At 41.0% G+C, this 135113-nt stretch overlaps 2 protein-coding genes across 3 annotated transcripts; both read right to left on the bottom strand.

Moving 5' to 3' along the window:
* Nucleotides 1-5383: 5383 nt before the first annotated feature.
* Samd9 (sterile alpha motif domain containing 9) lies at nt 5384-10720 on the bottom strand. Its single transcript, XM_041675752.1, has one exon. The coding sequence runs from the start codon at nt 10715-10717 to the stop codon at nt 5969-5971; it is 4749 nt and encodes a 1582-aa protein (XP_041531686.1). The 5' UTR covers nt 10718-10720; the 3' UTR covers nt 5384-5968.
* Nucleotides 10721-27678: 16958 nt separating this feature from the next.
* Samd9l (sterile alpha motif domain containing 9 like) lies at nt 27679-97899 on the bottom strand. 2 transcript variants are annotated; one of them, XM_041675669.1, is made up of 4 exons: nt 97783-97899; nt 70512-70603; nt 65556-65635; nt 57329-62337 (listed from the first exon to the last, which is right to left on the bottom strand). In XM_041675669.1, exon 4 carries the CDS (start codon nt 62314-62316, stop codon nt 57580-57582), a length of 4737 nt encoding a protein of 1578 aa, XP_041531603.1. In that variant the 5' UTR covers nt 62317-62337; nt 65556-65635; nt 70512-70603; nt 97783-97899; the 3' UTR covers nt 57329-57579. The 2 variants fall into 2 exon arrangements, 1 of the variants encoding a protein (XP_041531603.1); XR_005976441.1 differs by lacking the exons at nt 57329-62337; nt 65556-65635; nt 97783-97899 and adding an exon at nt 27679-27759 and having other exon boundaries at nt 70512-70667.
* Between the last annotated feature and the right edge of the window lie 37214 nt (nt 97900-135113).

Below are 135113 nucleotides of genomic sequence, written 5' to 3' on the forward strand. Positions count from 1 at the left end.
GGGGATAGGCAGGTTGGAAGGGATTTTATAGAGGTCTGAAGCAGTTACCAGGAGAGATGAGAGCAGAATGTTCAACTAGGATCTACGTATTTCATCTCCTCAGAATGGGGGATACAGTGAAGAGAAGGTCTTCTATGGGTCTGCTAGGGAGCTGCAGATAAGACTAGAGTTTGGATTTAGAGATACAGAAGGAGAGGGGAATAGCTACAAGCAGCCTACATGCCCCTTTGATAGCAGTGACAGGGAGTTCCTGCTACAGCTGGGGGCTAGGATGAGGAGGAGGAAGGACTTTAGGAGTGGAAGGTCTGTGGAGTCCACAGGAGATATGGGAAGAGGGAGAAAGAAGGTGTCACAGGTGTTTTTTTTTTTTGCAGAGATAAGGATAAGATTTGGGGGTTGGGTTTGAAGGAGAGAAAGGTTTTCAGTTAGCTTACCTGTTTCCCTGGCCTATTCAGTTGGTGTGTTCACAGGGAATGCCTGCTGGTATTGGAGACCAGGATTCTGGTATGGTGGGAGCAGGGGAAGAAGATGGCTGAAGGGGTCTTTGTGATCTGGTAGGGATAAGGGCAGAGGGGAAAAGGAGACCGCATCAAGTTTTCTGCTAAAGAGCTGGGGCTAAGCCTGGAGAATATAGAGGATCAGAATGAGAGGTGTGGATCTGCCCTCAGTCTGCTTGCTGCCCTAGCAGGAGTGGCTCTTGGGTTCACTAGGGGTGCCTGGGGTTGTGGACTGGGATAAAGCAATGAGTAGGGTGTAGGAGGTTAGAAGTGAGATTGACAAGTGAGGAACAGGGGTGCAGTGAAGGCTATGGGTGTTCGGCTGAAGAGTTGGGGATGAGACTGGGAACTGGATCTGGAGGAACAGCTAGAATTCTTAAATTTTTCGATGTTGTAGAATTCTCAAGTAAAACTATTTGAGGCTAGTTTAGGAGTTTTTGTGTGTGAATACATGTTCATGTATGTGTACATGTATGTGCATGTGCTTGCGTGTTTATATATGTGGAGGCCAGAGGTTAGGTGTCTTCCACAGCCACTACTCTCCTTATTTCAGAGCTGAATGTGGAGTTCAATGCTTTGGTTAAACTAGTCAGCTATCAGGCTCCATGCATCATTTGCCTATCTCTAGCCCATGCCCACTAGAGGTGAGGTTAGAGGTGCACCCCACATCATTGCCTGTTCCTATACCCTGAAAGGTTTCATTTAGGTTTTTATCCAGTAGTTTTAAAGTTTTAGATAATTTGTGTCTTTTCTTTTCTGTGCGTGAGTCATGATAGAGGTCATCTGTTTTATTGATATTTTATAACAATTTTTTTGTTTTGTTTTTTGTTTTTCGAGACAGGGTTTCTTTGTAGCTTTGGTGCTTTTATAACAATTTTTAAAATTTTGATTTTTCTGGTTGTCATCTTAAAATTTAATTTTGCCAGTTCCTGGCTGTTCCCTTAAAAAGAAAGCACATCTTGGTGTGCTTTTCTCTGAAATTATTTGGCTAAGGTATTCTTAACCTTTTGGCAAATTTAGAGTACTTTTAATCACTATTTCTTCAAATACTCTCTCAGCTCTGTTTTATTTCTTCATCCTGAGATTCCCAACAAACAAACATCTATTTTCTATGTATCTACCCATCTATCTGTCTGTCTATCTATCATCTATATATCTATATTTATCATCTACATTATCTATTTATATCTATATTTATCATCCGTCTGTCAATCTATTATCTATCTATCTATCTATCTATCTATCTATCTATCTATCTATCTATAATATACATCCATATGTCTATCATCTATTTATTTACCTGTTATCCAACTACATATGCTTATATTTATATTTATTGTCCACGGGTTCCTGAGTCTGCATTTTTCAGTTTCTTGTTCCTTGGTTGCTCAGACTAAATGTTTTCTAGTGTGCTTTCTTCAAATTCACCAACCCATTTTTCCGTCTTCTTCATTTTGCTATTTGATCAATCCATTGACTTTCTATTTCAAGTGTAAAATTTTTGTGTAGTGCTTTATAGCCTTTATTATTTATTATGTTTCACTATTTCTCATTTCTTTGATGGATTTCTGTTTCTTCTTTTAACTATAGTCATACTTCTTCATGCCGCATCTTGATGACAGACTTCCAATTATTTGTAAGGTAAATCTATCACACACACACACACACACACACACACACACACACACACCTATCTTATGTATATATAAAGAGAGTAAACAGATTCTTGTGAGAGTGTGAGAAGCCATCAGACTGTTGCAAGTTTGACCCCAAGAGAGAGGGTAGAGAAAAGACTGAAGCATCTTTCATTTGGCAGATCTCTGACATTTACACCTAGTTTTTTTTCTAATCATTTAAAAAGTCCTTTTATTCTTGAACTTACTTCTTGGGGGTGCCTAACAGAGTCCCATCCTCTGGCTTCTTGTTTTTTTTTTTAAAGACTTTTTTTTATAGTTGATTCTCTGTGGTTGATATGGTATATTTCCTAAGCCCCATTTCTAGGCTGCTATTTCTTTGGGGAGCATTGCTGAACCTATTTGTTTGATTATTGAGTTAATTAATTTTGCTGTTTCACAGTGACCCAATCAATACTTTTTCTAGGAAATTATTTTGCCTTCCTAGTTAGGTTGAATTGGGACATAGAATATAACACACACAATATCTAAGCCCAATTAGTGTTGTCTTTATTTGCATGTATTTAAGGTTTGTCTCTTGGCTTAGGGTAGGAATCTAATACCTGAAAATCATAAACATAAACAAACAAAAACAATAACACCACCACCACCACCACCACTTCCGCTCTTCCTTTCTCAGCAGTCATTCATTCCCTGTAGCTCTTTACTTAGGGCTGGAGCCTTGTGAATATTTTCCCTGTCCATGTTGGCGTGTCAATTTGTGTGGTCTTTGTAGGTCTTGTGTTACATATGTCAAATTTAAAAAGGACCACACCATGGTCATTATCTGAATTTTGTCAAGTTGTAGAATGCTCTAACAGCCCCCACCTGTTAGGAAGAGAAGCATTTTGATGAGATGTGAGAGCTGCACTTACCTATGTGTATACAAAAATGAGTGTTTACAAAGCAGTTGGAAACTACATTACTTTAAAAAAGAAGGTAGTGATGAAGTCTTCTCTGGGGTCTAGGTTCTTTATACATGTGAATTCTCTCCAATAGAGTGATTTTTAGATTAAGTTAGACAGCCATTGGCTACTCTCAAGATTCAAGTGCCTGTATCACTTCACTGAGGACGTAGTGTTGGTCATATTTTTATTGTGATTCTCAAGCTTTATAGCTGGGTGGGAGTACTGATTTCTCTTCTATTTGGAATCTGGCCATCAGGAAGGTGGCTTCCATGTCAGTACCAGCTTGATTTAGTCAAGCCCTGTGACAAAGTGTGGTTTCTTCAGCAATAGGGCCTTGCGTTCATGTCTGGCAGACAGCTAGGCATAATGACAACAGCTTATAATATTTTGGCAGTCTCTTTGATCCCCCTGACTAGGAACTCAAAAAGAGGTACTCCTTACTCTTGTTGGGGTAAATAAAACAATATTTGTAAAAATATGTGCTTTATCCTATAGTCTGTGTCTTGCCTACTGCTGGCATTGAGAAAGTCAGAATTTAGAAAGAGGCTCTTTTAAAAATATTACTGTTTCAGTACAGGGGATTGAACGTAGTGCCTCGAAAATGTGCGGAGAGTGATTTATCACTGAACTCTATCTTCAGTCTCAAAATCTTTTATTTATTTTAGCTCTGGAGACTGAACTAGAGCTTCATGTATATAGATGAGACTTCTGAACCTCCAACCCTTTATGAGGAGGTACTTTTGAAGAAAGTTTTTCAGTTTACCAAAGCAATCTAGGCACAGAAATCGTTCAGACAGCCTTCTGAGAGGGCTTGATGAATATCACCCTAAATTTACAAGGCGTCTTGCGATTGAAACTAGAAATCAGCTGCACCATTTTTCAATGGTGAAACAAACACTTGTGCTTGTTGTGTACCAAAGGTGTGTCATGAGGGAGAGAGTGCTTGACCCAAAAGATATTGAGCTCAAAAGAATCAGCTGTGAAGGTAAGACTTGAGCAGGGGCGATTCTATGCAGAATGCACTGAAACCCGACACAGTAAAAAACCATGACCAGATGCCCTAACTTCTATACTGAGACTGTGTTTGCTTAGAAGGATTATTTTTAGACATCATTAAAATATCTTCACCAATAATAATCTTAAGATATCACCATCTTTCAGAAATGAAATAAATTAAGTATGAAAAAAATCTATAATCTCACATAAATGTGGAACCCAAGAAAATGAACTCATAGGAACAAAGGCACTAGACAAAGAGTACATGGCAATTACTAGGAAAGTACTGAAAATGAAGTGATACTTGTAAAAAGGTATGAGGCTCAAGGTAGACAAGAGGCTCTATTCTATAGTATGATGATTATACTTAACAGCAAAGCAGCACATTATTGAAAATTCTAGGCTGGACATTGGTGGAGGAGATAGTTTCATTGATTAATAAAGAAACTGCAAGGAACTCAGGACCACGAGGGGTGCACCCACACACTAAGACAATGGGGATGTTCTATTGGGATCTCACCAAGGCCAGCTGGCCTAGGTCTGAAAAAGCATGGGATAAATCCGGACTAGCTGAACATAGCGGACAATGAGGAATACTGAGAATTCAAGAACAATTGCAGTGGGTTTTTGATCCTACTGCACGTACTGGCTTTGTGGGAGCCTAGGCAGTTTGAATGCTCACCTTACGAGACCTGGTTAGAGGTGGGCAGTCCTTGGGCTTCCCACAGGTCAGGGAACCCTGATTGCTCTTCGAGCTGATGAGGGGGGGGGACTTGATCGGGGGAGGGGGAGGGAAATGGGAAGCGGTTGTGGGGACGAGGCAGAAATCCTTAATAAATAAATAAATATAAAAAAAAAGAAACTGCCTTGGCCCATTTGATACGCCAGTTCTTAGGTGGTGTAGACAGAACAGAATGCTGGGAGGAAGAGGAAGTGAGGTAGACGCCATGCCTCTCCTCTCCCGAGCCAGACACCATGCCTCTCCTCTCCAGGGCAGATGCGATGAAGCAAGCCGCCAGGTCAGACATGCTGAATCTTTCCCGCTAAGACTGGTGCTACACAGTTTACTAAATATGGGTTAGCAAGATGTGAGAACTAGCCATTAGGAGGCTAGAACTAATGGGCCAAGCAGTGTTTAAAAGAATACAGTTTCCGTGTAATTATTTCCGGGCATAAGCTAGCCAGGTGGGCTGGGAGCCAGGTGGCAGGAACGCAGCCCGCAGCTCCTTTCAACAGGACATGATGGCATACCCCTTTAGTCTTAGAACTTGGAAGGCAGAGGCAGGTAAATCTGTGAGTTTGAGGCCAACCTGGTTTACTTAGTGAGTTCCAAGACAGGCAGGGCTACATAAAGAGGACCTGATTCAAAACAAAAACAAAACAAGCAAACACACACAGAGAGAACTGCTAGGAAAATTTCAGATATTCTTATGACAAGATGTAAGTTTGTGAATCAATAGATTCTTCAACTTAATTTAGTTTAATCATTTTGTAATGTTTGCATATTTAAAAATATCACATTGGTTACCATAACTATGTATTTGTCAAGTAAAAGTAAAGAGTGAACTGATAAATTATGGAGATGAATTTTATGTAGGAGGCAGGAGGAAATCTCTTCCCAGCAGGATTCTAGTGAGACTATGATGATCAAAACAAATTATAAATTTTGGCTTCGTTTTATTTTGTGGATACTTTAGAGTAATTTCTTGACAACATGATTATACAGAGGGAAAAGTAAAAAGGATTCTATGTACCCATTGCACAGAAATAGCCTGAAGTTTTCTTCGACTACACCCATTCCCACTACACAAAATCACTGAATTATATCTATACACACATTAAAGAAAAAAAGATGATACTAAAATCACATTTCTAGATAACGAAACTCAAGATCTTAAACAGTTTTAATGTCATAAGCAAGAAGACCTCCGATGGAAAACCCTAGATAAAAAGACACCTTTTCTATGCTCCTCCCACTTCTAAGTTGACCTAAGTGAGCAGGTGTAATTGGTATGGTGATTTTTTCATCGATTCCATACTCTATGTATAAATTGTTGTTTTCAGCTCGTCCCTGTAAACGATCCAAAAGATCCTGGACTTTTTTCTCTTCCCATACTTTTCCACTATGCCACCAAGAATTAATATCAGATACTTTTTCGAAATTTTCATCAATTTTTCCTTTGTGGATAAGTCTGTTTCTATTGCTGCCTTTCCCAAGAAAGAAATAGGCAATTGGTTGCTTCGTTCGATACATGCGTTTATATTGCCCCCTGAAAGAATTTTCCAGTGCCCAAGCATACTTTTCCATTTGTTTAGAATCTTGATCTAGGTTTTGGGTTTCTGGCCAAAATAAAAGAGAAGCTAGGAAATAGGGTTCTAAAAAATGGTAAGTCAGTCCAATTGATTGCAGGATCTCTCGAAGCTGCTCTTTCAGTCTTTTAATTGGTTGTACTAATTTGGAGGAAGGGTTAATACAAGAGAGGATGATGTTGGCCAAGATGAAATTTTGCTTTTCCTTTTGCTGGGTTTTGATAACACCTTGCTCAAGAAGGAAAGTGTATTTGTTCACTATGTCTTCCATGGAACCCACAGCATCTTTTGGACTTTTGATAAGATATTCTAAGAGTCCAGAAAACTTGTCTGCTTTTAAAGCTTCTAGGCTTCTCCGAGTCTTTTCTACGTGAAGTGGTAGACTGAGCTTTGATCTAAAGTTTTGATTTTGTGATTCTTCCAAGGGGCCAAATATTTCTACATACGTCTTAAAGTACACACCTACCTTTCTCCGACTTTTAGCTTCTTCATATTGCTTTATATTGTTTCTGGGTTTTAGAAGAACAAAATAATCATCAAAAAAGTCAAAGGATCTCTTCAAAGAAGACTGCAGGTTAGTTAGATAAGGAATAAAATTCTTGAGTGCTGACTTAAATTCATTTAGATTTCCCGGGATATCACATTTTCCTGATATAAAGTTGATCATATCTCGTTTAGATAGTTCATTTTTATTGTCAAAGAAAGGAATGAGTTGGAGTATCTGGATAGTGTAGAGTCCCACTTCTATCTCCCCTTGATAACCAGCTATGTTGTAAGTATCATACCTCCTTTTAGACTTCTGATACATCCTTTCTTTTCCTTCATATTCTCTATCTCCAGTTTGGTCTTGAGAATCTTTGAAAGCATTGGATGCATGCACAGCTAAATCTAACAGGTCAGTTAGATCATCAACTGAGATAGTCCCATTTCTTGCATTGTCAGCTATCCACCATCTTATTTTACTTTTGTAAACTTGACCTAGTGTATCTGAGATGTAGGAATTATCAGGCTGTATCTTTCTTGCTTGTTTTGCCCAAAAGAGAGCATTTGTAAAGTCCTTCTCTTTAAGGTAGAAATGTCTTGCTAAGGCTTGGCAAATGAATGCATTGGGGTGGAACCTACGATTAGCTTCAAGTAATACATCTTTAACTGCATCATTTCCTTCTTCTTTATGTAATGCTTCGATGAATGGGGAGAACAAGTTTCTTGTCTCACCTTCATGCTCATCACGCTGTCTTGTGAGCAAAAGTGTTTGCATGTCTTGGAAAAACTTGTCTTTTCCTATACCTGTGTCATAGAACAAATTTTCTGTGAGCATATCCATCACGATTTTACTTTTGTTCAAGTTGTAGCTTCTCTTCAATTCTTCCAGTGAGGCAGTGGCAATCTCATGGTGAATGATGCGCACTCCATAGTAGCTCCCACATTCTATCACCTCTGATTTGATTAGAATTGTAGAGTAGGTACCCATCTTGTCTTCAAACTTTTCTGTTCCCCAGAAAGCCTTCTTGTTTGAGATCCCTAGGAAATGCTCACACTGTGAGAGGGAAATGGTAGTGTCAGGTACATATGTGTTAAGAAGAGCCAGGAAAGCAAAGAGCTTTGCTTCCTTGGTAGCGACATTTTGCCCTTTCAGAATGTTCCTGACCACATTTTCTATATACTCTCTGTTAAAGCTCGTTTTCACAATCATAAAAGAATAAAAATCTTCAAATTTTTCATGCTGTTCTTTGATTTCTTTCAATTTAAGCTCAAATGCTCTCTGCTCTTTGTCAGACAGTTGGTGAACTAGAGCAACACTGTCTGGGGGCTTCGCACTTTTCTCAGGATTTTGTGACCTTGTACAGTTTATAATGATCACCAGAGGCTTCTCATATCGAATGTGTTTGTTGGCAACAGCAGTTTGAATGGAGGCCTGGAGAAGGTAGACGTTGTCTTGTTCCTCAAAATCATCAACGAGGAGCAGCACAGGTAAGTACTCCTGATGGCTCGTTGCTCCATAGGTGATTAAATTAGTCACCTGTTCTCCAATTTCTGAGAAATCCTCTGTCTTATTTTTCAGCACAGCACATCTGAATTTCTTTCTTAGCTCCCAGAGAACATGCATGGCCAAAGTGGTTCCTCCACAGCCTGGATGATGATAGAGATGGATAATTTTTGCACAAACTGGTTGAGAAGAATCTGCCCATTCTTGGATTTTCTTTTCAAGTTTTGCATATTTATCCCTTTTCACAAATGATGAAGAATAGTTTTCAGAAGAGAAGTAGAAATTCCACCAGGATACTTTACCACCCCTGTAGAAGTCTTCCTCTTTGGATGTTTTGAATTCAAGTAATTTCTTTTTGTCTTTTTCCAAGAGTGTACCTTCACATTCATTCTCACAGAGAATTTCCAAGGCAGTCATAACTTCTTCTTCCTTTTTCAGAAGGACAGTAGATGAACCAACAGATGGCAAGAATCGCGTTGAAGACTGAGTTAAAGATTTTAACTTAAGAATAGTGCCATTTATCTCTGCAATATTTAAAGTAGAAATGCTTTGGCTTGATATTTCATCTTGCTGTCCTGATAGTCTTGCTTCAAGAAGGTCTTTCCATATCTGATATATGTCTGGGTGTACACAAATACACAGTATATTTTCCATTCCTTTAAGATCTTGATAGAAAGCACAGAAAGTCTCAATAAGAGGGTCTCTGGGGTCATCCACAAGGGACAGTAATAAAAATATTACCAAGAATCTCCCTTTTGGCATTATGTCATCATGTGTAAGAAATGAAATCAGCTTCCTGACCTCAGAAGCTCTTTCTCTTTGCCAAGAAATCGGATCTAAGGGTTTGTATTTTTCACTCTCAAGGTCTAACCTGCCATTGCAGAAAATCCAGCTGGGTTGGTGGTAAAGATTCAGACTGGAAATTCTCTCATTCAATGTATTTTTTCCTTCCATAAATTGGCTTGGAAAGTGGAGGTTTGCTACTCGGTTTCTTATGAAAGCCTTGACTACACCTTTGCTCTTAGATTCAGGATCAAACTCCAACACAGCAAACCATTTAATTTCCTTCAGGAAGTCTAAGTGATTTTTTTGATCCGGATGGCATTTATTGGTGACAAGTATGTACCATTCATAGTATGAGTTATCTAACAGATCCTGGTTTCCTGTCAACAGTTCAATTAGCTTTTGTCCCTCACTCTTGTTTCTGTCGGCTTTTACTTTGCATGTTGCTTCTGCTTCTTTCCTAGACTCAGTCACTGCTTTTAAATCTAACTTAAAAGCTTTGAAATCAACTTTATTCCCTATGATGTCCTTACTTCTGGGCCCATCTCGCACAAAGACTGAATACCTTGAACTTTGTTGCCATGTTTGGTTCTTAAGATGTTGCATTTTGATCTGGAAAAAGTCTTCTCTGCATTCAGAGTATTGTGGAATGACATCTACTTCGATAACAAATCTGTTGGATGGAGTACTGTTTGGCAATAAAACTTCCACAAATCTTGGCTCTCGGATACACTTCTTTGCTTGTTGGACCTGATGGACCTCGAAATACTTGTCTATCATCAGATTGAAGTGGTCAATTAGGGCATCCTTAGTGACCGTGGTGAGTTCCACACCAACAATTTTTCCTTGGGGCTTGTCTTTGACTCCAAAATGAATGGTTCCATTAGTACGCGAATTCATACAAGCTGAAGCAAACCGGAAAGTCTCATTGCTAAATTTCATCTTAATGTCCACTTCTGTGGCTGCTTCTGTGTTTGTGAAGGCTTTGAATTCATGTACTGGGTCGATGAGATTAAGTGGCCCTGTTTCAGGCTGTAGGATGAAATGTAATTTGTAACGATACGGGTTACTGAATTCATTGAAAGGGTATGCAATGCATGTTGGTCCTGGAGGTGACTGTTCACCCTGTCGCTCTGTCTTGTCTTCCATCAGCTCATTTTTTTCTGATTTAGACCCTTTAGTCTCTGGCCTCACTGCAGAGGCATCAGCCTTATCTGCATTCTCCTCACCCTTTTGGTTTTGCTTTGAAGTCTCTCTACTTTCTGTCTGTGTTTTAGGAGTTATTTTATTACCCCTTTCCCCCTTAGATGTCTGAGTAGAATGTTTTGAAGACGTTTTCTGCAATTCTTTGAATAGCTCTTCTATTTGGATAGCTGGTCCATGGGTTAGGCCCATTTCAACAAGTTTTTTTTTATTTAACCACTTCAAGACTGCTCCACTCACGTCTTGTGCCATCAAGGTTTTCCTGTGCTTTTGGTCAATCTTATGGCTTTGTAACCACAGGTTTACATCCTCTTTTGTCCAGTCACCTGTATTTTCTGGAAGGTTGAGTTTCTCTGCCATTCTGATAGCTGTATAGAGAAGAAGAAACATGAGGTTGTAGTTTATAAGTGAAAATGTGAAACATCCCGTTTTTAAGTAGGTAAAATATGCATATGTCACAACATTTGAAAAGTTCTGATACCAGTTTATTTTATGTCAACCAAGAGAAAAGCCACCAAATACAAATGCCCAGCACTTTCATATGAACTGTGCACATCATTGGCCGCTCTCTTTATTTGATTTGCTGTATATATGGAGTATATGGGGATCCTTCTATTCATAGATCATCCTTTACACGTTGTCAACTATAATGTATATTTTCTGTATTATTAAAAATGTTCAAATCTGGTATATAGAAGAAGAGAAATATTTGAAACTAAGTGTAGAGCTAAGTATAGTTTGTTCAACTTGATGTGATACAGACAAATGAAACAACATATGAGTGTTAAGCATAGTCAGAAAAGAGTAGAATAATCAAATAGTAACTAATGATTCATGATAGACATAAAATACGTAATATTTGGAGATATTAATTGGGTTTCCCATTGGTAAAATATTCTGATATTTTGTGCTATCTACTCAGAAAACATAAGTTTCAGGGTAGATTACCAGGATAATTGACAGTTAGCTGTGGTCAGATGTAATTACTTGTCTACATCTTTCTGGTTAGAGCAATTATATGCCATTGACTGAGAACCTTTTCTATTGCTCAATCCCATTGGATAGACCCAAAATATGAACACAGAAAGAGAGGTAGATTTCAACATTTTGGACAAGATGAGATTGGGTGCATTTAGGTTCCAGCACTTTAATTAGCAAAAGGATGTTATTAGATGGCCATAATTTGTGCATATATGGTAAAATATCTAAAGGAACATTTAAAAAGCTATTAAATAATTCATCAAAATATTCATATAAATGTTATTATAGAAAAACTGTCCAGTAGCTGAAAAGAAGACAGACAGATAAGATGTACAAGGAAAAATAGAGAATAGAGAAAGCACAGAGGCAGGATTACGTCCTAACATGTCAATAATCACTTTTAATATAACTGTTTGTAAACAGAAATTAAAAATACAGAATTAGTAGCTTGGATTATAAACATGGCTATACTGAATCCTGTTTATATGACACCCAGTTGAAATATGATATGAATAAAAAGTAAAAGTATATATAGATCTATATCATTCAAATATCATTCAATCAAACACAGAAGTAGTTATATCAACAAACTACAGACAAAGCAGAAAGCATGATAACAGAATGAAGAAAATAATCAGGGACAAGGATATTATACATTGATAAAAGGTTACCCAGCAAGATGTCACATAAATGCTGAAGGTATTTGCACCAGACAATATTGTTGCAAAATGTGTGCTGTAAACACTATTGGGATTTTACAATTTTGAGCAAATGCACATTTATAACTAGAGGCTTCAATATATTTCTTTGCCTTAATAGTAGATACAATAGTTAACAACAATAGAAAACATATAGAAAAATTTAAGATTACCATCAATCAATAGGCTGTAAACTGCTTTTATATAATAATCTAAGAACCACAAAATACCATTTATTTATTTATTTTTTTAAATGGTTTTTTTAATAATTTTTTTTCTTTTTTTATTGAGAAAAGAAGAAAAAAAACATAAACAAAAAAAAAAAAACAAGTTTCCACCTCCTCCCAGCCTCCCATTTCCCTCCCCCTCCTCCCACCTTTCTCTCCCTCCTCCCACCCTTCTCCCCCTCCCCCCACTCCTCTCCCCCTCCCTCTCCAGTTCACAGAGCAGTCCGGGTTCCCTGCCTGTGGTAAGTCCTAGGTCCTCCCCACTCCGTCCATATCTAGGAAGGTGAACATCCAAACTGGCTAGGCTCCCACAAAGCCAGCATATTAAGTAGGATCAAAACCCCATGCCATTGTCCTTGGTGTCTCATCAGCCCTCATTGTTCGCCATGTTCAGAGAGTCCGGTTTTATCCCATGCTTTTTCGGTCACAGTCCAGCTGGCCTTGGGGAGCTCCCCGTAGATCAGCTCCACTGTCTCAGTGGGTGGATGCACGCCTCGTGGTCCCGACTTCTTTGCTCATGTTCTGCCTCCTTCTGCTCCTCATTGGGACCTTGGGAGCTCAGTCCACTGCTCCTGTGTGGGTCTCTGTCTCTATCTCTATCCATCACCAGATGAAGATTCTATGATGATATGCAAGATATTCGTCAGTATTGCTCTAGGATAGGGTCATTTCAGGTTCCCAATCCTCAGCTGCCCAAGGAACTAACTGGGAACCTCATCTTGGGCACTAGGGAGCCCCTCTAGGGTCAAGTCTCTTGCCCACCCTAAAGTGGCTCCCTTAACTAAGAATTGTGGTTCCGTGCTCCCCTATCCACCTTTCCTTTATCCCAATTCTCCTGTTTCCCCAGGCCCCCCTCCTTCCCTTCTATCTTTTCTCTCCCCATCTCCCCTTACCCCCATCCTACCCCACCCCCAAGATCCCATTTTCTCCCCGGCAATTTGGTCTACTTCCCTTAGTCAAGAGGATAACTGTATGTTTTTCCTTGGGTTCACCTTCTTACTTAGCTTCTTTAGGTTCACCTATTGTAGACTCCGTGGCCCTTATTTATGGCTAGAAACCAATTATGAGTGAGTACATCCCATATTCATCTTTTTGGGTCTGGGACACCTCACTCAGGATAGTGTTTTCTATTTCCATCCATTTGCATGCAAAATTCGAGAAGTCATTGTTTTTTACCGCAGCGTAGTACTCTAGCGTGTATATATTCCATACTTTCTTCATCCATTCTTCCATTGAAGGGCATCTAGGTTGTTTCCAGGTTCTGGCTATTACAAATAATACTGCTATGAACATAGTTGAACAAATGCTTTTGTCATATGATAGAGCATCTCTTGGGTATATTCCCAAGAGTGGTATTGCTGGGTCCAGGGGTAAGATGATCCCGAATTTCCTGAGAAACCGAAACACTGACTTCCATAGTGGTTGCACAAGATTACATTCCCACCAGCAATGGATGAGGGTACCCGTTCCTCCACAGCCTCTCCAGCAAAGGTTATCCTTGGTGTTTTTTATTTTAGCCATTCTGACAGGTGTAAGATGATATCTCAAAGTTGTTTTGATTTGCATTTCCCTGATTGCTAAGGAAGTTGAGCACGACCTTAAGTGTCTTTTGGCCATTTGAACTTCTGCTGTTGAGAATTCTCTGTTCAGTTCAGTGCCCCATTTTTTAATTGGGTTAATTAGCATTTTAAAGTCTAGTTTCTTGAGTTCTCTATATATTTTGGAGATCAGACCTTTGTCTGTTGCGGGGTTGGTGAAGATCTTCTCCCAGTCAGTAGGTTGCCTTTGTGTCTTAGTGACAATGTCCTTTGCTTTACAGAAGCTTCTCAGTTTAAGTAGGTCCCATTTATTCAATGTTGCCCTTATTGTCTGTGCTTCTGGGGTTATACATAGGAAGCGATCTCCTGTGCCCAGCTCCTGTAGGGTACTTCTCACTTTCTCTTCTATCAGGTTCAGTGTGTTCGGGCTGATATTGAGGTCTTTAATCCATTTGGACTTGAGTTTTGTGCACGGTGATAGATATGGGTCTATTTTCATTCTTCTACAGGTTGACATCCAGTTGTGCCAGCACCATTTGTTGAAGATGCTTTCTTTCTTCCATTGTATATTTTTAGCTCCTTTATCGAAAATGAGGTGTTCATAGGTTTGTGGGATAAAATCCGGGTCTTCTATACGATTCCATTGGTCGACTTCTCTGTTTTTATGCCAGTACCACACTGTTTTCATTACTGTAGCTCTGTAATAGAGTTTGAAGTCAGGGATGGTAATGCCTCCAGAAGATCCTTTATTGTATAGGATTGTTTTGGCTATCCTGGGTTTTTTGTTTTTCCATATAAAGTTGATTATTGTCCTCTCAAGATCTGTGAAGAATTTTGATGGGATCTTGATGGGGATTGCATTGAATCTATAAATTGCCTTTGGTAGAATTGCCATTTTTACTATGTTGATCCTCCCAATCCAAGAGCAAGGGAGGTCCATCCATTTTTTGGTATCCTCTTCAATTTCTTTCTTCAATGCCTTAAAGTTCTTGTCAAATAGATCTTTCACTTCTTTGGTTAGATTTACCCCAAGATATTTTATGCTGTTTGTGGCTATCGTGAATGGTGAAGCTTCTCTGATTTCCCTCTCTGCTTCCATATCCTTTGTGTATAAGAGGGCGACTGATTTTTTGGAGTTGATCTTGTATCCTGCCACATTACTAAAGCTGTTTATCAGCTGTATAAGTTCTTTGGTGGAGTTTTGGGGGTCGCTTATGTACACTATCATATCATCTGCAAATAACGAAAGTTTAACTTCTTCCTTTCCAATTCGAATCCCCTTGATCCCATTATGTTGTCTTATTGCTATTGCTAGAACTTCAAGCACTATATTGAAGAGGTATGGCGAGAGTGGACAGCCTTGTCGTGTTCCTGAGTTTAGTGGGATGGCTTTGAGTTTCTCTCCGTTTAATTTGATGTTAGCTGTCGGCTTGCTGTATATAGCTTTTATTATATTTAGGTATGACCCTTGTATCCCTAATCTCTCCAAGACTTTTAATATAAATGGATGTTGAATTTTGTCAAATGCTTTTTCAGCATCTAATGAAATGATCATATGTTTTTTTTCTTTCAGTTTATTTATATGCTGGATTACATTGATAGATTTTCGTATGTTGAACCAGCCCTGCATCTCAGGAATGAAGCCTACTTGATCATAATGGATAATTTTTCGGATGTGTTCTTGGATTCGATTTGCCAGTATTTTGTTGAGGATTTTTGCGTCGATATTCATGAGTGAGATTGGCCTGTAATTCTCTTTCCTGGTTGAGTCTTTGAGTGGTTTTGGTATCAGAGTAATTGTGGCTTCATAAAAGGAATTTGGTAATGACCCTTCTGTTTCTATATTGTGGAAAAAATACCATTTTTAATAGTCAAGATTTTCCATTTCCTAAACTATAAGACAAACTTCAACAAATTTAAAATGATTGAAATCATATTGAACGTTTGCCAATCACAATATAATCCTTAAGATTTTAATGTATTTACTTAGTGCCTTTGGGTGTATATTTTATGTGTGTACACTGTTGGGTGCATGTGATTGTCAACTGATGGATTTTAGAACCACTATAGAAACAAATCTTTGGGCATTGTGGTGGTTTGAATAAGAATAACCCCATAAGTGCATATATTTGAATGCTTAGGGAATGGTGCTATTTGAAAGGATTGCTGGAGGAAGAATATCACTGAAGGTAGTCTCTGAGATTTTTTTAAAGCTCAAGCCAAGCCCAGTGCAATGGCTATTATTATTGGTTGTCAACTTAACTACATCTTGAATAAACTACAATCAAGTAATAGATTGTAATCTTAAAAGTAACTACAATGAAATGATGAATAAATGTACATTCAACTACACCTGTGAGAGTTTTTTTTTTTATTGCTTGGTTTGAAGTAGAGTGAATGCACTTTTAGTCCAGACCTTTGTGGTAGGAAGACACATACCTTTGATATGGATCTTGAGACAGGATGACACCTTAATCTGCACTATGACTGCTGGACGTCTATATAAGGGGATAAAAGAAGGAAGCTTGCATTTTTTGCTTACTTGCCCTCATCTTGCCAGCACATTCTTTCCTTCACTGGTATATTAGTGCCTACTTCTTTGAGATTATAGCCTGTACTGGAAGACTAGCTGAGACATCCTTGTGTCTTGTGGACTGAGCAGCTCCTGGATTCTTAGACTTTCCGTTCAGCTGGACTTTAGTCTGTAAGTCCATATCCATACATATTTGCATGCATACACAAGTACACACATATATACACAACACACACACACAGAGTCATTCTATAAGCTCTAGAGAGTCCTGACTAATACACTAATTCTCTCTTCCTGCTGCCTGAGGACTTGATAACTCTTTTTTTTTTTTTTTTTTTTTTTTTTTTTTTTTTTTTTTTTTTTTTTTTTGGTGAGCTGCCCCTCCTCTCCCTCCCCTCCCCAGCGCGACTTGGAGCCTTGCAGGTCCCCTGCCCAGAGCTGAAACACCTCAGAATGCTGTTTTTTTTTTTCTCCCTAAAACAACAACAACAGCAACAAAAAACAATTACCAGGCGACTGTGGATTAAGTGATTTAGGTTTTGCAAGGGCTACAATTAAAATCCTGTGAATTTCAGATTCATCTGGATGACCTCATTTGTGTATTTGAAAAAGTTAAAGGAGTCATTACTGCAGCTAGCCATGTTTTATCTTACTGATTTTGCAATAACCTTCTCAGCATTGTTTTGTCATCAAAGTTTATAAGTAGCTTGTGCATTGGGCATAAAATACAGTTGATGCGATTCCCAACGCACAATATTAGAAGTCGGAAATATATCCTTATGCCTCGATTTGTTGTCGTTGTTGTTGTTGTTTTCGTTGGTTTGGCTTTGTTGTTTTCTCCTCAAATCATCACACAATTTAGTTAAACTCACTGGAAGTGTTTTTACGAGAACGAGTAGACTGTCTTTGGAATGGAGCATGACTTGTAATGTGAAAAGCTACTTTTTTTTTTTTAATAATTTTTTTTATTAAGAAAAGAAGAAAAAAAAATAAACAAAAAACAAGTTTCCACCTCCTCCCAGCCTCCCATTTCCCTCCCCCTCCTCCCACCCTTCTCCCTCTCCTCCCACCCTTCTACCCCTCCCCCCACTCCTCTCCCCCTCCCTCTCCAGTCCTCAGAGCAGTCCAGGTTCCCTGCCCTGTGGTAAGTCCTAGGTCCTCCCCCCTCCGTCCATATCTAGGAAGGTGAACATCCAAACTGGCTAGGCTTCCACAAAGCCAGCACATTAAGTAGGATCAAAACCCCGTGCCATTGTCCTTGGCGTCTCATCAGCCCTCATTGTTCGCCATGTTCAGAGAGTCCGGTTTTATCCCATGCTTTTTCGGTCACAGTCCAGCTGGCCTTGGTGAGCTCCCAGTAGATCAGCTCCACTGTCTCAGTGGGTGGGTGCACGCCTCGTGGTCCCGACTTCTTTGCTCATGTTCTCCCTCCTTCTGCTCCTCATTGGGACCTTGGGAGCTCAGTCCAGTGCTCCAGTGTGGGTCTCTGTCTCTGTCTCCATCCATCACCAGATGAAGGTTCTATGATGATATGCAAGATATTCGTCAGTATTGCTCTCGGATAGGGTCATTTCAGGTTCCCAATCCTCAGCTACCCAAGGAACTAACTGGGAACCTCATGTTGGGCACTTGGGAGCCCCTCTAGGGTCAAATCTCTTGCTCACCCTAAAGTGGTTCCCTTAACTAAGAATTGTGGTTCCGTGCTCCCCTATCCACCTTTCCTTTATCCCAATTCTCCTGATTCCCCAAATCCCCCCTCCTTCCCTTCTACCTTTTCTCTCCCCATCTCCCCTTACCCCCATCCCACCCCACCCCCAAGATCCTAATTTTCTCCCCGGCAATTGGGTCTACTTCCCTTAGCCAAGAGGATAACTATATGTTTTTCCTTGGGTTCACCTTCTTACTTAGCTTCTTTAGGATCACCTATTGTAGACTCCGTGGCCCTAATTTATGGCTAGAAACCAATTATGAGCGAGTACATCCCATGTTCATCTTTTTGGGTCTGGGACACCTCACTCAGGATAGTGTTTTCTATTTCCATCCATTTGCCTGCAAAATTCGAGAAGTCATTGTTTTTTACCGCAGCGTAGTACTCTAGCGTGTATATATTCCATACTTTCTTCATCCATTCTTCCATTGAAGGGCATCTAGGTTGTTTCCAGGTTCTGGCTATTACAAATAATACTGCTATGAACATAGTTGAACAAATGCTTTTGTCATATGATAGAGCATCTCTTGGGTATATTCCCAAGAGTGGTATTGCTGGGTCCAGGGGTAAGTTGATCCCGAATTTCCTGAGAAACCGAAACACTGACTTCCATAGTGGTTGCACAAGATGGCATTCCCACCAGCAATGGATGAGGGTACCCGTTCCTCCACAGCCTCTCCAGCAAAGGTTATCCTTGGTGTTTTTGACTTTAGCCATTCTGACAGGTGTAAGATGATATCTCAAAGTTGTTTTGATTTGCATTTCCCTGATTGCTAAGGAAGTTGAGCACGACTTTAAGTGTCTTTTGGCCATTTGAACTTCCTCTGCTGAGAATTCTCTGTTCAGTTCAGTGCCCCATTTTTTAATTGGGTTAATTAGCATTTTAAAGTCTAGTTTCTTGAGTTCTTTATATATTTTGGAGATCAGACCTTTGTCTGTTGTGGGGTTGGTGAAGATCTTCTCCCAATCAGTAGCTTGCCTTTGTGTCTTATTGACTATGTCCTTTGCTTTACAGAAGCTTCTCAGTTTAAGTAGGTCCCATTTATTCAATGTTGCCCTTAATGTCTGTGCTTCTGGGGTTATACATAGGAAGCGATCTCCTGTGCCCAGCTCCTGTAGGGTACTTCTCACTTTCTCTTCTATCAGGTTCAGTGTGTTCGGGCTGATATTGAGGTCTTTAATCCATTTGGACTTGAGTTTTGTGCACGGTGATAGATAAGGGTCTATTTTCATTCTTCTACAAGATGACATCCAGTTGTGCCAGCACCATTTGTTGAAGATGCTTTCTTTCTTCCATTTTATACTTTTAGCTCCTTTATCGAAAATGAGGTGTTCATAGGTTTGTGGGATAAAATCCGGGTCTTCTATACGATTCCATTGGTCGACTTCTCTGTTTTTATGCCAGTACCACACTGTTTTCATTACTGTAGCTCTGTAATAGAGTTTGAAGTCAGGGATGGTAATGCCTCCAGAAGATCCTTTATTGTATAGGATTGTTTTGGCTATCCTGGGTTTTTTGTTTTTCCATATAAAGTTGATTATTGTCCTCTCCAGATCTGTGAAGAATTTTGATGGGATCTTGATGGGGATTGCATTGAATCTATAAATAGCCTTTGGTAGAATTGCCATTTCTCCAGCACCATGTTTGCCTACATGTCACTGTGCTTCCTGCCATGCTGATAAAGGACTAAACATCAGAAACTGCGAGCCAGTCCTAATTAAATGCTCTTCTTTATAAGAGTTTTCAGGATCATGGTGTCTTTCTATAGCAATAGAATATTGCCTAAGAGAGGTATTTCTGTGGGAGATTGTCTACATTGGGTTACTTGAGATAGAAAAATTCAATTTAAATATGAGTAGTGCTATTCGAAGGGCTAGAATTTAGGACTGAATAAGGAGAAAGCAAGGTGAGAACCAGTGTAGATGGGGCTTTATCTGGACCAGTGGTCCCCTAATCACCACTTAGACACTTATTATTACTTATAAATGCTCAACAGATAGCTTAGGCTTGTTGCTAACCAGCACTTACATCTTAAATTAACCCATATATCTAATCAATGCTCTACCATGTGGTGGTACCTTTTTTCAACCTGGCATGTTCATCTCCTGCTTTCTCTGCATGTGACTCATGACTCTGCCTTTTTCCATCCCCAGTCTCTCTTTTTGTCTACAAGTCCTGCTTAACCTCTACCTGCCTGGCTATTGGCCACTTTTATTCAACTAATCAGAAGGCACCTTGGCGAAGACACATCTTTACAGTGTACAAGAAGATTATTCCATGACACACAAGTGTTTGTTACTCTCTGCTGTTACATAGGGAGAGGGCCGCTTGTCTGTTCTGGTCGACCGGCTAGCTTACACCAGAAATAACCACACAAAAACTCTATTAATTAAAACACTGCTTGGCCATTAGCGCTAACTTCTTATTGGCTAACTCTTACATATTAGTTTAACCCATCTCCATTAATCTGTGTATCACCACGTGGCTGTGGCTTACCGGAGATTCTAACTGGCATCCGTCAGGCAGAGGATCCATGGCTTCTCTCACTCTGCCCTACTTCCCAGCATTCAGTTCTCTCTTCTCTGCCTACCCAAGTTCTGCCCTATCATGTCCAAAGAAGTTTCTTTATTCATTAACCAATAAAAGCAACACATGAACAGAAGAACTTCCTACACCACTCTGCTTCTTGACCCATGATGGAAAGAGACAACCAATTCCAAAAAGTTGTTTTCTGACCTCTACATGCCTTGTGTAACATGTTTGCACACACGCATGCACATGCATGCACATACACACACACACTTATTCCGTATTTAATTTTTTATTTTACATTCAGTTTCTCATGCTATTTTTGGTTGTTTATTTTACAGTTTCACGTATATACTTCCCACTTCCTTAACACTCTGTCCATTTTCCCTCCTCCCCACAAGTCTTTTTCTCATGTTCATGTCTATTCTTTTTGTTTTGAAGCCCCAAGATTAATCAGAGCCATCTAATGCACATAATTTTTCAAAAAAGGTTGAAAACATTTTTTATCAAAATTTCAAGTTTTATGAGTAGACAGTATTCTTTGTATTATTATAAAATTTATATGAAAAAAAATCAAAGGATACAGTAGGATAGGTTAAAGAATAAGATGGGGGAAATCTTCCAAGACATTTTGACAATTACAATTATTTAAGGTCTGTGCTATTAATGAAGAGACAAATATATCACTATATTAAGTTCCCAGAAATAGACTCATCCAAATATACCCAAATGATGCTTGAGAAAGATTCAAAAGTTGATTCTGTGGCAGAGTCTAGGACAGTTGTTTCAAAAAATGGATGCTAGCATAATGGGAAATCCATCTTATACACAAAGTGAATTTGGAATGGGTCATAGCTTTGCATATATAATACAAAACAATATTATGAAAATGTATACAAGAAAATCATCATCTAGAAATACTCAAAAATTCCTGTCCTGGCATCAAAAGCATTATTAATAATGAAAAAGCTAATCAATTTAACTTAACCAAAATTAAAGACAACATAAAGATAATCAGAAAACAAGCTGTAGAGAGAAATATTTGTAATCAAACTACATGAAGGAGTTGTATATATACTAAACACTTAAAACTCATAAGTGAAAAAATATACAAGAAAAAACTAAGAAAAGGAGAGAAAGATATTACTGCTGAAAGCATAAATGGCAAATATGCATGTTGGAAAATGTTAAACATAATTAGCCATCAGGAATATGTAAATTAAAACCACAAAGAGATGTTTATATGCATTCATTTGACTAAAGCAAAGAGTAGTGACAGAGGTCACTCCAGGGAGTGATGACAGGCTAGAAATTTCCATGAATAAGAAGAGTCAGGGTAGTGAAGGATAAGGGACTGAACCCCTGAACCATAAACCATCCAATTAAATGTTTTCCTTTATAAGAGTTGCTCAGGTCATGGTGCCTCTTCCCAGCAATAGAAACTCTAACTTTAAAAGTAAGAAAGACATCTAAAAACTGAGAGTCAAAGGTTAGAAATTCATCTTCCAAGCAAATGGAAGTTGCAGTAGATCAATAAATCAACACAGGGATTTTTCACATCTGTTAAATATTTCAAATCCAAACTAACCAGGAGAGATAAAGAGAACTTTATAGCAAACCATCCACTGCAGCCCCCCTTTCTCTCTGTCCCCATTCCCAGTGATCATGCAGATTTTCTCCTACAGCCTTCTTCTACTGCTTCAGCCCTATGTCCCAGCCACCACCCACAGGCACTCCCTGGAAACCTCCTGGCCATGTGGCCAGAAAATCAGGTAGGTAATTGTCACTCTCCCTCCTCTTCTTCAGTTAGAATTCTCCAGTCTTAACCTCATCTTTGTAGCAGACAACTTGTGGCCTCTCCTTCCTCTGACCCATTTCCATGGTCTGCATAGATCTTGGTGGCACACCCAGCTTTCCTCCCTCTATGTGCTCCCACAGCCCCACCCCTCTAACTCATTCACATCCCTTAGAGTCAGTTTCCCATACCTAGAAACAAGTTTTACTCAGGACCTGAGTGGCCATACCTGGATTTCAGGAATATACCCTACCAGGCAAACCACACTCTCCTAAGAATCTGAGAGAACAATGGAAAACCAAGAACAAAACCCTCTCAACAAAGGTAAGACCAGCTATCAGTGGCTAGAATTACAATGATCCTAAATTCAGATGTCATGACACCAGCATAAAAACACAACCAATAATAGCTGGGACAACATGCCTCCACTAGAGCCCATCAGCCCATCAACAGGAGCCCTTGAGAAATAAAATATAGCTGATGCACAAGAAAGGACATCTATGAATATGCTCAAGCTCCTTAAAGAAGAGATGAAAAAATCCCTTAAAGAAATCTATGAAAACACAAATAGTGGAATGAAAAGAATGTGGAAATGGAATCATTAAAGAAAACCCAAACTGAGGTAAAATTGGAAATGAAAAGTTTAGGAATTCATGCAGAAAGCTCAAAGGAAAGTTTCACCAATAGAATACTAAAAATGGAAAAAAAGACTCTCAAGCACAGAAGACAAAATAGAAGAAATCAATACCTTGGTCAAAAGGAAAGATAGAAGAAATCAATACCTTGATCAAAGGGAATGTTAAATACAAAAAAATAAAATAAAAAAAAAAATCTGGGCACAAAACGTCTAGGAAATCTGGCACACTGTGAAAAGACCAAAACTATGAATAGTAAGAATGGAGGAAGGAAAAGAAATGCAGAAAAAGGAACAGAAAATATTTTCAACAAAAACCATAGAAAAAAATTTCCCTAACCTAAAGAAAGAGTTATCTATCGAAGTATAAGAAGCACACAGAACACCAAGTAGACTAGATCAGAAAAGAAATTCCCCATGACATAAAATAATCAAAACAGTAAGTGTACACAATAAAGGAAGAGTGTCAAAGCTTCAAGGGAAAAACATCAAGTAGCATATGAAGACAGACCTTTTTTAGCATAACATTACAGTTTTCAATGGAGACTCTAAAAGCCGGAAGTACTTAGAGATCACAGATGCCAGCCCAGACTGCTATTACCAGCAAAACATTCAATAATAATAGATGGAGGAAGACATTCCAATATAAACCAAACATAAGCAGCATCTATCCACAAATCCAATTCTACAGAAGGTGCTGAAAGGTGATTAACCTGAAGAGGTTGACCACACCCGAGAAGACCCAAGAAATAATCGTCTCGGACCAGCAAATTAAAAAAGGGAGGGGAGATACCACACCAGAACAACAAAATAGTGGTGATTTAGTTGGTGCTATAATTGATGTGATGAAGCACCATGTCTAAAACAACTTGGGGAGGAAGAAGGTTTTTGAGTTACATTTCCCCATCACTATTGAGCAATGAAAGAAGTCAGACAGGAACTAATACAAAGCAGGGACCTGGAGGCAGAAACTGATTTATAGGCCATAGAGGAGTGTTGCCTAATAGCTTGCTTCTCATGACTTGCTCAGCCTGTTTGTTTTTAGGACCTAGAACCACCAACCTAGGGTGGCACCATCTATAATGGACTAGACTCTCCATCATTAATCAAGAAAATGCCCCGTAGGTTTACCTAGAACCTCATCTTATGGAAGCATATTCTCAATCAAGGCTCTTTCACCTATGAAGATTCCAGTTTGTGTCAAATTGATGTAGCACTAGCCAGCACAAAGGGAAACCATCAAATACTATTCATAGATGACTCAGTATCAATGGCCTCAATTTTCCAATAAAAAGATACAGACTAACATAGCAGATAGAAAAAACAGATTAATTCTTCTGTGTCCAGGAAATATACCTTAACATCAAAAATAAAACATTAATTCAGAGTAGAAAAATGTAAAAAGATATTTCAAATAAATAGACCCAAGGATTAAGCTGGTGTAACCATTTAAGGACTGAAAAAAATAAACTTCAAACCACAACTATTAAGTAGAGATAGGGAAGAACACTAGATACTCATCAAAGAAAAAAAATTCTACCAAAAGGACGTTGTAAATCTACATATCAAAAACAAGGGCAGCAAAGTTTATAAAAGAAACACCACAAAACTAAAACCACACATTGTTTCTCACACTGAGAGTGGGTGAACTCAGTACCCAAATTTCACCAAGACAAAAACTAAACAGAGAAAAGTTGGAGATAACTAACATCTTAAACCAAACAAACACCATAGATAGTTACAGAACATTTAATACAAATGAAAACAGTACACCTTCTCTGAAACACCTCGTGGAACTTTCTCCAAAACTGACGGCAGACTCAGACACAAAGCAAATTTCACCCTACATCCTATCTGACCACCATAAATTAAAGCTGCATATCAGCAACAGAAAGCTTACAAGCTCATGGAAACTGAACAACTCTCTACTGAATGAAAAATGGGTCAAGACAGAAATTTAAAAAGGAGTTAAAAAGTTTTTAGAATGAAATGAAAACAGAACATACTCAAAGTTATGGAAACAACGAAGGCAGGCATAAGAGGCAAGTTCGTTACACTAAGTGCTTGCACAAAAAAATTGGAAGATTTTATTTTAGCATTTATTAGCACATATGAAAGCTCTAGAACAGAAAGAAGAAATCACCCAAAAGGAGTAAATGGCAAGAAATAGTTAAATTCAGTGATGAAATCAGTAAAATAGAAGCAAGTAAATAATAAACAATCAGTGAAACACAAAATAAATTTTTTGAGAAAATCAATAATATAGACAAACCCTTATCCAAATTAACTAAATGACACAGAGAAAACATCCTAATTAAAAAATTTAGGGACAAAAGGGAGACATAACTTCAGATATGGAATTCAGTTAATCATATGAACATACTTTAAAAGCCTATTCTCCACCAAACTGAAAAAAATCTAAAGAAATGGATAATTTTCTTGATATATATCAAATACCAGAGTTAAATAAAGATAAAACAAGTGATTTAAGCAGGTGTATAAGCCCTAATGAAATAGAAGCAGTAGTTAAATCTCTCAACCAAAACAAGTTCAGGGCCAGATGGTTATAACACAGAATTCTGCAGAATTTCAAAGAAGAATTAACACCAACCTCCTTAAATTATTTCTCAGAATAGAACCAAGGAACATTTCCCAATTCCTTATACAAGTCCACAGTTACCCTGATACCTACATCACATAAAGATGCGCTAAGGAAAGAGAATTGCAGACTGATTTCCATTATGAACACGGATGCAAACTTTCTCTGTAAAAGAGTTGCAAACAAAATCCAAGCTCACAAAATAGGTCTTCAACCATGATCAAGTTGGCATCATTTTCTCTCAAATATTAAGATATTAAGATTCAGGGATCTCTTAATATATATAAATAGAAAAAATGTAACCCACCATATAAATAGATGGAAAGGCAAAAACATGATCATTTCAGATGTAGAAAAGACCAATGACAACATCCAACACCACTTCCATGATAAAAGTACAGGAGAGACAAGGGATATGAAGGACATATTTCAAAATAATAGAGGCTGTGGTGTTTGAATAAGAATGGCTCCATAAGCTCATATATTTGAATGCTTTGTCATCATGGGAATTTGAGAAAGATTAGGAAGATTCGAAGGTGTGGCCTTGTTGGAGGGACAGAGTTAATGGGAGTGGGCTTTGTTAATGGGAATGGTTTCCAGAGCTCATGCCAAGCTCAGTGTCTCTATCTTGGCCTTCATATCACAATGTAGCTCTCAGGCACTGTTCACTGCCATGATGATAAAAGTAATCCTTTATCTCTGAAACTGTAAGCAATGATAGTGAAATATCACAGAACAAAATTATGTCACTTGCAAAAGAAAAGGTGGAACTGGAGATGGTCAAGTTTAGCAAAGTCAGGTCAGAAATATAATGGAGGAAAGGCACAGTGGGAAACACCTGCCTACTCCATGTCAGTTAGGAAGCAGAGAGGGAGAGGGACTCAGAGAGGAAGAGTCTGGTAATTGAACAAACTCATCAAAGCATGCCTCTACTAACACTCTTCCTGTAACTAGGCCACTTCCTTTAGTTCCTATCACTTTCCAATATAGCAATCAAACCACAATTCTATCCATGGATTAATTCATGTATTCTGCCGGAGTCTGGATGATCCGCACCCTTCTTAAGATGCAGTATTTCTGTACATTGCAAGGACCAAGTTTTCAGCACATGAGCCTCCAGGGATATTTATATCCAAACCACAACACACAATAACCTGCATAAACCCCAAGAGAATTCTGTGGAAGGAAAAAAGTCAGCCCCTGATGTCACAGTCTGTACACCGTAACTTACACATATTCTTGAAATGGCAGGGCCATTGTAATGAACAGCAGATTAGTTGCTATTGAGTTAAGATAAGATGGAGTATGAGGAACGAGCACATCTAGAAAGACGCACAGGAGAGATGTCTGTGTTGCAGTGCTTGTGTTTCGAATGTACAAATGCCAATGTGGTGTTGTACTGTACTGTTGAATGACTTTACCATTAGGGACCCTTGATAAAAGGTATATTCACCATATGATTATTTCTTATAACTGCATTCAGATGGTGGTGATCGCATATAAAAGTTGAAATAAAAACTATGCAAAATTAGAAAGGAATGCTTTAAAGAGAAAATATTTAAAAATAAACAATCATGAAAATGTTGAGTATCAAAACAGGAAAAAAAACAGTACATTCAATGTCTGTGAAACTTACAAGATTTCATGTTTTTATAAAAATAAAAGAATGACTGATAATTTAGTGAGTTTAAAGTACAACACAGCAAGCTTAAATAGGGAAGAAAGAGGAAGAAAACAGTTAAAGGAAGAAATTTAGAGAGAGAAGTAGGAAACACAGTCAAAACGGAGATACCCAACCAAGCCAAAAAGTGATACGCAATACAAGGTGATAATCCTGACACAAGCGGAAGAAACCATCAGGAATGAAAGAGCGACGGAACAACCTGACACAAGCGGAAGAAACCGTCAGGAATGAAAGAGCGACGGAACAACCCGACACATGCAGAAGAAACCGTCAGGAATGAAAGAGCGACGGAACAACTTCCCCGATGCTGCAGCAAAATTACGGTGAATCAGAGGCTATTGCAACCAACCTTACCTGGATGCACTGTGAGAAGTGAGCGGAAACACGTGACTTACCAAAACTGACTCGAGAGTCAGGGAAAGGACTCCCACTGCCAGGGTAAGGTCGTGGATCACAGAGGTCACAGATGTTCCCACTAGAGTGACAAGAAACAAGATTCACGTGTTTGGAAAGCTTAGACTCTGAGGTTGTGTAGCTGAAGACAGCAGACATGGCAGGAGTGTGTTCAAGTGCAGGGATGGAAAGGTCTCTACCCAGCTGAACTGGGGACAATTTGCCAGTTCTGGTTTCAAACTGAGGACAAGACAGGACGAGTTGGAGGATGACAAACCAGCGGGACTTTTGCCACCCACGTGGATGGATGCAGTAGGTTGGAGTCTACAGCAGCTCCAAAATCTTAGCCAATTGTAGACATTAAAAATTAAACTGCCTGGATGTCATAACTCATGCCAACAGAATGGCTGGCCTTAAATCCTGTAACCGCAAATGTTGGTGAAAGCATAGAGTAAGTGTGGTTTTGGAAAGTGTTTGTGGAAATGCAAATTGCTTTACCTAATCAGAAAAGCAGTTTAAATATTTTCATGAAATTAAGTATATACTCGCCTCCTAAGTCAACAATTTCAGTTAAAACAGAAAGACTGAAAGTGCTGATTCAGCAACAAGAGAGCGTTCTCACACATGAGAGAGGATTTAGGTTTTAATAAATAAAGCTTGCCTGAAGATCAGAGTGCAGAGCTAAGTCACTAGAGGCCAGGGGGTGGTGGCACACACCTTTAATCCCAGGACTTGGGAGGCAGAGGCACATCTCTGTTAGTTCAAAGTCACCCTGGGCTACATAAGATTGAATCTGTCTAAAAGAGAAACAGAGCTCACACAAAGGTGACCCCAGCACTTGGGAATACATAACTTTAATTCCAGCAACAGGGAGGTGGAGCCAGGAGTGATAGGAGTGGCTGGGTAGAGGGAGGGTTGTAAGGCAGAAGGAGACAGGAACTCAGTGCAGTCTGAGTTTGGGTGGAGACAGTTGCAGGCAGAGGACAAAGTCTCAGATGTCTGAGGACAAGATCGTCCCTTCAGACTGACCATTGGTTGAGGTAAAAGGTCTCACTAGCGGCTGGCTGCACTGTCTCTTTGAGCCTTCAGCAATCACCCCAATATCTGACTCCAGGTTTTTATTATTAAGACCAACAGGCAACTAGGGCACTGACACAGAGCACACACTGTATGAGTCAAGGACAGGCAGAGGCAATCTAAAGCGTCGTTTCTGCTTAGGGGTGGGCTTTCTGGGAATGGGAACAAGGAACGTGGGAAGCTACTTAAATGACTGTGTGGAACTGTATCATGGAGAGAAGCCCCTGTCACATAAATCACCTTTCACTCAAGAAGCCGATGATGCCTGTACAATACATGATGGAGTATACAGATGACTGAAACACAACACAGGCTGCTCCAACATCGATGGTAATGATGAGTTCAAGTCAAGGTTTCAAGTCTTCATTTTATCAAACAGTCAGTACTTCTCAACAGATTTCAGGACTAGCTTCAACTTGCTTATTCCACTCACACTTCTGAATATTGTTTTCCTTGACTTCTCTAAAACTTTACCTCAACATTGTCTACTTGTGGATATAGTGCAGTGGTAGACCTGGGGTTAGACTTCCAGTTCATGAAAACGAACACCAACTGAAGGAATTGAATCAGTATCTACCCTCCCATTAATACAGCTCCGTAGACAAGAGCAAGTACAAACACCTCGCCAGGCACCAGATTGCAACCTGAAACTACATTGCATCCATATTTGTGCAGTTTTTTAGGTGACAAACTTGCTTCTAGCCAATATTCTTAGATATATCTTGTGGATCATTTCTCTCTCTCTCTCTCTCTCTCTCTCTCTCTCTCTCTCTCTCTCTCTTTCTGTGCTGTGGTTGTGTTCACACATTTCCTTTCATGGTGAAAGTCTAATAGAAAGATTCACTTCTCACTTGCAGACTTTGAAGTGGAATAAACTTCCTGAATAATGAGACTGATTTCAGTGAAGAGAACTCTTACACTATGAATTTAAGCTGCCTGAAATTACAACCCCAGGACATCAGAAAGTCCTTTGACAATGCCCACTGGTCCTTGCTGTCCATTGTTTCACTAACATTGTTAGTCAGCAAACAAAATAATGTTTTTAAAGTAGTTTTCAAATATTTCACTTATGCATTAAATGTGTGTGCATGTATGCCTATACATGCGTTCATGTGTGTGTGCGTGTAAGAGCATGTGTGCAAATGCCTGCTCTTGTGTGGTTCCAGACATTGGGAGTCCTGTTCCACTGCTATCCATTTTATTCCTTTGAGTGAAGTTTTCTTGCCCAGACTGCAGGTAAGTTGGCAACAAGCAAAAACCACCCATCTCCCTGTCTCCACCCAACAGTGCCCTTGGGTTACTGGCTGGTCTCTACTCTTGGGTTTATTAAGTGCAAGCTTAGGATTCCAACTCAAATTCTTACACTTGCACACACAGCAAGTGCTGTCCTTATCCACTGAGCCATCTCTTCAGCCTTATCTTAGGGCGTTGTCATGTATTCTGTTTGACTTTAAATTTCAGAAAAGCAGACAGAAAAGTGTTCTATCTATACCTCACTGGCTAATCTAACCCATGGTCCCTAGCTGCACGCAGACAAGGACAGTCCAACCCATAATTATAACCATACTTAAAACACCATGAGTGTGTGTGTATGTTGTGTGTGTGCACAGTCGTGTGTACATCTAATTTATTTGTGGTGGATGGCATGGTTCTCAAACATGAACCTTGTGGATGACCTCTGTCACAATGTCAGTGTTCTGCTCACTGTGTAGGTGACTGCAAACAACAACTCCCTCATACACACCTCCCATTGCATCGCAGGGTTGGTGCCCATCACTCTAGAAGTCCTAGAATTACATTCCAAATGACTATGCTTTTTCTGCCAGAAGCCTGCTCGATGCTATTGCCTTCCCCTTTAGAGGTCCTTGCAGTAACTTTTATCACTTGGTTGACCTTGTTTTACGGCAACATTCTACTTTTTCTTTCCTGACAGAGGTGCAAAATTCATTATGCATTCTGTTTCCAACCTAAGCTTCATACATATAAATAACCTGGCAGGTGCACTATTTTCTATGAATCCGTAACATTCCAGTAGATTTAGTATTGGCGAGACCAGAAAAGGGAGATTCTGAAGGACACTGGCCATCGGGGATACATACTATCCTGTCTGTGCACAGCAGCCCACCTTGGCCTCCTCCAACTTCCCTGCACTTGTTCCTTTCCAATACTGCTCGACTAATGAATCGTAGGGCAACATAGATCTTAAGAGCATCAATTTCCACATCTTTTGATTGCACCTTTGTGCATGAAAGGCTTTGGGACTCAACAGAAATGACCCAGACATGATACAAGGGCTGTGTGAATGTCAGAGAACTGCCATCTCCATTCTGTCACTGCTTCCTCCTGTACAGTTGATGTGACTTCTGTGCAAGGAAGAAAGGGTCAGGAAATGACTGTGCCTTTACTGATTGCAACTGTCTGACACCTGATCCCACTGACCACTAGTTACTCCCATATATAAGCAAAGCCTCATGCACTCACAGGCAAACTGTCCAGCTCTGAGATCAACTACTACCTGCTTTCTCTGCTCTGTCCGGGCCGCCTCTGCTGCCCTCTCACTGCTGAGACACAGAGTGAGCCCTGATGGCCATCCAGCTGCCTGCTGTGCCCAGGCTCCGGAGTACAGGCCCAAGGTTGTGGTGCCACACATTATCAGGACACCAGGAGTCTCCTAAATGTAATCAGTGAATGCCTTTCATAGTTATACACATGTGGTCTCCACCTCTTTGGGGGTAGTGACATAAAAGTACAGGGTGGAGTCATGAGTTAGGTGACTTATCTGTGCCTGAGCTGCATGCCATAAACATATCAGAGTATAAAGTTGAGTCTCCACGTCAGAGTTGGAGGCATGGAGATCTAGGCTGGAATATTTGGTTGAGAAAGTAAGCAAATAAAATTAAAAGGGTGAATTTACACTGTTTTCACTCCTAGCTAATGCAACTGAACAGATTTCACTTTCCACACTGTTTCCTCCTGAGCAGTGGCTCTCAGCCTTCCTAATGCTGTGACCCTTTAACACAGTTACTCATGTTGTGGTGACCCCCAACCATAAAATCATTTTCATTGCTACTTTGTAGCTGTAATTGTGTTACCAATGAGGCCACTTCAGGAGAGTTCTCTAGGGGACAAACTTCTCTCTGTAGTAAGAGTTTCTTCAGATGCCCTGTGTTTATAAAAGAAAGGTGCAGCAGGATCACACAGATATAAAATCCCAACACACACTTAGGATGCGTGGGGTTGATTGTGTGTGGTCAGCTTTTCTGAAGGATCACACAGATATAAAATCCCAACACACACTTAGGATGCGTGGGGTTGACTGTGTGTGGTCAGCTTTTCTGAAGGATCACACAGATATAAAATCCCAACACACACTTAGGATGCGTGGGGTTGATTGTGTGTGGTCAGCTTTTCTGAAGGATCACACAGATATAAAATCCCAACACACACTTAGGATGCGTGGGGTTGACTGTATGTGGTCAGCTTTTCTGCAGGATCACACAGATATAAAATCCCGACACACACTTAGAATGAGTGGGGTTGCCTGTATTGTCAGCTTTTCTGAAGGAGGTCATAACTCAGCAACATATTCCCCTTGAGTGACATCATCAGTTACTTTGGGGGAAAATCAGACATAAGCCTCCTACTCCCACCAGGAACATGAAGCACCCCTATTCCAAGCTTAGAAGAAGAAGCACTAGCAAATCAGCCCTTCCTGTCTCTCAAAGATGCCTCTGATCTGATATTACTCTCCAAAAGGCTGTCAAGAGCTCCATGTCTAAACTGCCTGTCCTTAGAGTGACTTGGGGGCTGTGTATTTCAAAAATGTAAGCATTAAAATGTTTATTTTTCCTTCTGAATATGCTGCTTTTCTTTGGGAGACATTAGTAGAAGTGTCCCTGATTTCCAACTGCATCTCAACAGAAGGCTGTGACTAATATAAAGCAGACTCCTTTCTCAACGCAGCAAGGTCCAGATGATCTGGGTTCAGAATAGTTTTGTTTTAAAGCACATTTAAACTTTCTAGCCCCAAAGCACATTTCTGCCTGTTCAATAAGCGGTTGCTATAGACACCAATAATCACAATAATAGGAGAGATTTTGTACTTACCAAAATGTTCAGATTTCTTCTATGATTGAAAAAAAAAAGCGAAAAACTGTCCATTTTGGTGAAGCAAATGTCTGGTGTCTGTATTTAATTCTTCCTGAGAAGTCAGAGAAAAGCGCCTTCATTTAGTCTTGATGAAAGCTTTACCAGAAAGTACTTCTACCTTGGTACCAGCTCAAGCCGGCTGAAAAGTACCAGGGTGTGTCTGACGCTGACAGGGCTTAAGGAAGTGGAAAAAAAAAAAGCTGTCTCCATGGCAGTTTCGATTCTCTGATGTGAGAAGACCTTTTCCTGAAATGTTTTTTTTTTCTGTTTGGTTTCTCTCTAGTAGCCACCCTGCCACCTTCTGGTTGGTTTGGGTAAAGCCCAAAGACTTAAAAAAAAATCTCATTTTATTTTTATTTTTTAAGCTTTTTAATTTTTTTATTTTTATTGATTTCTACATTTTTTTTCTGCTCCTCTCCCTGTCTCTCCCCTCCCCTTCAACCCTCCCACAAGGTCCCCATGCTCCCAATTTACTCAAGAGATCTTGTTTTTTTCTACTTCCCATGTAGATTAGATCCATGCATGTCTCTTTTAGGGTCCTCATTGTTGTCTAAATTCTCTGAGATTAAAAAAAATAAGAGACTTCCTGGAAGGGTGAAAGATTACAAGCCATGTCAGAACCAGGGGAGGACTATAGTTTGGGAAGTAAAGGACCTGGAATGTTTTGTCATTCCATATGATTCTCAAGATTTTTTTTCAATTTCAAAACAAAGAGGAGTAGATGTTGTGCTGGTTTGTGTTGTGTGCTTTTCGGTCGGAGCCTGTTTGGATGCTCACCTTCCTAGACCTGGATGGAGGGGGAAGGACCTTGGACTTCCCACAGGGCAGGGAACCCTGACTGCTCTTTGGACTGGAGAGGGAGGGGGAGAGGAGTGGAGGGAGGGGGAGGGAAATGAGAGGTGGGGAGGAGGTGTAAATTACAAAAAAGAGAGATCGAGCCAAGACATGAAATCATCTGCAAGTTCATTGGCTAATGGTTGGATTTTCTCTCACAAGCAGTAGGAATATTATTCGGGACATAAAACAACTTTAGTGACCCAATATATAATGTGGGAGCTAAATTTGATACAATTGTATTTCCTTAAGATGTCTTTAACTGGGAGGGTTTTCACTGTGGGTTACGAAAAGGTGACGAGGAAAGGCAACAGGTCTGTGACTGCATTGCTATAGTAAAAAATCTCAATTTTGAAGGACTGGCAGCGAGCCCAGATGTCTACATGCAAACTAAGAGTGATTCTGTTCAACTGAACCCCTGGTTCAGTGTTCTTTTATTTATCATATTTAATATTGTTTTATGATATGTTCTGTTACTATAGTTGGTGCCATATAAACTAAAGAAATGTGTTCCTTATGAGTTTTGGAGGCTAGGAAGTTCCAGGCGAAGAAGGTGCAACTGGGGGGCAACTTCTGGCTGCCTGGGATCTCTATGTCCCCAGGTAGACAGAGCAGTACTGGCAGAGGTGGAGCAGGCTTGCTCCTTTGGGTCTCTCTTCCTCATCTAATGAAGCTACTACAGATACCATGAGGGTTAAGTGCCCTCATCATCACATATAATCCTAATTATCTCCAAAGGCTCCATTGCAAGATACCATTAACTTAGGTCCTGAGGAATCAATTTTAAACACAAATTTTAAGAAGTTACAGATTATAGCACTGAATACATATCAATTTCAAATAAACCAAGATTTTCATAACAATGCTAACATGTCACTAGATCACTTTGTTTTTGTCATTAGTGTTTGTACTAAATGAGCCAATCGAACAGCAGTGCTACAAGGAAAGTTTCACACACACATATGTGATTAATAGATGCTAAATGATTGTTTTGACTACTTCAGATTGTCTAAAAGTATCACTTGGAGAATTCAAAGTCAAAGGACCTTATTAGTGGAGAAATATTTGTTATTTCTGAAAAAAAGACAGCAGAAGCTCTGAACACACAGATAGTCCCTAGTTCAGCCCCAGTCTGATTCTCCATGTTCTACATCCAAATGTGTGCTGTCTTCAACAATAGGGTCTTTCCCTCTAGTTCCCATGGGCAACCAGGAGAAATAGCAAGAAGACAAATATAATATGTACTCATTTGTAATTTGCTTTTAGACATAAAACAAAGAAAAACCAGCCTACAGTCCCCAACCCAAGAGATCCGAGACAACAAAGGCGACCTTAAGAGAGAGATACATATATCTACGTAGGAGGGAGAAAAAGATAAGATCTGTTTAGTAAATTGGAAGTGTGGGGATCATGGGAGAGGATTGAAGGACAGAAGGAGGGAGGGGAACAGAGAAAAATGTATAGCTCAATATAAAAAACAGTAATGAAAAGAAAATAAAGTATTAATGTAGAAGACCACCACATTATGATAAGACAGCACACAACATTAAAACAAACAAAACCACAATGATTTCTAAATCAAATATATGGCCAGACTTCCCTTCCTGGCTAATTTAAGCAATGCATCCTTTCTTATCAATCAAAGTATCCCTTCCATAGAAAAGCCTTGTTCCTTGAATTTTCTTTCCAAATTAACTAACACACACCAGCTATTCTAGTATTTTCTATTTAATTTTATTTATTTTAAAATATCATTTATTTTCTTATTTATTCTTTGCACTTTAGATGTTTAGTGGTTTTGTTTAAGACTGTGTCTTTCCGGAGTAAGTGTGGTCATAACTGCCTTTTCTTCTTCCTGCATTTATTCTATGTTATTTTTTAAAGCCTCCTAATTCTAACTCATGCTCTATCTATTTTCTTTTCTAAGTCTTTCCTTACTGCTTAGTTTTTAATACTCTTAGCTATAAAAATACTATAATCTATCTTCAGTCACTAGCCTAGTGCTATTCTTTCTTACTCTTATTGGGGATGCATTTGCAGGATCCAAGTGCCTTCTACTACAAGTTAAACTGTAAGAACTGCCTGAACTCTATATTGGTTAAAGAAGTCTACACACCCCTCTAGATAGTCATGAACTATAAAAGTCCAAGTGAAAACTCATCAGTGAATGAAAATGAGGACATAATGGTTCCAAGGGATGGTGGAGAAGTTTTTTTTTTTTTTATTGTAGATATAAGGGAGAGAATGACCAAAGGTACCTGGGAGACTCCAGAGCAGACAGAGAAAGCAGTAGTAGACTAGACATGGCCAATGAACTGAGAGGAGAGGGAAAGAGAAAGAGAGAGAGGAACAGGAGAGGAATAGAAGAGGGAGGAAAGGGCAGGAGAGGGGAACAGGAAAGGGAGAAGAACCAAGAGCCCAAGAAAAGAACTAAGAGCATCAAGAGAAACCAAGAGAGTGGGTGGCTGAAAAGGCTGGTTTATATATGAATGAGAAAAGGAGAAGGGAAGCAAGCTCAGGGACTGGAGAGGTTCAGGGTAGGGGCTGGGGATGGGAAATGCTGAGAGGAACTAGGACTCTGTAACAGGTACTTGTGATGCTGAGAGAGCCTGGTGGCCAGAGTCTGTCTTGATATGTTAATGGCACCTCAGCCATTTGTCCTGAGTTTCTTTGGGACTTAACTCTTAGGTCTGGGACTCAAAATGGCCAATTGGGGTGTCTATTTAAAATACCAAAATATACTCTGGATGCTGGTCCCCCTCAGGCCCTACTCACAAGTACCCATTAACATAGTATTTCCTGTTGGCATATTCTGCCCTCTACTGTAAACCTCCAGTCTCAAACTCAAAACAAATGGCTAACTCTAGCAACCATATAGACTCACAGAAAATAAGACAATCAGATTAAAAAGAGCAGGAGAAGAGTAGAAATAAACACTGGAGGACATATATATCTCAAAGACAGGCAAAACACAACAAAGAAATACACTATACACCACACCACACACACACACACACAGTAGGAGGAAATAAGTTACCATGATTCCTCCCTAAGTTCACAGATTCTTAATACTAGAAAAAAATGGAGTTTCAATAAAATAATTTAAAATCCTCTTTTATAAAGGATAAGTGATCAAATAGATCAACTAAATAGATAAATGAATAAATTATGTTCAATAACTATGGGACACATTCAGAGATCAAATGTAAGAATCCACGGATGAAGAAGGGGCTAAAATGAAGAGTAGAAGCATAGAATTAGTTTAGTAAAATCATTAGAGAACATTTTCAAGTCCACAGAAAGAAATGCAGATACACAATCTAGATGCACTTTCTGCACAAAAGATAACACTAGAGAAGAACTCTCTGTGACATGTCATAGTCAAGTTTTCAAAAATATAAATAAACAAACAATATTAATGATGAAAGAGAAATATTAGTTACCACACAAAGGAATCATAATAAATCAGATCTGTGTAACCAACTCTAAGTGCAAGAAGGCATGGGATGGTACTTTAAGGCTCATTAGAAAATATCCTTAACAGGTTGCTATTTCCAGAAAAATTATCTGTTAAAGTTGATGGAGGAATAATAATTTTTCAAGACAAGCACAAATTAAGCAACTAATGACAACCAAACCAGCACTGCAGAAAATATTTAAAGGATTATTATACATAGAGGAATAATGAAACCAATATAATCCATAATAGTGCAGAAAAGAATGTATTTCATGAGAAGGTAAACCAACAAATCGCTAATACAAATAGGGCAAGAAGAAAACAAGTTTTAATTCAACCAAATAGAGCAATATCATGAATAGAACAAAGAACTCTCAACAATAATCTTAAATGAAAGTGCCTTAAACTGTCCAATTAAAAGAGGTAGACTAACTGACCAGGTAAAAAACAACAACAGAAAAAATTTAAGAAAAAAAAAAACCATCTACTTTTTGTCTGTAAGAAATGCTGAAGAAATACCCAAAAAGTGAAAATCAGAGGACAGAAATAACCCCACCAAGCAGTGGGAAGCTGCAAATAAGCTGGCATATCTAATTCTATAAGGTACTAAAAGTTAGGACTAGAAGGGGCATGCCTCTACACAAACAATGTGCAATGAATTTACCACTGACAGCATACCTGATATGCAAGTACTGAAAGTATTTTTTTTTTGTAATCTGAATCACAAGGTGTTTGCTTTCTCCACTTTTATTTAACATGATACCTCAAGTTTTCATGTAATCAACAAGACAAAAGAAATAGGATGGGTACAGATAAGAAATGAAGAAGCAAATTTATCCTTTTTAGTAGTGGACCTATTTAAACATCTTAAAAATTCTACCAGAAAGTTCTTAGATATGATAAACACTTTTAGCAAAGTAGATACAAAGCCATAAAAAAACTGATAATTTTTTTGAGTAGTAATAGCAAATGTTTTGAGGAAGAAATCAAAATAAAAAACACCCACAGCAGTCTAAACAATGTACAGGAATAAACTTAATCAAGAAGGTGAGTGGTGCCTGGAACCATGTGGTGGGTGAGAGACTTTGGTGAGGCAGCCAGTCCCATGAGGAGCTGCAGCTTTGGCGGGTGAGAGACAGAGACAGATAGACATGCCAAGCAGAGTGAGGTTGGATATTTAGTGGCTTATGGATGGGAAGGGAAAGGGGAAGAGGAAGAGGAAGAGGCAGAAGGAGAAAAAAAAAAGAAACAGAGATGTGGGAGGGAGGGAAGAGGAAAGGAGCCATGGCAGCAGCTACCTCTTTGGGAGAGAGAAGAAAGGGAAGTACTCAGACTGGAAACCAAAAGAAGATTCGCCTGTGGACAGGGGAGAAAGTAGGCAGGGCTTGTCTCTTAAAAGGACAGGACAGACCATTACATTTCCATCTCATTTTTGTAATGAAAAGACAGGAGGTTAGGCACAACAGGTTAAAGGATTTGAGATGGCAGATTCTCAAGACTGCTTCCTGCTTATTTGTGGGTGTCATCTTTTGGGGGGAACCGGAGAAAACCAGATGCCAGTCACATCCTGGTGTAGCTGGTCTCTTTGTTCCTGTCCAGTGTTTGCGGTATGAAATGTCTGGTGTCTCTTACACCTGCTTAAGGTATTGGCAGAACAAGGGACAAAGTTAAGTTTAAGAAAAAAAAAATTAGGACCAGGGAATTGAGAATGATATATCTGACCTGTTTGAGGTGGGTCCTTCAATTTAGCTCCCTGGAACTCACAAGAATTCTTTAGGTTATGAAAACAGAAGTTTTAGACATATACATTGTATAAACATTAGCATATTTCTGTTATAATGACTGTGACAGATGATATTTCACAATGAAAAGTATTTTTAAGATTATGGAAAGTAGCATGAGAGATATTTGATAACTTGTATTTGTTGAAATTTGTTTGGTGAGGCTGTCCTTTTAAATGACAAAACCTCTCAGCTGTCAAACTGCATCAGAGATCTTTGAGAAGGATAAAATTTTACTTGAGTTATTGATTTAAAACAACAAAGAACTTAAACTTACTTGGTTGGCATCTAGAGCTACTCCTCAGGGTCCTCCATGGTTGATGAGGTTCATATTTTTTGCTGTTTAGCACAGGGCCTGCCAGGCTCCAGAAGATCCTGTGGGCTAAGAAATCTGTAGGAAGCCAAGCCTACCTTGACCTCAGTAGCTAGGTTTTTGATTCCAGTGATTCTGTCCACATCTGGAGATCTTCAGTTTAGATGAAAGGTAGTTTTGCCCAGTTTTCAGTGCTTGGCAGTAGAAACGAATTGTGGATGGATACTGTTTTGTGCCCATTTGTCTTCTATCTTCTTTGGAAGAAATAGGGTGATGCTGCTAGGAGCCAACCTGTCTCTCTCTGTTATGAAAAGCCTTTTAATAATTAAATATTTAAATGCCATATTCCCCACATCTCTGGGCAGTTGAGGGTTGTTTACCTAGTATAGATAAAAGTTATAACTACAGTATAGAATCTGCCTGGAGAGCTGGGTCTGAGCTTGAGTATACTGGCTCTTAACAGGTAAGATCTACACTTGTAAAAAGTCAGAAGAAAACTGCTTGCAATAGAAGGTTAATAGCAGAACTGACAATAGTAGAGAACAACTTAATATATTTTAAATCAGGGTTGGATTAAATATATCATATTTTTGTAAGATACCTAAAGGTACATACCAAGTTAAAACATAAAACTTATTGGTTTGTTAGTCTGGAGTGAGATATAATGAAGAGACAATTATAACATTTAACAGTAAACATAGGTATATTTAAGTTACATGTATGAACATACACAAACATATATTGAACAGGAATTGGGCGAATTGGATGCTCTTAGTGGACCCTAGCAAAGGCATGCCACTGGGCAAAACACTACAGAGTTAGCACAGGAGAACCAGGAAGGGAATAAAGATGGCAAAACTTGGTCACCTGACCTGGATCTCAGTTAATAAGTCAGTGAAGTCACCTGACCTCAGTTAATATGGTGGTAAAGTAACCTGACCTTAGTCGAAATGGTAGCAGTCACATATTGTATGGAAAAACTATGATTTTTGAGGTGCAGGGTTTTATAAAACATAATAATAAGAGAGACCTAGAGGCATGATCTGCCCTGTTGCCAAGCCACCATGCCACAAGCAGGGCACAAAGGCTGGCATTGAAAACAGTTACCTCATGAATCCAACCAATCTTGTCGGTAGCAGTCGCAGGGACAGTTTGAGGAAAAGCAGAGTTGGTGTGACACCAGTGGAGCATAGTTTGAGGGTTTATACCATAGCTGAAAACATGAAAACCACGAAAACCACTACAGGGCCTATAGAAGAGCATCCTCTTTCTATAGGTGCGTTGTTAAAGCCTGACTGGCTCTAGTCCAGGTGACTCAGAAGCCAGAGAGGCTAGAGGCTGCTCTGAGCAGTCTCTCATTGTGGAGACCACTTATGAGTGGTTCAAAAAAAGAAAGAAAGAAAGAAAGAAAAGAAGAGAAAAAGAAAGAAGAAAGAAAAATCCAAGGGAATCTGGGCCCCAAATCAAATGAGCTGCACAGCATGCACAGTGCTAGCATGGGAGGACCAATCCTGGGTTGTCCAGTCACTTTTTTAGCTATGGAAAACAACCAGAGATGAATGTTAGCGAAGGACTCAACCCTAGCTATGAAGGTTGTGGTTGGCTGACTGAAAGGGGAAAACTCACCACTGAAGCTGCTGGTGTGTGTAGATGTCGGCATTCAGGCAGATAGAGTGCAGAGCCATTGGAAAGATACCTGGTTCTGGAGTCCAGGGTTCCATGTGTCCTCAGTAGGTGGGAGGAACATGGAGAGCCTGGCTGAGTCACAAGCACCATGTAATAGTAAAAATAAAATGCCACTGTTCCCCAAGTGGCCTGCAGGACACTAGGGGCAGTAGATCCCCGGAAGGGAGCCACATGGTGGGTGAAAGACAGAAATGGATAGGCACGCTATGGGTCCAGTGGGGCAGCCAGACCTGTGAGGAGCCAGAGTCGCAGTGAGCGAGAGACAGAGATCTATTAGGCATGTGTGGAGGGTGAGAGATAGAGAAGGATAGGCACGCCATGCAGAGTGGGGTTGGATATTTATTTAGTGGGTTATGGAAGGGAAGGGAAAAGGGGAAACAAGGAGAAAGAGGCAAAGAGAGAAAGAGAAACAGAGAGGGGGAGGGGGAGAAAAGGAGAGGAGCCATGGCAGCAGCTACCTTTTTGGGAGAGAGATGAAAGAGAAGGACTCAGACTGGAAGCCTAAGGAAGACCTGCCTGCCTCAGTGGTGGATGAGGGAGGGAGTGGGTGCAGCTTGTCTCTTAAAGGGACAGGACAGACCTATCTCTACAATGAAACTTCAAGATACCAAAAAAAGAAATTGAAGTAGACACTAGATGATGGACAAACCTCCTATGTTTGAATCGGCAGAATGAATATTGTAAAAATGTCTCTGTTACAACAGTCTTGTAGAGTTGACACAAACTCCATCCATCTTCTAAGAACTTCTTTATAGATCTAGGAAAAAAATCTTAAAACTTGTATAGAAACACAGAATATTCCGGAGTTTTGCAGTCCTAAGCTAAAAGAACAATATGTAAGCATCACAACACATCATCTTGAATTATACTGCAAAGCTTTGGTAGTGAAAACCACATAACACTAGCACACAAAGAGACGTGTAGACCAATAGATAGAAGACCCAGAAATAAATCAAGCCAAATCATTGCTTTCAGACACTTCTGGGGGAACTGAATATCCAAATTTAGAAGAAGAAATTAGTTGTATACCTAAACAAAAATCAGCTGAAAATCAAAAGGATTCAATATAAGACAGGAAACTATGAAACTGATAGAAGAAAACACAGTGAAAATACATTGAGATATAAGCATAGAAAAAAACTCCCTTAAAATCTCCCTGGTCTAACATATCTAATGTTAATGCCACTGGTATTTCCATGTTTAATATCTATCTATCTATCTATCTATCTATCTATCTATCTATCTATCATCTATTCTGTTCTCATCTTTTTGTTTAGCTTGTCATGTGTTTCGAGCAAACATAGAGAATGCTGTATTACTGAAGTGTACAATCTTTGTATCAACTAATGATAGCTAACATGAGATATTATACAACAGCTCTGTCTGTCACATAACCATTCTTGATAGAATGCCAGTTTTGTGAGGTTTATGTAAGTATTCTTGTGTTGTTTAGTTTTGTCAGCTTGACACAAGCTTGGTCATCTGGGAAGAATGAACTTCAGTTGAGAAAATGCCTCCCTCCATCAACTTGTTCTGTAGGCAAGCCTATGAGTCATTTTCTTGATTAAAAGTTAATGTGTGAAGGCTCCAATCAATGGGGACAGTGACACTTCTAGGCAGTTGATTCTGAGCTATGTAAGAATGCAGGTGAACAAGCTATTGACCACATTCCTTCAAATTCTTTGCTCCTTTTCCTTCCTTCAGGTTTCTATGCTCTTTGATTTCCTGCCTTGGCTTCTATCAGGAATGGACTATGATTGAGACCTGTAAACATTTTAGCCATGGTGTTTTTATCACATCAATAGAAATCAAACCAGAACAATCTGTTTGGGATCAGAAATAAGCATATTCATCAGCCTGCCTGTGAATGCTTGTTAGTAGGTCTGTGTACCTACTTTCATACAGCCTGGGCATGCTGGTCTGTGTTTTGCTTGGAGTGAATATAGCATATCAATCTGTCTGCAGGTTCTTGAATCTTTATTTTCCCAGCTTCTGGAGCTCCTTCATACTTAGCTTCAGAGCTTGGATCTCACAGGGGCACAAATCCTGAACAGGCACTAACCTGGATCTTAGATCATTCATGAATTGTTGATACTGCCAGGGTACAAATGAGACTTGTACCCTTAGAAACTTATGTTGAACCTTTTCTTTGTGAGACATTAAGTGATGGAACTGTGTGGGACCTTTAAGAGATTACTAGAACCATGCCATCATGAATGGATTCATCTACTCACAGGATTAAAGGATCAATAAATCAGTGTACTATCTATAGAATGACTGTACTACAAAAGGCAGTGGAATTGGGGTTCTCCCACCCTGGTACTCATATATCATTCCAGGTGCTAACATGTGATTCTTCCAGGATGAAGGACATCAATAGACATGGCCTCTTTTTCTTAGACCAGATCTGTGAGCCAACAAACCTTTCTCTTACAATATACAATTCTGTGGCCTTGTGGTTATACTGATATGCATATGAGATGTCAGCAAAATCATAGCCAGTGTTTGCAGCAACAGGGTCTTCTAGTGGTAAAACCAGAAGAGAAGGGACGCTGGATGAGATGAAATGAGAGCTGGGAACAGGTACAAAACCTTTATCTAGTTTCAAGTTAATTAATGAAAAAGGAAGAGTCTTTTGTTTTCCTGGGTTAGCTTTCTTTGTTTCTACTGAAACATAGTGGGAGTAAAGAGAGGGGATTGTGAAGCTGCTTTGATTAAGATCCATCTTGATTTTGGTATGTTCTTCACTGATTGGTCCTTGTTCTTTACATAATTTGTGTGTACATACCTAGCCAATAAGAGCCTGCCAGGGTCTATGTAACACTTGGGTAAAGCCTTTTTGTCACACCGGCACAACAACGGCATGAAGATCTGGGAGAAAACAGTCACTTTTTCATTGGATATAAGTGCTGCTTCATAAGATGAAACCCATACCTGGCACCATTATTAGGCCAAAAAATTGTGGCTAGACATGTCATAGGTTCTAAATAAGACCTATTACTATTAACACAGACACCCACAGTTGGTCAAAATTTAGAGAATCTCATAAGAGTGTGAAGATCCAACTATAAATGGGACATGTATACATAGAAAGCCAAAAGGTATCCCTTCTCACAGATCGCACTAGAGAGAGAAATCAGCAATATTAAACTCACAGATTTTCTCTTCAACAGAAGGTATTTACCTCTGTTTTCTACCCAGAAGGCTGAGGGTAGATGTTATAGCCTAGTGATCTTTGGCGAGGCTTCACTGAATCCCCCAGACTGCTGTGTGAGTATTGTTTCTCAGCCAATAAAACCACTCTTTTTTTCACATTTTATTTTATTCCTGATAATTTTTTATTACTCTATAATAGTACCAATCAAAATTTCCACTTCCTTCCCTCCTCCCACTTCCATCCCCCTCCCCTCCCTCCCCCTCCTTCTCCCCCTCCCTCCCCCTCCTTCTCCCCCTCCCTCCTCCCTCATTCCTCTCCAGTCCTAAAAAAGCAGGGTACCCTGCCCTGTGGGAAGTCCAAGGCCTTCCCCCCTCCATCCATATTTAGGAAGGTATGCATCAGAATAGAATAGGATCCCAAAAATCCAGTACATGCAGTAGAGACAAATCCTAGTGCCATTATTGTTGGCTTATCAGTCAGCCTCAATTGTGAGCCACATTCAGAGGGTCCAGTTTGATCCCATGCTCGTTCAGACCCAGACCAGCTGGATTTGGTGAACTCCCATTAGTTCAGGTATCCTGTCTCAGTTGGTGGACCAACCACTCATGGTCCTGACTTCCTTGGTCATATTCTACCTCCTTCTGCTCCTCAACTGGATCTTGGGAGCTCTGTCCAGTGCTCTCATGTGGGTCTCTGTCTCTATCTCCATCTGTCACAGGACAAAATTTCTATGGTAATATTCAAGATAGTCATCAGTCTGACTATGGGAAAAGGTCCTAGCTTTCCTTCACTGCCCAGGGTCCTAGCTGGGGACATCCCTGTGGACATCTGGGAACCCCTCTAGAGTCAAGCTTCTTGCCAACCCCACAATGCCTCCCTTAATTAAGGTATCTTCTTCCCTGCTCCCATATCCATCCTTCCTCCATCTCAAACATCCCACTCCCCAAAGCTCTTCCCAACCCCCCTTCTTTCTTCTCTCTTCCCTTCTCTCCTTCCCCCACCTGACCTCCACCCCCATGCTCCGAACTTTTTCTTGGTGATCTTGTCTCCTTCCAAGTTCCAGGAGGATCTATATATGTTTATCTTTGGGTTCACCTTATTACTTAGGTTCTCTAGGATCATGAACAATAGGCTCAATGTCCTTTGTTTATTGCTAGAGTTCACTAAGGAGTGAGTACATACCATATTCATCTTTTTGGGTCTGGGTTCTCTCACTCAAGATAGTGTTTTCTATTTCCATCCATTTGCATGCAAAAATTCAAGTTATCATCGTTTTTTACTGCTGAGTAGTACTCTAATGTATAAATGTGCCACACTTTCTTTATCCATTCTTCAGCTGAGGGGCATCTAGGTTGTTTCCAGGTTCTGGCTATTACAAATAATACTGCTATGTACATAGTTGAACAAATGCTTTTGTAGTATGATTGGTCATCTCTTAGGTATATTCTCAAGAGTGGTATTTCTGGATCCTGAGGTAGGTTGACTTCTAAATTTTTGAGAAACCGCCACACTGATTTCCAAAGTGGTCTCACAAGTTTGCAGGTGTTCATAGGTTTGTGGATTAATGTCTGGGTCTTCAATTATATTCCATTTGTCAGCGTCTGTTTTTATGCCAAATACCAAGCTGTTTTCATTACTGTGGCTGTGTAATACAGTTTGATGTCAGGGATGGTCATGCCTCCAGAAGTTCCTTTATTGTATAGGATTGTTTTGGCTACCTTGGGTTTTTTGTTTTTCCATACAAAGTTGATTATTGTTCTCTCAAGGTCTGTGAAGAATTTCATTGGGATTTTGATGGGGATTGCATTGAATCTACAGATTACCATTGGTAGAACAGCCATTTTTACTATGTTGATCCTACCAATCCAAGAACATGGGAGATCCTTTCATTTTCTGATATCCTCTTCAATTTCTTTCTTCAAAGACTTTAAGTTCTTGTCAAATAGATATTTCACTTCCTTGGTTAGTGTTACCCCAAGATACTTTATGCTATTTGTGGCTATTGTGAAAGGTGATATTTCTATGATTTCATTCTCTGTTTCTTTATCCTTTGTGTTAGAAGGGCTGCCGATTTTTTTTGAGTTGATCTTATATCCTGTCACATCACTGAAGGTATTTATAAGCTGTAGGAGTTCTCTTGTAGAATTTTTGGGGGGGCTTATGTACACTATCATCTCACCTGCAAATAAGGAAAGTTTGACTTCTTCCTTTCCAGTTTGAATCCCCTTGATCTTACATTGTTTTATTGCTATTGCTAGAACTTCAAGCACTATATTGAAGAGATATGGAGAGTGGACAGCTTTGTCTTGTTCCTGATTTTAGTGGAATCGCTTTGAGTTTCTTTCCATTTAATTTGATATTGGCTGTCAGCTTGCTGTATATTGCTTTTATTATATTCAGATATGATCCTTGTATCCCTAACCTCTCCAAGACCTTTATCATAAAGGGGTGTTGAATTTTGTCAAATGCTTTTTCAGCATCTAATGAAATGATCATATGTTTTTTTTCTTTTAGTTTATTTATATGATGGATAGCATTGATAGATTTTCATGTTAAACCAGCCAGGCATCTTTGGGATTAAGCCTACTTGATTATAATGGATTATTTTTATGTGTTCTTGAAATTGGATTGTCAGTATTTCATTGGGAATTCTTGCATCGATGTTCACGAGTGAGATTGGCCTGTAATTCTCTTTCTTGGTTGAGTCTTTGTGTGGTTTTGGTATCAGGGTAACTATAGCTTCATAAAAAGAGTTTGACAATGACTCTTCTGTTTCTATTATGTGGAACACATTAAGGAGTATAGGTATCAGCTCTTTTTGAAAGGTCTGGTAGAATTCTGCACTAAAACCATTTGTCCTAGGCTTTTCTTGGTTGGAATGTTTTTGATGACAGCTTCTATTTCCTCACGATTTATAGGTCTATTTAAATTGTTCACCTTGTCTTGATTTAATTTTGATATATGATATTTATTTAAAAAATGTCCATTTCTTACATTTTCCAATTTTATGCCATACAGACCTTTGTAGTAAGACCTAATGATTCTCTGAATTTCTTCAGTGTCTGTTGTTATGCCCCCCTTTTCATTTCTGATCTTGTTAATTTGAGTGTTCTCTTTCTGAATTTTGATTAGTTTGGATAGAGGTTGTCAATCTTGTTGATTTTCTCAAAGAACCAGTTCTTTGTTTCATTGATTCTTTGATTGTTTTCTGTGTTTCTATTTTGTTGATTTCAGCCCTCATTTTGATTATTTCCAGTCTTCTACTCCTCCTGGGTGAGTCTGATTCTTTTTTTCTAGAGCTTTCAGGTGTGCTGTTAAGTCTCTAATGTGAGCTTTCTCTGTTTTCTTTATGTGAGCACTTAGTGCTATGAACTTTCCTTTTAGTACTGCTTTTATAGTGTCCCATAGCTTTGGGTCTGTTGTGTCTTCATTTTCGTTGAATTCAAGGAAGACTTTAATTTCTCTCTTTATTTCTTCCCTGACCCAGGGGTGGTTCACTAGTTGACTGTTCAGTTTCCATGAGTTTGTAGACTTTCTTGGGGTGGAATTATTGTTAAATTCTAGCTTTACTCCATGATGATCTGATAAGGCAAATGTGGTTACTCCAATTTTTTGTACCTGTGGATGTTTGCTTTCTTACCAAGTATGTGATCATTTTTCGAGAATGTTCCATCAGATGCTGAGAAGAAGGTATATTCTTTACTGTTTGGGTGTAATGTTCTATAGATGTCTGTTAAGTCCATTTGATTCATTACCTCTGTTAGTTTCCTTATTTCTCTGTCAAGTTTCTGTCTGGTTGTCCTGTCCATTGGAGAGAGAGAAGTGTTGAAATCTCCTACTATTAGTGGTGGGATTTGATTTGTGCTTTGAGTTCTAGCAATGTTTCTTTTCCATATGTGGGTGCTTTTATATTAGGGGGCATAGATATCCAGGATTGAGACTTCATCTTGATGAATTGTTCCTTTTATGAGTATAAAGTGTTCTTCTCCATCTCTTCTGATTGATTTTAGTTTGAAATCAATTTTGTTAGATATTAGGATAGCCACACCCATTTATTTCTTAGGTCTCTTTGCTTGGAAAACTTTTTTCCAAACCTTTACTCTGAGGTAGTGTCTGTCTTTGAGGTTGAGGTGTGTTTCTTGTAAACAGCAGAATGTTGGATCCTGTTTTCGTATCCATTCTCTTAACCTGTGCCTTTTTATAGGTGAATTGAGTCCATTAATATTAAGCAATATTAATGAACAATGGTTGTTAATTCTGGTTATTTTTTGGTGGTAGTGTTTGTATGTTTCTCTTCTTTGAGTTGTGTTAGTGGAGGGTTGTCTGATGTCTGTGCTATTGTGGGTGTTGTTGGCTTCCTTGGGTTTAGGTTTTCCTTCTAGTACTCTCTGTAAGGCTGGGTTTGTGGCTACATATTGTTTAAATCTGTTTTTGTCATGGAATATCTTGTTTTCTCCATCAATGGTGAAAGAAAGCTTTGCTGGGTAGAGTAGTCTGGGCTTGCATCCGTGGTCTCTTAGTGTCTGCAGCACATCTATCCAAGACATTCTAGCTTTCATGGTTTCCATTGAGAAGTCAGGTGTAATTCTGATAGGTTTCCCTTTATATATTACTTGACCTTTTGCCTTTGCAGCCCTTAATATTCTTTCTTTATTCTGTATGTTTTGTGTTTTGATTATTATATGGTGAGGGTTTTTTTTTTTATTCAGTCCATTTGTTGTTCTGTAAGCTTCTTATACCTTCATAGGACTATCCTTCTTTAGGTTGGATAGGGAAAGTTTTCTCCTATGATTTTGTTGAATATATTTTCTGTACCTTTAGTTGGAATTCCCCTTCTACGCCTATTATTCTTAGGTTTGGTCTTTTCATGGTGTCTCAGATTTCCTGGATGTTTTGTGTTAAAAATTTTTTGGATTTGCTGTTTTCTTTGATCAATGAGTCTATTTCCTCTATTGTATCTTCAATGCCTGAGATTCTTTCTTCTAGCTCTTGTATTTTGTTGGTTATACTTGTTTCTACAGCTCCTGTTCATTTACCGAGATTTTCCATATCCAACCATCCCTCAATTTGTGTTTTCTTCATTTTACCTTCATTTTGGTTTTCAAGTCTTGAACTGTTTATTTTCCTGTTTGCTTTTTCCTTGTTTTCTTGTGTATCTTTGAGGGATTTATTAATTTCTTCTAACTTTTTGTTTGTCTTCTCTTCTGTTTCTTTCAGGGAGTTTTTCACTTTCTATTTAAGGGTCTCTATCATTTTCATAAGGTTACATTTAAAGTCGAATTTTTCTACTTCTTCTGGTTTAGGATATTCAAGTCTCTTGTTGCATGTTCACTGGATTCTGGTGTTATCATGTTGCTTTTCAGGATGTTGGAAGAATTCTTGCATTGGTGCCTAACCATCTCTTTCTTCTAATGAGGCCATCAGAGTCTTGGTGTCTTGATCTAATCTTTGCTCTGGCTGACTGTATACTTGGGAGTTTTTCTTGTTCTGTCTGGGTCTGCTCAGCACAGGAGCAGGGCCTCTTGCCAGGCTCCAAGGACTTCACAGATGCAAAGGCAGCCTTGGGAGGCAGGGCGGGTGGTACAAAGAAGCCCAGTGGCAGGGACACTCCCGCTGGCTCTCCAACCTCTCAGCCGCAAGTAGGCTGAGTTGGGGGATCCAAGGACCTTGCAGATAAAAAGAAGTGCTTGGGTGCAGACTGGAATGTGGTAAAGAAAGCCAGCAGCTGGGAAACACCCCACTGGATGGCTAGAAAAGCTTAGGGAAATGGAGGGGGCCTGTACTCAGTTCCCCGGAACCATCAGGCCACATGGCCACTCACTCATCTGTCTGGATCCCCTTAGCACAGGAGTAGGGCCTCTTGCTGGGCTCTAGAACCACTCCTATGGAAGTCTACTATTAAGCTTTTTCCATACCCTTCATCCCTAGACCCTTATCCTGAGCATTGCTTTGCAGTAAATAGCACTCACGCTTATGGAAGAAGTACTCTGAAAAAGACACCTGCTTTGCATAGAAGTTTCAGTGGAATCATTCTTTAAGTTTTGTTGTGATAATTATCACAAGGAAACTTTTTCCCAAAGTTGTACTGTGTTAAAATATGTCAGAAAAGGATTGCTCAGAGCCAGACTCTTGAAGTTGGAAAGGACAATGGGTAACTAAGGCATGTTGAGTACAATTTTCTTCCACCCTCACATGGACCATTTCTCTGTAGGCAATAGATAGCATTTGCAGGAATCTCCCACATCTATATCACGCTCCTTTTCTGAAAGGCTTAGGGATGAATGTGGAAGGGGGGAAAGAGTGTAAGAACTAGAGGTGGTAGATAGCTACAAGGAAGCAGGGCCTTTTGGATACAGAATGGCTGCTGCACAGTGCTCATCACAGAGTTCACACGAGCCGTGCAAGCCTCAGCCGGACCACGTATTTTCCTGGGTTTTAATTGATATTTATTGAGCTCTACATTTTTCTCTGCTCCCCTCCCTGATGAAGTAATAAGGGTGGCGGCGGGGCTGCATCCCCAACACCCCAGCCGCCTGCCGGGCTAGCTTATGCCCCGAAATAATTACACGGACACTCTATTCTTTTAAACACTGCTTGGCCCATTCTCTTCTAGGCTAATTCTCACATATTAATTTAGCCCATTTCTAATCATCTGTGTATGGCACCCCAAGGTGCGCTTACCAGGAAGATTCTAGCCTATGTCCATCCTAGGTCGGAGCTTCATCCCGTGTGTCTGCCAGGGAGCAGGGCATGGCATCTCCGCTGGGGCATCTGCTCTGGAGAGCAGAGCTGTGGAGTCTGAGCTCACTTCCTCTTCCTCCCAGCGTTCTGTTCTGTTGACTCCTCCCACCTATCCTCTAACCAATAAAATGGGCCAAGGCAGTTCCTTTATTAGCCAATGACCTTCCTCCATCACCCTGACTCTCACCTCCCCTCTTCAACCCTCCCCGAAGGTCCCCATGCTCCCAATTTACTCAGGAGATCTTGTCTTTTTCTACTTTCTACTTCCCATGTAGATTAGATCTATGTAAGTCTCTCTTAGTGTCCTCATTGTTGTCTAAGTTCTCTGGGATTGTGGATTGTAGGCTGGCTTTCTTTGCTTTATGTTTAAAAACCACCTATGAGTGAGTACATGTGACAATTGTCTTTCTGTGTCTGGGTTACCTCACTCAAAATAATGTTTTCTAGCTCCATCCATTTTTTTGCAAAATTCAAGATGTTCTTATTTTTTCTGATGTGTAGTACTCCATTGTGTAAATATACCACATTTTCCTTATACATTCTTTGGTTGAGAGGCATTCAGGTTATTTCCAGGTTCTGTCTATGACAAAAAAAGCTGATATGAATATAGTTGAGCACATGTCTTTGTGGCACAATTGAGCATTCTTTGGATATATACACAAAAGTGGTATTACTGGGTCTTAAGGAAGGTTGTTTACTAATTTTCTGAGAAATCGCCACACTGACATCTAAAGGGGTTATACCAGCTTGCATGCCCACCAGCAAAGCAAACGTGTTCCCTTTTCCCCACAACCTCTCCAGCATAAGTTGTCATTAGTGTTTTTGATCTTGGCCATTCTTACAGGTGTAAAATGGAATCTCAGAGTTGTTTTGATTTGCATTTCTCTGATGACTAAGGATGTTGAACATTTCCTTAAGTGTCTTTCAGCCATTTTAGATTCCTCTGTTGAGAGTTCTCGCTATAAGTCTTTACTCCATTTTTTTTTTTATAGGATTATGTGTTCTTTTGGTGTCCAATTTCTTGAGTTCTTTGTATATTTTGAAGATCAGACCTCTGTCTGATGTAGGGTTAGTGAAGATCTTTTCCCATTCTGTAGGCTGTCATTTTGTCTTGTTGACCATGACCTTTGATTTACAGAAGCTTTTCAGTTTCAGTGGGTCCCATTTATTAATTGTTTCTCTCAGTGTCTGTGCTGCTGGGGTTATATTTAGGAAGTGGTTCCCTTTGCCAATGCGTTCAAGTGTATTTCCTACTTTCTCTTCTATAAGGTTCAGTGTGGCTGGCTTTATGTGAGGTCTTTGATCCATTTGGACTTGAGTTTTGCGCATGGTGATAGATATGGGTCTGTTTTCATACTTCTACGTGTTGATATACAGTTATGCCATCACCACTTGTTAAATATGCTTTCTTTTTTCCATTTGATATTTTTTGCTTCTTTGTCAAAATCAAGTGTTAGAAGATGTGTGGATTGATATCCGTGTCTTCTGTTTGATTCCCTTGGTCCTCCTGTTTGTCCTTATGCCAATACCAGGCTGTTTTCAGTACTGTAGCTCTGTAGTAGTGTTTGAAGTCAGGGATTGTGATGCCTCCAGAAGTTCTTTTATTGTACAGGATTGTTTGGGCTATCCTGGGTTTTTTGCTTTTCCATAGGAAGTTAAGTACCATTCTTTCGAGGTCTTTGAAGAATTTTGCTGGGATTTTGATGGGCATTGCATTGAATCTGTTTTTTTTTTAATTTTTCTTTCCGTTTTTTCTTTTTTCCTTTTCTTTCTTTTTCTTTTCTTTTTTCTTTTCTTTTTTTTTTTTTTAAGACAGTTTCTCTTGTACTGGAGCTTGTATTGGAACTAACTCTAGAGACCAGGCTGGCTTCAAACTCACACAGATCCACCTGTGTCTGCCTCCTTAGTGCTGGGATTAGCAGTGTGTACTACCACTGCCCAGCAGCCAAACCAAATGTTAGGGTGGAGAGGAGGTGTGGGTACAAAGTTCCACCTTTAGGCAAAGAGTTGTTGATGCTTGATAGCTGCTTGGGAAGGGAGAATCAGTTTTCTGTAAGAGTATAGCCCTGGCTGGGCATTGGTGGTGCATGTCTTTAACCCAGTATTCAGGAGGCAGAGGCATTAAGATAAAGTATTTAGTGACCTTTCAGATGTTGTATGCCAAAGCAAAACGTGCTCTAAAAGGAGATGCTGAGCTTCCCCACATAATATCATAAAACCTCATTCTAGTTGGGGTGGAGTGATCCTTCTGCCTGTATCTTTTAAGGAAAAGCACAATTATTTCTAGTAATTTTTACTGATGGAGTATACAATTGCTCTCCTTCCAGGGTAGCCTGGACCTTATCACTCTCGGAAGATATAAGCAAAATTTAGCCTATTACATAGTTGTTGAAATGGGACCTCTGCAGAGGCTAGTCCTCTCTGAAACATCCTGGTGGGGGATATGACCTCTGAGTGGCAGAGGATTCTGGGAGGAAGAAAAGGCCAAAAGGACCAGCTACAGCCATCTGCTTTCCACGCACCATGTAAGACGCTTGGGTTTCAGTAAGTTACCTTCCTCTGAGACAAACAGTGTGATCAGTGGTCGGTGAGTCCCTGCTAGATAGGTGTTTGGCAGGGACCTTTGGCTCACTCCTGCCTGATCTAGAAAGCCCATTTCTGATTTTCTAACTCCTGCACCAAATCAGCCAATCCCCGAGATTCTTTGAACAAAGGAAAGGCACCAACAAGCCCAGTTCCTCATTCTTGGCAGCTACTGCAGTCCTTTTCCTGGAATTGCCAACTGCGCAAGTTCCTACCTAAAGCATTCAGCTCTGGACCATACTTGGGCACAAGTCCAGCTTTTGGTGGACACAGTATCATTCCCCCCCACAACCAAATAATCCCACCCCCCCGACAACCTATATAATCTCCCTGCTTTAGTTCCGGAGTGTGGCTTCTCTGGCCTAAATTTCTGGGACTGGAGAATCCACCCAGGAGATGTTTTACTCAATCAACCTGTTATGTCTCTTCAATTCAACTTGATAGGTCTTTCTGCAAAGACAGAGAAACCTATGGGCCCAGAAATCCTAGCAATAGGCATCTTAGGTTCTTTCCATGTTGCTGAGATAAAATACTCTGAAAAAGACATTTAAGTAGGAAGAGTTTATTAGGCTCCAATTCCAGGTTCCAATTCACCACAACTGGGGAGTCACAGTTGCAGAAGTTGAGGTATCACATGCACTCAAGAACAGAGAGCAATGAATTCCTGTATGCATGATAGTGCTCATCCTGTCCTGTCCCTTTTGTACAGCCCACAGTCCCCACTCCCTACCCAGGAACTCCAGACAATCCCTCAGACTGCCCCAGAACCCACCTTTAATCCAGATACCCCTTCTCAGCCATGCCCTGAGGCTTGCCTCTTCTCAGCTGTGCCCTGAGGCTTGCCTCTTCAGTGTCAAGTTGACATTGGTAATCTTCAGAGTTGTGCACTGCAGTTTTTTTTAACTAATTTATTTATTAAGGATTTCTGCCTCCTCCCCGCAACTGCTTCCCATTTCCCTCCCCCTCCGCCGATCAAGTCCCCCTCCCTCATCTGCTGGAAGAGCAATCAGTTTTTTTAAAGGAAGTAGATCTCAAGAGCTATAATGAAAAGTCTCCAAACTGCTTTTATTTACACCCTATCTTTTATTGTGGCCAGATTAAAATGAAACTGGGACTGGGTGGTGGTGGTGCATGCCTTTAATCCCAGCACTTGGGAGGCAGAGGCAGTTGGATCTCTGTGAGTTCGAGGCCAGCCTGGTCTACAAGAGCTAGTTCCAGGACAGGCTCCAAAGCTACAGAGAAACCCTGTCTCAAAATACCAAAAAAAAAGACAAGAAACCAGGATTGGTTTTATAAGTGATAAGAATGCATTATCTGCTTTCCCCTGATGGCCAAAGATCAACCAATGGCAGGCTCAAAGCTGCCAGAAGTTTAAACTAATTCCAAGGCAACAGACTATAAATGAGAGTGACAAACACAGCTGTTTTCTTTATTATGTTAGACGCATCTAATGTTTTAGGAGACCCCGAGTAACTGCTGCAAGGCTAAAATAAATATTGAGGTTAAATATTTCTTCATCAGTTGTCATTGTTATGCTCAAAGCCTGGGTCTCTCTGGAAGGAGGGCAATTTTATCTCCTTCAGTAGAAGTTAGTAGGAGCAAAGGCCCTCGGCAAAGAGTTCTATTGTGTCCCTGGAGTGTCCCCCTTATCATCCAGGGTGTATCATTTGTCTTGTCCTCTGCATGAGCTGTTAACTTTCTCTTACTTCCCTGCTTCCATCTTTCTCCCCCTGGCAGCTGCCAAGGTCTCTAGCTTCCCTGGCCTCCCTGGTCAGTTCTTGCTAATTCCCAACGAATTGGCCGTGAGTTCTTTTCTGAGTCTGTCTTCAATTTTTGTTGTTGTTTTTGCTGTTGTTATAACAAGACCTAGAACCTGTGGACATAAAGACAGTTATGGCTCACAGGAACATCTGAAGTTCTTCATCCTTTCTTTATAAAGTCCCCTCTATGTCTTCCCTTGGGATGTGTGGCTATAAATGCTACAGTCTGGTCTTGGATACTTTGTGAGGAACTTAAGTATAAAGTTACATCCACAGGATGCTCCAGAGAACACTGCTATTTGGGGGAGTCTGTTAATAGAGGAGAGGTGTAATGTGGAGGAGGGACGCCGTTAGGAATAGAGGCAGCTGCACTTGTGGCCTCTACAAATAGGATGTGTTTTTGGGCTATGTTACTTCCAGATTCAGTGGAAATAAGAGACCCGACCTCTTGGTGTCAAGAAGCACGAAGTCTGGAGAAGTTACGTTACATCTGAGAATATGTATGTATGTTTTACCATTTACCATCTATGTACCTTTTACCATGTAGCTCATTGGTGATGGCTAGCTCTCAAATTCCAATGTCTGGAGTGCTGTTTGAGGCTGTCTTGGCTACTAGATACTTGGGAAGGAATTTCTGCCATTACTTGTACTAGAAAGATACTAGAAAGGGTACAGACCACGGGGAAGCCAGTCAAGCAGGGACTGGGGTGCCAAGAGAAGAGCTCTTGGTGGAGGTGATTCTGGAATAGAACTGAGACTGACAAATCAGAATAGATATTTGGAGATTGTTAGGTGAAAATAAGGCAGTGTTGGGGGAGAATAGCAAGCACCCAGAACAGGTTGAGAAATACAGAGAGTAACACTGTATGCATGGAAAAAAGAAGGCAAGAAAGAGATGGGATCTAAAATCTAGGTGAGGAAAAGTCTGCCTTCGAATGCAGCAAGAAAGGACAATGGAGCAAGCTCATTGGGGCTTAGGATGGAATGAATTCAAATAAGAGACTGCTTTGAATTTTGTTCTTTTCCCCTTTGCATCCTAAAGGAAAGAGGTGGGGGTGCACCTATGCAAGTATTAAGGGTTCGATGGAGAGTGAGGAGCAAAGTATTTACTTTACACACAAGCTTTTACTATCAGCAAGATAAGGTGAGGGAACCTTTGTGACTGCTTGAAGCACAGTAACCTGCCTAGGTGATGACTTATACACACACACACACACACACACACACACACACACACACACTCACACTCGTATTCCAGCAACCCACCCAGAGCAGAGGTCTCCGCAATTCAGTTTGATTAAAATTTATTTTTAATTTTGTATGTGTACGAGAGGAGGAGACAGAGAGACAGAGACAGAGAGAGAGAGAGAGAGAGAGAGAGAGAGAGAGAGAGAGAGAGAAGGCATGTGAGCACAGGCGTCAGTAGTGGCCAGAAGGGCATTGGATAGTGCTCAATTCAGGCAGTAGTGAGGCACCTGATATGGGTGGTGGGAATTGAACTCAGGTCCTCTGCAAGGGCAGTAAGTGCTCTTAACTGTTAATCTGTCTCTCTAGCACTACTTACATTTTCTCCTTAGTTTGAAAGACCCGGATAAATCCAGACCCCTCTAGCAGAAAAAAATAGAGCCAAAAATCTAAGCAGGAAGAAAAAAATAAAAAATCTAGATTAGCCGGTTCAGTGACTCTGTTTGGGGAACTAGCTGAAGATAAAATTAGATTATAATCTTGAGAAACAGGGAGTTACTCCTTGTGTTTATCACTGATATTTTCGGAAGTTTTCAACGATCACTGGTATTTTCCGAATTTTCCAATGACACCATCCCTACCCCCTTTGGATTATTGTGTTATGGTTTCTTCCTTTAAATACCCTTTCTCCCAGCTACTTGGGGTCGACCTCTCTACCCCTGCTTGGGAAATGAATATTGGCCCCAGTGCACTGGTTCCTGTCCTGTCAATAAACCTCCTGTGATTGCAGCAAGGATGGTCTCTCGTGATTTCCTGGGGGTGGGGGTGGGTCTTGTTATCCTGAGACTTGAGTGAGAGTCTTCCCACTCTGGGGGTCTTTCAAGTTAAATCTCTGGTTTCATAGTGAAGAAATCATTCAGAAAAGTGATTTAATTTACACAGATTTTATTGATCATTTAGAGTGTGACTCATAGAAGCCATCAGCCTGGGAACGCATATTGGGGGTATGGAATGATTGATGCTGCTGTGAGTCAAGCTCTGGGAGTCTTCCACAACTGACCAGAGAAAAGGAGCGAACTGTGATTATAGCGAGCCAATATCGTCATGCAAATGTTATGGACTAGAAAGAGTGAGCACAATAATGGTTGTAAATTAACATCTTTGGACTGATGTACCTTCTTAAATGACCTTTATGCCATATGCCAGAGGGCCCTCTATGGAAAATCCTAGATAGAAGGACACTCTTTCAATGTTCCTTCCACTTCTGAGTGGACCCGAGTACACAGAAGTCACTGGTATTTTTATTTTTGCCTCTGTTCCATATTCTACAGAGATTAGCTTGCCTTCAGCCTGACCATCCAGTAGGCGCAGGAGGTCTTTGACTTCCCTCTTTTCCCACACAACTCCACTCTGCCAGAAAGTATTTGAATCTCGTACTTCACTGACGTACTGCTCGATTTTGGCCTTGTGGACAAGACTGTTCAGCCCCTTCTTCTGCCCCAGGTAGAACAGCGTGCTGGGCTTCTTGGACCTGCACATGTGCTTGTACTGTCTCCTGAACGCCCGGTTCAGGGATGAGACGTACTTCTCTATGAGGGCGGAATCTTCATCGAGCTCTTTGTTTTCTGGCCAGAAGAGAAGGCAGGCTAGGAAATAAGGATCAGGATATGGATGGCTCAGTCCCACGAGTTTCAGGACTTCTCGGAGCTTTGTTTTCAGTGTGTTGAATGGCAGGATGTACTTGGAACTGGGCTTTAGACAACTGAGAATAATGTTTGCCAAAATGAAATTTTGGGTCTCCTTTGTCAGTCGTTTGTTTAGACCTTTCTGTAGTAAGAAGGTGTAGTATTTCACTATGTCTTCCATGTTGTTAGCTTCTTTATGGTTTGGATTAAGATATTCAAGGAGTCCTGAAAACGTGTCTGCTCTCATAGCTTCTATGCGTTTCCTATAGTTCTCTTCTTGGAGTAAGAGATCTCTGCCCTGTAACAAACTGGTACATTCTGCCGATCGGCAGAAAAGATCTGCATATTTCTCGAAACACTTGCTGACTTTCTTAATTAGTAGGAGTTCTGTCATTTCTTTAGGGGTGTTTCTTGGTTTCAGAAGACCCATATAATCCAAAAAGAAATCAAAACATCGTTTCAAATCTGACTGTAAATTCTGTAGGTGCGATGCAAAGTTACTGAGAACAGCATCATAGCCATCTTCTGGGTCTGGAGGGATGGGCCCCTTTCCAGATAAAAACTGTACCATGGCGTCCATCAGCGTTTCATTTTCTTTGTGGAAAAGCGGGGTGAGCTGAAGAATTTGGATAGTGTCAAGACCTACTTCTATTTCACCAAAGAACCCAGCAGTATTGTACACGTCATATCTTCTTCGGGACTTCTGTGGTGCCCAGGCCTCAGTCTCAGAGTCTTTACTGTCAGTTTGTTGCTGAGATTCTTTGAAAGCTTTGGAGGCCTTTTCAGCAATTTCTAGCAAATGTGTTAGATCATCCACACTAATACTTTTACAGGCCTTGTTTTTACCCAGCCACTGTTTGATCTCACTTTTGTAAACTTGTCCGAGTGTATCTGAAATGTAGGAATTCTTAGGTGCTTTCCTTTTGGCCAAATTTGCCCAGACCAGAGCAGTGCTAAAGTTCTTCTCTTTAATATAGAAATGTCTCGCTAACGCTTGACAAATGAATGCATTTTGTGGGAACCGATCACTTCCTGCAGTCAAAATCTGTTCAGTTTCCTCATTCTGCAGTTCTTCAATTAATGGGGAAAATAGTGTGTCTGTTTCGGCACCGTGTTCTTTACGTTGCCTTATAAGCAAGAGAGTTTGCACATCCTGCTTAAATTTGTCTCTTCCTAATCCAGAGTCGTAGAATATGTTCTCTTCTAATATATTCAATGCAATTTGACACTTACCCATTCCATAGCTCGTTCCCAGTTCTTTTAAACAGTAGCGGGCAATTTCAGGGTGAATGATACGTATACCAGTATATCTCCCATATTCTGAAACTTCTGTTCGTATTAGAAGTGTGGAATAGGTTCCCATGTTGTTTTCTACAGTTTCAGGTTTCCCATGTTTATTGGTGTAAGTGATTCCCAAAAATAGCTCACACTGTGATACAGAGATGGTAGAATCTTTAATGTAAGAATTGAGTAATGCCAGGTAAGAAATGAGCTGGGCTTTCTTGCTGTGAGGGTCCAGGTCTTTCAATGTATTCTTCACTACATTTTGAATGTAAGTTGGGTCAAAACTGTCTTTCAGGATCATGAAGGAATAAAAGTTTTCACAATTCTTATGTTCCTTTTCTATTTCCTGTAGTTTGGCCTCAAATGCTCTTTGTTCTTTGGGAGAAAGCTGGTATTTTAGTGAAATGCTTTCTGCTAATTTTGCACTTTCATCTGGATTCTGAGACCTCATGCAATTCAGGATTATTACTAAAGTTTTTTCATATCTCAGACCCTTTTCTGCTATAAAGGAATTGATGGCATTCTGAAGAACGTAGGTGTTTTCTTGTTCTTCGAAATCATCCACAAGGAGAAGAACAGGGATGTAATCCTGGTGGCTGATAGCCTTATAGCTGATCAGCTTGCTTACTTGTTCTCCAATCTCTACAAAATCAGCTGCTTTGTTCCTCAATACAGCGCATCGGAACTTCTTTTTTAAGTCCCAGAGAACATGCATAGCCAACGTCGTGCCTCCGCAGCCTGGGTGATGGTACAGGTTGATGATTTTGGCAAATATGGGCTTTGGAGAGTCTGCACACTGTTGTATTAAAGTAGTAAGTTCTTCATAGCCATCTCTTTTCACAAAAGCTGAAGAATAGTTTTCAGAAGAAAAGTAGAAGTTCCACCAGGATACTCTGCCTCCTCGATAAAAATGTTCTTCTCTTAATTTCTTAAATTTTAGGAATTCAGATTCATCTTTCTCTATGTCTGTGTCTTTACATTCATTTTCACAGAGGATTTCCAGGGCTGTCAGGATATCTTCCTCCATTTTCTCCAGGATAACTGAGGAGGAACCACAGGAGGGCAGGAATCTTCTTGAAGACTGAATCACTGATTTCAGTTTAAGGATAGTATTGTTGACCAGTTCTATATTTAAAGTGGAAATACTATGTTCTGCTAAATCCTCTTTGACTTCCAGTCTTACTTGTAGTAGATCACTCCACCGTTGGTAGATATGCGAGCCGACACAGATACACAACATGTTGTCCATCCCATTGAAAACTTGATAGAAAGCACAGAAAGTTTCAATGAGGGGATCTTTCTGGCTTTCTACTGGAGAAAGTAAGAGAAACACCACTAAAAGCTTTTCTCTTGCCATTATATTTTCATCTGTGAGAAATGAGATCACTTTCCTGACCTGAGAAGCTCTATCTTTCTGCCACAAATGTGGCTCCAGAGGTTGACACGAATCATTTTGTAAGTCTAATCTGCCATTGCAGAAGATCCAGCTGGGCTGCTCATACAGTTTCAGAGAAGTGATTTTCTCTACCGTGGTAGTTTTTTCTTCATAGTGACTGGGTAGGTGAAGGTTTGCTATCCGGCTTTCTCTGTAAGCTTTGACCACTCCCTTCATCTGAGAGTAAGGATCAAAATCCAGCACAGCAAACAATTTGATTTCCTTTAGGAAATCTAAGTGCTCTATTTGATTTGGTGCACAGTTGTTTGTTACAAGAATGTACCAGTCGTAGTAAGATTTATCCAGTGAGCTTTGGTGTCTGGTCAAAAGTTTACCTAATTTTAGTCCCTCACTCTCTTTCTTAGTCACCACCCTGTGTTCTTCAGCCTCTTTTCTAGATGCTATCCATAACTTTAAATTCTCTAGAAAGTTTTTGAACTCTCTATCCCGTTGCTTGGCATTGGCCAGGATATTCTTAGAGCTAGCCCCTTCTCTCACAAACAATGAATTCTCTGTGCTTTGTTTCCATGTTTTGTCTGTGTAACTTTGCAGCGTAATGTAGAAATACTTTTCTTTACATATAGAATGTTTGGGAATAACATCTACTTCAATAACAAATCTATCAGATGATGTTTTGTTCTGCAGTAGGACTTCCACAAACCTTGGTTCCCGAATACAAGCTCTGGCTTCTTTGATGTCACTGTCTTCAAAATACTTTTTGATCATTCCATTGAAGTGGTTAATAAAGATGTCCTTACTGGTGACTTTCATACCAACAATTTCTCCGTGTGGTTTGTCATTAACTCCAAAATGGATAGTTCCATTGGTACGCGAATTCATACAAGCTGACGCAAATCGGAAGACTTCATTGCTAAATTTCATCTTAATGTCTTCTTCTGTGGCTGTCTCTGTATTTGTGAGGGCTTTGAATTCATGTACTGGGTCTATAAGATTGAGAGGTCCTGTTTCGGCAACTTGTAGAATAGAATGTTCTATGTATCTTCTGTCATCATGGAAAGAATCAAAGGGATGTGGCATGCAAGACATGTGTTCTGGTTTGGGTTTATCGCCCGCCACGTCTTTAGTCACTCTGTCACTTAATACATCTTCCTTGAGAAGACTTCCTTCTTGTTCTGTGTTCTGTGCCGTCCCACTGAGATCATGGTCACTGTTGGATGGAGCTGATTTTTCTTCTTCATTTTTGGTCTTTTTTTGGTGTTTTTTAATTGAGCGTTCTGTTTTATTTAATTGTCTGGAATCTTGATTGTCACTTTCAGAGGAATCATTCAGTTTGTTATACATACGTTTTATCAGAAGTGCTGGACCCCGTGGCAGCCCCATTTCTCTAAGATCCTTTTCAGTTAGTTCCTGAAGAACCATCCCTGTCACTTCTTCATTGAACAGGATTTGAGCATATTTCTCATCAATGTTAAGGTGTTCAGTTATCCATTCTTTTACATGTTCTTTGGTCCAGTCTTTGACCAATTTAGGTTGAGGAACTTTTTCACTCATGTCAAAACTTCAAAGTTGTTCCTTGGGAAAAGTAATACAATCATATTTTAGCATTATATTTTATCATTGAAATTACATAGCCAATTATAACATTGTACAAACTATATGTAGATATATGATTATTTTTCAAGAATAACTTAAAACTGTTTGGTAGTCATTTCTAATTTTTGTCCATTTTACAGGTCATAACTGTGATCTGAAATTAGCAGTAGCTGTTAGTGAGCTGACAAATATTTTTGTCTTTGGTAACTTTCCTTTTTAGATTTGCCTGTTTAGAAGCTGGGATTTTGTAATTTAAAACTAGAGTCTCTAGTAGCAGAATCACTTTTCTTAGAATAGTTTAATTAAATGAACAGCCTCAAAAACTCTAAACTCAAATTGATCAGCAAATAGAATAGTGACCTGAATAGGCCAAAGCAACTCTAAACATAAAGGACAATGTGGAGGCATTATAATCCTTGACCTCAAATTATACTCTGAGCCATAGTGACAAAAGCAACATGGATTTACCATAAGAACAGACTCATATGTTGCATGGAAAAGAGCCACATGTTCTTCCTGGCCACCCAGATAGCTTAGCCCCAAAATAACCACACAGAAACTGTGTTCATTAAATCAGTGCTTGGCCTATTAGCATTAACATCTTATTGGCTAACTCTCACACCTTAGTTTAGCCCATTTCTATTAATCTATGTATCATCACGTGGCAGTGGCTTACCAGGAAAGATTTGGCATATCTGATTCTGGTGGCTCCATGGTGTCTCTCCCTTATTCCACCTTTTTTCCTCCCAACATTCACTTCTGCCTTCCCTGCCTACCTAAGTTCTGCCCTAAGAACTAGGCCAAGGCAGTTTCTTTACTTATTAACCAATGAAAGCAACACACAAACAGAAGGACCTACTACATCTCTCATAAACCAATAGGAATAGGCCTGAGAATCCAGAAATAAGTCCTACAGCCACAGTAATCTAAATTTTCACCCAAGTGTCAAACATATTTATTGAAACTTTTTGTCATAGTATTAACAGCTATATAGAGTAATTACTAATTCTAGAAAAGGGTTTCATCTACTTTTTTGTACATGATTTCTGGTTTGAGGTTCTATTAGTTTTGTGCAGTGAACCACAAGCACGCCTAACAGCAGCCTTTGAAGTCTCCAAAAGGAGGATGGGGCCCCACAGCAACGATTTCTCCAGGAATATGATAACATCACTAACTGAAAAACACCACCTAAAGATTGGTTTTGGACTCCAAACTGCTTAGAATAATTTCAAAATGGCTAGCTGAGATGATCTAGCCCCACAGACTACTCTAGCCAGGACCTGAGACAAGCCCTTCACTTCCCTACTATGCAGAGACTGGACAACAAATGATAAAGCTACCTCTTCCAGGACTTGACAATTAGCCCCAATTTTTCTTTTCAGGATCCCCTAAAGATGCCATTGTCCCCTACACAGCAAGAAGTAATTTTAAGAATATGATACCAATACTCTCAAAAGATGGGTTGGGTGGTTTTATGTCATTCAATGGTCCATAGATAATTTGTTATTGTTTAAGGGAATGGTTATATATTAGTGGTTAAGGTCAGGAGGAAAGTTGAACAAAAGAAAATAGATTCAAAATTCTTGTTTTGAAAAAAGGGGGATAGAGATATGATAGGATAGAAGGGTAGATTATTTAATCCATTTGAAAGAATTAAAAATATAAATAATACAAGTTACCCAAGCATACTAAAAATATTTATAGTAATAAATTATAGTAGGTAAAAGACACCAGAAGGGATATTGGACTGGGATACGTGATGAGGGTGAATTATGAATAGGAGAAAAATGTGAACCTGGCTTATGTGAGATAAAAGGTAAGAGGGAGGAGGGGGAAGATGTTAGAAAAAGTGAGAGAGCCAGAAGGGAGGTAGGACACGAAAGAAAGAGGGAAACAGAAACTGTGGCAGTATGCATAGGACATGCATGGGTCTGAGCCAAATGGGGTCCTAGCACTGAGAGGAAGAGTGGAGACAAGCTTCCATTCCTCACCCAGAAGCTATCTCCAATAGATAACAACTTCCAAATGCAAAATTAGTTCTCTCTAGTGAAGTCTCCCAAGAATGCAAATCACTATCAGTTGCAGGCCTAATGCCCAACAATAAATAGATAGCCAACACAAAATTAATTCAGTGACGTCTTTGTCTCATAATATTTTGTCATTGCGTTATTATTTTTTAATCTTAGAGGTCCTTTTCATTTATCTATGTTTCTTATGCTTTTGCTTAGGTGAATTCCCTTCTGTCTGTTTTATCCTATTCTAGTTTGTTTGTTTTTGTTTTATCTTCTTTTACTATAATTCTGTAGAAAAGGAGTGAAGCTGATGGGAGGCAAAGTGTGAAGGGTCTTGGAGCAGTTATGAAAAGGGAAACAATGGTCAGAATATAGTATATGAAAAAAATTCAATAAAAGAAATATTGAGAAAAAAGAGATAAAGTGGGGCACAGCATGTTAATAAAGGGAATTCTTTGAGAGGATGTAATATTGTAAACATTTACAGAATTTTGAAACATGAGACAAATTCTAAAAGGAATAAAAGTCTCCTAAATTCTGACACAGTGATTATTGGTATGGTAGTTTGAATGTACAATCAATGTCTATGAAACTTACAAGATTTCATGTTTTTATAAAAATAAAAGAATGACTGATAATTTAGTGAGTTTAAAGTACAACACAGCAAGCTTAAATAGGGAAGAAAGGAAGAAAACAGTTAAAGGAAGAAATTTAGATAGAAAAGTAGGAAACACAGTCATAAAGGAGATACCCAACCAAGCCAAAAAGTGATACGCAATACAAGGTGATAAACCTGACACAAGCGGAAGAAACCGTCAGGAATGAAAGAGCGACGGAACAACCCGACACATGCAGAAGAAACCGTCAGGAATGAAAGAGCGACGGAACAACCCGACACATGCAGAAGAAACCGTCAGGAATGAAAGAGCGACGGAACAACCCGACACATGCAGAAGAAACCGTCAGGAATGAAAGAGCGACGGAACAACCCGACACATGCAGAAGAAACCGTCAGGAATGAAAGAGCGACGGAACAACCCGACACATGCAGAAGAAACCGTCAGGAATGAAAGAGCGACGGAACAACTTCCCCGATGCTGCAGCAAAATTACGGTGAACCAGAGGCTATTGCAACCAACCTTACCTGGATGCACTGTGAGAAGTGAGCGGAAACACGTGACTTACCAAAACTGACTCGAGAGTCAGGGAAAGGACTCCCACTGCCAGGGTAAGGTCGTGAATCACAGAGGTCACTGATGTTCCCACTAGAGTGACAAGAAACAAGATTCACGTGTTTGGAAAGCTTAGACTCTGAGCTTGTGTAGCTGAAGTCAGCAGACATGGCAGGAGTGTGTTCAAGTGCGGGGATGGAAAGGTCTCTACCCAGCTGAACTGGGGACAATTTGCCAGTTCTGGTTTCAAACTGAGGACAAGACAGGACGAGTTGGAGGATGACAAATCGGCGGAACTTTTACCAGCAACGTGGAAGGATGCAGTAGGTTGGAGTCTACAGCAGCTCCAAAATCTTAGCCAGTTTTAGACATTAAAAATTAAACTGCATGGATGTCATAACTCATGCCAACACAATGGCTGGCCTTAAATCCTGCAAACGCAAATGTTGGTGAAAGCATAGAGTAAGTGTGGTTTTGGAAAGTGTTTGTGGAAATGCAAATTGCTTTACCTAATCAGAAAAACAGTTTAAATATTTTCATGAAATTAAGTGTATACTCGCCTCCTAAGTCAACAATTTCAGTTAAAACAGAAAGACTGAAAGTGCTGATTCAGCAACAAGAGAGCGTTCTCACACATGAGAGAGTGTTTAGGTTTTAACAAATAAAGCTTGCCTGAAGATCAGAGTGCAGAGCTAAGTCACTAGAGGCCAGGGAGTGGTGGCACACACCTTTAATCCTAGGACTTGGGAGGCAGAGGCACATCTCTGTTAGCTCAAAGTCACCCTGGGCTACATAAAATTGAATCTGTCTAAAAGAGAAACAGAGCTCACACAAAGGTGACCCCAGCACTTGGGAATACATAACTTTAATTTCAGCAACAGGGAGGTGGAGCCAGGAGTGATACGGCTGGGTGGAAGGAGGGTTGTAAGGCAGAAGGAGACAGGAACTCAGTGCAGTCTGAGTTTGGGTGGAGACAGTTGCAGGCAGAGGACAAAGTCTCAGATGTCTGAGGACAAGATCGTCCCTTCAGACTGACCATTGGTTGAGGTAAAAGGTCTCACTAGCGGCTGGCTGCACTGTCTCTTTGAGCCTTCAGCAATCACCCCAATATCTGACTCCAGGTTTTTATTATTAAGACCAACAGGCAACTAGGGCACTGACACAGAGAACACACTGTATGAGTGTATTTCCATGAAGTCAAGGGCAGGCAAAGGCAATTTAAAGCGTCGTTTCTGCTTAGGGGTGTGCTTTCTGGGAATGGGAACAAGGAACGTGGGAAGCTACTTAAATGACTGTGTGGAACTATATCATGGGGAGAAGCCCCTGTCACATAAATCACCCTTCACTCAAGAAGCCGATGATGCCTCTAAAATACATGATGGAGTAAACAGATGACAGAGACACAACACAGGCTGCTCCAACATCGAAGGTAATGATGAGTTCAAGTCAAGGTTTCAAGTCTTCATTTTATCATACAGTCAGTACTTCTCAACAGATTTCAGGACTAGCTTCAACTTGCTTATTCCACTCACACTTCTGAATATTGTTTTCCTTGACTTCTCTAAAACTTTACCTCAACCTTGTCTACTTGTGGATATAGTGCAGTGGTAGACCTGGGGTTAGACTTCCAGTTCATGAAAACAAACCCCAACTGAAGGAATTGAATCAGTATCTACCCTCCCATTAATACAGCTCCGTAGACAAGAGTAAGTACAAACCCCTCGCTAGGCACCAGATTGCAACCTGAAACTACATTGCATCCATATTTGTGCAGTTTGTTAGGTGACAAACTTGCTTCTAACCAATATTCTTAGATATATCTTGTGGATTATTTGTGCGCTCTCTCTTTCCGTTCTCTCTTTCTTTCTGTGCTGTGGTTGTGTCCAAACATTTCCTTTCATGGTGAAAGTCTAATAGAAAGATTCACGTCTCACTTGCAGACTTTGAAGTGGAATAAACTTCCTGAATAATGAGACTAATTTCAGTGGAGAGAACTCTTACACTATGAATTTAAGCTGCCTGAAATTACAACCCCAGCACATCAGGAAGTCTTTTGACAATGCCCACTGGTCCTTGCTGTCCATTGTTTCACTAACATTCTTAGTCAGCATACAAAACACTGTTTTTAATATAGTATTTAAATATTTTACTTGTGCGTTAAATGTGTGTGCATGCATGCCTATGCAAGCATTCATGTGTGTGTGTGTGCGTGTGTGTGTGTGTATGTTTGTGTGTGTGTAAGAGCGTGTGTGCATATGCCTGCGCTTGTGTGGTTCAAGACATTGGGAGTCCTGTTCCACTGCTATCGATTTTATTCCTTTGAGTGAAGTTTTCTTATCCGGACTGCAGGTCAGCGGCAACCAGCAAACCAACCATCTCCCAGTTTCCATCCCACAGTGCTCTTGGGTTACAGGCAAGCTTAGGATTCCAACTCAAATTCTTACACTTGCACACACAGCAAGTGTTGTCCTCATACACAGAGACATCTCTTCAGCCTTATATTAGGATGTTGTCATGTATTCTGTTCGACTTTAAATTGCAAAAAAGCATACAGAAAAGTGTTTTATTTATATCTCATTGTCTTATCGAACCCATGGTTCCCTGGCTGCACACAGACAAGGACAGTCCAACCCATAATTATAACCATACATAAAACACCATGAGTGTGTGTGTATGCTGTGTGTGTGCACACTCGTGTGTACATCTAATTTATTTGTGGTGGATGGCATGGTTCTCAAACATGAACCTTGTGGATGACCTCTGTCACAATGTCAGTGTTCTGCTCACTGTGTAGGGGACTGCAAGCGACAACTCCCTCATACACACCTCCAATAGCATTTGCAGGGCTGGTGCCCATCACTCTAGAAGTCCTAGAATTACATTCCAAATGACTATGCTCTTTCTGCCAGAAGCCTGCTCGATGCTATTGCCTTCCCCTTTAGAGGTCCTTGCAGTAACTTTTATCACTTGGTTGACCTTGTTTTACGGCAACATTCTACTTTTTCTTTCCTGACAGAGGTGCAAAATTCATTATGCATTCTGTTTCCAACCTAAGCTTCATACATATAAATAACCTGGCAGGTGCACTATTTTCTATGAATCCGTAACATTCCAGTAGATTTAGTATTGGCGAGACCAGAAAAGGGAGATTCTGAAGGACACTGGCCATCGGGGATACATACTATCCTGTCTGTGCACAGCAGCCCACCTTGGCCTCCTCCAACTTCCCTGCACTTGTACCTTTCCAATACTGCTCGACTAATGATTCGTAGGGCAACATAGATCTTAAGAGCATCAATTTCCACACCTTTTGACTTCACCTTTGTGCATGAAAGACTTTGGGACACACAGAAATGACCCAGACATGATACAAGGGCTGTGTGAATGTCAGAGAACTGCCATCTCCATTCTGTCACTGCTTCCTCCTGTACAGTTGATGTGACTTCTGTGCAAGGAAGAAAGGGTCAGGAAATGACTGTGCCTTTACTGATTGCAACTGTCTGACACCTGATCCCACTGACCACTAGTTACTCCCATATATAAGCAAAGCCTCATGCACTCACAGGCAACTGTCCAGCTCTGAGCTCAACTACTACCTGCTTTCTCTGCTCTGTCCGGGCCGCCTCTGCTGCCCTCTCACTGCTGAGACACAGAGTGAGCCCTGATGGCCATCCAGCTGCCTGCTGTGCCCAGGCTCCGGAGTACAGGCCCAAGGTTGTGGTGCCACACATTATCAGGACACCAGGAGTCTCCTAAATGTAATCAGTGAATGCCTTTCATAGTTATACACATGTGGTCTCCACCCCTTTGGGGGTAGTGACATAAAAGTACAGGGTGGAGTCATGAGTTAGGTGACTTATCTGTGCTTGAGCTGCATGCCATAAACATATCAGAGTATAAAGTTGAGTCTCTACGTCAGAGTTGGAGGCATGGAGATCTAGGCTGGAATATTTGGTTGAGAAAGTAAGCAAATAAAATTAAAAGGGTGAATTTACACTGTTTTCACTCCTAGCTAATGCAACTGAACAGATTTCACTTTCCACACTGTTTCCTCCTGAGCAGTGGCTCTCAGCCTTCCTAATGCTGTGACCCTTTAACACAGTTACTCATGTTGTGGTGACCCCCAACCATAAAATCATTTTCATTGCTACTTTGTAGCTGTAATTGTGTTACCAAAGAGGCCACTTCAGGAGAGTTCTCTAGGGGACAAACATCTCTCTACATGCCGCTGTAGTAAGAGTTTCTTCAGATGCCCTGTGTTTATAAAAGAAAGGTGCAGCGGGATCACACAGATATAAAATCCCAACACACACTTAGGATGCGTGGGGTTGACTGTATGTGGTCAGCTTTTCTGCAGGATCACACAGATATAAAATCCCGACACACACTTAGAATGAGTGGGGTTGCCTGTATTGTCAGCTTTTCTAAAGAAGGTCATAACTCAGCAACACATTCCCCTTGAGTGACATCATCAGTTACTTTGGGGGAAAATCAGACATAAGCCTCCTACTCCCACCAGGGACACCCCTATTCCAAACTTACGAGAGGAAGCACTAGCAAATCAGGCCCTCCAGTCTCTCTCAGATCTGACATTACTCTCCAAAAGGCTGTCAAGAGCTCCATGTCTAAACTTCCTGTCCTTAGAGTGACTTGGGGGCTGTGTATTTCAAAAATGTAAGCATTAAAACATTTATTATTTTTCCTTCTGAAGATGCTGCTTTTCTTTGGGAGACATTAGTAGAAGTGTCCCTGATTTCCAACTGCATCTCAACAGAAGGCTGTGACTAATATAAAGCAGACTCCTTTCTCAACGCAGCAGGGTCCAGACGATCTGGGTTCCGAATCTTATTAGTTTTGTTTAAAAGCGCATTTAAACTTTCTAGCCACAAAGCACATTTCTGCCTGTTCAATAAGCGGTTGCTATAGACACCAATAATAACAACAATAACAGGAGAGATTTTGTACTTACCAAAACGTTCAAATTTCTTCTATGTTTAAAAAAACAGTGAAAAACTGTCCATATTGGTGAAGCAAATGTCTGGTGTCTGTATTTCCTTCCTCCTGAGAAGTCAGAGAAAAACACCCTGACTTAGTCTTGATGAAAGCTTAACCATATAGTACTTCTGCTTTGGTACCAGCTCAAGCCGGCTGAAAAGTACCAGGGTGTGTCTGACGCTGACAGGGCTTAAGGAAGTGGGAAAAAAAATAAAGCTGTCTCCATGGCAGTTTCGATTCTCTGATGTGAGAAGACCTTTTCCTGAAATGCTTTGTGTGTTTGGTTTCTCTCTAGTAGCCACTATGCCACCTTCTGGTTGGTTTGGGTAAAGCCCAAAGACTTAAAAATCTCAATTTTTAAGGACTGACAAGGGAGCCCAGATGCCTACATGCAAACTATGAGTGATTCTGTTCAACTGAACCCCTGGGAATACCAGTGTTCTTTTATTTATCATATTCAATATTGTTTTATGATATGTTCTGTTGCTATAACTGGATGCCACAGACTAGTGATCCATAAACTAAAGAAATGTGTTCCTTATGAGTTTTGGAGGCTAGGAAGTCCCAGGCGAAGAAGCTGCACCTGGGGGGCAACTTCTGGCTGCCTGGGATCTCTATGTTCCCAGGTAGACAGAGCAGTACTGGCAGAGGTGGAGCAGGCTTGCTCCTTTGGGTCTCTCTTCCTCATCTAATGAAGCTACTACAGATACCATGAGGGTTAAGTGCCCTCATCATCACATATAATCCTAATTATCTCCAAAGGCTCCATTGCAAGATACCATTAACTTAGGTCCTGAGGAATCAACTTTAAACACAAATTTTAAGAAGTTACAGATTATAGCACTGAATGCATATCAATTTCAAAGAAACCAAGATTTTCATAACAATGCTAACATGTCACTAGATCACTTTGTTTTTGTCATTAGTGTTTGTACTAAATGAGCCAATCAAAGAGCAGTGCTACAAGGAAAGTTTGACACACACACACACACACACACACACACATATACATACACACATATGTGATTAGTAGATGTTAAATGATTGTTTTGACTACTTCAGATTGTCTAAAAGTATCACTTGGAAAATTCAAAGAAACTTATTAATGGAGAAATATTCATTATTTTTGAGAAAAGACAGCACAAGCTCTGCACACATAGATAGTCCCTAGCTCAGCTGCAGTCTGATTCTCCATGTCCTACATCCAAATGTGTGCTGTCTTCAACAATAGGGTCTTTCCCTCTAGTTCCCATGGGCAACCAGGAGAAATAGCAAGAAGACAAATATAATATGTACTCACTGGTAATTTGCTTTTAGACATAAAACAAAGAAAAACCAGTCTACAGTCCCCAACCCAAGAGATCCGAGACAACAAAGGCGACCTTAAGAGAGACATTCATAGATCTACATATGAAGGAGATAAAGACAAGGTCTTCTGATTCAATTGCAAGTGTGAGGATCATGCGAAAGAGTAGGACAGTAGGGAAGATAGGAGGGGAGCAGAGAAAAATGTATAGCTCAATAAAAAGCAATAAAGATAAGAAAAGAAAGGGTTAATGTAAAAGGCCACCACCTTAAGATATGACAGCACATGAGAACAAACAAAACCACAATGATTTCCAAATCGTAGATATGACCGGGGTTTCCTGTGCTGGCTAATTTGAGCAAGGCATCCTTTCTTATCAATCAAAACATCCCTTCCAGAGGAAAGCCTTGTTCCTTGAAATTTCTTCCCAAATTAACTAACACACACCAGATACTCTAATATCGTCTATTTAATTTTATTCATTTTAAAATTTCATTTGTTTTCTTATTTATTCTTTGCATTTTAGATGTTTAGTGGTTTTGTTTTAATTTGTATCTTTCCGGAATAAGTGTGGTTATAACTGCCTTTTCTTTTTTCTGCGTTTAATCTATATTATTTTCTTTCTAATATTTCCTAATTCTAACTCATACTTTATCCATGTTCTTTTCTAGCTCTTTTCTTACTGTCAAGTGGGGATCATAGTGCCTGGTATCCATCCCAACCCCCCAGGCCTGGGAGTTCTATTGGTCTAGACTCCAAAGCCCAGCATGCCAGATCCTGACCCATCCCACACGGTGTTTAAGTGGACTCCCAAAGGAGAATCACGTGGTTGTCGGGTCTGCATGGACTCCTTGCTGTTCTGTTTCCTTGCCACACTCTAGGCGACCCAAGAGTGACATTCTTAATAAAACGATGGACATTTTGATTTGGTTTGATTTGACCTAATTGGATTTCTTGTGCTGGTGGAGCTGCCTCTTTCTTATTATTTTTACTTAACACTTACTGCTTAGTTTTTAATACTTTTAGCTCTAAAAATACTATAGTCTACTTTCAGTCAGTAGCCTAGTGCCATTCTCTTTTACTCTTACTGGGATGCATTTACAGGATCCAAGTGCCTTCTACTACAAGTTAAACTGTAAGAACTGTCTGATCTCCATATTGGTTAAAGAAGTCTACACACCCCTCTTGATAGTCATGAACTATAAAAGTCCAAGTAAAAGCTCATCAGTGAATGAAAATGAGGACATAATGGCTCCAAGGTACAGTGGAGGAGAAGCTTTTTATTGTAGATACAAGGGAGAGAACAAACAAAGGCACCTGGGAGACTCTAGAGCAGCTAGGAAAAGCTGTAATGGACTAGATATGGCCAGTCAACTGAACCAGGTAATGAGAGGAGAGAGAGGAGAGGGAGAGAGAAAGAGAGAGAGAGAGAGAGAGAGAGAGAGAGAGAGAAAGAGAGAAGAACAAGAGAGGAAGAGAAGAGGGAGGGAGGGGCAGGATAGGGGAACAGAAAAGGGAGAAGAACCAATAGCCCAAGAAAAGAACTAAGAGAAACCAAGAGAGTGGGTGGCTGAAAAGGCTGGTTTATATATGAATGAGAAAAGGAGAAGGGAAGCAAGCTCAGGGACTGGAGAGGTTCAGGGTAGGGGCTGGGGATGGAAAGTTCTGAGAGGAACTAGGACTCTGTAACAGGTACTTGTGATGCTGAGAGAGCCTGGTGGCCAGAGTCTGTCTTGATATGTTAATGGCACCTCAGCCATTTGTCCTGAGTTTCTTTGGGACTTAACTCTTAGGTCTGGGACTCAAAATGGCCAATTGGGGTGTCTATTTAAAATATCAAAATATACTCTGGATGCTTGTCCTCCTCAGGCCCTACTCACAAGTACCCATTAACATAGTATTTCCTGTTGGCATATTCTGCCCTCTACTGTAAACCTCCAGTCTCAAACTCAAAACAAATGGCTAACTCTAACAACTATATAGACTCACAGAAAATAAGACAATAAGATTAAAAAGAGCAGGAGAAGAGTAGAAATAAATATAAACACTGGAAGGCACATATATCTTAAAGTCAGGCAAAACACAACAAAGAAATACACTATACACTACACACACACACACACAGTAGGAGGAAATAAGTTACCATGATTCCTCCTTAAGTTCACAGATTCTCAATACTAGAAAAAAAATGAAGTTTCAATAAAATAATTTAAAATCCTCTTTTATAAAGGATAAGTGATCAAATAGATCAACTAAATAGATAAATGAATAAATTATGTTCAATAACTATGGGACACATTCAGAGATCAAATGTAAGAATCCACAGATGAAGAAGGGGCTAAAATGAAGAGTAGAAGCACAGAATTAGTTTAGTGAAATCATTAGAGAACATTTTTCAAGCCCACAGAAAGAAACGCAGATACACAATCTAGATGCACTTTCTGCGCAAAAGATAACACTAGAGAAGAACTTCTCTGTGACATGTCATAGTCAAGTTTTCAAAAATATAAAAAATCAAATAATATTAATGATGGAAGAGAAATATTAGTTCCCACACAAAGGCATCAGAATAAACCAGCTCTGTGATAATGAAGCCTAAATGCAAGAAGGCATGGGATGGTGTATTTCAAGATTCACAACAAGTTGCTATATCCAGCAAAATTATCTCTTAAAGTTGATGGAGGAATAAGAATTTTTCAAGACAAGCACAAATTAAGGCAACTAATGACATCCAAGCCAGCACTGCAGAAAATATTTAAAGGACTATTATACATAGAGAAATAATGAAACCAATATAATCCATAATAGAAATGCAGAAAAGAATGCATTTCATGAGAAGGTAAACCAACAAATCACTAATACAAACAGGGAAAGAAGAAAATACGTAGTAATTCAACCAAATAGAGCAAAATCATAAATAGAACAAAGACCTCGTAACAATAATCTTAAATGAAAGTTCCTTAAACCATCCAATTAAAAGAGGTAGACTAACTGGTGGACCAGGATTGAGCCAGCGACCTGACTCAGAGTTAGCAATTTTCACTCGAACCAGAGTTGGACTGAACCAGCTACCTAGGACTGAGAGGGAACAAGCTCCACTGGGAGCAGAAGCCAAGAGCAAACCCAGTCCCGGGAGCCAACCTAGAACCAGGACACTGGTGGATCAAGACGGAGCCAGTGACCAGATCCAGAATCAGCCATCTCCACCAAAACAGGTACAGGGGAGTAACTGCTGGGCGAGTGAGCCAGAGCCAGAAGCCACTGAGGGTCTGGATGTGAATCTGGGACCTTCAAGGGAGCAGATCTAAGCCAGGACCCAGGTGGGTCTGGGTGTGAGTCTAGGACCTCCCAGGAACTAGGCCTGAGCCAGGACCTCTGTGGGTGTGGGCATTGTTCTGGGATATCAAGGGGAATAGGCAGGAACCTGGAAGCTCTGCAGGTCCGAGCATGAGTCTGGGACCTCTGAGGAAGTAAACAGTACTCTGCAGGTCTGGGTATACCTGAGCCTGGGACCTCTGAGGCAGTAGACTGGAGCCAGAAACCTTTCCAAGTCCAACTCCAAGCCAGGGACTTCTGCAGAAGGGGTTCCAGACCAGGATTTATAGAAACAGGTCAAAGCTGGCAACCTAGGCCAAAGTAGAACTGAGACAGCAAACTCCAAGGGAGCAGACCAAAGCACAGGAGTGCTGAGCTATCTCCAGGAACACGGAGTAACTGGCAGGGTAATAGAACTGTGACACCAATTATACCAAGGTATAACCGGTACCAAGGAATCTGAGCTTGGGATTCACTGATACCTAGATTATTCAACAAAATCTCAGACAGCCCCAACCACACCTATTAGAGGAAAAGATAGTAGAAAAGGTAAAAGCACATGCAACACCACAAAGGCCAAACAACACCAGTAAAACTTGAAGACTCTACAACAGCAAGACCTGAACAACCAAATATGGATGAAACAGTAAAAAAAAGAACTTAAAAAATGACTTCAAGAGAATATTTGAAACTCTTAAAGAGGAAATGAGAAATTCCCTCAAAGAAATGGAGGAAAAGACAAACAAAAAATTGGAAGACATCAGCAAATCAATTAAAGAAAACCAAGAAAAAGAAATCAAACATATGAAAGAAACTATTCAGGACTTGAAAAGTGGAATAGAGACAATAAAGAAATCACAAGCCAAGGGATTATAGAAACATAAGTCCTGAGAAAACAATCAGGAACCACAAATGCAAGCATGAACAAGAGAATACAAGAGATGGAAGAGAGAATCTCAAGTGCTGAAGATATAGTAGAGGAAATAGACTTATCAGTTAAAAAAAAAACCATTAAATCTAACAAAAGTATAACCCAAAATATCCAGGAAATATGGGACACCATTAAAAGGTCAAATATAAAAATAATAGGTATAGAAGAAGGAGAAGAAGTTTAACTTAAAAGCACACAAAATTTATTTATTAAAATCATAGAAGAAAAACTTTCCTAACCTAAAAAAAGATATGCCTATGAAGATACAAGAAGCTTACAGAACACCAAATAGACTGGATCCAAAAAAAAAAAAGTTCTCTCACCACATAATAATCAAAGCACTGAACATACAGAGTAAAGAAAGAATATTAAGAGCTGCAAAGGAGCCGGGCGGTGGTGGCGCACGCCTTTAATCCCAGCACTCGGGAGGCAGAGACAGGCCGATCTCTGTGAGTGCGAGACCAGCCTGGTCTACAAGAGCTAGTTCCAGGATAGGCTCTAAAACCACAGAGAAACCCTGACTCGAACCCCCCCCCCCAAAAAAAAAACAGCTGCAAAGGAAAAGGGACAAGTAACTTATAATGGTAGACTTATCAGAATTACACCTGAGTTCTTATTGGAGACAATGAAAGCCAGAAAATTATGGTCAAGTGTTATACAGACATTAAGAGACCACAGATACCATCCCAGACTACTATACCCAGCAAAAGTTTCAATCACCATAGAAGGACAAAACAAGATATTCCATGACAAACTAGATTTAATCAATACCTAGCCACAAACCCAGCCCTACACAAAATATTAGAAGGAAAACTCCAACCCAAAGAACTTGATTACACCAACAAAAACACAACTGATGGTCTCATAGCAGCAAATCCCAAAGGAGGGAAAAATGCACAAATTAACAACACCAACAAAGAAAACTAAATTAATGGGAGATAGAAATCACTGGTCATTAATATCCCTTAATGTAAATGGACTCAACTCACCTATAAAAAGGCACAGGCTAAAAGATTGGATTGATGGAGGTGGGTCTTGTATCTATCTGTTGCTTTCATTGGTTAACTAATAAAGAAAACTGCTTGGCCTGATAGGGCAGAAAATTAGTTAGGTGGAGTAAACAGAACAGAATGCTGGGAGAAAGAAGCCGAGTCAGTCAATCGCCATGATTCTTTCACTCCAGACAGCCACAGGTTAAAATCTTTCCTGGTAAGCCAGCTCATGGGCTACACAGATTATTAGAAATGGGCTAGATCAATATGTAAGAGCTAGCCAATAAGAGGCTGGAACTAATGGGCCAGGCAGTGTTTAAAAGAATAGAGTTTCCGTGTAATTATTTCGAGGCATAAGCTAGCCATGCTGGTGGCCAGGTGCTGGGGACGCAGCCCCCTGCTCCATCTACAGGGTGGCGCCCAGCGTGGTAATAAACTCCACATAAAACCTGAGAGGGCTTAAAAAGGAGAGAGGGAGAATTTAAGACAGCTTTTTGCTGTTTCTGGGTTGTGTGCCACAAAGAAATTGCCCTGACTCAGCAGCAGGAAAAAACTGGCTGTTTTAAAATGTCGGCTTTCTGGGCTGTGCCACAATTGCAATCTCTGTCTGGCTCCTGAGGGAGACAGAGCTTTTGAATGGAGCATTTGGAGTAAAGTGCTACGGCTTGCTTGATGGCAATGTGGACTGCTGTGTGCCTGGAACTGTGTGTGGCTCAGGGCACCAAATGGCTCTGAGGCAGGAGTGGCTCAGCTCCTCCATGCTGAACTGTGCTGGTTTCAGGCAGGAACTACCATAATTGCCACAATAACAGTGCAGTTAAGGTTTAGACTGGGCAGGAAACAGGATCTACCTATCACCATATTACATATACATGGAGCAACTTAAGTTTTTAAGAAGAGCTTAACATTTTAAGGAATGCTCCTGGATAAAAAAAAATTATTACAGATTCACAATAGGACAGATTCAGACACTAAATGAATCACAATGTTGGATGGGTGTATGTAGGCGTGAGAGAGAAAAAAAATAGAGAGAGAATAAAGTTAATGCCCTTAAAAAAAGGGGGGGGTAAAGTCTTTGAAGAAACAGAATAAAGTAAAGTGATAGAGTAAAAATAAGCCACATGAAAATGGAAAATTCACAGAGAGTCTGGATTATGTACATTGTGTTTTCTTTAAAATTTTTGACTGTAAAGGAGCTAAGTACAGAGAGACAGTTCATTATATTGGCTGCCAAGTGGAACCAGAATGGATATCATAAGGGTATTATGACTTCAAAATTTGGATCTAAGGATATGATGCTTTGGAGAGGGTCTTCTTTTGTTTTCACAGAGGATGAGATCCTGTGGATTGCTTCTATCCCAATATGGTATGATAGACCACGCCCTCCTGAAAGGTTGCCATGAATACCCTCAAAATATTACTTTGCTCAACTGCCGACTGAGATGAACCTAGCAGACAGGTTATCCCATAAAAGACCTAAATAACAGCACCCCCATTCAGCAGGAAGTAGTTTGGAGAGAAAAACTACACCCATGTTCCCAAATATTGCTTATAAATGTTCTTTTACATTTAAAGGGGGATATGACATAGATATGAATAATTTGCATTGGTATGGATTTTAAGGTCAATCTTGTTATATGTATATGTATTTCTGATCTTGATTGAGGTATTGTGATTTGTAGTTCATTTTAAAAATGTAATGTACAATTAGGAAATATAGGTTGCTAATGGATAATCATCAATAATAATAAAGCTTGTAGTCATGTTAGTTATATTTTCTAGATATATAGGGCTATATTTCAGTTAGATAGGCATTCTTCATATCTTTCAAAGACTGCAGAATATGCCATTTAAATGTTTTAATAATTTAGGGCTTTTCATGACAATGAGACATGTCTGCTCCTGGCAGCACCAATCTACTTCAAGAAGAAGATGGGCATTGAAGAGGCTCCTTATGGAGTTGGTTAGTCATTTGGGCAAGAAACTGCTCTTGCCTGGACTATTGCATAAACTGGATACAGAGAACCCCCAGAGAGAGGACTGCTGAACTTGCCTAAAAGTGAGATGGTCTTTCGGGATTCCTGACTCATGAAAGAATCTGCGAGACATTCTGCAGGACACAGCAGATAGTGACTGAACTGTCTTTGAAATTTCCTGCTTCATGGAAATGTCTTCTGGATACTATGGGCCTGAAGGCCGAAGATGGATGTCCCAACAGTACAAAAGAACTTTGGGTGACTGTCCAGACAGCGAGATGTCCCTGTCATTTTAGAGCTTTGGACTTCTTGTTTGCTTAGTTAATATTATATCTTTGATGGAGTTGAAGAATGGTTAGTTATAGTTATAGTTTTCCTTAGTTATGATAAAAGATAAAATAGATATAAATTTTGTAACTGTAATTCTTACTTGATAACTGTTTTGTGATATGTAATTTTGCTATGTTAAAGTTAATGCCTTTCTTTTTTTGTTTAAACAGAAAAAGGGGAAATGATGGAGGAAGTTCATTGGTTAATTAATAAAGAAACTGCTTGGTCCTGATAGGTTAAAACATAGGTGGGTGGAGTAAACAGAACAGAATGCTGGGAGGAAGAGGAAGTGAGCTCATATTCCTTAGCTCTGCTCTCTGGGGCAGATGCGATGAAGCTCCGACCTAGGGTGGACGTAGGCTAGAATCTTCCTGGTAAGCGCACCTCAGTGCTACACACGTTAATAGAAATGGGCCAGGCAGTGTTTAAAAGAATACAGTTTGTGTGTTGTTATTTCGGGTAAAGCTAGCCGGTGGCTGGGAGCCAGGTGGCAGGAGAGCAGCCCGCAGCTCCTTCAACATTGGATATGAAATCAGAATCCATCCTTCTTCTGCATACAAGAAACACATCTCAACCTTTGGTCTAAAAAGGATGTTCCAGGACAGGCTTTAAAGCTACAGAGAAACCCTGTCTCGACCCCCCCCCCCCAATAAAAAGACATCGTCTCAGAGTAAAGGGTTGGGAAAAAAATATTCCAATCAAATGAACCTAAGAAACAAGCAGGTGTAGCTATCCTAATATCTAACAAAATAGGCTTCAAACTAAAATCAGTTAAAAGAGACAAAGGGTCATTTCATATTAGTCACAGGAAAAATCCATCAAGAGGAAATTTCAATACTGAACATCTATGCCCCAAATACAAGGGCACCCTCATATGTCAAAGAAACACTTCTAAAGATTAAATCATACATTAAATCCCACATACTAATAGTGGAAGACTTCAACACTCCCCTCTCACCACTGGATAGGTCAATCAGACAAAAACTGAACAGAGAAATAAGAGAACTAACAGATGTTATGACTAAAATGGACTTAACAGACATCTATAGAATATTTCATCTAAACAGATGCTCAGCACCTCATGGAGCATTCTCAAAAATTGAACACATACTCAGTAACAAAACAAAACTCAACAAATACAAAAAAAAATTTTGGAATAACCCAATGAACCTCCGATTACCATGCTTTAAAACTAGTAGTCAACAGCAATACTAATTCCAGAAAACCTACAAACATGTCAAAATTAAACAATACTCACCTGAATCATCAATGGGTCAAGAAAGAAATAAAGGGAGAAATTAAAGACTTCCTAAAATCAATGAAAATGACCACATAACATACCCAAATTCATGGGACACAATGAAAGCAGTGTTAAGAGGCAAGTTCATAGGACTAAACACCTACATAAAGAGGCTGGAAAAATCCCACACTCGTGAATTAACAGAACATTTGAAAACTTTAGAATAAAAAGAAGCAAGCTCACCTAAGAGAGCTAGATGGCAGGAAATAATCAAATTGAGAGCTGAAATCAACAAAATAGAAACAAAGAAAACAATACAAAGAATCAATGAGACAAAGAGTTGGTTCTTTGAGAAAATCAACAAAATAGACAAACCTTTATCCAAACTAACTAAAAGGCAGAGAGAGAATATCTAAATTAACAAAATCAGAAAGGAAAAGGGGGACATAATAACAGACACAGAGGAAATATGGAGGATCATCAGGTCATATTTTGAAAAGATATACTCCACAAAATTGGAAAACTTAAAGGAAATGGACAAGTTTCTGGATAAATGTTAATTACCAAAATTAAATCCAGACCAGATAAGCAAACAGACCTATAACTGCTGAAGAAATAGAAACAGTCATCAAAAGTCTCCCAACCAAAAAAATCCCAGGACCAGATGGTTTAAGCTCAGAATTCTACAAGACTTTCAAAGAAGAACTAATACCAATACTCCTCAAATTATTCCACACAATAGAAACAGAAGGAACATTGCCAAACTCTTTTTATGAGGCTACAACTACTCTGATATGCAAACCACAGAAAGACAATACTAAGAAAGAGAATTACAGACCAATCTCACTCATGAACACTGATGCAAAAATACTAAATAAGATACTGGCAAATCGAATACAAGAACACATCAGAACCATCATCCACCATGATCAAGTCAGCTTCATCCCAGAGATGCAGGCATGGTTCAACATAGGAAAATCTGTCAGTGTAATCTACCAGATAAACAAGTTGAAAAATAAAAATCACATGATCATCTCATTAGATACTGAAAAAGCTTTTGACAAAATAAAATATCCCTTCATGATAAAGATCTTGAAGAGATCAGGGATACAAGAACATACCTAAACATAATTAAGGCAATATACAGCAAGCCAACAACCAACATCAAACTAAATGGAGAGAAACTCCAAGCAATTCCACTGAAATCAGGAACAAGACAAGGTTGTCCACTTTCTTCATATCTATTCAATATAGTTCTTGAGGTCCTAGCTAGAACAATAAGACACCAAAAGGAGATCAAGGGCATATAAATTGGAAAAGAAGAAGTCAAACTCTCACTGTTTGCTGATGATATGATAGTTTACATAAGTGATCCCAAAAATTCTACCAAGGAACTTCTACAACCCATAAACACTTTCAGTAATGTAGCAAGACACAAGTTTAACTCAAAAAAAAAAATCACTAGCCCTCCTTTACACAGATGATAAAAGGCCTGGGGAAGAAACCAGAGAATCAACACCCTTCACAATAACCACAAATAGCATAAAATATCTCGGAGTAACTCTAAACAAACAAGTGGAACAGTTGTATGACAAGAACTTTAAATCTTTGAAGAAAGAAATTGAAGAAGACACCAGAAAGTGGAAAGATTTTCCATGCTCTTGGGTAGGCAGAATTAACATAATAAAAATGGTAATCTTACCAAAAGCAATCACAAATTCAATATAATGCCCACCAAAATCCCAGCAAAATTCTTCACAGACCTTGAAAGAATGATACTCAACTTCATACGGAAGAGCAAAAAACCCAGAATAGCCAAAACAATCCTGTACAATAAAAGAACTTCTGGAGGCATCACAATCCCTGACTTCAAACACTACTATAAAATAACAGTACTGAAAACAGCCTGGTATTGGCATAAGAACAGACAGGAGTATCAATGGAACAAAATTGAAGACCCGGATATCGATCCGCACATCTTCGAACACCCGATTTTTGACAAAGAAGCAAAAAATATCAAATGGAAAAAAGAAAGCATATCTAACAAGCAGTACTGGCATAACTGGATATCAACATGTAAAAGAATGAAAATAGACCGATATCTATCACCATGCACAAAACTCAAATCCAATGGATCAAAGACTTCAACATAATGCCAACCACACTCAATCTTATGTAAGAGAAAGTGGGAAGTCCATTTGAATGCATTGGCACAGGAAACCACTTCCTAAATATAATTCTAACAGCACAGACACTGAGAGAAACAATTAATAAATGGGACCTACTGAACTGAAAAGTTTCTGTAAATCAAAGGTCACAGTCAACAAGACAAAACGAGAGCCTACAGAATGGGAAAAGATCTTCACCAACCCCAAATCAGACAGAGGTCTGATCTTCAAAATATACAAAGAACTCAAGAAATTGATCACCAAAAGAACACATAATCCCATAAAAAAAAAAAAAAGGAGTAAAGACCTATAGCGAGAACTCTCAACAGAGGAATCTAAAATGGCTGAAAGACACTTAAGGAAATGTTCAACATTCTTAGTCATCAGAGAAATGCAAATCAAAACAACTCTGAGATTCCATCTTACACCTGTAAGAATGGCCAAGATCAAAAACTCTAATGACAACTTATGCTGGAGAGGTTGTGGGGAAAGGGGAACATGCCTGCATTGCTGGTGGGAATACAATCTGGTATAGCCCTTTTGGATGTCACTGTTGTGATTTCTCAGAAAATTAGGAAACAACCTTTCTCAAGACCCAGTAATACCACTTTTGGGTATATATCCAAAGAATACTCAATCGTGCAACAAGGACATGTTCTCAACTGTGTTCACAGCAGCTTTGTTTGTCATATCCAGAACCTGGAAATAACCTAAATGCCCCTCAACCGAAGAATGGATAAGGAAAATGTGGTATATTTACACAATGGCGTACTACACAGCAGAAAAAATAATGACATCTTGAATTTTGCAGGAAAATGATGGAGCTAGAAAACATTATTTTGAGTGAGGTAACCCAGACACAGAAAGACAATTATCAAATGTACTCACTCATAGTTGGGTTTTAAACATAAAGCAAAGAAAACCAGCCTACAAACCATAATCCCAGAGAACTTAGACAACAATAAGGACACTAAGAGAGACTTGCATAGATCTAATCTACATGGGAAGTAGAAAGTAGAAAACAACAAGATCTCCTGAGTAAATTGGGAGCATGGGGACCTTGGGGGAGGATTGAATGGGGGAGGGGAGAGGCAGGGAGGGGAGCATTAAAAAAATGAGACCTCAATAAAAATCAATTTAAAAAAGAGAAAAGAAAAAAGAGGTAGACTAACTGACCAGGTAAAAAATAACAACAACAAATTTAAGAAAAAGAAATCCAACTACTTTTTGTTTCTAAAAAATGCTGCAGAAATATCCAAAAAGTGAAGATAAGTGGGCAGAAATGACCCCACCAAGCAGAGGGAAGCTGCAAATAAGCCGGCATATCTAATTCTATAAGGTATTAAAAGCTGGGACTAGAAGGGGCATGCCTCTACACAAACAATGTGCAATGAATTTACCACTGACAGCATACCTGATATGCAAGTACTGAAAGTATTTCTTTTGTAATCTGAATCACAAGGTGTTTGCTTTTTCCACTTTTATTTAACACGATACCTCAAGTTTTCGTGTAATCAACAAGACAAAAGAAATAGGATGGGTACAGATAGGAAATGAAGAAGCAAATTTATCCTTTTTAGTAGTGGACCTATTAAACATCTTAAAAATTCTATCAGAAAGTTCTTAGATATGATAAACACTTTCAGCAAAAAAGAAAGGTACAAAGCCATACAAAACCCTATAACTTTGGAATATTATTAACAAATTTTCTGAGATAGAAATTAAAAAAGAACACCCATAGCAGTCTAGACAGTGTACAGGAATAAACTTAATCAAGAAGGTGAGTGTGGTCCCTACAATGAAAAGTTCAAGAAACTAAAAAAAGAAATTGAAGTAGACACTAGATGATGGACAAACCTCCTATGCTTTGAATTTGCAGGATGAATATTGTAAACATGTCTCTGTTACAATAGTCTTGCAGAGTTGACACAAGCTCCATCCATCTTCCAAGAGCTTCTTTATAGAACTAGAAAAACCAATCTTAAAATTCATATAGAAACACCGAATATTCTGGAGTTTAGCAGGCCTAAGCTAAGAGAACAATATGGAAGCATCAGAATACGTCATCTTGAATTGCACTGCAAAGCTTTGGTAGTGAAAACCACATGACACTAGCTTACAAAGAGAAGTGTAGACCAATAGATAGAAGATCCAGAAACAAATCAAGCCAAATCATTGCTGATCAAGATGCCAAAAATATACACTGAACAAAGGAGCCTCTGAAACAGACACTTCGAGAACTGAATATCCAAATTTAGAAGAATGAAATTAGTTGTATACCTGCACAAAAATCAGCTCAAAATCAAAAGACTTTAATATAAGACCTGAAATTATGAAACTGATAGAAGAAAACACGGAGAAAGTACATTGAGAGATAAGCATAGAAAAATTTCCCTAACGTATCTAATGTCACTGGAATTTCCATATTTAATATATATGTATTTCTGATCTCATCTTTTTGCTTATGTGTTTTGAGCAAACAGGGAATGCTGTATTACTGAAGTGTACAATCTGTGGATCAACTAATGATGGCTAACAAGAGATATTATACAACAGCTATGTGTGTCACATAACCATTCATAGTAGAATGCCAGTTTTGTGAGGGTTTTTTTTTTTTCAAGACACGGTTTCTCTGTGGCTTTGGAGCCTGTCTGCCTGCCTCTTCCTCCCCTGAGTGTTGGGATTAAAGGCATGTGTCACCACTGCCTGGCCAGTTTTGTGAGTTTTATGTAAATATTCTTGTGCTGTTTAGTTTTGTCAGCTTGACATAAGTTTGGTCATTTGGGAAGAAGGAACTCTCTCTTCCCGTCTGTCTCTGTGCTGTGCTGTGTGTGTGTGTGTGTTTGTGTGTGTGGATGTACATATGCATTTCCTTTCCAGGGGTGAAAGTCTAATAGAAAGATTCACGTCTCACTTGCAGACTTTGAAGTGGAATAAACTTTCTGAATAATGAGACTGATTTCAGTGAAGAGAACTCTTTCACTATGAATTTTATTTTCCTGAAATTACAACCCCAGCACATCAGAAAGTCCTTTGACAATGCCCCACAGGTTCTTCCTGTTCGTTGTTTCACTTACATTCTTAGCATATAAAATAATTGTTTTAATAATAATATTTACATTTTTACTTATTTGCATTAAACGTGTTGCATGCATCTCTCTCTCTCTCTCTCTCTCTCTCTCTCTCTCTCTCTCTCTCTCTCGTGTGTGTGTGTAAGAGTGAGTGTGTATATGCCTGTTCTTGCGTGATTTAAGACATTGAGAGTCTCACTCCACTACTTACATTTCATCCTTTTGAGTGAGGTTTTCTTACTCAGACTGCAGTTAAGCTGGCAACCAGAAGAACCAGCCTTCTCCCAGTCTCACAGCATGCTTGGGTTACAGGCAGGTCTCTACTCCTGGGTTTTGGAAGACTCAAGTTCTCATACTTACACACACAGCAAGTGCTATCCTGTTCTTATCTACTGAACCATCTCTCCAGCCCCAAATTAGGACATTTTCATGTGTTCTGTTCCACTTTAGATTTCAAGAACGCAGACAGAAAAGTGTTTTATTTATATTTCATTGGCTTATCTAACCCAAGGCTCCCTGGCTACTCATTGACAAAGACAGTTAGAAATATAGTCAAACCCATAGTTATATAACCTTACTTAAAACATCATGAGTGTGTGTGCCTCTCTCTCTCTCTCTCTCTCTCTCTCTCTCTCTGTGTGTGTGTGTGTGTGTGTGTGTGTGTTACTCTGGAGTATAGTTCATGCCAAAATATTGTAATTTGATGATATATATATATATAATACATATATTTTGATGCCATATGTAATTTCTATTATATGTATGTCCCTCCGAGTTGCTTCTGAGCTTACACAGTGTAAATAAGGAACAGAATTTACATGACTCCCACTCCCACTCCGACATACACTTTTGATTTGTAGTGTTGACTGTACTATCAGTTTTTCTAAAGGAGGTCTTTATTCAGCAACAAGTTCCCTTGAATGACATCATCAGTTACTTTGGGGGGAAATCAGACATAAGCCTCCTACTCTCACCAAGAATGTAAACTGCCCTCTGCCAGTATGAAGAACCATTTCTATGTCCATGAAATCAGAACCTATATATTTAGTTTAGGTTGACAATGGTTTGGTTGTCAATGGCTCTTTTTATGATTTCAACTTTAAATCCTGGACTGTAAGTGAATTTTTAAACATGCAGGCCTTTGATACTGAGCAGAAAGCTCCATTGTGTGACTGTAAGGAAAGGAATGTGATCAGGAAAACCATGTGATGGTTACAATAGGTCTCTTGAGAGCCAGGTTATCTCATAAAAGGGGACAATAGGAGGAAAACCAGCTTGTTTTCCTTCATCTTCCTCAGAGGAAATGCACAGGAAACCCGTGTTCACATGGGGGAGGGATGCTGGGGTATACTGTGGGATCCTAGGGGATGTTGGTATCACTTGGAGAAATCTTCTGCCATATCCTTAGGCAGACCGAGCAATTCTGGGATTCAGTTATTTTATTAGTACTTAATTCTACAATCTGTTCCCAAAGAACTTTTACTTTGTTATTTGTGGGGTTCAACAGAGTGAGAGAAGAATGTTGTGGTTGCTGACTTGAAGGTATCTGGGTCTGAGCAGCAATCCAGGCCTTCCTCCCTTACCCAGGCTAGAGCCCAACAAGACACAACTGCCTCTTACACTTGGAGGAAATGAAACCACAGAACAATTGGTTTCATTTTTATGAAGGGTAAATTACAGCAATGTGCTATTTTTTTGTTTTGTTTTGTTTTTTTAACATAGTCACTATATGCTGGCTGCAAAAGAAAGACTTGGATGAAATAGTGATTCAACTTTGCAAGTTTCTCTTTGACTATATGTAACATTTGACATGCTATTCTACTCTGTCATTTTGTGTAGTGTGTAGTTTGTAGTTGGTTAGCAGGCTTAGATTCTTGACCTGTGAGCATGCTCACTCCCCAGGCTATCTGCAGTTAGCACCAGCCCCATCTAATAGTACATGCATGAAAGAAGTGATACTTCTCTTTTCTTCTAGAACATTTAAAGAAATAGCATATGTATTTGGAAGTGTTATGGTTTTTGTCTCTTTAAGAGGCAGGCCACGCCCAATCCCGGCAACCCCTGCCCTTCCCCTGCCATCTTGGATTCTGTCTATCCCCTCTTGGCATGTGCGTGTCTCCCCACTTCCCCCTTTCTCTGTCTCTTTCTTCTCTTATTCTTCCCCCACACTCTCTTTCCTCTAAGTAATAAATATTCAGTTCTACTCCATACAATGTGTCTGCCCATGTGTCTCCCACTCATACGCCCACCCGAACCTGCCCAGCCGCTCGCTGCATGGTGGGACCAGCCTGCCCGGGACGAGCCACCGCTTGGGAACCGCCTGGGGATCTTGCAGCATTTTTAAGCCCCACTGCTAGCCTCTCTCCTAGGACCCACCGCCAGCTGCTCAGGACCCACCAGCATTTTTTAAAGGAAGTATATACATTTTTTAAAGATATGCTTTAGTTTTCAGACTTAGGGTTTTGTTTGTTTGATGTGAGACGGGGTCTCATGATGGGCTTCTGACACACTATGTAGCTGACATTGCCTTCAAACTCCTGATTGTCCTGCCTCAGTCTCCCAGATGCTGGGGTTGCAATTGATTCTATAAACTGGCTTTTGAAGGCTGCTGTTAAAGAGGGTTAATGAGACTTTAAAGATTAGAAATTTACCAGGGATTTTCCGAAAACTTCTTTTTATATTAGAAACTTGAGATGTATGTTCTTGGAGCTATCTGACCTGGAATGTGGAAGAGTCATGTTCCGTGGCTCAACAAGAAGCATGTATGTTTAGGACAGAGTTAGTTCTTGCACAGTTTTCCCAAAAATATACGTGTTGAGAACATATTACACCAAACAAACAAACAAATGAACAAACAAAACACCAGCAAAGTTAATGTCCCAGTAAATTAAAATGCAACCGGATAGATGACGGCTTAGGAAGTGTTTGTGCTGTATATATCTCCTTCATCCCCTAGCCCAAGCATTTTAAACATACACTTTATAGAACAGTGGAAACAATGCTCCTTCCCTGGATGGCACCTTTTCCCATGCTTAAACCAGCAGCCTTTTGCAAGCTTGCGTTGTGAGGTAACTTTTCCGCTGGTGAGTTTACATGCAGCAGCACTTGTCACCTCTTTCTTCAGGTCCAAGCTCCTGCTCTGGTCTCTCCTGAATTGCAGGGAGAGTTCTATAGCTCTTGTACAAATTTTACTCTTGTTGCTTTTAATCCTTTCAGAGACTTTTCTACATCCCCCTGGAGGGACTGGGTTACAAGTGCAAAACACCAGTATTGTGTTCATTCTCCCCAGTGGCATCCATCTTATTGACAGTGTAAGGCCTCACATGATCAGGCATGTTATTCTCTTGCAAGACCACAACTCCCAGCATTCCTCTGGACTCCAGCGCACGCAAGCGCGGAACACATTTCCCAGAAGCCTTTGCACTCCCCATTAAAAGCAAAGGCCGCCACGAGTTTGCCCTCTTCTCTCCCCTGCCTTTCCTACCATGTCTGCACGCCCCTTACCTGTCTGTTACCCCTCCCCCATTAAAGTGCACCCATGTGGGACCGCCGTGTGTCTGTGTCTTCTTCCTCGTGTAACGTCTCTACCATCTAACCCACAGAATTAAGAACAACAGTGGTGCCTGACGTTCCGTTTGCCTTATCGGAACTTTCACATATTTCTAAGCTACTAGGGTTGTACACAGCTGACCCCACTAATTTTACAAAAGAGTTTCAATATTTAACCCAATCTTACAACCTAACTTACCATGATATTTATATGATTCTCTGTAACAACTTGCTTCCTGAGGAACGCCGACGGGTCTGGGAGCAGGCGAGACTACATGCTGATGAAGTGCATCAAACTCAGCCTTCTCATCCACCCGGCGCAGAGGCCATGCCCGACCAGGAACCCCACTGGGATTACAACTCCCCCGGGGGCATTCTGGCCAGAGACCGATTCCTAACCTGCCTCCTGGTGGGATTAAGAAAGGCCACTCTCAAACCAGTAAATTATTCTAAACTTGCAGAAATTTTCCAGGACACTAAGGAAAATCCTTCTGCATTTCTTGACCGTCTTACTAAAGCTATGTTGCAATTCACAAACATGGACCCAGAATCCACGGAGGGCAGACAGCTCCTGATGACCCACTTCGTCAACCAGTGCTACTCAGACATCAAGGCAAAGCTCAGATATTTGGAGAAGGGTCCCCTAACCCCACAGGCACAGATCCTGGAGACGGCCTTCAAGATCTACCACGCGAGAAATGACAAGGCCCGGAATCATTGCCACGTGATCACCGCACCCGCCAGGCCAGCTGAGGTGATGGACTCCACTGCCCGCCCTCCGCGCGTGGCTCCCCCATCCCCCGGCCCATGCTTCAAGTGTGGTAAGACAGGTCACTGGGCAAAGGCATGCCCCAATCCCCATCGCAACCCAAGGGACCCCTGCCCAAGGTGTCACAGGGAGGGTTATTGGTCCACAGACTGCCCTCGTGCATTTGATGATGCGGGGGCAGCCGCCCCAGAGGACCCCCAGGTTGACCTATTGGGTTTGGCTCTAGAAGACAGAAGGTTCCCGGGCTCCTCCACCCACAACCCGACTGCTACGCCCATCTGCAACCAGGAGCCGCGGGTACTTCTTACAGTGTCGGGATGCCTCATCTCTTTTCTCTTGGACACCGGAGCAACATATTCAGTTCTAAGGGAATTTGGGGGGCCAACCTCCCCCTCAAGTTCCCCTATTGTCGGGGTAGGGGGACAGCCTTATCTACCTCTCCAAACTCCACCTCTCAATTGCATATTTAGAGGTATCTTTCTCACTCATTCATTCCTAGTTCTACTAACCTGTCCAGTCCCACTCTTGGGAAGGGATCTTCTGACCAAGCTGGGAGCTTCCATTTCTTTTGCGCCCCCCACCCGTTTCGTTTCAGATTCGTCGGTGACACAGCTGCTGCTTCTCCTGGCTCTGCGACCCTCTGATACTAACATGCCTTTTCCCCTCCCAGCTTCCCAGGTGGACCCTCTCGTGTGGGACATCCAAAACCCAGCTGTTACTAAACACCACCCCCCATTGTTATTCAGTTAAAAAACCCTACTGGGCCGGGCGATGGTGGCGCATGCCTTTAATCCCAGCACTCGGGGAGGCAGAGGCAGGCAGATCTCTGTGAGTTCGAGACCAGCCTGGTCTGCAGAGCTAGTTCCAGGACAGGCTCCAAAGCCACAGAGAAACCCCTGTCTCGAAAAAAAAAAAAAACCCTACTGGGTATATCACTCAAGCCCAGTACCCGCTTCCTTCCCAAAGCCTCAAAGGACTAAAACCTATAATCTCTGATCTCTTGAGGAAGGGGCTGCTTCGCCCCACCTCATCCCCCTTTAACACTCCTATACTGGCTGTCAAAAAATCTAACGGAACTTATCGTTTGGTTCAGGACCTCCGGCTCATCAATTCTGCTGTCGTTCCTTTACACCCAGTGGTACCTAATCCTCTCACACTTCTGTCTAACATTCCTTCAGGGACCTCCCACTTCTCAGTCTTAGACCTAAAGGATGCCTTTTTCTCTATTCCTCTCAGCCCTCAGTCTCAGAACATCTTTGCCTTCACCTGGACAGATCCTGATACTAATTTCTCCACACAACTAACCTGGACCGTTCTCCCTCAGGGATTCCGGGACAGCCCACACCTCTTTGGCCAGGCTCTGGCCTCTGATCTGCTCTCACTGTCCCTCCTTAAATCAAAACTGGTACTCTATGTCGATGACATCCTGCTATGTAGCCCCTCTTTGGAGACTAGCAGGACTGACACCGCCACCTTATTAAATTTTTTATCCAAAAAGGGCTACAGAGTCTCGCCTTCTAAGGCTCAATTGTCCACCACTCAGGTAACGTATTTGGGGTTAACCATAACCCCAACACAAAAGGCTATCACCTTAGACAGAAAAAGACTAATTCAATCTCTTGCAGTTCCTTCCACCAAAGAAGAGGTTCTGTCATTCCTGGGAGTGGCCGGTTTCCTGCGATCCTGGATTCCCTCATTCTCTCTCCTCACCCACCCCCTATATGAAGCAGCTCTCGGCTCTATGCATGAGCCCCTCCTTCACCCCATCACCAAACCTTTCCGGAGACTCCAACAGGCCCTTACCCAGGCCCCAGCCCTCCATCTTCCGGATTTAACTCGCCCTTTTTGCCTTTATGTAGCATAAAGAGAGGGCTATGCCCTGGGAGTTCTAGGCCATCAACTGGGACCTTCCTTCGCACCTGTAGCTTACCTGTCAAAGAAGATGGACCTCACCACACGGGGCTGGGCACCCTGCATACGGGCTTTGTCAGCTGTGGAACTTCTTATTCGTGAGTCAAAAAAGCTAACCTTCGGAGCACCTACTACGGTTTTCTCTCGTCATAACTTGTCTAACCTCTTAACTTACAAAGGCCTACAGACCCTACCTCCTTCTCGAGTTCTTTTGTTTCAGGTGGCGCTGGTGGAAGATACGAGTCTCACATTCCAGTGCTGCCCACCCCTCAATATTTCAAATCTTCTACCTCAACCTGGTGTTAATGATTCCCCATCCCATTCCTGCATTGAAGTCCTAGAGGACCTACTGCCCCACCCCTCACATATACAGGAGGGCAGTCTGTCCCAGGCTACTCACACCTGGTACACGGACGGAAGCTCCTTTCTATGTAATGGGACACGCAGAGCAGGTTATGCCATAGTGTCAGACACAGAGATAGTCGAGGCAAAGGCACTCCCTGCTCATACTACCAACCAACAGGCTGAGCTGATAGCCCTCACCCGTGCCTTTCAGTTAGCCGCGGGACAATCTTTAAATGTTTACACAGATTCTAAATATGCTTTTCATATCCTGTTATCTCACGTGGCCATCTGGAAGGAACGTGGGCTTCTCACAGCAAAGGGAGGGTCTATTACCAACTCAGAGCATATTATGGACTTGCTAAGAGCCTCCTATCTCCCTAAAGCTATAGGAATTATTCACTGTCGGTCCCATCAGTCTGACAGTTCTATTGTTTCCAAGGGAAATAACCGGGCTGACAGAGCAGCTAAGACAGCAGCACTTAGTTCAGACCTGCCTCAGTTACCTCAGGGAGTCCTAACAGCATAGCCCACAACCCCGCAGACATCTCCTAACACTCAACAGATCCTGTCCTACCTACACCAGCTTTTTCATCCTAATGAAAAGCTCTGCTTCATTTTGTAAAAACACATATCAAACCCACGCCTGAGGACATCAGGTTTCTAAAAGCCACCACTGCCTCCTGTCAGATCTGCCAAAAGTCAGATCGCAGGACTAAATATCGTAGCTTCCCTTTCCCTACCCACCAAGCAAGGGGCTCCCTTCCGGGAACTGACTGGCAGCTGGATTTTACTCATATGCCCACAGTCAGGAGAATTAAATATCTCCTGGTTCTGGTGGATACAATGTCTGGGTGGGTTGAAGCCTTCCCCACCTCTAACAAGAGAGCCCAGACAGTCTCTGATATTCTTCTCTGAGAGATTATTCCTTGGTTTGGACTCCCAACTTCTCTTCAGTCAGATAACGGTCCAGAGTTTACTTCTCAGATTTCTCAAAATCTGTCTAAAGCGCTCGGAATCCCTTGGAATTTTCATATACCGTACCATCCTCAGTCATCAGGTAAGGTAGAACGAACTAACTGCTCTTTAAAGGAAGCCCTCGTTAAGATGTCACAAGAGCTCCACCTTGACTGGGTAAGACTCCTACCTTTAGCTCTTCTCCGGCTCCAAGCCCTTCCAAGGGGCCCCCTCCTCATCTCACCCTTTGAACTCATGTACGGGCGGCCGGTCTTAACCCCCGGCTTCTCATCGGAGACCTCTCCCCTTCCTGACCACCTGCTCACTCCCCTCCTTTTCCACTTATGCTCACTACTGTGGGACTTCACAGATCACTCACTACCTCGACCATGTGCTAATACATGTCCACCGCCGGTTAAAATAGGAGATAAGGTATTACTCTCACCCCCAGGCCAGCGCCCTTCACCTCTTTCCCCCAAATGGCAGGGCCCTTTCAGAGTAATTCTTTTAACTCCCACAGCTGCCAAGCTTGAAGGAATTCCTCATTGGATTCACCTGTCACTTCTTAAACCATTTATCTCCACAGCTCAAGATAATCCTTCATACACGGTAACTCGGACCGGACCTTGTTCTCTTAAGTTCCAAAGGACGCCGGATTCAGTCCCCTCTACTACAGTCTAAGGAAAACAGTGGTCCCCATCCGTCGCTGTGTTAACACACCCTCCCTTCTTTAAATTCATAAATAACAATTTAGCTGTCGTTACAGGTACCATCATCAAATACGGAGTCAAGGGCTCAAGTGGTAAGCAGATTCTCCTCAACAAAGTTCTTTGACAAAGCAGGTCAGCCGCTGACTGCAGCAGTGGCCCCTGAAATGTTAAGGAATATATGGCTAAAGTCTATTTCCTTTAAGACACTCTCTTTAAGCTCCAGGATGCCAGCCCAACCCATCTAAACAAATCAAACACAAACGGAATAACGGAATAAGTATCATTTATTTTTTTATCATTCTTAACCCCGGACATCCTAAGACTCCCTTACCTGGATCTCCTCTCCCCCCTCACCCCAGCTCCCCCCCCCCAAAATTCCCTTAGATCCCCCCCCTTTTTTAATTTTTCCTTTTACTAATGCAACTTTTGCCTTCCAGCATCTTAATGATGACCCAGCTACTCAGGAAAAGCCAGACAGATTTCTTCAATCAGCCACCCCAGACGACAGCCAGGACTTCAAATGCCAACGGTACAATCAGCCATCCCAGACACCAGCGACCTCAGACACCAGTGACCAGCTACACCAGCGACCGCAGACACCAGTGGGACATAGCCAAAATAATCGGACATTTCCTGGACCCCTCAACGCCCAAAGCCAGCAGGAAGCAGCCATGAGAGACCGGACTACGCCCCCATTCCCTACCCTTTAAGGTCCCCCAATTTTTTTTTAATCAAACCAAAAGGGTGAAATGTTGTTCTCTTGCAAGACCACAACTCCCAGCATTCCTCTGGATTCCAGCGCACGCAAGCGCGGAACACATTTCCCAGAAGCCTTTGCACTCCCCATTAAAAGCAAAGGCCGCCACGAGTTCGCTCTCTTCTCTCCCCTGCCTTTCCTACCGTGTCTGCACACCCCTTACCTGTCTGTTACCCCTCCCCCATTAAAGTGCACCCACGTGGGACCGCCGCGTGTCTGTGTCTTCTTCCTTGCGTAACGTCTCTACCATCTAACCCACAGAATTAAGAACAACAAGGCATGCTGCTACCCTCTGCTGCTAGGCTGCTTTCTATCCGTCTGAATTGGATCTAGCTGCTTAGTCCTCGTGTTGCAGACAGTGCAAGCTCCTGGCTGGGTTCTTCCTCTCTCTGTCATTCTATTGGATATCCATGGTTCTTGGTTCCATACTGTTTGGTCAAAAGTGAGACCCCAGCCCCTTGACACCCCTATATCCAAAGACTCTGGGATGTTTGGGTTGGAAGTGTCGCCCCAGGCCCTGGTATCCATCCTTGGAACACAATGGAAAAAGAATGGAGCCGAAAGCTCCCTTTCAAGCCCCCTTCCCCTGGGTGTTGTCGACACTCCACTCTGGGAAAGCCTGCCCAGCATTGATCCCTCCCCAAGAAGGGCAAGGACCACTTCCACGGGTTATTTAGGCTGCTGCCCAGAACAGGAACACACGGTCTCCAGGTTTTGTGTGATCGTCCTGGCCCTGTCCACTCTCTTTTCCTTGCCATGCTTTTCCGGGGCACCCAGAAGCGCTGCATTAAACGTGGGCATCTTTTATTAGATCTAATTTGGTCTGAATGGAATTATTTGCGTCGGCCGAGAAGCTTGTCTTAAAAATATTCCCAACACATACTTCCTTCAGGCCCTTTTCTTTTTTCTTTCTTTTTTTAAAAAAATAAAATATTACCCTCTTGTGGTGCACTGCTCTGTTGGCTTACTGACTCCATTTCCTGTATTTCCTATACCTTTTCTGGGTTTATGCTTTATTTATTGAGAAATTATCACAAACAACTATTTCATACATTCACTTACCTTTTTTAATTCCTTTCACCCATTATTCTATGTGCTACATGAAACCATGATTCTGTGCTTTTTGTCTACCTTCTATAATGCCGGATCATATACTGCTTCTTAAAAAAACCTACTTAATAAATGGAATACATTCTTACCTTAGAATGAAAATATGAATTTTTGAAAGCCCTCTGTGGGTCAAAGGATTTTCCTCATCTTGCCAGGTAATATTGTACTTGGCTAGAATGGGCTCTGGCCATCTGGGATCTCTTTAGTATTCCACTCATTAAGGTAGAACAACCTCCAGATTCTATCAACTGGTCATGCAAAAAGGAAGTTTGATAAGAAAATGAGTCAGCATATTTCTTCCTGCAGTTCTTACAAGTGTTCGGTTTCTCAATATGCTTTTCCTGTTGGGGCTCCCAGTCCCAGAGGGAGGCCACTATTCCTGCATGTTAGCCCTGAATGAGGGCTGTTGATGTCCTGGCCCCAGTGCCCTCTGCCGGAGCTTCCTCCCTGCCAGGGACTTATCCTACAGGTTCACAGGGTCTCTAACTGCCCACTCTCCCTCTGCTTGTCTAGAAGGTTGGAGACAGATTTCCTTTTTGGGTTTAGCCAAAAAGACAAACAGAAAGTTCAACAAGACTCAGTGTTATAGAAAGCACTGCACATCAGGAATTTCCTTCTGCAGCCCATCCCTCTGTCAGGTGGTAGCTGCTAATGGTTCTGCTTTAGTCCACTCAAAATCAGAGTCTGCCAGTAAGTACACAAGGGATAGGCATAGTCTCAGATAGGTGACATGCCTACTTCCTAAATCTCAGCCCTGTTAAGGGGAACAACTTTTCTCAATATGATATGTTCCTGTTAAGGGGAACAACTTTTCTCAATATGATATGCTAAAGTCTTCGAAAATTCCCTTAGAAACACTAAAATGTTAAAAATTCCCCAACTTGTTCCCAACATTCTAGCAGTTCAGAATGTATGATTCAAATATTTGATATTTAGTAAAGTCTTTAAAATTATTTGCACTTGACAAATTTTAAGAGCAGCTGGATGTGTAGTGTTGGAACGAAGCAAAATTAAATGACTACAGTTGGGTTGAACTTTTGAGAACAAATTGTAAGTCTTTGTTGCTTAGAACCCCTCTGCTTCCTGTTAAGAATGAATACAAATCTTGCTATTAACCAAGTTAACTATTCAAAGCAGCTACAGGATGTTGGGCACGGAGAATGTGAAGAATGCAGAGAATGCCCTCTGTTTTTCACTCCTTACTAAGCAAGGAAGGCAAGCATACCTCCACCTCAGGGGGTCCTTGCTGAAAGGGGAAGAACTTTCCCAGCTGCAGCTACAGCCCAGCTCTCTGATGGTCCATGGAAGTGGAGCTGATCACAAAGTTGCTTTGTTTTCCTAAAGACCCCACCACTTTTTCAGCTCCGTAGCTTCCTGAGATAAATGTGGATGCAAGGTTCAAATGGCTGGCTCTGGAGGTCATTACCTTTGATGAAGTACAAACCAAACTCTAAAAAAATCTTACATTATATAGAAGGGAAATGGAGAAATTGACATAATCACCCTGGACCATAGGTTCCACTACAACTTTTTGTTTGTTTGTTTATTATTTAATTTCCTGACTCCCTCGGTGTTATTCCTCTGTTTCTTAACTGCCCATTTGGCACAATGAGAAACCCACTCATTACCCCGACCAGTTCCATCTTCATAATTGCACTTCACTGAGCATTTCCATCCAGGGAGGCACTGAAAAGTTAGTGTCAGCCACATATCCAGGCACTATATATATATAGTACAGCTAGAACTTTAAGAAATAGCTTTCCCATCATAAGTATAAAAATGAGGAAAGAGTTAGTAACTCAGATACTTACCAGAATTTCCCTGAAAACTTTTTTATTCCAGAAGCTTGAAACCAGTCACTTTAAGCTGTGTTTTCTTATTTTTCTTCAAATACAATTCTAAGGATCTTATTCAAAAACAAAACCAAACCAAACCCTGAGGCATTCAGCTGCAAAGTCCTCTGCCTTCCGAGCCCAGGCCCTGCCGACTCTGGAGCAGCATCAGAATGAGGAAGAAGTTTCGGTTTTGTTTTAGCTCTCAGTCTGGAAGAGAGTTCTTCCTAGGACTGGCGAGTGTGGCACAGTGGTAGAACACTTACTTAGCATTAATGAGGCTTTGGGCTTAGTTCCCAGTGCTATGGTAAACAATCAAACAAATAAACACATTATTAAAAAAGTATCAGCAAATGAGAGCCATTGATAGCAATTATTCACCAGGTGTATTTTTAAGTCAAAAGAGCTAAAGCAATTGGAGAGAACACAAATACAAAAAAAAAAAATTCAGGAAAAAATATGATCTTGATGTGAGCTGAGCACCACACTTATGGGTTGAGTTCTACCTTCCCCAACTCCATATACCAAAGTTCTGACTCTAAGAACATGGCTGTGTTAAGTTGGGAGCATAGATCCCAGCCCCTCGCATCTTCCCAGCCCCAGGCCTGAGAGTCCTATTGGTCTGGTCTCCAAATCCCAGCAGGCCAGGTCCCACTCCCACAGAGTATTTAAATAAACTCCCAAAAGAGGAACACATGGTCTCTTCTCCCCCCCTCCTGTTTGTGGCCTTCCAGTCCCCCCCCTCGGGGCCACCCAAGAGTACAGGACTCCCATCAAACCTGGATATTTTGACTTGTTTTTATTTGGCTTGATTGGGAATTTGCTGTTGGCAGAGAGCTTGCATTTGGAAATATACCTAACATCTTGGAGGTCACCAAGAAAGGGCGACCCTTTCCACGTGGTTCTAGACCACGTGTTGAAAGCATCCTAGTCTACAATCTGAGTTCTCCATACCACACTTAAACTGGCTTCTGGGATACAGGGCTGCATTTTGGTGAGTCCCTTTTCTTTCTTTCTTTCTTTCTTTCTTTCTTCCTTCCTTTCTTTCTTTCTTAAAGATTTTCTTTATTTATTATGTATACAATGTTCTGCCTGCATGACAGAAGAGGGCTCCAGATCTCATGACAGATGGTTGTGAGCCACCAGGTGGTTACTGGGAATTGAACTCAGGACCTCTGGAAGAACAGACAGTGTTCTTAACCTCTGAGCCATCTCTCCAGCCCAGTGAGTCCCTTTTCTTGTCTGTGCTATATAGGGTTTTGGGGGGGACCCATTTGTACTTATTTTTGTCGTTTTTCAGATTCCTGTTAAGCCACAAGCTTGCGCCAGGGGCTTAATTCCCAGTAGCGGCCAGACCGGTGGGCAGGCCTCAGCTAAGGTGATTTGTTTGTTTTGGGTCACCAAGCATTCAATTTCCACCACCCCATTTGGAGCTAAGAGCCATTTTGGCAGATGTGCTGGAGTGTACTTAGGTCACGTTGTTGGGCATAGACTTTAAAATGGGCACTTGCAGTTCAAAGCCAGATCCGCTGTTGCCCCTGGGATGCCTCTTAGAGAATCCTTTTAAATTGGGCCTGTCCTAAATACCATCTGTCCCAAATGACTAATTTCTCTATGCACTAAGATTTGGCCTCAACCGTCCTCTGGGACTTTAAAACTTTTTGCCACTGTAAAGACAAATGGACAGAGCTTACATATGTCCATGGTTTTTTGGGCTCTGCACTCTCGCCCCTCCTCCCCTGTAGTAGCCACTGTCCTTCAGAGGCACTGGCCCCTCCCCCACTCCCTCAAGCCCACACTACCCAACCCCCTCTTGTGGAGCAACATTCTTTCCTCTTCCTTCCCAATTCGGAGGTTCAAGGTCAACTTCCCCTCCCCCTCCTACCTCACCTCTCCACTGCTGAACCCCCTCTGCGCACTGGGCTAGCCTTCCCAATCCTCCCCATGTTCCCTTTTCTCTTTCAGATCTCTCTCAGATAGAAAAGCGGCTAGGTTCCTTTTCTACTCATCCTTCTGTTTACCCATTTTTTCTTCAGTAAGTATCAGATATTAGGCAAGAGTTAAGAAGGGTTGAGGAGGTTCCCCAAACTGGTGTAAATGGCCTTTAAAGTTTTTAATGCCCAAGAAAAATCAGCTGAGTCTTCCTGACAGACAAAGCTCTGGCCTTAGCAGCTGCCCTAATGTCACAGGAATGGGGGCAAGGGAAACCAGTCACAAGGCTTTACCCTAATAGAGCCCAGCCTAAGTCAACCTCACAGGCAAACTGTTTCAAGTGTGGCCTAAATGGTCACGTGGCACGATATTGCACTACACCTGCTCCGAGGCTGTGCTCTATCTGCCAGCAACCTGGACACTGGAAATCACAGTGTCCCCATGTGGGCTCGTCCTCTATGCCATGCCATGGAGGTCTGGCCTCACCAACATCAGCAAGTGAAATTGTGCCAGCACTCGAACTTCTCAGCCTTGCAGAGGATTGATGCTACAGAGACTTGGTTTATCCCATAATCCTATCCAAGCCTAGGGTAAAGCTGCAGATAGTGGGTAAGTCCATTACTTTTATTCTCACTTGGGCCTTACGTTCCCCTCACCAATTTCAGTTATGGGGATAGGCGGGACCCGTTCCTCCCCACTTCAAACATTACCACTGCCCTGCATTCTTGCAAGATAATTTTTCTCTCATCCTTTCTTAGTGATACCTGCTTGCCCAGCACCTTTACTGGGTGGAGATATCCTTAGCCACTTCCCCAAAGCTTTGTTCTGCTTCTTGGAGCCCCTTTTTGACCTCACCCATCTCCAAGATTCTATTTCACAGGTTCACTCCTCCTGCCAGATGTGTGCCCAGGCCAACCTATAAGGGGCTCTTCACATATGTCAGTCTCTACACCAGCTTCCCTGACACCAACCGGGCAAAGATTGGCAGGTTAACTTCATCCATACGCCTACTCATAAAAAATTCTGCTTCCTCTTAACACTTGTGAACACTTTTACAGGATGGATAGAAGCATTTGCGGTCTCCAGGGAAACAGCAGATGTGGTGGCTCAGGTACTCCTGGAACACATCATTCCTCAGTTTGGTGTCCCACAAACCATCCAGATGGACAATGGACTCATCAAACAAGAACTAATCAAACTCTCCAGTGAACTCAGTTTATCTTGTCCCTCCTTTCTTCCCATTGCCTTTACTCACCACAGAGCCACCCCACGTTCCCCCATGGGCCTGAGCTCTTTTGAGTTGCTTTATGGAAGGCCCTTTCTGCTTAACCGTCACCTCTCAATCCAAACTCCTCCACTGGTGGGGTACCTACCCTACCTCTCTCTTTTAAGGTTCCTTCTCTGTTCACACACTGACAGTTGTCTTCCTACCACCACACCAGTGGACCCTAATGCCCCTAAGCCTGCCCCGCTTTCCCCAGGGGACAGAGTACTCCTCAGTTAACTCCTAGGTCTCTCAAACCTCGATGGACAGGAACTCACACAATAATCCCCCGTCGGCTGCCAAGCTCTTGGGACATCCATGCTGGTACCATCTGTTGTTCTTAAAATGTGTGTTGGGGGGTCCCCCCCAGGCTCACGGAGCAGCAGCGAGCTCCAGTGGATCCCCAGTGGGGCAGGTGGGTGCAGGGCCCCAGCTCCAGAGTTCTGGCACCCAAGCAGCAGCAGAGTTCCCATCAGTGGGGGGCCATGCGGTGGAATTCCCAACACATGGTGGAATTCCCAACAGCTGTGGGCACATGTAAGCAGACCCATAGACACAGAAAATAGCCATAAAACATTTATTGAGGGAGAAATGGAGAGAGAGAGGAAGAGAGAGAGAGGGAGAGAGAGAGAAAGAGAGGGAGAGAGAGAGGAGGAGGGAGAGATAGAGAGACACATGTGTGCACGCCAAGGGAACAGGAAGGGAAGGGGGCAAGATGGCGGCAGGAAGGTCAGAAGTAATGGGAGTGGGCGTGGCTTGTCTCCCAAAGAGGAAGGAAACCACAACACCATCTCTCCAGGTACAAGTGGGCACCTACTCAAGACACTTGGTCTGTTCAGCAAACAGGACCTTCTACCCTCCGGTTTTCCAGGATGCCACAATGAAGGGCCTACCTGCTCCTCATTTTGACACACTCATCTTTGGTAATAACATTTTTTTTTCCTAGACACCTGCCTTCTCACCTCCCCCAAGGAACAAATGCCTGACATCTCTGAGATGGGATGCCTCTCCAGCCACACCTTGCAGGAAGTAGCCAGATTTGAGTCTACACCCTTTTTTCCAAAGAGAGCCTAAACGTTTATCATAATTATCACTTCAATTTTCTGTCATTCCTATATCCAAAGAGTCTAGAATGTTAAGTTGGGACCATAGGCCCCAGCCCCTTGTATCTATCCCAGCCCCAGGCCTGAGAGTTCTATTGATCTAGGTCCCACTCCCACAGAGTATTTAAAGGAACTCCCAAAAGAGGAACAAATGATCTCTCTCTCCCCCCATTGCGGCCTTCCAGTTCCCCCTCAGGGCCACCTGAGAGCGCAGGACTTTCATTAAACCTGGATATTTCTTAATTTGGCTTGTTTTAATGTTTTGATTTGACTTGATTGGGAATTTGCTTCTGCAGAGAGCTCATGTTAGGAAATATTCCTAACGGGCTGTATTTGGATGTAAGGTTTATTTTTATTTTTAAAAAGTTTAGACAACAAATGGAATTTGCATTATTGATGATATTTTGGGGCTGACTTAAGTACAAAAGTGAATTTGAAACAAAGCATATGCCCTTTACTGTGGGTACACGTGTGTTCATTTTCTTCTTGAGTTAATAATGTAATTACATTTCTCCCTTCATCTTCAAATCCCCTCTTATACCTCTCTCTTTCAAATTCATGGCCTCTTTCTTCTCACTATTTGTTATTGCATGTGCATGTATATACATATACATTCCTAAATATAACCTGTCCAATCCATATAGTGCTACCTGTATGTGTGTTTTCAAAGCTGACTATTTGGCATTGGCCAACAATTGGTGTACTCTTCCCTGGGGAAGGCCACTTTTCTCATTCCCAGCCTTCCTCAGTTGCCTGTACTTCTGTGAACTTTAGGTACAAGAGTGTTTTGTAGATGTGTCCATTAGGAAAAAAAAGGCTCTTTAGGGAAGGAGGCAATGGCAGGATACAAGACATCTGATATGAGAAGTGGGAAGGAGGATGGTAGGAGGAAGAAGGTGGGAGGTTTAAATGGGACTACCAGGATACAATTGATCTGATAGAGAAAATGAGAAAAGGGAGAACTCTTTAGGGAAAGGGGGAGGTAAATATGGAAGAAAGAAGGAGGTGAGTAAAATAACAATGTCTGAAAAAGTCACAAGGAATCATACTATTAAAGGGCTTTGGTCAAGCTATACCTCTCTGGTTCATCTAATCACGGCACACACAGCTCATCTCATAGGCTCACACTGGCTCTATTGCATCAGCTGCTGCAGTCCTTGGTGGTTGTCTCAAGTCCTGAAATCTCCACTATCTTGAGAACACCACCACAACTGAGGCCTCACCTTCACCAACAACCTCTGATCTCTCTTCAGGAGCCCCAATACTGTCACATGGTGCCAATCCTCAGCTTCTCTGCATGACTTCTTCAATCTTGTGATTTTTCAATACAACTGAGACTGTATGTTTACCAGTGACCTTGTCTGACCTCTCACAGTGCCAAACCTCAGCTTCTTTCCAGGATCCCACCAAATCCTGTGGATTTCATGCTGCCAAATCCAGTACTATATGCAATACTCTTACACACTACCAAAGTCAGCTACCAATTTGAGATGCGGCCGATGTATCTGAGTTTTACCTTGAGAGTGTGTGAGAAGCTTTTTGCTATCTTCTAAGTTCCCAGCCTAAGAACCAATTATTCTGAGTTATTACCTTCTAATATTACTAACAGTCCCTTTTTCTGACTAATTGCTAAAAACATCTATTTCCTTGCAATTAGTGACTTTCTCTGTAATCTCCTCTGGAACACATTTCGTGATAGCTTCCTAGGTACCCATTGAAGTTAGAACCCACTCCCTTCTTCCCATATCTACCCTGTTTACTCCCCTAATAAACGAGACTTAACCAGAATCCTGTCTTGTCCCTATCCCTTGTATCTCTTGTCCCTTTCATCTCTCACTCCTCGCTTTAGGGTCTCCATTGACTGACCTGCAGCTCAGGGCAAGATTGTAAAAGTTCCTTTGTTCAGACCTAATGCTTGGTGCCCCTACTATAAAAAGATGGGTTTAGAAACCGGCCTTGGGCCACAGCCTAACCAACACCAACTCTGGCTGTGGTCCCAGCTAGCTGATAAACTTCTGTGCCCTGCCGTGTTTTTTTTTTATTATTATTATTTTAAAGTTTGTTTTTGGTTTATTAGACTTTGGTGGTCTTGGTCTGTCCCCATCTTTGCGTGACCACCCTGGACCCAACAGCCGCCTTGGCTGTCTTTGGACCACAGTTTCTGTGTGCTAACCCTGAGGAAACATTTCCCAAAAAATTTCAACTCAGTGATATTGTCTCTTCTTATTCACAGCTGATCCCAGCATCAATTGCCCCAGTGAAGCAAAGACTTTGCTTAAGCAGGACTGGTAGCTAATTCATCATGGATTATTCTTTCTTTTTTTTTAAATTTATTTATTTATTAAAGATTTCTGTCTCTTCCCCGCCACTGCCTCCCATTTCCCTCCCCCTCCCCCAATTAAGTCCTCCCCCCCTCAGCCCAAAAAGCAATCAGGGTTCCCTGTCCTGTGGGAAGTCCAAGGAACCCCCACCTCCATCCAGGTCTAGTAAGTTGAGCTTCCAAACTGCCTAGGCTCCCACAAATCCAGTGCCTGCAGTAGGATCAGAAACCCATTGCCATTTGGATTATTCTGCAGCCTCATCTAAGCACAAGCCACAGGATCTTAATTCAAATCCATCACACAAACAGACCTGATGATGGAGTTTCTGCTTTCCTCTGAAACTCCACAAGTCAGGCTTGTAGACCGTCTGCTTTGTTCTCAGTACTCAACTTCCAGGCTCCCACAGAATAACCCACTAATCTTTCAATATTGATGGATTTATTTTTAGTCCAAAGTTTCAGACTCTTCTACAATCCTCCCCTAAACACCATGAGCAGGTCTGTCACAATAATTGCCTGCTTGTTGGTACCAGTTTCTCTCCTACTTGGCTTTCTATTGCTGTGACAAAGTGATGACCAAACACAATTTGGTAGGGAAAGTTTGGTTTATGTGTCCTGATCATATTGAGTCCAACACTGGGGGAAGCAGAAGCAGAAACTGAAGCAATAACTGTGAAGTTTTCTCTTTTTCTCTTTCCAGTTGACTCTAGTTTGAGTCAAGTTGAGAAGAGAAAAATTCACAAGCACAAACCATCCCTTTCAGAATGTGAAAATAACCACAGAAGAGTTCAGACAATGATTGGAATTTGTTATAAATTTTCAAAATGGTCAAATTAAATAAGCCCTTACTAGTTAAATCTAGGAAACCAATAACACCAAAACTAGCTGTAGAAATATATTGTAATGCATCAAATGGCATAGAAACCGTAGAAATATAAAATAATCAGTAAATGAAAAGATTGATGAGAAACACTATATAATATATTTCATAACATTTCAAATTTTCATCTTCACAAAATACTTCCTAATGACAAAAAGAAAAGCCAGCATTAGTCTGGGAAAGCCTAGCCAGCAAGTTCTTTCCACTGGAACTTTCAACTCATGAAATGAATACCATCCCTAGTTAGATACATGGTAACCATGGACCGTCTAGTTTGCCCTGCTTTTAGTCCTCCACCATGTGAGAAGTCTCCACCGAATACTCAGAGTACTAGGAACTCTTCCACACCTTTTCAACCCTGGTGGTCTTATTCTCTGGTTCCGTTTCTACCTTTGATCTTTGGATCTGGGAATCTTGACTACTAGAGCAATAGCAGGCAGGGATTCAGAGCGCACTTGACCTTCTGGAGAAACTTGCTCCAATCTTGCAAGATGTTACCAACTCATGTGAGCAATAAACAAATCCTAAAAGGTTACTGCTGTTCTATCAGTTTCTATGAAGTTTCCTGCCACATTATCTTTTCCTGGAAAAACAAATTTCTTTTTTTTCATCCCTCTCATATCCCCTCACATCTGCCCTCTGACCTTGCAATGCCCCCCTCAAAACAAAACCAAATTTAAAAGAAAAAAGCAGGCAAACCAAAGAAATGAAACAAAAATGAAACGAGAGGGGGGGGGGAGAGAGAGAGAGAGAGAGAAGGAGAGAGAGAGAGAGAGAGAGAGAGAGAGAAGGAGAGAGAGAGAGAGAAGGAGAGAGAGAGAAGGAGAGAGAGAGAGAGAAGGAGAGAGAGAGAGAGAGAGAGAGAGAGAGAGAGAGAGAGAGAGAGAGGAGAGAGAGAGAGAGAGAGAGAGAGAAGAGAGAGAGAGAGAGGAGAGAGAGAGAGAGAGAGAGAGAGAGAGAGAGAGAGGGAGAGAGAGAGAGAGAGAGAGAGGAGAGAGAGAGAGAGAAGGAGAGAGAGAGAGAGAGAAGGAGAGAGAGAGAGAGAGAAGGAGAGAGAGAGAGAGAGAAGGAGAGAGAGAGAAGGAGAGAGAGAGAGAGAGAGAGAGAGAGAGAGAGAGAGAGAGAGAGAGAGAGAGAGAGAGAAGAGAAGAGAGAGAGAGAGAGAGAGAGAGAGAGAGGAGAGAGAGAGAAGGAGAGAGAGAGAGAGAGAAGGAGAGAGAGAGAGAAGGAGAGAGAGAGAGAGAAGAGAGAGAGAGAGAAGGAGAGAGAGAGAAGGAGAGAGAGAGAGAAGGAGAGAGAGAGAGAAGGAGAGAGAGAGAAAGAGAGAGAGAGAGAAGGAGAGAGAGAGAAGGAGAGAGAGAGAAGGAGGAGAGAGAGAGAGAGAGAGAGAGAGAGAGAGAGAGAATACTGCCCTGGAAGCTGTAGTGCCCCCTGTTGAGTCACACAGATTACTCTTTAGTGCATTCATCTTCACTTGCAAGTGTTCGTTGCCATAAGCCATTGGTCTGGTTTACGCTCTCTGGCTCCTGTTACACCACTGATAATGGGCCCTCATGGGGGCTCCAGGATGTCCTGTTGTTTTGGAGCTGTAGGTTTATCCCCTTCACATGCTCCAACAGTTCATACAGATGGGGTGGATGTTGACGTGGGGCAGTTCATAACCCTGCTTCTGGGCCTGGTGGTAAGAGGATTGATCAGCTCCTCAGGTTCTCCTCATTGTCTTGTCACTACTTAGGTGGGCTCTCCAGCACGGTCTTGGTTAGGCTAGCTCACCCACCACAGCCTGCAGCAAGGAAGGATCAGTTGTCCTGCTCTCAGGTCTTTAGATCTTGGTCACCTGATGGAGGAAGGTCATTGGCTAATAAAGGAACTGCATTGGCCCATTTTATTGGTTAGAGGATAGGTGGGAGGAGTAAACAGAACAAAATGCTGGGAGGAAGAGGAAGTGAGCTCAGAGTCTCGACAGCTCTGCTCTCTGGAGCAGCAGCCTGAGAGAGACGCCATGCCCTGCTCCCAGGATGAAGCTCCGACCCAGGATGGACTAGGCTAGAATCTCCCCAGTAAGCGCACCTTGGGGTGCTACACACAGATGATTAGAAATGGGCTAAATTAATATGTGAGAATTAGCCTAGAAGAGAATGGGCCAAGCAGTGATTAAAAGGATACAGTGTCTGTGTAATTATTTCGGGGCATAAGGTGGCCGAGCAGGCGGCTGGGGTGCTGGGAACGCAGCCCCGCCGCTCCTTTTTACTACATATGGCGCCCACGTGGACAACTGCTTCCACATAAAGCCTGAGACAGCTTGGAAAGTAATTCTAGAACAAAATGAAAGCATTGTGCCTGGTTTCTTGGTAGCAGCAATTTCTCGGTAATACTCTGCTTGCTAGAGGCAAGCAAGCGCCTCATCTAAGAGAGGCTTCCTGACTCAGCTTTAGCTGCAAAGCCTGCAGCTCATTAAGAGGTCCTGTCACGAAACACTTAAACAGTGTTGACGAAAAGCTGAACGCATGCTTTTTGGTTTTCAGCCATACCAGGAAAAAAGCTGCGCCATTTAAAAATGCCGGCTTTCTGGGCTGTCCTGCCAGGGCAAACTCTGACTCTTTTACGCAGGCGGTTCGTGCGGTTTGCAAGCACAGGCTGCTGAAGCTCGCTTGCTGGCTACAGCTAGTACCTCAGCCATGAGGCTGGAAAGCTAAGAAATGGGCTGGATCCAGCCGACAAAGCCACGCCTTTAATCCTACTGATATTGCTTGGTGAATTAAAGACTCGTGTGGTCAGAAAAAGAGAGATATACAGTAAAGAGAGATTCAAAGGCAGAGAAAATTTCTAAATGGTTTGAAATGTGTTAAAAATATATGCAGACTAAAATTTAAAGTTCTTAAAGTAACAAAAAAAAAAAGGAAGAGAGTTGTTGTGTGTGGTAGCACACGCCTTTAATCCCAGTGCCTAGAAGGCAGAGACAAACAGATCTCTGTGAGTTCAAGGTGTAATAGTGTACACCTTTAATCCCGAATGCCTGGGAGGCAGAGACAGGCAGATCTCTGAGAGTTCAAAGACAGCCTGGTCTACAGAGTTACTTCAGGTCAAAGATACAGAGAACCTATCTCAAAAAGCAAAAAGTTAAAAGTAAAAAAAAACAAAATAGAGGTTAAAATAAAACGAACAAAGATGGAAAATACACAGATAATCTTGATACTGTATGCTATTATGCTCTCTTTGAATTGTTTGAATGCTGAGGAAGGAGCAACAGATGCTAAAAGATATTTATTTATAAATGCTGCTGAACTAATCCAACATAGATATTATGATGCCTTGACTTTGAAATTGGGATCTAAGGACATGATGCTTTGGAAAGGAGTTTCTTATTTTGTTTTCACAGAGGATGAGACGCTGTTCATTTCTTCTATTCCGATTTGGTATGATGGACCACGCCCTCCTGAAGGGTTGCAGTGAACATCTTCAGAAAATTGCTTTGCTCAACTGCCAACTGAGATGAAACTAGCACACAGGTTATACCATGAAAGACCTAATTAACGACGTCCCCATTCAGCAGGAAGCAGTTTGGAGAGAAAAAACTGCGCCCATGTTCCCAAATATGGGAACGTTCTTTTACATTTAAAGGGGGATATGATATAGATATGAATAATTTGCATTAGTATAGATTTTGCTTTATTGATAGAGATTTAAGGTCAATTTTGTTATATGTATAAGTGTTTCTGATTTTGATTAAGGTATTGTGATTGTGTAGTTCATTTAAATATGTACTGTATAATTAAGAAATATAGGTTGTTAATGGATAATCATCGATAATATTAAAGCTTGTAGTCATGTTACTTAGATTTTCTAGATATATAGAGATATATTTTAGATAGACATTCTTCATGTCTTTCAAAGATTACAGAATAGGACATTTAATGTTTTAATAACTGAGGACTTTTCATGACAATGAGACACTCTGCTCCTGGCAGCACCAATGTACTTCAAGAGGAAGATGGGCATCGAAGAGGCTCCTTATGGAGTTTGATAGCCATTTGGGCAAGAAACTGCTCTTGCCTGGACTATTGCATAAACTGGACACAGAGAACCCGCAGAGAGAGGACTACTGAACTTGTCTAAAGTGAGATGATCTTTCCGGGTTCCTGATTCATGAAAGAGTCTGTGAGACATTCTGCAGGACACAACAGATAGTGACTGAACTGACTTTGAATTTTCCTGCTTTATGGAAATGTCTGCTGGATACCATGGGCCTGAAGGCTGAAGATGGATGCCCCAACGGAACAAAAGAACTTTGGGTGACTGTCCAGGCAGCGAGATGTCTTTGTCATTTCTAGAGTTTGAAGTTTCTTAGTTCTTGTTTACCTAGGTAATATTATATCTTTCTGGAATCTTTGGTGGAGTTAAGAATAGTTAGTTATAGTTATAGTTTTCCTTAGTTATGATAAAGATTATTGTAACTTTTACTTGATAACTGTTTTGTTATATGTAATTTTGCTATGTTAAAGTTAAAGCCTTTTTTTTTTTGTTTAAACCGAAAAAGGGGAAATGATGGAGGAAGGTCATTGGCTAATAAAGGAACTGCGTTGGCCCATTTCATTGGTTAGAGGATAGGTGGGAGGAGTAAACAGAACAGAACGCTGGGAGTAAGAGGAAGTGAGCTCAGAGACTCCACAGCTCCCTGGAGCAGAAGCCTGAGAGAGACGCCATGCCGCGCTCCTGGGCAGACACACGCCATGAAGCAAGCCGCCAGGTTAGACATGCTGAACCTTTCCTGGTAAGACCGGTGCTCACCGATTATTAGAGATGGGTTGATCGGGATAACAGAATTAGCCAGTAAGGGCTTGGGCTAAAGGGCCAAGCAGTAATTAAATGAATACAGTTTCTGTGTTGTTATTTCAGGCATAAGCTAGCCGAGCAGGCAGCCGGGGTGCTGGGAACGCAGCCCCGCTGCCGCCCTTATTACTTCATATGAATGATGGAGGAAGGTCATTGGCTAATAAAGGAACTGCGTTGGCCCATTTTATTGGTTAGAGGATAGGTGGGAGGAGTAAACAGAACAAAATGCTGGGAGGAAGAGGAAGTGAGCTCAGAGTCTCGACAGCTCTGCTCTCTGGAGCAGCAGCCTGAGAGAGACGCCATGCCCCGCTCCCAGGATGAAGCTCCGACCCAGGATGGACTAGGCTAGAATCTCCCCGGTAAGCGCACCTTGGGGTGCTACACACAGATGATTAGAAATGGGCTAAATTAATATGTGAGAATTAGCCTAGAAGAGAATGGGCCAAGCAGTGATTAAAAGGATACAGTGTCTGTGTAATTATTTCGGGGCATAAGGTGGCCGAGCAGGCGGCTGGGGTGCTGGGAACGCAGCCCCGCCGCTCCTTTTTACTACAGTCACCCACACTCACACCACACTCATACTCAAATGCTCTACTGGTTTTCCCAGACAAGGTGCAGGGCCCTGTACCCCAACTGCTGTAGGCGGCACACAAGGGAGAGAGGCCAGGGTCAACTCTCCTGTTCTCACACTCTCTGGGCTGGTTCACCTGTGCCCCTGATAGACAACAGGGTCAGCTCTAGTGTGCTCCCCAGAAGGGGGGATGCAGAGCCTGCTCTCTTGTGTGATGCAACTGGTGAAGGACAGGGCTAGCTCTCTTACTCTTCTGAACCCCGGGGTCAACTCTCTCACCTGCACAGGCTGTAACGGATGAGGTGGGGAGGACATCTTTCTTTCATCCATGCCCCCACAGGCCAGACAAGGCACGCGGGGGGCAGGGGGCAGAGGGCAGGATCAGCTCTCCTGATCTCATACCCTTATGATCTGCACACAGTGTCCCCAACAACAGCTCTAGTGTGCTGCTCCGGTGAGTTGCACGCCTGTGTTGAGGGTTGGGGCCATCTTTTCCGTGTGTGTGTGTGTGTGTGTGTGTGTGTGTGTGATGGAGGCAGCTCTTCTGCTGCAGTATCCAGTCAGAGGCAGAGCCAGTTAACCCAGGGCCAGTGAAGGGAGGAGCTGGCTCAGTGTAGTCCTCCAATTTCCACATGCATAGTTCCTGTGACCCCTGTGCTGGCATTGGCTGTGGACATCATCACAGACCCCAGCTGTAGCAGGAACAGGACCCAGACATGGTCCTGTGTAGCAGCTCAGGCCCAGACACCATTGTGGACTCGGGTGGCACCAAAGGCCACCCATATCACTATGGTTCCAGTAGCAACATGGCTCTCAGGCACCAACATGGTCTCAGGAGGCGCAGATCCTGGGCATCTGCAGAGCCCTTAGTGGTAGCAGGCATTATGAATATCACTCTAGGCCTTAGCCACTGCAGGACGACAGACCCAAACATGGCCCTAGGAAGCAGCCTGGTGGGAATGAATGGATTTCTAATACCCAGGTGAACACCAATGACAGTCCAAAGTACAATTTCACCAAAATACAACTTGATGCTTTCAGTGAGTTTATTGGGCTTTCTTAGAGAATATTATGGGTGAGGTGTTACTTATAGGAGTGTGAGTGGTCCCAAACACTTTCATCAGTATTAAACCCCACGCCGTCATGGATGGTGCTCTCATGAAAGCTGCACCAAGTTCCAATTTTAATCAGCCTTCCACTTCTTATGTAGTCTTGTACCTCTTAAGATTGTTTGAAGTTGGGTAATAGGGGATATTGGGAGGGGTCTCCTGACTCTTCCTTCTTCCATTCCTTAGGGGGTGTCAATAGCTTCATTACCATTACCATAGACTTGATAGCACTGTTGTGGTGGCTTGAAAGAGAATGCTCCCCCCAAGGGAGAGGCACTATTAGGAGGTGTGGCCTTTTAGAGGAACTGTGTCACTGTGAGGGGGAGACTTTGAGGTCTTTTTCTCAAGCTTCACTGGATGTGACAGTCAGTCGACTTCCTGTTGCCTGCAAGATGTAGCACTCTCAGCTCCAGTACATGCCTGCCTGCATGCTCCCTGTCATAACCAAAATGGACGGGACCTCTGAAGCTGTAAATGAACCACCTTCAAGTAATGTTTTCTTTCTAAGAGCTGCCTTGGCCATGGTGTCTCTTCATAGCAATCTTTGTTTCTGCCTGAGGATCAGGATGTAGCTCTCAGGTCCTGCTCCGTTGCCATGCTTTCTGCCAGGTTGAAAATGAACTCCCTCTGAAACTGTAAGCAAGCCCCAGTTAAATGCTTTCTTTTATAAAAGTTGCCATTGTTATGGTGTGTCTTCAAAGTGATAGAGCAGTGGCAAAGACAATTACGAAGTCGAAACTGTAATAACCCATTAGATGCCTGTGTTTAATCTTAAAACACCTGGGTTCACAGGGTGATGGAACTGAGTCAAATGAAGCATTGGGGGATGCTGCCACTCATATTCCTCAATGGGGGGGACACCAATCTTAGCACTTCTTCTAGGGATGATATGTTGGCTTTGTTTTGTTATTTTTGTAGACAATTCTAGTGACTTTTCTTTGGAGTATGGAAGAACTATAATAGCCCTCACTCATCAGGTCAGTGAACTTGCTAGGATTATTTTAATTGTGTGATATTAAACTGGGGAAATCACAAGGTTGGGTTTGTAGACCCACATGCTCACGGCAAACCAGAAGTTAATTTATTACTTGTCTTTCTTTTATTTTTAAGATTTATTTCATTTTTAAGGTACATTGGTATTTTGCCTTCATGTATGTTTGTGTGAGCGTGCCAGGGTTACAAACAGTTGTGAGCTGCCATGCGGATGCTGGGAATTGAACCTCGGTCCTCTGGAAGAGTATACAGTGCTCTTAGCCACTCTCAAGTCCCATTTGCTTGACTTTCATAAGTGCCTTTTTTTTTCTGACTGCAAGACTACAGGGATACATTGAAAATTAGTGGAACTTCAGAGTCAGTGTCTATAGTCCTCCAAATGTCTGCTTCTCTTTTTCTAATACACTATGATAAAAGGTTCCAGTGGAAGGATGCTTAAGAGAAATCCCATACTAGCTCAGAATTGAGAAATACATGGTTATTTATTTACGGGTAGATTCACAAATCAGAATCCCTTGCTTGAATGGAGATCAGAAACTGAATCCTGCAACCAGAAAAGAGAGGCTGGAAAAGAGGCAGGACACAATGCCCTACATCGGCATATATAGTATATGAGACCACGCCCCAGCGGGCGGGTAACCACCGGCTGGAAGACTTTCTACAGCACCTCCCCCTTTTGTTTAAATAAGAGAGTTCTAGGCCTAATACAAAATTATATACAATAAGAACAAATATATTCAATAATTATCCTATCCTAACTAGTTTTAAGTCTTGTATAATAAATAACTTGGCCAAGTCATGAGAGGAAAGTAATTACAACTATCTAGTCTTCAACCCCATCAAATATGCAAGAAGGGAAATAATATTACTTGAGTAAGCAAGAAGTGCAATCAAGCAACTTCCAAAATGTGCAACAAATGACAGAGACAAGTGGCTATTTGGGCAATTATCCAAAATCTCATTTGTAACATTGAAGCAACCAACTTTGGCTAAGGCATAGAATAACTGACAGACCATTTTCAGAGGCAGGAAAATTTTCAAAACCGTCTTACCCTGTCTTGGCAAGATTTGACAGTCCTGTTTATCCATTTCTGGATACCATGTGTCTTGTCAGTGGTAGAAGCATGGGCAGTTCTTTGCCAAAGTCCAGTTTTGCCAAGAAGAAAACAAGCTCCAAGTTCAGAGTCTTTAGTGCTCAACATTCTGTTGGGAATAGATCAGTGCTGCCAGAAGCAATTGTGTCTTACGTCAACAGAATTCTAAGTTATTTAAATGCCATATTCTACAGTTCTTTGTAGTGGTTGAAGATTACCTGTCTATGCAGAATCTAATCTCTATGTATATAAAGAACCTTACTAGTCTAACTATAAGTATGACAAATATAGATTGATCTATAATTCTTAATACCTATATAGCTTAAAGACTAACACCTTATATGAGAATATTAAACAATAAACAAATGTGCAACAAGTGAGGACAATGACCTCAAAATGTAAACAATGTATAAGTATGTTGATCAGAGGTAGAAATGTACATTGCAATATGATAAATATATATCAATATATAAAAATATTTTAAGCAGAGGTAGAAGGATGCATGCATACAATATTCAATATAATTTAACTTTGCATCAATATATAAGAATCTATACCAATGAAATTACCTATAAATAATCACTTGCAAGTGTTCACTCTATTACTCACTATTATTATGAGTGTGAGTAAGCTCACACTAATCTATTATCCCATCAAATTTTCCCTTTATTTCCAAGAGATTCCTGAGCCTATAAAATTTCCCCCAGCACCCAACCCTATACCAATCATAATCAACCCCTAAATTATGTCCATAACCCTGAAGACAAACTTTGTTAGGAGAGGGGACTTTGTCTTCTAGAATTACTTCCAGCTGTCATTGGGGTGATGTTCTTTCTATGGAATCCTGTGAAAGTAAAATGACGATTAAGTTCCAGATTACTGTCTAGTATAATTGCAAATAGTCTCTGAGTATTTGGTAGGGTTTTTCTGAGGTTCCTATTTGGAGGTCTGGCCAGAACATTGTAAAAATATTCACCATTTCAGCTAACCAAGTTGGAACCATCTTGTATAACTGGTACCCAAAACAGGTCTTGTAATAGTGCTATCAGCATCATTACATCATATCAACCATGTAGAGTTGTAAAAGGCCATACTATTCTAGATGATGGCATAATTATGGAGGATAAGTCAAAAATTCCAAGAGGAAATAGAAAATGTATATTCTGACAGACTTCTATAAATGATCAAAGACCAAAGCTAAGAATGAATATAAGTGGCATTGTAATTTGTGTGTGTGTGTGTGTGTTTAAATGTATGTGTATCAATTACCTGATGTCAAAAATTGTGATTCCTTTTCTTGATGATCCTTAGTGGATAGTTATTTTTCCATCTGTCAGCATTCAAACATCCAGGGTCTCTTAGATCTATCACCATTCTCCATTTACCAGATTTTTTTTTTTTTTACAACAAATACAGAATTCCAAGGGCTGGTTGATTCTTCAATATGGTGAGCATCTAGTTGCTCTTGTACCAGCTGTTCTAAAGCCTGCAACTTATCTTCAGCTAGAGGCCACTGCTTAACCCATATAGGTTTCTCAGTTAACTGTTTTAAAGATAGGGCTGTTGGTACTTCTAACGGTTTGCTAGTTGCTTTATGTTCTTGTACAGCCTGAATGGCTGGTGACCTTTTATTATATCCTTCCCAAAATTATGAGTTCCTGGGACTGCAGGAATGTTAATCTGGGTATTCCATTGCTGCAGCAGGTCATGACCCCATAAATTTACTGCGATATTAGCCACATATGGCCTCAGCTTCTCTCTTTGACCTTCTGGCCCAATACAGTCAACCCATCTCGTGCTTTTTTTAACTTGAGATATGGTTCCAATTCCTAGTAATTGAACATCTGCCTCTTGAAGAGGCCAATTTGGATGTCAAGATTCTGGAGTAATGATACTCACATTCCCACCTGTGTCTATCAAACCAAAAATTACAATGCCATTTATGTACTCTTAGCTTTGATCTTTGATCATTTATAGAAGTCTGTCAGAATATACATTTTCTATTTCCTCTTGGAATTTTTGACTTATCCTCCATAATTATGCCATCATCTAGAACAGTGTGGCCTTTTACGGAAGGCTCTGGATTTTTTAATTTTCCTGGTGAGACATGTCCTCCACAGGGACTGGGAATAACTGGGCCACTTTTGGCTTGGGGGTCTGTGAGAGGTCCCTCAAGGAGTTTCCCAATGGTATCAGGTTGCCTTGTCTGTCTTTTGTTGATCTTCATTCATTGGTCCAATGCTGGCCTTTGCTGTACCTTCTACATATCCCTGGAGGCTGAGTCATCTTATTTTTGCCATTCCCAGAGGAGATATTATTCCTAGGAATTTCTTGTCTACAATCCCTTCTCAGATGCTCTAGTCTACCACAATAAAAACATTTGGCGTTTTGATGTCTCCTCATTCCTTTGGAAATTGCTTCTCCTACCCAAGATTCAGTATTATAGTCAAATGTCTCAATGTTCATTGTATGCAGGATCCATTCATCCATAGGTGACGATCTAACTTTTAAAGGCCCAAGTATCTTTTTGCATTCTATGTTGACATTTTTGAAAGCCAGATATTCAATAAGTACTCATCTAGCATCTGTTTCTGTTACTCCTATTTGTACAGCCTCAGTCAATCTTTGTAAAAAGTCAGTAAAGTGTTCTCTTTGGCCCTGTTTAAGCCTTGTATATGATTCAATTAGTTTTCCTAATTCTTGAATCCTGTCCCAAGCATTTAAGGCTGCTTTGTGGCAAGATTTCTTCATTGTAAAGAGCTTGAACCTCTGGGTCAGCATAAAGGCCTTCACCAAGAATTTAATCTTGGGAAGTCTCAAGGACTTTTGCTTTTCCCTGTTGTTCCAAAATTTTTGTCTCTTCTCTGAAATAAATTTTAAACATTAATTGAGGTTTATCATCCAGGACTGCTGAAACTAACTGAAAGAAATCATGAGGCATTGCTTTGATGCTTGAAGCCGATGTCTTTATCATCTCCCTAACAAATGTGGAATGCAAGCCATAAATTATGACAACTTGTTTAATTTCTTTTAGATCATTCATTCCTATAGGTATCCATCTACCTTCTTTGGATCCTTTTGGGCCTTTAGAGCTTGATGCTTTGTTAGGGTAGATTATAGGGTAGAAAGCTAAAACCTTGGGTAAATCATCTCTGACAGCTACTGGCAATGTTGGATCCTGTCCTGTGCCTTCTTTCCCTGTTCATCAGCTCCAATAATCCTCAATTTTTGTTATTGTCTTTTGTAAAGCCTGAATTTCCTGGCCTGTATAGTTTTCTAGTGATTTCATTGAGGCACCTAGCCTCATTCTGCACATGTGATTCCAAGGTCTAAAGTTTCTCCTTCAATGATAATATCCCATCTTTGGACATTACTTGAATAGCATGTAGATTGCCATCCTGGAGAGATAGTCTATCTGCTAACTTATCATGACATTTTAATAAATTTCGTTTGTTAAATTTCAACAGTATGAATTCTTTCAGATAACTACCTAGTACCCTTAGATATGGATTCAATTTTGTCTGTCAAATTAATGTTATCCTTTTTAATAGTATTATTTTTTTCAGGTAGTTTTTCATTTTCGATGGTATTAATCCTGTCAACTAGCTGTTCATTATTAATCTGTAACGACTGTATCATTCCTAAAAGTGCCATGTCATTTCTTAATGATAGAATATGGAAAAGAAAACTGGGTCCCAACACCCAATACATTGAGGTATCATTATAACCATATAAGCGTCTCATAATACACAATCCATAGTGTTAGCAAATAAGTTACTAAAATTCTCAATATACTGATTTATTAATTGCCTGTTATGTGATTCGGTAAACTGCAATCTTTATTTTCCTGCAGATGTGGTTGCAGAGTGGCGGCCAGAAACGATGCGACCCGTGGCGACAGGAATGGTCTTGAACCGCTTTAGTTTCCAAGCCACTTTTGTTTCCCACCTTGGTACTGATTAAATACTGAGAAATATGATTTGCTTGATAAATTAAAAGCAATCAAATCAATTCCATACACGGAGCAAGAAACCCAGAACTCATGGGCAGAGTGAAGAAACTACGAGCTGCACAAGTCACCACGCAGCAAGGAACCGTGCCAGGGAATGTGGGAGAAATGCATACACTTGGGAAATTTCCAAGTTATCGCATACAGTAAACTCCACTGTGCCAGGGGTTCTACAAAAAAACCTCTTAGGTAAAAGCAAGCCAAGTAGGCAGGGTTGGGAGACTGTCTATGCCTGGTAGGCTTGGAGTCCGAATCCACATGTGTGCCCAATGTGGTAGGATGCTTAAAAGAAATCTCACACTCGCTCAGAATTGAGAAATAGACAGTTATTTATTTAGGGGTAAACTCACCAATCAGAATCCTCTGCTTAAACGGAGATCAGACACCGAATCCTGCCCCTGGAAAAGAGAGGCTGAAAAAGAGGCTGGACACACGCTCTACCTCGGCCTATAGAGCCGCTTATAGTAACCACTGGCTGTAAGACTTGATTCTTCAGAGAATGATGGGATGAAGATTACGAATATAAAATTTGGTAATGGATTATTGTCTTTCTTTCAGGGGACCTACTCTCTGCGTCACTCAAGGGATTTTTTTTTTTTTAAATTGACTCAAGTACATACATTGATTGAGAGGTCATGGCTTTGTGTTTATAATTCTAATTAGGCTTTTGTTCACACAACCTAGAGATTTTCTGATTACAGTGATCAAATATAAACTAGTAGGTTTTCTATTTTATTCCTAATATTAGATAAGGTCTAGGTAATTACTTTATCTTGGTCATTTTTAATGTCAGTGTTTGGCTCTGTAACTCTGGCTTTCAAGTCATTTATTTTTTTTTTTTTTTTTAGATTTCCCAGATCAATGTCTGCTCTTCCACTCTGAGGTCTGTTCTACAGAGAAGGGCATCACAGAGTTTTTCAAAGGTCTCTCTCCCTTATAAATTTATTGCTTGTAGTAATTAGTGAAGGGCATATGTTCTCACTCTCATAAACCCAGGCTGACACCATGTTTCCCTTAGACTTCTAACCTTCTTGTTAGAAGGCAGGTGTGTCCCTTTAGGCCTGATCTCATAGTCTGAATCAGGCCATGCCTCTCTGCCATTCTCCCTGAAACTTAGGATTGAGAAACCCTCTGTGCTGTGATAACAACAGTCCCAAAATTATGGTCCTAACCAGTACCTGGATCCTTCATGTTTTTTGTCATATAGGCTATGCTGAACCAAATTAAAACATTGTAGAGGATGAACATGTCACTGAGAACAGAGATAAGCACTGGAGAAACCAGGAAAGTTAAATGTACAAACATCCTTCAAAAGAAATAGATATTTAACTTGTCCTCCTCCTGAGATTCTGGGAATGGACATAGTTTACAACTTGGAGATTCTTTGCTCTCCGAGGAGCCAGGCTCTACCCCCTATATTCCAGATACCCACTGTGAATGCAAATGCTTTGCACATTCACCAGAAATGAGACAAGTTGACAATTCTCCAGGAATCTGGAGTAACAACAGAATTTTCATGCAAAACAAAACAAAACAAAAAAACCCACCCCCTCAAACAACAACAGCAACAACAACAATAACAACAATAAAACCGTACTTGTTTGGCGAAAGACCTAGAAGAAAAGAAAGTAAGTGCCTAACCGCGAGGAATGAGTGATAATTTGCTTAGAGCATCCTAACACAAGCAGGATACTACCTGTTTTAGTATGTGTGCTGTTAGAGAGAGCACAAGACAGAATATTATCAGACCAATGAGTCATGAGGTCAATCAGATGAAGTGGCAGCCTGCAAAATAACAGAAGGCTGTGTCCACATCACATATGAGCAAGTCCAGAGGTCACAAGCAACGTCAACAATAGGTGACATGGAGTTCCACATGGAGAGCTAATAGTGACCCAGTCCAATGTGGTGGTGGAGATGCAGAGGGGATGTATCTGAGAAGTGGAGAGCAAAACCGACAGAGTTGGAAGATGAATCACATGAAGACAGGGAGTTGTAAACTTTTCATATTTGGGTTGTATAGTTCGATGGTTGTTGAGGTCATTTATAAAACTGGAAGGGCACACTGAAAGAATGTATTTGGAAGGGAAATAAGTTACCATGTGGATTCACAGAAATGGAGATGCCTTAAAGAAGTGATGTCTTAGTAGTGTTTGTGTATGTGTCTCTGTGTGTGCATGTGTGTGTATGTGTGTGCATGTGTGTGCATACGTGTGTATGTGTGTGAAATTACAGTTTAAGACATTTGTAATTAATAATTGAAATCCTTTCTACAGAGAAGCTAACCTAGAAAACGTTTAAGGAGCTAAGGAGTCTAGACAGACGTCTCATCGGTTTAGTGCACTTGTTCCTCTCGCAGAAGACCTGACTTTGTTCCCAGCACCCACATGGCTACATGTGGGTAACAATGACTTGTAACACCAGTTAGAGGGGTTACAGTGCTGCCTTCTGGGTGCCAGGTATGCTTGCAGTGCATTTACATGCATGTCCACAAACCACTCATTCACATAAAATAAAATAAATAAACCTTAGAACAAAGGAGAAGAAGAGTGCCTGAGACTTAACTGAATATTTTATGCCCAATGAAAAGAGGTATAGCCAGGAACACACAGGAGGTCCAAGGCTGGGAGTGTATACTGCATCTGAGGCACAATATACTGAACGTGAGTTCATACATTAATTTAGTTTATTAGGCTAAATTTCATACACTTTTATTATTTATTTCTGAGACAGTGTGTTGCAGATCTCAGGCATGATGGTAGCCAAGACAGATTTTGAACTTCTGATGCCCCTGTTTTCCCCTCCTGAGTGTTGGGATTGTAAATGTGTGCACCAAATTCAGTTTATGTGGTGCTGGGGATTAGACCCAGGACAGTCATGCTGGGTGTGCTGTGCTGGGGATTAGATGCAGGACTGTCATGCTGGGTGTGCTGGCTAGTTTTATGTCAACTGATACAAACTAGAGTCATCTAGAAAGAGGAAACCTCAACTGAGAAAATGCCTCCATGAGATCTAGATTTAAGGCATTTTCTTAATTAGTGATTTATCTGGGAGGGCCCAGTCCATTGTGGGTGGTGCCTTCCCTGGACTGGTGGTCCTGGGTTCTATAAAGAGTAGGATGAACAAGCCATGGAAAGCAAGCCAGTAAGCAGCACCCCTCCATGGCCTCTGCATCAGCTCCTGTCTCCAGGTTCCTGCTGTGTTTGAGTTCCTGCCCTCACTGCTTTTGATAATGAACTGTCATATGGAACTGGGAGTGACATAAACCCTATCCTCCCCAAGTTGCTTTTGGTCATGGTGTTTTATCACAGCAATCGGAATCCTAATTAAGGATTGATTACACTAGGCAAACATTGTACCAACTGAACCACACACCTGACCAGTCCATATATTTATGGAGATTGGCAGTGGCTTTCCAGAAGCTGTGTTGATGGAGTGATGGAGCCATGTGCCACGCTAGAATGTAGAGCACATTGTCATTAGGGTTCATTTCATCACTACGTGTTTTTCTTTCGTTCCTTTCCTTTCTCTCTCCCTCTTCCTTCCATCCTTTTTCTTTCTTTCCTTTTTTCTAAGAACAGTCTTGTTTGTCTTTTCCCTCTAACCCTGGACTATCTAGTCTTGTTTGTCACCCAAACAATGTTGGGTATGGGCTCCATATTGTGGAGTGGACCTTAAGTCAAATTAGTTACTGGTTGGTTACTCCCACAAACTTGTTGCAGGCAGGACACTATTTTAGACAAAGGGTTTGTGGGCTGTCTTGGTGTTTACATTTCTCTTCTGATAGCATGCAGAGTAGATTTCTGTAACAAAGACACTGAGATACAGGGATGGAACATTCTATATAGGAATCAGCTCAGCATCTCTATATTCAATGAATGGAGAAGAAATTTTCTTTGCAATGGGGCTTTGCTGTTAGTTTCTGAAGAGCAACCTATTAAAGGCGTAAGTCACAAACAATCCCACAGCAGTTTGGAATTATGATTAATAGAATGGTTATTTATTTAAGGGGGAAAACTTACAGATCACCGTCCCAGACAATAGCCCTCTGCACAATCAGGAAAGGAGCCTAGTCACCGGAAGTGGAGTGCGGCTCCAATGTGGACTTGCTGTGCCCCTGGAACTGTGCACAGCTCAGGGGCACCAAATAGATCTGAGGCAGGAGCGGCTGCTCCATGCTGAACTGTGCTGACCTCAGATGGGAGCTATGGTAATTATCCTAATAACAGCGCAGTTAAGGTTTAGACAGGCAGTAAACAGGCGGTACAGTAATACCTTTACATGGTGCAACTTAAGTTTTTAAGAAGTGCTTAACATTACTTTTGTTTATTATTTTTAGTTGTTGAAAAAAATTTCTGCCTCCTCCCTGTTTCCCATTTCCCTGCCCCTGCTCCCACACATGGCCCCTCTCCCCACTCCTCTCCCCCTCCCCCCACTCCATTCCCCCTCCCTCTCGAGTCTGAAGAGCAGTCCAGATTCCCTGCCCTGCTGAAAGTCCAAGGTCCTCCCACTTCTATCCAGGTCCAGGAAGGTGAGCATCCAATCAGGCTAGGCTCCCACAAAGCCAGTACATGCATTAGGATCGAAAGCTAGTGCCATTGTCCTTGGCTTCTCATCAGCCCTCATTGTTCACCATGTTCAGAGAGTCCAGTCTCATCCCATGCTTATTCAGTTCCAGTCCAGCTGGCCTTGGTGAGCTCCCAATAGATCAGCCCCACTGTCTCAGTGGGTGGGTGCACCCCTCGTGGTCTTGACTTCCTTGCTCATGTTCTCCCTCCTTCTGCTCCTCATTTGGACCTTGGGAGCTCAGTCCGGTGCTCCAATGTAGGTCTCTGTCTCTATCTCCATCCATCACCAGATGAAGGTTTTATGGTGATATGCAAGATATTCATCAGTATGGCTATAGGATAGGGTCATTTTAGGTTCCCTCTCCTCAGTTGCCCAAGGTACTATCTGAGGACATCTCCCTGGACAGCTGAGAGCCCCTCTAGAGTCAAGTCTCTTGCCAACCTTAAGATGGCTCCCTTAATTAGGATATATATTTCTCTGCTCCCGTAAGGGGCTAAAAGTATTCAATGGAAGAAAGAAAGCATCTTCAACAAATGGTGCTGGCAGAACTGGTTGTCAACCTGTAGAAGAATGAAAATAGATCCATATCTATCACCATGCACAAAACTCAAGTCCAAATGGATCAAAGACCTCAATATCAGTCTGAACACACTGAACTTGATAGAAGAGAAAGTGGGAAGGACTCTACAACATATGGGCACAGGAGATTGCTTCCTATGTATATACCCAACAGCACAGACATTAAGGACAACATTGAATAAATGGGACCTCCTGAAACTGAGAAGCTTCTGTAAAGCAAAGGACACTGTCACTAAGACAAAAAGGCAACCCACTGACTGGGAGAAGATCTTCACCAACCCTGCAACAGACAAAGGTCTGATCTCCAAAATATATAAAGAACTCAAAAAACTAGACTTTAAAATGCTAATTAACCCAATTAAAAAATGGGGCACTGAACTGAACAGAGAATTCTCAACAGAAGAAGTTCAAGTGGCCAAAAGACACTTAAGGTCATGCTCAACCTCCTTAGTGATCAGGGAAATGCAAATCAAAACAACTTTGAGATACCATCTTACACCTGTCAGAGTGGTTAAAATAAAAAACACCAATGATAGCCTTTGCTGGAGGAGGTTGTAGAGTAAGGGGCACACTCATCCATTGCTGGTGGGAATGCAAACTTGTGCAACCACTTTGGAAATCAGTGTGGCGATTTCTCAGGAAATTCGGGATCAACCTACCCCAAGATCCAGTAATACCACTCTTTGGAATATACCCAAGAGATGCCCTATCATATGACAAAAGCATTTGTTCAACTATGTTCATAGCAGCATTATTTGTAATAGCCAGAACCTGGAAACAACATAGATGCCCTTCAATGGAAGAATGGATGAAGAAAGTGTGGAATATATATATATATATTAGAGTACTACTCAGCGGTAAAAAACAATGACAACGTGAATTTTGCATGCAAATGGATGGAAATAGGAAGCGCTATCCTGAGTGAGGTATCCCAGACCCAAAAAGATGAACATGGGATGTACTCACGCATAATTGGTTTCTAGCCATAAATAAAGGACATTGAGCATATAATTTGTGATCCTAGAGAAGCTAAAAAAGAAGGTGAACCCAAAGAAAAACATATAGTCATCCGCCTGGATATGGGAAGTAGACAAGATTGCCAGGCAAAAACTGGGAACTTGGGGGTGAGGCAGCATGGGGTTAAGGGGAAATGGGGTGAGAAACATGAGAAGGGGAGAATGGGGGGAAGGGGATCATTGGGATAAAGGAAGGAAAGTGCTTAACATTTTAAGAAGTGCTCTTGGATAAAAAAAAATCACAGATTCACAATAGGACAGATTCAGACTACTAAATGGATCACAATGTTAGATGAATGTACGTAGGCTTGGGCGAGAGAAGAAAAAGAATATAGGAAATAAAAGGGTAAAGTCTTTAAAGAAACAGAATAAAGTAAAGTGATAGAGTAAAAATGAGCCACATAAAAATGGAAAATTCAAAGAGAGTCTGGATTCTTTGTATTATTGTGTTTTCTTTAAAATTTTTTGACTGTGAAGGAGCTAAGTACAGAGAGATATTTCATTACATGGGCTGCCAAGCTAAGCCAGAATGGATATTATAAGGGTATTATGATTTCAGAATTTGGGTCTAAGGATATGATGCTTTGGAGAGGGTCTTTTTTGTTTTCACAGAGGATGAGACCCTGCGGATTACTTCTATCCCAATATGGTATGATAGACCACGCCCTCCTGAAAGGTTGCTATGAACACCCTCAAAAAATTACTTCACTCAACTGCCAACTGAGATGAAACTAGCACACAGGTTATACCATGAAAAATCTGATTAACAGCACCCCCATTCAGCAGGAAGTAGTTTGGAGAGAAATGACTGCACCCATATTCCCAAATATTGTTTATAAATGTTCTTTTACATTTAAAGGGGGATATGATATAGATTTGAATAATTTGCATTGGTATGGATTTTAAGGTTAATTTGTTATATGTATATGCATATTTCTAATCTTGATTAAGGTATTGTGATTGTGTAGTTCATTTAAAAATGTAATGTATAATTAGAAATATAGGTTGTTAATGAATAATCATCAGCAATAGTGAAGCTTGTAGTCATGTTAGTTAGATTTTCTAGATATATAGAGATATATTTCATTTAGATCAGCATTCTTCATATCTTTCAAAGACTGCAGAATATGGCATTCAATGTTTTAATAACTTAGGACTTTTCATGACAATGAGACACTCTGCTCCTGGCAGCACCAATCTACTTCAAGAGGAAGATGGGCATTGAAGAGGATCCTTATGGAGTTTGATAGCCATTTGGGCAAGAAACTGCTCTTGCCTGGACTGTTGCATAAACTGGACACAAAGAACCCGCAGAGAGAGGACTGCTGAACTTGCCTAAAGGTGAGATGGTCTTTCGGGATTCCTGACTCATGAAAGAGTCTGCAAGACATTCTGCAGGACACAGCAGATAGTGACTGAACTGTCTTTGGAATTTCCTGCTCATGGAAAAGTCTGCTAGATACTATCGGCCTGAAGGCTGAAGATGGATGCCCCAACGGTACAGAGGAACTTTGGGTGACTGTCCAGGCAGCGAGATGTCTCTGTCATTTCTAGAGTTTGGAAGTTTCTTACTTCTTGTTTACTCAGGTAATATTATATCCTTCTGGAGTCTTTGATGGAGCTGAAGAATGAATAGATAGTTATAGTTTTCCTTAGTTATGATAAAAGATAAAATAGATATAAATATTGTGACTGTAATTCTTGCTTTTAACTGTTTTGCTATATGTAATCTTACTATGTTAAAGTGAAAGCCTTTCTTTTTTGTTTAAACAGAAAAAGTGGAAATGATGGGGGAGAGTCTTCTGTTTTGTGTTGATTTCATTGGTTAAATAAAGAAACTGCCTTGGCCCTTTAATAGGACCGAAAATTAGGTAGGCGGAGTAGACAGACAGAATGCTGGGAGAAAGAAGCCGAGTCAGTCAGTCGCCATGATTCTCCCACCTGACAGATCTTTCCTGGTAAGCCACATCTCATGGGGCTACACAGATTATTAAAATGGGTTAATCAAGATGTGAGAGTTAGCCAATAAGAGGCTGGAACTAATGGGCCAGGCAGTGTTCAAAAGAATACGTTTCCGTGTAATTATTTCGGGGTATAAGCTAGGCATGCGGGAGCCTGAATGGCTGGAATGCAGCCCATCGCCGCTCCTTACTACAGCCTATAGTCTTGGTAACAGTCTGGATTATTCAGGGATTCCCATGGGGGCCATTTTGGTCAATAACTCTATTAGATGTAACTCAAACCTGGTACTGGAAACTTCATTTGGTGAGAAGAGATGGCCAGTTGTGTCTCCCCCATTATTTGGTGATTTCATTCAGATCACCTTCCTAATATATTAGGAGGTTTCTAATGTATTTGGCTTTCTTTTTTTTTTCATTTTTATTTTTTTTAAAAAACCAAACCATCTTTCTTCTTTTTACATACCAATCCCAGTTCCCACTCCCTTCCGTCCTCCCATTCTTTCCACATACCTCCTCTCACCCGCCATCCACTCCTCAGAGAGGGTAAGGCACATGGCTTTGAGAAAGAATCAAGCCACTCCTGTAGCACAGTGGTAGAGTGTTAGTCTGTATTTGGTTTTCATACCACCCATAAAATGTCCCTTAATTTTAGCTGTATCTCCCCGTCATTGCTGCTCTCGTGAATAATATTTCAGAAACTGGAAACAACCCTTTGGAGGGCGCTGCTGCTCAAGGTTACAGTCGGCCCTGTCTGACCAGCTCTCTGAGCCCCACGTGATATGAAGGACTCCCTTCGCAGCAGGGCTCCTCCCTTCCCTGTTTGGATAGTGTCTGTAGGCCCAGGTGCCTGACCTTATTTGGAAGCAGTCCCTGAGCCTGGATGCCTGACCTTTGACAGTTTCCCAGAGTGCTGCCCTTCTGTGATCGCTGTGATAATTAGATACTGTGCTCCAGGTCTATGGTAAAATCGTGCTGCTAAATGCAAACTAGGTGATGCCCCATTCACCGTGCCCATGCTATATATTTTCATCACTCTGGAATAGAGCTGAGCTGTAATACTCAAGCAGGCCCCTAGAAGGCTATTTCCACTATACTCACAGGCCATACAAAGCTTTGCAACTTGCCTCTGCTCCCTTTGTCCTCGGGGAGACTGGTGCCCAACAGACTACAAGGAAAAGGGAGACCCCACAGCAACACAGATGCGTCTCAACGGAAGAATGGATCAAGAAAATGTGGCACATTTACACAATGGAAGATTATTCAAACATTAAAAAGAATGACACCGTGAAATTTGCAGGCAAATGAACAGAACTAGAAAAAAATTATCCTGAGTGAGGTATTCCAGACCCAGAAAGACAAATATAGTATGTACTCACCTACCGATATGTGGATATTAGCAGTTAAGTCAACCATCATCAAGCTATAATCCATAGAATCCATGGATGGTAGATACAGAGTAGAGAACTAGAGGGAATACACAGATCTTTTAGGAAATGGAAAGAGAATAGATACTTATGGATGAATGGGGTTTCTGCAATGGGGGATCAAATAGGGAGAGGTTGGGGAGAAGGTGTGTGGGAGGGACGAGGGGAAGAGATTTGTGTTTTCTATGTAAGGGACTACATATATCTTCTATGTATCATCTGTCTTGGATGGTGATGTGTCAAGCACTACAGTCTCTTCCAGCAATAGGGATATGCTGCTTCTTGAGCATGCACCTGTCTTGTTTTGAGGCCATGAACCGCGTTGTTCTGAGGTGCTACTGTGTATTGTAGAACTAGATGGTGATTTTAACTTTAGATGTTTATAAAAGACCTAACATCTTTCTCTCAGGGGAAAAATGAGAGGATTTTCTTTTTTATAACAAATTTTGAAGCGGTTATGCCATGTTTCATAATTAGTCATTTGTTCTAGATAATACTGTACCAAATGTTTTTATGCCTTCATTATTTTCTAGACATCTAATCACTGGGCCAAAGAGTCTAAGTACCTTCAAATTTTTGTACTGTCAAATCACCTTCCTGAATGGTGTCCAGTTCATTAAATTAAGGCCAAAAGGCAAAATATAATCAAGTGATAAAGTTATTAATTTCAGGCCAGGAGACCTCACAGTATTTATAATTGGCCTCACACAAACCCTTTCTAAATTGGGACCCTAGGTGGCACTAAAGGATTAAGGAAAGTGAACATCTGGACCTCAGGCTTAAGAGGTTTCTAAAAGGTTATCTCAGATACTCTTTTAAAGCAGGGAAGCCAGCAGCCATTCCAGAGAAAGACGTTTTTAACGTTGTATCTAGTCTTGGATACACTGTAACTCTTTTCAAGAAAGACACACATAGGTCATGAGTCAGAGAGACAAGCCGCTCCATCTGGTCACAAAGTTTAGCCCTATGACACTGGGGTTGAATTTATGATATACTTAACTTGGTAAGCTGCCCTGGTTTAGCTTGAAATAAAAATTGGAGAGTAGCTTTCATTTGGCAATTTTCCTCACCAATAATTCTAGAAAAAATTTAAACTTTAAAAATGTTTTAATTGACACCAAAGTATATATTTTATGGGTACAGTATAACATTGTATGTATGTAATATATAATGATAAAATCAGGGAAATTAGCATATCCATCTTAAAGTTCTATTATTTTCTTGTACTGAGGATTTTGAACTCTGCGTGAAATTCTCAGAAGTTAATTAAAAGTAATAAAATGCAAATCTTGAGTACTTGCCACTTACAGTAAATTTTTGGGTTTTTTTTTTTTTTTTGTAGATGCATAGGCTAAAAGTTGGGTCTACTCATTAAAACTGGTTTACATTAGTTTAAAAAATTCCATTGCTTCAGAAATATTTCAGATGCTCCCCCTTGCAGCACACACACACTTCTTCTGGACCTTCAAGTATAAATAAACCTCTACTATAAAGACTGTCGTACTCACCTTTGACTGTGCAGAGAGAGGTTTCTGATTGCTTCACACCCATGAAAACATGATGGAAATGTAGAAAACATGTGTGTGTGTGTGTGTGTGTGTGTGTGTGTGTGTGTGTGTATATATATATATATGTTTATATAAGTGAACAAATGCATGTATATGCATAAAACTGAATGTGTGCCAGCAGAGACATACACACTCTTTCACAGAAGCATGATTCTGAAAAAGTCCATCACCTTTGTTCCTTCCACTCAGTTGAGGTATTCTGAGCCTCAGACAAAATAACACTTGATATAAATTTCGATAGCTGAGACGCTCCGGGGACCTTTGTCAGTAAACCTCTTGCTCCAGAAGAGGCAATTGTAACAACATTAAACAGAACATTCTGGAAATGGCTGGAGCTGAGAGTGGAGCACCTATTGTTCACTAGTTGGTGATGCCTTATGGTTCCCTGGCCTCCAAGAACCTCGGTTCTTCATTTATAAATAGGGATAAGTCTACAAACCAATTAAAGGATTAAAAGAAAAGATGTTTTTTAGTGCTTGGCAGAGTTTGTTCGTTAGTGCATATGAAATTGCAACAGAAAGTCAATTCATGACAAGTCCTTGTATTTTGTGTTTCCATTCAGTGTAGTTCAAGACAGTTCAGTGCAATTTCAAGTCACATGACACAGACTCCCCAGTACTTTCTACTGTTCACTAACCCTTTAGGAACACAGAAATTGCAGCAGTACCCCAAGGCTAGTTTTTCTTGTGGAAGCTTACTTATTCCAAGTTTCACGTTTTCTTTCTATAGCCCAGTGGGATAGACGGCGACAACATTAAAGCCAATATTTGATGAAAATCAAATATTCTGAAGTTCAGTTGAGAGATTTGTTTTAAACGTCTGTGACCAGCTACCGAATCTTCCTGGCTACACGGCTCAGAATCCTTTATGTGAGGATTGCTGACTCTGACCTGTATCTGACTCTGAGATGTGTCAACCAAAGGCCACCTACTTACACTCCCAGATTTTAACTTTTCAGGCATTCAGCGTAGGGCATAGAGAAAGGAAATGAAAACACTGTGTAATGTAGGAGAAATTAAACCAGGGCAAAGAGAACATAAGGAAGAAAGAGATTAGAAAAATGCAGAGAAAACAAAAGAATGTAAATGAAAGGGAAGAAAAGAATACACACACACACAAGATGCGTGCTTTATAATGCCAAATATCCATTTTATATTTTATTATATATATATTCATAACAATGCACTTTAAATTTTTCCTTTTTCTTTGGTGATTTCATATAGGAACACAATGTATTTAGATGATATCCACATTCCCCCATCTCCAGCTCCTCCAAGACTCTGCTTCCACATCCCCTCCAATTTCATATTTTCCTACCACCCATCACTTCTCTCCCTCCTCCTCCCCCTTAGAATCTGCTGCACCCAATCGCTACTGTCCATATGCGCCTGGGGGTTCAGCACCGTCCACTGGAGTAACCTGTCACAGACTGCATCACTTGAGAAAGCTGACTCCCCCTTAGCACCCATCAGCTGCCAATAGCATGTCAGTTAGGGGTGGGTGTGGTCAGAGGCTGCTCCTTTGTCCCCAGCCACCCAGACCTGAAATAACCACACAGAAACTGTATTAATTAAATCACTGCTTGGCCTATTAGTGTATGCGTATCTTTAGCTAGCTCTTACATCTTTAATTAACCCATTTCTCTTATTTTATATTGTACCATGAGGCTTGTGGCCTACTGGCAAGGTGGCAACTAGCAGCTAGCGTCTTTCTCCTTTGGTGGCTATATGACATCTCATTGACTCTGCCTCCTTTCTCCCAGAATTTAGTTTAGTTTCCCCCACCGAATTCTATTCTGCCCTGCTGCAGGCCAAAGGAGGTGCTTTACTCACTAACCAATAAAAGCAACACATTTACAGAAGGAATTCCCACACCATTTCTCCTTTTCTATCTAAATGAAAATGAAGTTTTTAACTTTTTTTTTTATGGCTTAGAGTTTTTAAGGATTAGCAAGTCCAATTTTATGACTTCCCACATTTTATTTAAAATAAGTTACAAATGTCTAATTCCAGCTCTTTGTTTTTGAACTCCAGGTATTGAATCCCAAGCTCTGTGTCTCCTGAGCCTGTATTTTAGTACTGAGCTTCCCAACCTCTTACTCGGCATTTCTTTTTTTTTTATTTAATTTATTTATTTATTAAAGATTTCTGTCTCTTCCCCGCCACCGCCTCCCATTTTCCTCCCCTTCCCCCAATCAAGTCCCCCTCCCTCCTCAGCCCGAAGAGCAATCAGGGTTCCCTGACCTGTGGGAAGTCCAAGGAACCCCCACCTCCATCCAGGTCTAGTAAGGTGAGCATCCAAACTGCCTAGGCTCCTACAAAGCCAGTACGTGCAGTAGGATCAGAAACCCATTGCCATTGTTCTTGAGTTCTCAGTAGTCCTCATTGTCCACTATGTTCAGCGAGTCTGTTTTTTTCCCAGGCTTTTTCAGACCCAGGCCAGCTGGCCTTGGTGAGTTCCCAATAGAACATCCCCATTGTCTCAGTGTGTGGGTGCACCCCTTGCGGTCCTGAGTTCCTTGCTCGTGCTCTCTCTCCTTCTGCTCCTGATTTGGACCTTGAGATTTCTGTCCGGTGCTCCAATGTGGGTCTCTGTCTCTGTCTCCTTTCATCGCCTGATGAAGGTTAATATTCAGGAGGATGCCTATATGTTTTTTCTTTGGGTTTTCCTTATTTAGCTTCTCTAGGATCACTAATTATAGGCTCAATGTCATTTGTTTATGACTAGAAACCAAATATGAGTGAGTACATCCCATGCTCCTCTTTTTGGGTCTGGCTTACCTCACTCAGGATAGTGTTTTCTATTTCCATCCATTTGCATGCAAAATTCAAGAAGCCCTTGTTTTTTACTGCTGAGTAGTACTCTAATATGTATATATTCCACACTTTCTTCATCCATTCTTCCATTGAAGGGCATCTAGGTTGTTTCTAGGTTCTGACTATTACAAACAATGCTGCTATGAACATCGTAGAGCATATACTTTTGTTGTATGATAAGGCCTCTCTTGGGAATATTCCCAAGAGTGGTATTGCTGGGTCCAGGGGTAAGTTGATCAAAGAAAACAGCAAAGCCAACAAATTCTCATCACAAAACATTCAGGAAATATGGGACACAATAAAAAGACCAAACCTAAGAATAATAGGAATAGAAGAAGGAGAAGAGTCACAGCTCAAAGGCCCAGAAAATATTTTTAACAAAATTATGGAAGAAAACTTTCCCAACATAAAGAAAGATATTCCTTTGAATATTCAAGAAGCATACAGAACACCAAACAGACTGGATCAAAGAAAAACATCCCCTTGCCATATAATAATCAAAACACAAAATACACAGGTCAAAGAAAGAATATTAAGAGCTGCAAAGGAAAAAGGCCAAGTAACTTATAAAGGTAAAATGATCAGACTTACACCTGACTTCTCTATGGAAACAATGAAAGCCAGAAGGTCCTGGATAGAAGTACTGCAGAAGCTAAGAGACCATGGATGCAAGCCCAGACTACTATACCCAGCCAAGCTTTTGTTCACTATAAATGGAGAAAACAAGACATTCCAGGATAAGAACAAATTTAAACAATACGTAGCCATGAATCCAGCCCTACAGAAAGTAATAGAAGGAAATTCGCAACCCAAGGAATACAACATTGCCAACACTGCCTACAATAACTGAGGCATCTAGCGACCCTTCACCAGCACAACTCAAAGAAGGGAGACACACAAATTCTACTTCCAAAAACAATAAGAATATCCGGAGTAAACAACCACTGGTCATTAATATCACTTAATATTAATGGTCTCAATTCACCTATAAAAAGGCACAGGCTAGCTCTTTCTCTTCCGGTCGCAGGCGCTTCGGGAGCCGCCGATTACCATCCAGCCATCGCCAAGTCCAAGAACCACACCACACACAACCAGTCCCGGAAATGGCACAGAAACGGCATCAAGAAACCCGGTCACAAAGATACGAATCTCTCAAGGGGGTCGACCCCAAGTTCCTGAGGAACATGCGCTTTGCCAAGAAGCACAACAAGAAAGTCCTGAAGAAGATGCAGGCAAATAATGCAAAGGCCATGAGCTCACGTGCGGAGGCCATCAAGGCCCTGGTGAAGCCCCAGGTGGTGAAGCCCAAGGTTCCAAAGGGCCCCACCCGCAAACTCACCCGTCTGGCTTTAATTGCTCACCCCAAGCTTGGGAAGCGGATTAGAAGCTACATGGCCAGGGGTCGTAGGCTCCAAAAAACAAAGCCCAAGGTTCAAGCCAAGGCAGAGGCCTCAGCTGCAGCTCAGGCTCCCAAAGGTGCCCAGGCCCCTGTGAAGGCCCCATAAAAAAGGTCGCAGTCTGCCAGTGTGAAGACAGATGGACTGGTGTGAACACCTACACAGTATTTGCAGATGTTCAGGACCTTATGCTGTTTTTACAAATAAACTTGAGGCAAGTTCTGTTAAAAAAAAAAAAAGGCACAGGCTAAGAGACTGAAGGTTTTAACTTTAACATAGCAACAATACAGTTATCAAGAAAGAGTTATAGTTACAATATTTATATCTACTTTATCTTTTATCATAACTAAGGAAAACTATAATTATAACTATCTATTCTTCAACTCCATCAAAGACTCCAGGAGGATATAGTATTACCTAAGTAAACAGGAAGTGCATTGTAAACAACTTCCAAAACTCTAGAATTGACACCAAGACTTTACCCATGCAGTTCTCTTTCCTTCAAAGCTTCCCTCACAAGTCCTCACCTGGATGAATCTTGTTCTTTGGAGAGTCAGCTCAACTTTCTTCAGGATCCATGTTTGAATCCTCTGGACTCTATCTGAAGAACTCATAGAAGTTTCCATGGTGTGTTCTGTGTTATTCTTTCATAGTTAGTATGCCATGTTGTATGTTAATCGTTCCTGGTATTACTATCAAACACCCTGCTATTTCTATGATTGATTTTAAGTTTTTAGAAGATAAAGTGAATGATAGCTGATCTTTCTCTGTCTTTTGACACATGGAAGACAGTTAACAGACTGTTACCAACATAATTAAGCTTACATTTCTTACCAGACTTATTTTCCAAATACCCTTCCACATGTTCCTTGTGTTGCATATCTGCCTGGAATGTTTTCTCATCGTGTATGACCAGCAGTGCTTCATGTCTAAAGCCGATCTACTCTTCTTTAACTGTGATATCATATATGAGAAAGTTTCCTCGATTGTCTTGCCATTCTTACATAACTCCTACAGCTGTATTTAGAGCACAGCGTTGTAATGAACTCTTTATATCACTGGCTCACGGCACAATTACAGTAAGGTGACAAGGACTTCAATAGATGAGCAATGAGAGGGAAAAAAGTCCACGGTCAACTTGGAGCCCTCTGAATGACGGCTTCCTGCCGGTGCAGTGCAGGATTTTTCACATACCCAGTCGGTATTATACCAGTAAATCATGACCCCAGCTCACTGTGTGCTAAATTCAAGCGAGGGGGGACCTTTTAACTTATTTCCCGCAAGTTTTAAGAGCAAAACTGAGGCCCAGTGTATCTGAGTCTCAGTTTTACTATCCCTAAAATGCCCGGTGACCAGCAATCTATATCCTACAAAGCAGTAAACGTTATTTCGTAAGTAATGAAAATGACATGTATAGATACAATCACACTTTCAAAATTCCACTTAAAGAACAAACAACTTGAATAGGGTCTTGGTGAACTCTAAGAAAAAACAGCTCTCGATATTATTAAGTGACCTTGGGAGTCAAGGGAGCTTGGCTTTTGGAAACAAGGTAATTTATCTGTCTCATACACGTGACACTTTTATTAAACATACAGAAGAGAGGGCATGCAATTCAGCTCGGTGAAGTTCAAAAGGTACTTAGTGTGTGGGTTCTAAAATGTGTATGTCAGGAAAGAGGCCCCAGCCGACTCTCAGAAGGGCAGGCCTGCAGTGGGTCGCGGAAGCTCTAGCTCCTGAGACAATTGTTCATGTCAGATGTGAGAAGAGCTCTGCTGGGAATTGTCTCAGGCATGGAAACAATCTATCCGTTTACCCTCTGTCACAGGAAAGCCCTTGGGCTGTCATCTTTCCTGGGAACATATTGAAACG

The sequence above is a fragment of the Microtus oregoni genome, unplaced genomic scaffold, assembly GCF_018167655.1.
Source record: "Microtus oregoni isolate MIOR12 unplaced genomic scaffold, Mior012 000026F_ref0000081, whole genome shotgun sequence".
Taxonomy (NCBI): Eukaryota; Metazoa; Chordata; class Mammalia; order Rodentia; family Cricetidae; genus Microtus; species Microtus oregoni.

Bases quoted from the DNA above. Each gene is read 5' to 3' on its own strand.
- Samd9 (XM_041675752.1), bottom strand. From the start codon at position 10,717: ATGGCAGAGAAACTCAACCTTCCAGAAAATACAGGTGACTGGACAAAA.
- Samd9l (XM_041675669.1), bottom strand. From the start codon at position 62,316: ATGAGTGAAAAAGTTCCTCAACCTAAATTGGTCAAAGACTGGACCAAA.